At 33.7% G+C, this 107,732-nt stretch overlaps 2 protein-coding genes across 15 annotated transcripts; one reads left to right on the plus strand and one right to left on the minus strand.

Annotated features, from left to right (window-relative positions):
• Positions 1-6,361: 6,361 nt before the first annotated feature.
• On the plus strand, positions 6,362-26,995 carry LOC122042372 (outer envelope pore protein 37, chloroplastic-like). 3 transcript variants are annotated; one of them, XM_042602452.1, is made up of 7 exons: positions 6,362-6,909; positions 7,766-7,912; positions 14,668-14,757; positions 15,133-15,303; positions 15,418-15,512; positions 26,345-26,438; positions 26,777-26,995. In XM_042602452.1, exons 1-7 carry the CDS (start codon positions 6,454-6,456, stop codon positions 26,906-26,908), a joined length of 1,185 nt encoding a protein of 394 aa, XP_042458386.1. In that variant the 5' UTR covers positions 6,362-6,453; the 3' UTR covers positions 26,909-26,995. The 3 variants fall into 3 exon arrangements, with proteins under 3 accessions (XP_042458386.1, XP_042458385.1, XP_042458387.1); XM_042602451.1 differs by having other exon boundaries at positions 6,364-6,909; positions 26,345-26,465; XM_042602453.1 differs by lacking the exon at positions 7,766-7,912 and having other exon boundaries at positions 6,367-6,909; positions 26,345-26,465.
• Positions 26,996-31,918: 4,923 nt separating this feature from the next.
• On the minus strand, positions 31,919-96,455 carry LOC122042373 (ABC transporter D family member 1). 12 transcript variants are annotated; one of them, XM_042602465.1, is made up of 29 exons: positions 96,212-96,455; positions 93,825-94,112; positions 93,561-93,676; positions 92,223-92,316; positions 91,623-91,669; positions 85,985-86,243; positions 82,166-82,390; positions 81,083-81,280; positions 80,462-80,916; positions 79,783-79,918; positions 79,623-79,701; positions 62,105-62,343; positions 61,659-61,963; positions 61,463-61,574; positions 61,233-61,391; positions 60,950-61,049; positions 60,776-60,884; positions 58,591-58,681; positions 50,667-50,791; positions 50,403-50,552; positions 50,212-50,284; positions 39,321-39,501; positions 39,078-39,236; positions 38,212-38,379; positions 37,930-38,136; positions 32,865-33,019; positions 32,735-32,787; positions 32,572-32,650; positions 31,919-32,485 (listed from the first exon to the last, which is right to left on the minus strand). In XM_042602465.1, the coding sequence occupies exons 6-29, from the start codon at positions 86,186-86,188 to the stop codon at positions 32,399-32,401; spliced, it is 3,849 nt and encodes a 1,282-aa protein (XP_042458399.1). In that variant the 5' UTR covers positions 86,189-86,243; positions 91,623-91,669; positions 92,223-92,316; positions 93,561-93,676; positions 93,825-94,112; positions 96,212-96,455; the 3' UTR covers positions 31,919-32,398. The 12 variants fall into 12 exon arrangements, 11 of the variants coding, with proteins under 11 accessions (XP_042458399.1, XP_042458393.1, XP_042458389.1 ...); XM_042602459.1 differs by having other exon boundaries at positions 91,623-91,769; XM_042602455.1 differs by having other exon boundaries at positions 91,623-91,772.
• Positions 96,456-107,732: the final 11,277 nt, after the last annotated feature.

Below are 107,732 nucleotides of genomic sequence, written 5' to 3' on the forward strand. Positions count from 1 at the left end.
CATGGAAACCCTACCGAAAAATTTCGGCAGAGTCTCCCCTGTTCCGGTAACCTTACTCAACAATACATGAAATATATACTCAGCCACAAGCGGCTGGAACACATATCAATCAACCACACAGTATAATAAATATCAATCACACAAATATCTACTTACTAAACTAAACTCATCCTACATGCAATCTAAACAGGAAAATCTCAAATGACATGAACTTAAAATACAACTCGAACGTTTATTAATTACTAAAATGCGGAAACTAAAATTAAAACTTCTTTCCTAGTCCCAAGGCTTCCATAGTCCTGGCATCACACACCCTTCGAACACCTCCTTGTCGCCTTCCTTTCTATATCTTTTCCTTTCCTGTATCTGCAGTAAGAGGAAGTGTAGTCTATAAGCAAAATGCTTAGTAAGCGCTATCTAACTGACAAAAACTCGATATGCATGTGAATATTCTGAAATAAAAACATGCTAAAACTGAATGCTAACATGTAAAGCTAAACATGTAAAACTACTCATGTTCTTCTAATAGCAAAGAACAGTAAGCTAATCTAAATAACATGCTAGCATAAAAGGGAACTAAACTTGCTGATTCTAAAACAAGGTGAAACTTGATTCATTTGTTCTAACTTATTCTTTAACACTTTATGTTTATATAAAAACTCGTTTTACTTATTCAAAAACTTATACTTATAATACTTCAAAATAATAATCATCTTCTTCTTGGGCCCGGCAACTGTGCTTTTACTTTTGTAACGACCCGACCCATTCGGCGGCCCATTTGGCGGCCCATTTGGCGACCCTATGGTCGTCGACCGTCGGCGAGCCGTTACTACTAGGTTATCTAAACCTAGGGACGACTATGGGAGCCCAGCCCAAGGACAGAGAGTCCAACACAGTGCCACTGATAAAAGTAAAATACTTGTTATCTTTTAATACTTCTATATAATGCCTCGGCATTTTCTTTAGCACCTTGTGTGCCAAAATCCCTAAAGTCTTGACTTTGGGATCTACTTAAGGCCTTGGCCTTCTTCTTTCTTTTCTTTATCTTTCTTATATTTTTCTTATAAAAGAATGCTTCTTATAAAACTGAAATGTTTAAACAAATTCTAACACTGCAATGCTTAGACAAAATCTGCATACAAGTTTAAACAGAAATCTGCATATCAAGCTTAACTAAAATCTGCATATTAAACTTATCTAAAATCTGCATACTAAGCTTATCTAAAATCTGCATACTAAGCTTATCTAAGAATCTACATAACATGCTACTCGGAATTCTGCATTCTTAGCTAATAAATTTCTATGCTATAATCTCTAAAGCAAATCAAAATTCACAGAACCGGATTGTTCATTCCTATAAGTCCTTTATACATGACTCGTTATATCAAGGATTAACTCTACCATAATCTGTCCGAACCTTTAGAAAACTTTAGCTATTTAATGATACGGAAATATCAGGGATTGACTCTACCATAATCTGTCCGAACCTTTATTGCATCAAGAGAAAACAAATTCAATCAACATTTATGCTACTACCTTAGCCTTCCACAGAAATGGATCAAAACCATCAAAGAACACAACATCTTCATTCTTATGTCTAATTCTATTAAAATCTGCGTACAACAGCACTAGAGAAAATTCCAACAGTACATCATCAATCAAAAAACTTAGTCCCCATAAACCCAATCCAGGTTTCCAGAACCAATAACAAAAACATACATCTCCATCCCTAGGTCTTATTTCCATCAGCAATCAGTCCACTAAACAGCAGCAATAAGAAAAATGAAAAACTTCTCTAATCAAACCTTAATCTCAGATTTAACATAAGCAAATTCTGATTAAAAACTCCATGGCAGCAACTTCAAAACTAACCGAACTTGATGTAAGCCAACTGTCTTCCAAAACAAAAACCCACAGCAAGCCAAGAATGGAATCATAGATTACACGAGACCTCACAGAAACCTCAAATTGAAAACAGTTAAAATCCATACCAAACCTCAGAATGAAAGGTTCACACCATCTTCCCGAAATCTCCGAATCTAACATGTAAACATTAACTTACAGCATAATAAGGGTATCGAATGGATTTGTCCAAGATTTCAAAGAGGAACAAAACTACAGAACTCACAAAATCGATTCCAAATCTTCATGAAAATCCTCAGCCGAATCTAAAACTTCATTCAGAGCTCAAATCACACGATTAACTCTATCCAACATTAAAACAAACAGGTAACATGCAGCTTAATGCACAGCACCAAATCTCCATTCATCTCCGTTCCATCAATTCGGCAAAACCCAACCCTAGGTTTCATCCAAAGCTTCGGGAACAAGAAAAAACCAAGAAATAAATTTCGAAGCTATCTTACCACAGGTGAGTAGCAACTTACCTATCCTTGGACTCAAACCGAGAAGAAAGGAAGGTTCTAGGGTTCGGGCAGCTCAAATTCCTGCTCTTCTTCGTGCTTACAGCTTCTCCTCGACGAGAAGTGGAGAAAACCCCTCGGAGAACTTTGGCCGGCCGCCGGAAAACAAAGCCTGGCTCGGCTGCGATTTCGCCCAAGCAGGAATCGCCCGCACAGCGCCGTCGCGAGAGGAGAAGGAGAGAAAGGTTTCGGTCACGGGATAATTACTCCCTAACTTATCCCTCTTTTATAACCTAAAGTTTATGGCTTAAGACTATTTCGCTCACGGGATAATTACTCCCTAACTTATCTTTTCACGAAATACTCGCGGAAGAGTTGGTTGGCTACGGTTTTGACCAAGTCAAGGGTTGCGGTTTCGAATCCTCAGCCGCGCACTTTTCGTTTCGATTTATTTTCAATGTTCCTAACTATACCTTATATAAATTTGTTCTCACATCTAGTTAACAAATCGAGCATGGCACGGTTGGTCGGGCCGAGTTTTGCTTGGGCCGAGGAGCTCGGTTCGAAACCCAGCTTCTTCAACTTATTTTCCTTGCTATTATTCTCCATTATCATTTTCTACATCATATACATCTTATCTCATATATTATAAACAAAACTTGTTTAGCTCAGTTGGTTGGCTGACTTATGTTAAGACTCGGGTCAAGCCCGAGGTCTTGGGTTCAAAACCCAACTTCAACATTTTTCTTTTTTTTTCTACTTCTTCCTCTTGGTAAAAATACCAAACGAACTCCAAAAATTGCATAAAAATACTCTATAAATTTCTAAAAATCTCTAGAATTTTTCTAAAACATTTCTAGATTTTAATAAGGTCTTTTAGAACTCTAAATCATGAAATTTGGGGTGTTACACATCTGGTAGTAAAAGGCACCCTGGTAGGGACCAGGGTTCCGACGCTCAATGAAACAGTACATAATGTCCGAGCGGAGGGACGGGCCGCCCGGCCGACGCAGGGAATTAAGGCCGTCCGGACGACGTTCTTTGCCCGGTCGGCCAGACGGACGTCCCGGCCGGGCGGTGGGTAAAGGAAGGGAACACCCTCTGACAGCCGTCAAGTCGTATGGCTACGCCATACCCCTAGTCTGGCAACGGGGTGTCCTGTTGTCCCATCGAAGACATGCTCGGACTGTAGCAGTATGGTGTCAGGTAAGCTCTCTGACAAGTACATACCGAGGTATAGGTTGCTGACACGTCTGCACCTCGGTGAACGTGCATTAGTTCTCTCCTCGCTCTATATATAGAGCCTCTTACTTCGCCGCAGGTACGCAAAAAATCACTTTCGGAGCCACCTTGTTTATCGTAGTTTACCTGACTTGAGCGTCGGAGGGTCGTCGCCGGGAACCCCCTTCCCGGCCCGACTTCTGTGTAGGTTAGCCGGAGCATCGCACCACCAGTTGGAGATCTACATCAGCGAGTCGGAAAGCGCCACGTGCCTAGCGTCTGTTGGCTTCTAGTTCGGACAGGATCACTTCTCTTTGGGATTGGTTAGACTAGGAATAAACATAGTAAAGAATATAAATTCATCTTTCATGCACATCCATGGTGGTATATTGTATGGTGTTAATATAACTAGTCAGGATGAATATTATTGCCCCGATTGACCAAATGACTACAATTCATCTACAGAAAGTCTTAATTTCACATTATATATTCCATTGCAAAAGAGAAAAAAAATACAATATCAAGATGTTTCCATACAGAGGAATCACAAGGATGACACATTATATCTCCTTTGTGCTCATGCTCATGATGACACATCATGTGGCAAGCTGTAGCAATCGATGCATACAAGCATGGAAGTCTAACAGTTAATGGAAAATAATACATCACTTTATAAGTAATTTTTTTTTTCTTCTTCCCTAGTATGCGAGTACCATGCTTATAACGAGGGAGTGTACAATTTTTATATTCATTCAGCTTGTTGTCTTCATTCCTAAATATCATGTAGTTATTTATACAATAATCAATCTTCTCATAGTCAAACCTAAACCTCTAATCAATTTTTTTATAATGTAAAAACTATTAGTCATTATGTTATCAGCGGGATTCAACTCTGACATCAATTGACATATGTCATCGTAACATCTTTCTAAAAAATGATTTTCTTCTTTCATATTCAATAATCTTACAATAGCTGATAATTGGAAATGACCAGGGTGAATGTCTACCCACACTTCTCTTTCACTAGCATTTTACATTTCATATAGTTGATGATATTCAGATATTGGTATTTCGTTGATATTAGACTGCAACATTCATCGCATCGTGAACCATTGATTACATTGCACTATCATTAGTTAATGATTCATGCATAATAAAAGTTGTGCTAGATAACGAACCACCAGAATGCCCAATTGGTTCATACAAATAAGGCTCTTTGTGACAGTATCAATTGTAGTTATTGACACAAAATCATTTCTACATATATGTACTTTTACAATATTCTCATCACGGAAGGCTTTATTTATACATTTCGAATGATTACACAGACAACGTAACTCGACACCATTCATACATTTTGGATGACTCTTAGCGAAGCCGCTAGCACGCGGCTCTCACTCGGCAAAGTCGCCAGCACACACCTGGCGATAGGTGAAGCTGGCAGCATGCGGGTGGCAACAAGCGAAGCCGCTAACACGCGATTGGTTGCATGAAAAGTTGCTAGTACGCGGCTGGTGCTCTCCGAAGTCGTTAGCACGTGGCTAGCGGTCAAAGAAGGGAAGGGGGAGAGACGGACTTACCGAGATTCACCGACAGATCTAGGAGGAAACGAGTGCGAAGGGGAAAATTGGCTCCGTGCCCTAATTTTACTGAGGATTACTAACATTAATTATATTATGTTGGTAACTTAGTGATCTCCCGACGGAATTTAAGTTTCGTCGGTGGTTAATTTACCGATAGAATTAAAATTTCATTGGTAAACTGTCGGTAGACACTAGGCAAAAAGCCTTACCATTAAAGTTTTTCTGACGGAAATCCAGTTCCATCGGAGTTTGCCAACGGAACTCTAATTTCATTGGAGAATATCGACGAAAATAATTTTTGTTGGAAATTTCATCAGCGTTCTGGCTAAATTTTATAGTAAGATCAATGAGAGAATTGATTGAAGTATCGAGTCTCAAATCTCGAGACTTCTTTTTTATATGTTTCATTTGGTCGACTCAAAAGTTGTTAGTTAATCTTTTCGGTGAACTGAATCTTCTATTAGGCGATTGGATTCTAGACTTTTCTTGCCTACTCCGATCCGATCGATCTCGTAAAATCTACTTTTCAATCAACTAAAATCTATCTAATCGATTAGTAGCATCATGATTAATGAAGAGGATAAAAAATAGTAGCATCATGATCATTACCATTAGACATGAATGAGTGCATCACATAAAATAGTATGTTCTAATTTGTTATTCCTTAATTACTTTTATTTCCGAAGTAAGAACGCTAATCAATGTGGGTACACCGCCTCTACCACATCCATCCCGATCCTATAAAAATTACTCAAATAATAATTAAAATTATTTCAATTTTATCAAAATTAATTAATTTGGTCCAAACTGTTCCAATACTATTTAACCACTTTTGATCAAAATTAACAAAATATTATTAGAATAATTTTAAAATGGTTATAATTGAAATATATTTTTTTAACCAAAATTACTGTAATATATAATAATTTTGATCAAAATTAATATTAAAAAAATAATTAATCATGATTTTGATTAAAATTGCATGCTAAAATAAATATATAATTTTGAAATACGAAGTGTACTTTCATTTTTTTTAAAAAAATGGGATGTATAATAATAAAAGTAAAGGTTGCGTTTTTATTTCTTTATTTATTTATTTTTGTGGCTAATGGACATTCAAGAACACTGACAAATATTTCAGTAATAAATCGATAAATTTTGATGAAATTGAGATATTTCGAATTATTTGTCGAAAAGAATACAAAATCCAAAGCCTCTTTCTCCACACAATATACAAGATGGCTCCTAGCCCAGCCTCCCCTTAACATTCCTCGTCCTCTTCGCCAATGGCCGACTCTCTCCCTCCGAATGCTGGCCCTAATTTCCCCTCTTTCCTTCTTCCTCCACGTCCTCCGACGCTTACTGCCTCGCCTCCGCCTCCACCTCCACCTCCACTTCCATCTCAGCCTCCGCCTCCATCATCAGCTCCTGGCCTCGAGAGCCTGCCCATCGCTGGAGGCCACTCTTTCTCCCTCCGCCGTCCGGCTGTGCGGGTGACATCGGAGTTCGACAGCGACAGATCCGTATTTTTCCACAAGATCTCCTGCAAACTCTTCGACAGCCTCGCCAAGCTCAAGCTCACCTTCCAGAACGATCGCAACGGCGTGATCGCTTATCCGCAAATCGGTTTCATCACCAAGCACTTTGCTGCGCTCTACGACTTGGAGTCTCGTAATGCTCTGCTTAAGGGATTCTTCGACATTGGTGACGCTTTGCGGGTCCGCGCCACCCACGATACCAAGGTTCGCTTACCTCTTTTCCTTCTAATTTCCACGCTTACTCTGATTAATTTTTCTAAAATAATTGTTTTTTATTGGTTTGAGATTCTTAACGGTGCAAGATTCTAGGATTCAATTCATTGTGTGATCATTACCTAATTGACTGGATTGGAAGTTTTCTTGTGTAATTCTCCCAAATGATTTGGATCTAGCAAGTATGCCTAGTTCCTGATTATTTTTTGGGCAAGAGTTTCCGACTTAAATTAAAATACCTTAGGACTCACACAGACCCTAACTATAAAAACTAAACCCGGATCAGAGAAACTTATCTTCGAACCTATTATTATGACTAATTTGCTTCATCACTTGCTTCTTACAAATGATATATCATATCAGAACAATGTCCAACGAGAAACACAATGAAAACTAATCTACTAACCAGTATTACCAATTTTATGATGAAGCTTGCTATCTTGTTCTAATAATGTACTTTGTAGTTAGTGGAATTTCTTTTTTTTTATTACTCTGCAATATATTCATGTCATGAACCTTTTGTACTTTCAAATAAACACACATGTATGATATAATTTTGTAAGTTGAATGAAGCTCTCCTGTTCCTGTTATGTTTAGTGATGTATGTGTAGTATTTGTTTTTCATTTTAGGTCTGGATTTCTCACACTTCCATTATTTTTCTCGTGCATGCTGAGATAACTTGTCATACTGTATAGTGTTTTTTTTATATCAAATAATAAAATTCACTTTGTTTCTTATGCCATACTTTTTTTTAAAAAAATTTATTTTTAGTATTATATGTTAGATTATTTGATAATAGGGAATATGTTGTCCTATCATTAGTTTATGAGATTGCTTATGTTTCAGACTGGACTTATTGGAGTGCCAAATTATTTCCATATAGGATTATCAGCAAAGTGTTTATCTGTCTCATGCACATATGAAAATAATAATTCTCTTCTTTCTTGCTTCAATTTTGGTAGTGTCTTCATATTCAAGTGTACCCAAAGAAAGGTGAGTGCTTTTCTCATCTCTCTTTATTATTTTTGGCAAATTTGGTAGTCTATCAAAAATATTCCAGCATTTAAAAGCAACAGCATGTTGACCAGTAGCGTAGTTTTTGTGGTCTTTTTTTTTGTTTCAATGTAATAGGTGTGGACTGTGATGAGGTGTTTGTCCTTTCTTGGTTTTGAAAAATAGATACTAAAAAAGGTGTGATGTTTATTTTGATCCATCACTGTTTAAAGTACTTAATCAAATTTCCATACCAACTTGTTGGTCGGTATATGATACTTAACACAAATAAAATTTGCTTGTCTCTTTGAGAGTATTTCTCAAATTTAGGGAGACTTTTAAGAGTTAATCAGATGGCAGAGCATAAAAATTCCAGTCTTTGGACAATTTCTTTTCATGATTGAATTTACATAGGGATGTCGCAAACAAAGTTTCTTGGAATTTGACTTGCAAAATAGCTCTGAATGCTTGTGGATCTGGAGTTTGTGATTGATATACTCGTTTGGAGAGCTGAGGCAATTTGATGGAGCTATAGACAAGGAACCAACATAACCTTGGAGAGTTGATTTAAATAAGATTATTGAAATTTTCAACAATAGATGCTTCTTGAGTTAGTTAAAATAAGATTTATGTTCCATAATGAATATGATATTTGTAAATAAAGGTTGCATAAAATTTAATTGTCTTTTAGGAAGCTTAAAGATCTAAATATTTACAAGATAACAATGACTTGCCAAAGGATTCCATGTTTGTTAGGACAGAGACGGTAAATTAAAACATCTACATGTTTTTGTTGAACGAAAAAGTGAAAGGATGATAATATTGTGTAATAGTGGTAACATTTATTTATTTGTATATATTTATGAGTCTTGGAAGACAGTGTTTTACTGCTATTTTCCTTCTTTATTGTGTCATATCTGTTGTCATGTCTTGCAGATTATTATATTTATACCTACATTATGCTAAGCTTTCCTAGTATTTGGTTTCTGCCCATTAGTGTTACCTCATATAATGATAGGTGTCATAAACATAAATGGAGGAGAGCGTCAACTGTTTTTTTGTGATCGTAAAGTACCTCTAAAACTTAAAGATTTTTTTACAAAATGACCGTTAGACCTGCTATGTTATATGAAACTGAATGTTGAGCTGTGACATGAGCACATGAGCAGAAAATGAAAGTTGCAGAGATGAGGATGTTAAGGTGGATGTGTGGATATACAAGGATGGACAAAATAAGAAATGACAATATTAGAGAGAGAGTCCGGGTTGCACCTATTGAGAGAAAATTCCAGAAGACACGTTTAAGATGGTAGGGACATGTACTTAGAGAACCAATAAATGCTCGAGTTAGTTAGGCGATGTATAACAAATGTCCATATCAAATAAGGAAAAGTAAAACCAAAAAAGACTTGGTTAGCAACAATAAAACAAGATAAAATTTATTTAAATATAAATGATAATATAGTATGTGATAGAGTTCAATGACGTTGAAAGATCCATATAGTCCAATGACCTAGTGGGATAATACTTGATTGTTATTGCATTTAATTACTATAAATACTTACTATTATATTAAATTAATATTTTAAAAATTAGAATCGAGTAAAAATCAATTTAGGATTAACTAAAGTCTTGATATAATGGTTAGGATTAAGTAAATCTAAATTAAATTGAATTTAATTTAATCGGTATAAGGTGGAAATTTTTTTCCTAGGTATTTGAGGAGGAAATGAATAAGAAAAAATTTTAAAAAGAATTTTTTTCCATGTGTTTAAGGATGAAAGGAATAAATAAAGAAATTCAAATATGAGGAGGAAGGAGAAAGAATTAAGAGGGAAAAAAAAATAATCATTAAAAAAATAAAAAAGAAAAGAAATTAACAGTTTAAAAAATAAAGAAAAAAATGAAAATTGGAAAAAAAAAATTCAGCGACCTCATCTCCATGTGAGGCTACGGGGCTCTCGCGAGGCCTCTACACAACTGCGAGGCTTGAGTGAGGCCTCTGCGTAGTCGTGGGGCTCGCACGAGGCCTTTGTGAGTCCGTGGGGCCTCGTGGGGTTGTGCTAGTGTTGGTGTCATGTTGTTCGGTAGGTGGAACGATAAATTCCATTTGTGTAGCTCGATACGACATGAGATTTTAAATATGATCACAATATCATTTAAGATTTCTCACTATTGAACCAATACTATAACTTCTCAAATAAACCAACTAAAATTACCGCCAACAAGTTCCTATAGTTGCGATTATTATCTATATAGATGCTGACCATGTTTTAGACTAATCCATTAGTTTAATAATATCACTTAGATGCCTTTTTATTTTTTTTTCAAAGTCTTCTATGTTGCATAACATCCATGGTTTTTAGTATCAATATTATTATCAAAAGATCTAAGTTTGGCCGTATCTCATTAGTTGATTAGTTGATTGGTGGGAACGTAATGAGCAAAAAAAAAAGGTGGAATAAATAGAAGAATTACAAGATAACAAACATTCATTTATTTAGTTAAATTACTTTAATCTAAGATTTAATTTAATAATTAAATTATTTGAAATGAGTTCTATTACTTCAAATAAATTATTTGAAATTAAACTAATCACAATTAATGAAATTATATTTAAATTTAATAAATTAGTAAAATTATTAATTAACTTTTAATTGAATTAGTTAATGCATCATAATGATGATTATAAATGATGTCAAGTTTGTCAAAAAAAAAAGGTTCACATTGTGAACCATTTTAGTGAATTTTAAATGATGAATCAAACTGCAAATTTGTATTTTAATTATAAAATATGTGGAAAAGATCCCAACCTTATTCTAATTTTTATATCCTAAAATATAGAATAATATAATATCTTATTTAATGGATTAATATATAATTGATGGCTCATCGTCATCATAACGGATACTTCATTTCATTTTATGTATGATCGAAATGAAATGGCAAGACATCTTATCACCAACTTCTTTTGAGAATAGAGCTATTATTATTGATAACCCTTATCAACTTTGAGTCTTGAGGGCATCCATGTTATTGAAGACAGGAAGACCATGAGACATTATATGAGGAGAATAAGAGGTAGGTGGCTTCAATTTGTCAAGACTTTGTAATTCTTGACTCTATGTTCACTAGCATTAAGTCTCAGGACAATTATTCTTGTCAATCACACTTAAGAATTGTTTATTCTAATTCATATATATATATATATATATATGGAGAGAGAGAGAGAGAGAGAGAGAGAGAGAGAGTCTTGATACGCTACTTACTTTATGGTGCTCACCTTGTGAGCACCATGTGTAATTTTTTTTAATAATTTCTTTAGCTTTAATATTATAACCCAAACCTTAAATCCTAAACTATAAACCCTAAGCTCTAAAAAAATAAAGAGAAAAAACTATACTTGGTGCTCATAAGATGAGCACCATAAGGAAGTAGGGTAACATTCTTATATATATATATATATGGTAAAAAAATAGTGAATCACATTTATTGAATTTGGAAAAAGTAAAATATTATATTGTCTTCTTAATGAAATAACCACGAATTACATGTGATATTATGATAAATTTCTAAATCTAAAACTAATTGTGAGACTAAGCCATTGCACGATAATTCTATCAATCCAAAAGCTCTAACATGTTCCTTGAACTAGATTATAAATACTTGTTAACTATATAAATATGTACATTGCCCCATTTCCTAGTGTGTCAAACTTTTGGAATAAATGGCTAACCAATTGACTTTAACATTGTAGGCCATTTTGTGTTAAAAGAATATCTAATCAGTCCATGTGTTGGGATTGATCCAATTAAGTCAAGCATCACACCCACGTATGAAGGGGAGTATTGATAATATAAATATATTAATTCACCCTTTTTAATTACTCAAGCTTTTGGGATATATGGTTAGCTAATTAACTTTAATAACTCAAGCTTTTGGGATAAAACAATTAAAAATTTTCTTATTAGATGAACAAAAATGTAGAGTAAGACATGGTCATAATAAAACAAAAACATAATATTGACATCCAATTAAAATCCCTTTGCCCTTGGATTAATATGCACTCTTCCTCCTTAAATTAACACATTGACAAAGAGAGAATTAGCCGAGTGCCTGCCCTCTCGCATGTGCTATTCAACTGTCTAACGCTAGTAGCCACTTGTGATTCACCTCTTCCGTGTTGGCCTAGGGACGGGCTGATGGAGGCGCTAGGGGCGAGCGAATTACCTTTCACCACCATTGGCAAAGAGAGAAACCAGAAAGAGATAAAGCATGAAGTGCAAACATAAATATGATAAAAAATTTAGGTTGAAATATTTCATAATTTATGGGATAAAATAGAGTAGCTAGTTTCCCTAAAAGGTTTGTTACTTTAAGTCTGCTGGAGTTTTTATTGGGATAATTTGATTTATTTTAGAAAAGTTTGTTATTTTATGAAAAATAAGTCATTATCATTTTATAAAGGGATTAGGATATGTTATATTGGATAAGTTAAGAGTTAATATAATTTTTAATTGTCATCATGGTATCATGGCTTATAGTTAGAAGGGGAGTCTTGGTGCAATAGTAAAATTATTGCTTTGTGACCAAAAGGTCACGGGTTCGGATCCTGAAAATAGTCTTTTGCAAAAAGCAGGGCAAGACTGTGTACAATAGATTCTTTCCCATGACCCCGCATGGTGGGAGCTTCGTGCACCGGACTGCCTTTTTTTTTATCATGGTTTATGGTTCATTGGTCTTGATTTTTTTATTAATTCATTTTATACTCTTCATGCAATTATATCTCTAAATTCTTTGAATCATCCCTTAATTTGTGTTATCTGATTTGTTGTTGCCACCTATATACCTTTATCCACTCTTATCAAATTGCTTAATCTCATTATTAAATTTCAAAATTAATTTCGTACATAATCACCATCTCAATGTCACCATAGAATTTCTCTCTTCTATTATTTTCTTTATCCCAACAAAATCTCTCATTTCTTTTTGCTCGAACAAAAGCTCGAACTACGTGGTACCTTCTCTATATCATCACTTTAATCTCCGACTCTACCTTTGATCTTTCAACAACATGCTTCCCTTCTACTTGAGATCCTCGACACTTTCGACATCACATGTCCCAACTATTGCATGCCTTCTATTGTGCCTTTACTGCTCTAGAGCCCCATCGCCTGAACAACCTTTGCCACCTAACCGAAGACCCTCATGCCTCCAAATCAACATTGACCGGTGCTGTCGCTACTGGTCTTCATTGCCTTTCTCTCTTGAAGCCAATGTGAGAGCATTGGATTGACATCAATTTTGACATCACCCATCCACTGTTACTCCTGCAGTCCATGCTACTAATGTTGTTGCTGCCACGCTACCCTCTTCCTTCTTCTTGCAGCAAAGACACCACTCTATCACTTGCCGTGACTGCGTGCAAAGCTCACCTCCAACACCACTCTTTGCTGTCGGAGAAAAGCCTCGTCGTGTCCTTTTGTTGCCACTTGCCATCTATGTTGGCCTTTCACTGTTAAATCCTATCTACTAGGAATTTCAATATAACCCACTTTTGCATCTGTTAATTTCTCATAAATGCCACTATTTGATAGTATCTGTACGTGAAACTCCTTTCCTAGGGTATCTATTTCATCACCTCAACAGATATCTGGCTTAGTATTTCAAATCATTTCCTAAAATTTTCCTTAACATGATAACATTTATTTAAATATAGATGGGGATGAGTGTTATTTATTATTTCTTCAATCATTAACTTTTTGATACCAAGATATTTTCTTGTTTATATTAAAGTGCTTAGGTAGGAGCATAGGACGTTAGTGTTAATATTATTAAAATAGGATCACACTCAACTTTAAAATTATAAAGATACTAAAGATGTTTTAAATGGATTCAAAGCAATTGGGTACAAAAATACAAGATATGGTAAACAATGATCAAGAAGAGGGTAGAAGTATCTTATTGAGGAGGATGAACAAGAATAGCGGAGAAGAATAGTTTATAAAAAATATTTTAATATTTCGAATAAATCTTAAAAAAAAAATTAAGAATACATGAGGAAAAAGAAACCAGAGGAGGAAGAATAAACGTAGAGAAGATATGGAAGAACATTCCATAAAAATGAGTGGAAAATGGCCCATGTTGGGTGGACAGAGACTTTGGAGGAATATACCTTTCCTTATTTGTTACACTGTTAATGTGAGTGATTGTATAATTCATACTTGAGTGTGGCAATTCATTATAGTTACTTTGTGTGACTAAACAGGTAAGCATTGTTAGATACTCTGTGGTTTTTGAAAATTTGGGTTTGATCAAACATCCTAGTGCAGATTGAGGATATGAGATGACATGTTGCTCGACAAAGTTTCTGTTCTTCATTGAACAGGCAAGCTGAAAAATGTTTAGACATTTTTTCTCATTGTCTTTGCATCCTAATATGAGAAAAAAAATAATAAAAAAGCAATAAGATACCTCTCTGGTATCTGAAACAAATGATTCTATGTCTGGAAACAATCAAACAAGATAAAAAATACTGTCGCTATTAAATTCTTTTTTATTGGACATAAGGCATTTCTAAAAATATGCTCATATGGTGCTTAAGCAGATCCCAGGATGTGAACAGATAAATGCTTCTTTTCAACGAGTATATTATTTTTCAGAGTTGTATTTTATTTAATATAAAATGTGGTCTTCTGATTCAAAACAACATAGTTCTTTGCAGTGTCCCTTCTTACTTTCAACTTTTCTCTCAGGAGCAACAAGGAGAAATTGCAATTATAACAAACTTGTTTAACCCATCATATAAATTGGAGGTGGCTTCACCTGTTCCATCAGTTGGTCTGGTAAGTTTGTATAAAAAAAATGATAGTTGAAGTTTGCTCACTTACATTAGTGCAGTGAGGCGAAGCTTAATTAATTTTCTCTTGATGTGAAATATACATATATTTTTTCGATGGCATCGGTTTCTATTGGATGGAGGATTATGTCAAATCTCAAAAGCCAGTTATTGTAGCTTAAAGCTATGTCAAAGCCCCAATGAATGACTTTGAGATGACTAAGGCCCATCTGTAGCTCCAGTAGTTCTGCTAATGCAGAATTCTGGGACATGATGGAGTTCAGCTGCCTTATTGAGGATGCTGACTTCTTTCACTTACATGCCTTAGTTTGCTGATATATTTGACATCGATAAGTTGATTAACTACAAATTACATCTGCAGCCAAGAGCAACCGTCTGTTTTCCCCTTGGTGAAGTGTCAGTGGAGGAGAAGAAAGACCAGGAAGCTGAGAAAGTACTGTCTATAAGTGGAATTCTCAAAGGTTACCTAATGAATGGAGTGTGTACTGCATTATACCAGAATGAGGAGCTGAATCTAAGTTACCGTTACAAGGTGATATATCCTATATCTTTGTTTCTGCAATGTTTTTTTGACTATTGATGGTACCTTTTCACTTGGAGAACATTTTATAACTAATAATAGTTTAGTTAATTTTTATGTTTGTAGGATGAAAATATGTCTTTCATACCAAGTATCTCTCTACCATCACAAGCACTCTCCTTTGCATTAAAGCGCCGTTTTAATCCCTCAGACAAGATGAGGTTAGCAATTTATTCTAACTTCCTATATTGTATACTAGCTGTTGCATTTTCCTTTCAACTAAGACAAATGCAACTTCTTTGTTATGAAGTTGAGTTAATCTTTATCATAGAGTGGCAGTGAATGCCCATGAATCTTTTCCCATGGCACTTTTATTTTTGCTAATCTTTCTGTTGGTACAATCAATTTTGATGTTAGACAAGTTAGAACATGCATTTGATAAGCTTGTGACAAGTGTATGTAAGATCACAACAAGAGGAAGCTTTACAGATCAAGGGTGATCAAATGTTTGGCAAGAGGAAGTTCTAAAGATCAAGGGTGATTGGATATTTGATAAGAGGAAGTCTTAGTAGTTCAAGGGTGATTAGATATCTAACAAGATGTTATGGTAGGTCAAGGTTGATTAAAGACTCGGGAAGGCGAAAAAGACTTCCAACAAAGGTCCTCGAGAAAACAAAGGTCATGCTAAAGGAGAAGGGTATTCTCCAATTATTACATGGATTTTATTCGTGCAATGTTGAGAGTGAGAGCACATGTAAAATGGGTAATCGAGGGCTAGATTAGGGTCACAGATGAAAGCCTCAGAAGTGGCTTAGTTAATGCTTTAGTCATTGAATTGTGATTACTAATTGATTGATAGTCGAGTCAACTTACTAGACTACCAGACCTTATTACTATTGTGCCGGTTAACTAAGTGGTCAACTGATTAATTGAGTTGATTGAGACTAGGTGGTAAACTGATTAATTGAGTTGATTGAGTGGACTCAGGAGGGTACTCTGTTCATGGTCTTTGTTGAATAGACAACCATCAACTCATTAGATTCAACTAATTCATTATAATAAAATGGCTAGTTATTATAACAATCATTTTTATAAGCTATTGCTGAAGATAGTTGACTAATGGGTTCTTGAGTGGACTAATGGACACATAATCAGTTATAACATAATGGTTAATGTAGGATTGCCAGCACGCTAGAGAGGGAGTGAATGGCGTGTTCAATTTTTGAGATGATAGTAATTAAAAACAGAGTAATTATTAAAATGCAACGGGAATAAACTAAGCATATGAACTGCAAACACAGAAATAATACCACACAAGACAGACAAATCGTTTAACGTGGTTCAACTTCCCTCTTGGGTTCCTACTCCACAACTTATGATCCATTAGGTGGATCACTCTCGAAATCTCTCAAATAATTCTCCTTTCCGGATCTCTTTTGAAGGCGGAGAAATCTCTTAACAAGACAATAGTTAATATATCAAATAACAAGTAAATAAGTATTAGGCTACAATAAAAATACCAAATGATGAATGATGTTGCCTATGAAATTTGAAAGAGCACTTACGAGCAACATAACAACATGACGATTTTGAATGTGTAAATGAAGCTGACGTGACACATTTTCAATCGCTTGGAAACTCTTCTAGTCTCCCGGACTATGCTGACTCAGTTGCTGATCTGATCGACTAGAAGTTTGGATTTAGGTGACACAGCAACTTCTGGTTACTAGGATGCCTTCTGGGTGCCTGGAGCAAGGCGAACTCTATCCCTTGACTGCCTCCATCATATCATTAGATTTGGACTTTGGGTTACTCGGACATTAAGGTAGTCGCGACCTCTTCTGGTCGCCTGAGAGTCCAGTCAGATTGATCTTCTTATACGACTTGATTGATCAAACTCATTGATGCATTAGGTCGCCTCGGATGTCTTCCGGTCACCTGGATCAAAGATTTTCTTTTTGCACCGCAAGATTAGTCCACAAGTATATTCTAACATTCGGACAACAATTGTTGCCACTTCGAAACACAAAGCAATTTCTCCGTTAGGTTTGCACCTAGTTATTAAGACTACCCTCGACCCCAGGAGGATAAAGCACTCCTCACCACTTTGTGTCAAAAAGTCTCTTTTAGCTTACCTGTCGTGTACCTCCAAGAGTTACTTTGCTAAGTGTCTAATCCAACTGCTTGCTGACCTACTAAGACTTTCACTACTTCTCATGTCTGTGACGTTTGGTCACAGAGTTAAGTCAACCTACTTCTCGGATGTCTAGTCTCCTTGAGCTATATGGCCTACTAGGGTTTTCCTTCTACTTGGTTTTTGGTCTACTAGGTTTTCCTTCTGCTTGGATTTTGGTCTGCTAGGTTTTCCTTATGCTTGAATTTTGGTCACCAGTTTTGGTACATAGACCAAATAATAAAATGCAAGCAAAAGTTCCTAGATTCATGGAGATATAGAACAACATATAAGTTATCATGCTTGCATATCCATCATTTTAGTCTCCAACAATTATTCCAATAATTACATATCCGATTTGACCGATGGATGAATATGCAAGCATACATTTCATGCTTGTTTGAGTAATAACAATGAGATTTCCCAATAATCATGCTAAGAATAGCTAGGATTTTAGAAGAAGATGCCATTCGTTTGATGAGAAATAAAAAGGAATATCGAAAATTCGCGTGGCTAAAGCTGAAGCAACTACTTTCGAAGTAACAAAAAGAAAAACAACGTAAGTAGGAGAGTCAAAATAGAAAGAGGATTCCACACTTCTTTCTCATTCCAAACAGTGCATGAGACTTTCATCGACCTACTAAGTCTTCTTGCTTCTGTACGCTTGACAAACTTATTAGATCCGCAAAACAATTTACTTTAAACTTCCTTGCTATATATTAAAGCGCGGGTTTGATGTAGTGCTCTATGCACTAACAGTCTTCCCTTTTTTATGCATGGAAATCAGGTTAAAAGTTAGAAACATGATGTTTTGTAAAACACTTCTCCCTCTTGAATATGATATTTTTGTTCTCCTTCTTTTTCCTTAACTCTTTTAACTTCAAAACTCTTTTCTTCTCCTTTAAAACTTTTATTTTTCTTCCCTTTTTACATACATAAAAAATGAGTTCATCGGAGGAAAGAAAACATAATTTTAAAAGTTTTTATAAATTTTTAAAAAATTCAAAAAATAACCTTATTTTCAATCAAGTTTGCAAAATTAGGATTTTCAAAATCAAGCTAATTTTTTAATACACCTTTTTAAAGAAATTCTATTTTCTCTTATGCATGCAATGAATAAAAAAAAAAAAAGCTTTTTGCAAGAGGCAGTTTCCAGGATTCGAACTCGTGACCTTCTGGACACATGACAACAACTTTACCGTTGCGCCAAGGCTCCCCTTCCTTATGCATGCAATGAATATAAAGTTAAATTAATTTAGAGCATTTATAACTAAACAATAGTTAAATTAAGCATATATTAATATAACTAAAGTCATATAATGTCAACAAGTCAAAATGAAGTAAATTCAAAGTAAAAAAAGTTGACCATAGTTAAACAAAATTGACATAGTCAATTAAGATTTTAACTAGTGAGATTAAGTCAAGACCAGTCAAACAACAGTCAAAATAAAATACGAAAGACAACTAGCTTTTCACCAACCTGAATTAATCTGAATTTATCGTTTTATTGGTTCCGGCGTTCGGGAGCATTCCGGGTGACTTGAAGGTTCAACATTTAGTTAATTTTAATTTAAATTCTAACTAAAGTTATCAAGTCTTAAGTTTATAAGCCATTTGCGTTGGTTTTGGTTGACGAAAGTCCTAATTTAAAAAGTTAACTAAGTTAATCAATCAAAAATATTTTTAAATAAAAACATGAATTTTTGAAACTAATTTAAAAATCCTTTTGACATGCCAAACAAGTGTTTCCAACTTAAATGTCTATGAGACATGAGCTTTCAACAAGTTGGTCACCTAACCGATCAATTTGTAACCTTGGTTTATATTGATGCATGGACATAAGGATGGAACCAAGGTTTAGTCCTAGCATCTCACGCCCATGGCTCAATACACAAACAATTAAGCTTAAGTGTTTGTGAGATGTGAAGACTATTTAGATCTATAGGTTCATATAATCTATGGTGGATCCTAAGCTAAGTTCGTTTTTTTTAAATGTAAACAAGTATATATAATAATTAACATATGAAAACATCCTAGTTAAACTCCTCTAAGTTGAAGATTTGCTTCTTTTTATTTTTCAAAATTTTCAATGTGAACTTTTCCAATATAGATTTTAACTTGTCAACTTGAGTCTGCAAGATAGAGCTCTCTTCCTCAAGCTGTGAGTTGAGGTTCCACCTTGAACCTTTTTAGTTGAAGAGTCAAAGTTAGTCTCCCTCTTAAGGTCTTTGACCTCCTTAAGAAAGGACTTGACTCTGGACTTAAACTTAGTTAAAGTTTTAGATAAATAGGCAATTGCAGCATAACATTTTTCAGTTACGGGATCTGTCATCTCATCAGTAGACTCATATGAGTCACTGATGAGATCTTGATTGTGTGAGTTGGATTTCGATTTTGACTTGAGCTCGGACTCTGACTCGAACTTTGAAGCTTCTTCTATAGCCATCGATGCCATGAAGTTAGTCTAATTTGGAGGAGGGCTCATCCCAAGTTGCCTTTACTGTCTTCTATCTCCTTTTCTTTGTTTGGCTTGCCTAAATCCTTTTGACTCCTTTAGAAGAGGATATTCCGACTTGTAGTGCCCTTTCTTGTTACATTGGAAGCATCTGATATTTGCTTTGTTGACTTGATCCTTCTTTTGCATTTCTCTTTTTACCACTCTTCTAGAAAAATTCTTCCTTATTATCTTTTTCACGATATTTGCGACTTCTGAAGATGGGTATTCTTCATCGGTTTAGGGTTCAGACTTGTACTTTGATTCGGTTTCGACCTTTGGTTTAGACTTGGACTTTGATTTTGACTTGACTCCATCAGATTTTTATGCAATCAAAGACATACTTTTCTTTCGTTGATCAAGTATACTCATATAGTTCAAAATCACAAAATAATTCATCTAATTTAATTGAGGACAAGTCTTTAGACATTTTATACACATCTACTATATATGTCCATAAAGTAGTCCTTGGAAATATTTTGAGTGTGTACTTGTTAGATTTTGGTTCTCGATTTACTCTTCGATTGCATGGATGCCGTTGAGGATTTCTTTGAATCTTCCATGGAGTTGGCTCATTGACTCGCATTCTTTCATTTGAATAGTTACAACTATATTTAAAAGTAAGCCTTTTCGACGGTTCTTGAGTTAGCTGATCCTTTATGCTCCTGTAGCTCCTTTGCATTGTTGAATCATCCAACCTTACCTAGCTACTCTTGAGTTAGACCGCAATGAAGAGTAGTAGTGGTCCTTGCATTTGCTTGAGCCTTCTTGATGTCGTTGGTCCATGACTCGAATCCTGCTAGTTCACCATTTGCTTCTCTTGGCCATTTGCTTCTCTTGGCGGGTTAAAGCCAACTTTGTATAATATTCTCATCGCCCTCTTTTCAATAGCAACAACTTTCCTATTGCAAGAGTAGAATGAAGTAAGAGCAGAATGAAGTACTATCTAAAATGTGAAATTACTACTATAACCGTCGTGCAAATCCATAAGGCAAAAATTCTCCAAGGCTTTGAAAGATCTTGGGTAAGTAGCATAAGTATAAATAGCAACACAAGTGTTGATTGTTTAGGTTAGATTCAAGTTTAGGTTAGGTTTGGGTTAGGCTAGGGTTTGGTTTAGGCTAAGGCTTAGTTTTTTATTAAGAATTAGAATTAGGGTTTAACCCAATTCAAAATGCAATCACGACTGTAGGTTAAATTCAAACTTAGCTTTAGGTTCGCTAAGCGATTGTTTTTAGAATTAGCTTTTAGGTTGTGGCAAGATGCATGGGCTTTTCTTAAAGTAGCCATGTGCCTTAGACAAAGCTATTTCAAAATGACACACCCAAAAGATTGAATATTAACTTCAATTGATTACACGAGGTAGAATTTCTCTAATTATCTAGCCTAGACATGCATTAATAGAGCTTCCCTAACGTACTATCAGTTTAACCTACTCTGCTATCAATTCTAGGATCGCGAGCACATTAGAGGATGAGAGGAGGGGGAGGGGGGATGAATAACATGCTCAATTTTTTAGATGATAGCAATTGAAAAAAGAGTAATAACTTAAATACAACAAAAATAAACTAGGTGTATGAATTGTAGCTGAAATATATAAAAACAAAAATAATACCACACAAGATAAAGACAAATCATTTAACATGGTTTGACTTTCCTCCGGGTTCCTACTCCATAGCGTATGACCTGTTAGGTGGATCACTCAAAATTCCTCAAATAACTTTTTCTTTTCAGATCTTTTTTGGAGGTGAAGAAACCTCTTACCAGACATGATAGTTAATAGATCAAATAATAAGTAAATAAGAATTCGATGACAATAAAAATACCAAACGACGAACAAAGTTGCCTATAGAACTTGAAACAACATTTGCGAGCAGCGTAATAGAATGATGATTTAGAAACGTGTAAATCAATTTCTATGCATGGAACAAGAACTTTGGTCTTCCTTTTATAAATGGTTGACTGTCGACGTGACACATTTCTAGTCGTTTGGAAGCTCTTCCAGTCGCTCAGACCATGCTTACCTGATTGCTGATATGATCCATGTGAAGTTCGTATCTAGTTGACATAGCGACTTCTTGTCGCTTGGATGCCTTTCGGGCGCCTAGAGCAAGTAGGGGCAGTGCTTACATGGGTCTAGAAAAAAAATGGACAAAAATGAAAAGGGTGCTCCAAATTACAAGGAACATTAGATGAGCGCCCTTTTTTCCAAAAAAAAAAAAATCAATGGGCCCCTCTCCCATAATTTTATCTTGGAAGCTACCGAATAACTTCTACAATGTGTAGAAGCTACCGGGTAGCTTTTACAATGCGTTTAAAGTGAGTTTATGATTTAAGAATTTGGATTTACACCGTGTAGAAGCTTCCAAGTAGTTATACGTGTAGAAGTTATCCAATAGCTGCTATAATGTGTTTAGGGTGAGTTTAGGATTTAGAGTTTAAGGTTATAGTAGCTACACAATAGCTTCTACAACTGTTTTAAAGTGATTTTGATGAATTTAAATAATTTTGATCAGGTTGGTAAATAATATTTTGATATAATAGTATTCAGAAATCTTAAATCTTAATTCATAAACCCTAAACTCACTAAACATGTTGTAGTAGCTATCCAGTAGCTTTACACGATATAAATTCTAAATCATAAATTCACCCTAAACACATTGTAGCAGCGATTAAAGGATATTTTTAGATAAAATCATGGGAGAGATGTCCATTTGACTTTTTTTTTTTTTTTAAAATGGCGCCCTTTTGATGATTTGTAAAATTTGGGACGGCCTTTTGATTTTGCCCAAAATAAATTGAGGGAAAACATTGCTAATGCGTTTAATTGGTTGGTGGTTAATCTGCATGGAGATGGAGGGAAGCATGTAGCTAGCAGGGGTATATGTGGATTTGAGGGGAAGGTGAGATCAAATGAATTAAATATGACAATTATATTAAATTGAGTACGATTGGCGTAGTTAGTTCTTAAGTTTGGCAAAGTTACTTAGGATGGGTCATGCTGTAAGTTTGTGACGTTTCGATATGTAACAACAGAAGCAGGCGGTGAATGCCTTGATGGGCATGCGAATTAATCGAGGAGAGAAGTTAGCGAAGACTAACAAAGTTTTCAAGCAAACATCATCAGTTTTTACTTAAGTTATTTTTTATACTTGTTAGAAATTTTATTGAAATATACAATATTTTATAACTCTATAGAAATGATAAATTTGTAATTTTTTATACCATAATTAACAAATTTGCATCACTATCTTGTTGATTTATTTTATGGTATTATTGATATGCAACTTCAACAGTTAAATGATCGTTTCTAGGTACGAAGTTACTCCTTTGGTAACTTGTTTGTGTCCACAAAACTCATTTTTGACTTTTGACGGGAAAAAAATTGATGCAAGTAGTTGAGTTTTATCCATAAAATTTCTCAAGATTTGATATCCTCGTACTTGATGATCAACTTAAAATTTATATATGTGATATGCGTTCTAGCAAAGCATTTTATTGAAAGGCCTTGGTGATCTTTCAGAGAAATTAGTTATGTCAAAGAAAAATATAACATACCAGTTGATTTATAGGCTTTTGATATTGATATTAATTATACCGATTGCGATTATGATCGTAGAGAGAGTGTTTTTTGCTATGAGAATTGTAAACGATAAGTTTGCAATCGAATGAGTGATGATTGGATGAATGATAGTCTTATTATCTATGTAGAGAGATATTTTTAACGGTTGATAATGAAGTTATTATACAAATGTGTCAAAATATGAAGATACGAAAAGAATAATTATAAGATAATTATTTTGTGGTGTTTTATGATTATAAGATTTTATATATTTTTTATTTTATTAATTATATTATATTGTTGTCTACACCAAGGCTTAGAGTTTCGGTTTGTGTCGGGCGGAACGGGCGATAATTTACAGATCACTTATATGGAACATCGGCCTCGGCGAGGCCACCGGTGAGAGATCAGTAGTGGTGGTGACGATGCGACGGCGACAACAGCTCGAGTGCGAGGGGAGGCGGCGGTAGAATTGCGCATCGCGACGTGTGAGAAGAAAAGGTAGGGTTTTTAAAAAACTTATAATTAAAAATTTAAATCGTTATTATATATATATATAATTTCTAATTAATTATTATATTTTATATAAATTATTAATTCATTAAATAAATGGTTAATTAATTAATATAATTATAATATATAATTTTATTTTTTGTAGAAAATATAAAAAGTTAAAGTAAAAAAATATATAGTTATATAATTTAAAATAATTTTAAAATCAAACATTCAATTATTTTTATAAATTAAAAATATATTAAAATTTTATAAAAAGATTTAAAATAATTTTAAAAATTGATAAATGATTTTAAAATTTTATAAATAACACGTCACCTATGGGCGATTTTCTGCGCAAGGCGTCTCCCATACAGACAGTTGCCCCGGCTAAAATTCTCTCTCTCTCTCTCTATATATAAACTATGATATTTAATATAAGATTATTTAGAATATTTATAAACTATAATTATGTAAATATATATTATATAATTAAATAAATTAAAATTTTATATAATTATTATATATAAATTAGGATTTTTTGTTAATTTATATAATTATTATAGATAATATATATTTTTTATCTTAGAATAAGAGATTTAGAATCATAAATATTAAAGAAAATACTTTAAATTACCTATCCTTTATTTTGGAAGTTTTGATAAATGTATGCTATCAAGTTACATAAAGTTAATATACAACTTATTTTTAAATTATATATATATATAGTATCGAAACCGTATCGACACAACATGATACGATACCGAAACTGTATCGTTTCGGTTTAGGATCGAAACCTAGGCACGGGTCGAGATTTTAAACCTTGGTCTACACTGAATTAAGATTCTAGCTTTGCCCCTAGTAGCAAGGTCAGCTCTATTCCTTGACTGCCTCCATCAAATCACTGGATTTGGACTTTTGTTTGCTTGGAAGCCTTCCGGTTGCTCGGACATTAAGGTCGTCTAGATCTCTTCCGATCGTCTGGAAGTCGGAGCAGATTGGATTTTTTTGCCCGCTTGATTTGATCAAACTCATCACTACTTTAGATCGCTGGGATCTCTTCCAATCGCCTGGATCCCCAAGTTGCTCTTACCAAAAGGTTGGTCCATAAATATGTTATAACATTGGGACAACAACTGTTGCCCACCTTAACTTGGAAACAAAAAGCGGTTTCTCCATCAAGTTTGCTCCCCTGAAGGATGAAGCATTTCTCATCACTTTCCGTGTCAGAAAATCTCTCATAGCTTACTTGCTTGGTTCGCCAGGATTTACATTACCAAGTATCTGGTCTAACCTGCTCACCTACTTCCACTACTTTTGATATCGGTCACTTGATCTATTTGCCCAATGTTAGTCTCTTTGATCCCTGGACTTTTCCTACCTAATGTCTGGTCACACCTGACCTACTAAGTCTGCTTATCAAGTTTTCTGTATCTGCACGCTTAACAAACATATTAGAACGATAAAATAGTCTAACTTTAAACTTCCTTGTCATATATCAAAATATTGGTTCAATGTGGTGCTTTTTGCACCAACACTTAATTTGTTATAATAGTTGTTTCTAGAAGCTACTATTGAAAGTAGTTAACTGATAGCTACAGGGAGTTGACTGAAATGACAAGTAGCGTCATTGAGCACCAGTGACCAGTCGACTGAAGTTGAGGAGCAATCACTTGATTACATGGTAGATTGGATGATTCTGGAGGATTCTTGGAACCTTAGGAGAGACTTATAAATACAGAGCATGTTGGCTACGAAAAACATTCAACTCACAAGTTATTTTGTTAAATTCTTTACTCTCAAACTCTTCTCTACTTGTACCTTTCTTTCACATTTTTATAACTAATGCATTGTAAGAAGTTTCTCCACCTTCAGAGGATTTTCGAGAAGGAGAAAGCAGTGAAATTAGTGAAGTGACCTGCGGAAAGATTAAAGGCTGTGGAGTAGGAGCTTGGGGGCAGTTGAAACTCATATATCATTGAGTTAGCATTGTCTCTTTCTCAGTTCCTTTTGTTTCATTAACTTTCTCAAGTGCCATTGATACATGATAAAAAATGCCTTGATCTTCTTCAGGATTGGAAATAGCCTACATATGTTTTAAAAAATGTGGTAGTATATGTTTGAGTTAATGTTGATCTTTATGCACAAAATCTATAAAATAAATTCATGTAGTACCCAAATTGCTGAGACTTTGATCTCCTCATTGACTTAATTATTTTTGCCTCTTTTTTCTTTTCTCAAAATTCTTGCTATTTTCTAATATTGTCTGCCTTTTCAATTAGGACTGCAAAAATTTGTTTGAGTAAATTTTATCTATATTTTCTTCCTTCAGTTATTGGTACCACTTTGACTCTAACGATTGGAGCATCGTGTACAAGCACACTGTTGGCAAGGATCTGAAGTTTAAAACTGGTTATGACTCAGAGGTGCGACTTGGATGGGCATCTTTTTGGGTAGGCTTCAATTTACGACTGCATAATTTACAGACTGCATCTTAGAGTAGTAAATGATAACTAGAGTTATCTATGGAAAATTTAGTTGTTATAGTCACAAAAATGACGGTTATACAAGTACAGTTATCATCCGTCCTCATCCAGTAGTGCTTGTTCTGTTGACATCTCACAGTAAGTGATGATAGGATTTTCTTAAAGGAAAGTATAAATTTTCATGTAAAATTAAAATTTAAAATTTATTTCACGCATGGAGTAGTTGTACTGTATTAGTTGACTTGGAAAATAATTATTATTGGGATATTCCTGTGAAGGTTGGGGATGAAGATGGCAATGCCAAGGCAGCACCAATGAAGATGAAAGTCCAGTTCATGGTCCAAGTACCGCAGGATGATATCAGTAACTCAGTTTTGTTGTTTCGGGTTAAGAAAAGGTGGGACTTCTAGTCGTGTTTTGTCTCGTAGTAAAGTGGTGTCTTCAACACATTGTTGTCTACGTTATTCCTCATAATTAAAGATCATTAGTTTCAATAATTTCAGTTTTTGGGTTCTTATGATAATATCAAGTTTGTGATACGCGAGTGCTTTGGGCGGTAAACTAAACAGACATTGGTGAGCTTATACGGTAGTTGACCTGATGGAAAATTTGCTACACAAAAGGAACATGGCTAAGACTAGATCTCTTAAAGATGCATCAAAGGGTTTTTTTTTTTTTTAAAATTTTGTTTATATCCAAAATAGATCAACCTAGTGAAATTAATTTCTTTTTTTTTTTCTATAGGAGTGAAACTTAATTATTCAGTTATAATTAAATGTCAAAGTTGTTATAATTAAATAACAATTAAGGCGAGGTTAACAACATGGAAGTGCTGAACTAGTTCTAAATTCTTAGGTATACTCACCTTAGATAAGTACTTTGCTTTCACAAGCATTGTATAAGCATCTGAGGAGCTTGGTTGGATAATTTTGGTGTGCTTTGACATTTTTCTCTAATGTGCGTATGTTGACTCATACTGTTCGAGTTAGATTATGAAACACAGATCATAGAAACACTCAATTTTCTCACAGCCTTATTAAGAGAAATAATAAAAGGAATGAGATAGTTGTTGGAGTTGCAAGGTTGCAAATATAATCTTATATTGAAAACACATGGAAAGATTATGGGTTTATAAGAGAATCAATCTTGAAATCCTGAGTCTTCCACAATCATATTACAAATCCCTATAGTACGAAGCCAACAAACTAGCAGAGGCTGAATTCCTATTGTCAATAGCTGCCAAGTCAATATTTAAAAGGAGTTGATAGAAACACTCAATTTTCTCACAGCCGTATTAAGAGAAATAATAAAAGGAATGAGATAATGAGAAAAGAAATGGTGACCTAACTACATGATTTAAGGAGATTGTGGAGGAATGTGTGGACTACTACTCTTCATTTGATCATAACGGTTGCTTCTAGGGCAAACTTTAAGTGGAATGATGGAATCACGAAGGCCCTATTCAGCATCGTTGATTAGAAAGCCTCAGGACTAGATGACTATGGTACAATTTTTTTGATGCAGGCATGGACTATGGTACACTAGGAATTCAAGGCTGCCATCATGAAATTCTTTACCAATGGTAGACTCCTCAGGAATCACACATTAGTATCTTTGGTTCTGAGATCAATACATGCCAGCAATATTTGGGATTACAGATGAATCTAATATTGCACAATATTCTACAAGGTCATTGTAAGGATAGCAGATGAGGCATTGCACCTAGCACAGGTAGCTTTTGTGACCGGAAGGTCCATTGTTAACAACATACATCGTGCACAAGAGCTCCTTAAGAAGTACTCAAGGAAGAGAATCTCACCATGACGCATATTAAAAATTGACCTCTTGAAAGCCTTTGCTCCAGTGTATTGGGGTTTCCTACAAGAGATGCTCATAGGGGCTTGGCTTCCCATTGAGATTTGCATCATGGAATCCATCACCATCACTTCTTTCTCTTTAGCCACTAATGCTGGCACATATGGTTATTTTAGTGAAGCTAGAGTGTTGTGGCAGGGAGATCCATTGACACCATATCTATTTGACATCTGTATTGAGGCTTTTGCTAGGAAAATACAATAACTTGCATCAGGGTTGGAGTTTCACTTCCATGCCAAATGTGCAGCTCACTTTACTTATGTAGATGACCTACCTCTTGCTATAGGGGATGCACCATTAGTTACAACACTAGTTGCATGCTTGGACATGTTTGGACTGGACTTCATACAAATAAGCTCAAGTCAAGGATCTATCTGGCAGCAGTGGATAAGCAGACAAGGAGACTCATGGACATAACTGGATTTTAGGAAGGACAAATTCTTTCAGATACTTGGGAGTCCTTCTAGCTTTAGAAAAATTCAGCCCACTCTTAGTCTCACTCATTAGAAGAATCAACTCCTGGCCAAAAAAAAAAAAACACCCTCACATATTCCGAAAAAACTCAACTCATAAGCTGCTCCAAGGGATAGAATGCTTTTGGCTCTGCACCATGCCATTGCCATATGAAATTGTGGATCGCATATTGGGGTATGCTGAGCTTTTATATGGTCAACAAAGCATCCACCTATCTTATGGGTTGATATTTGTAAGTCAAAGGAGGAAGGTGGGCAAGGTTTCAGAGATAAATAGGACACTTTATGGATCAGGTGTATTTACCACACCACACGATTAAGGCTTGAGAAGCCAAACACTGAAAATTATGGAGGTAAATGAGTCAAGTTGCTCGTGAGTCGTTTGGTAACAACTCAATTAAAATTCAACTCGAACTCAAGTCGAAGTCAAGCTTAATTATTATTGGCTCGGTGGCTTATGGAGTCAAATGAGCCCATAATAATAATAATAATAATATATATATATATATATATATATATATATATATATTTATTTATTTAAAAAAATAAAAAAAATCGAGTTCGAGTTCAACTCTACAGGCTCGAGCGAGCTTGAGCTCGTATAAATCGAGTCGAGCCACTTGGCTTGTTTACGACCCTACTGGAAACTTTCACAGTCGGATGTTATGCATGCCAAGCTGGTTTGTAAGTCTGCTGATGTGGAATCAAACTACAAAGTTAGGGCCTTGATGAGTTGGAGGGAGTTCAATATCAAATCACTTGTTTACACTGAAGGAAATAGAGAAAAGAAATAATTTTTTTTTTCAATTTCTCATATTTGATCTTGCTTCAATTAGTCCCAGGTGAAAACAAAAAAACAAAAAACTACCCATCTCGTGACCATAAATAATTAAGAAAATTCCTCTTATTTCAATTCTAGCTAAAATAATAATTGATTTCTTTTCTCTTTACTAAAATTATTTCTTCTATCTTCTAATGTTTTTCTTCACCGAGAACCATAGCATAAAACATGGTTGTCCAACGATTGTCACGCTGCTTTCCCTTGCTACACATCTTCTTCTGTTATGTTGCAAATGGCAACTGGCACGGGTAAAAGATAAAAAATAAAATAAAATAAATAAAGTGATATCTGTCACATATATTGAAAGTTATTCAGCATTAAGAATTTGAGTATTAAAATAAATGTTCAATTGTATCTTTTGCCTCGTGTGGTTGAATTCCAATTATATGAAATGAAAGTATGCACTTAAAATACTGCTTTATAAATGTACTAGAAGTGATTATATTTGTAAATCCATAACATACAGATTTGTCAAAGAACTTGTCTTTTTGCAAAATGAAATGAACCATGGTTGTAAAATCTATAACATACAGATTTACACGGGGGCCAAACAAGTGTTTCAGAGCTAGAATTTTGACAAGATGAAAAAAATGGCTTTTTGCAAAATGAGCATTCAAGATAAATTTACAACCTATATACTAAGTATCAGGATACATTCAAGAGCTGGTTGAGGCTTCCAAATTTAATAAATTTACAAAATACTAAAAATGTTTAATAAGCATAAAAATGAGCATTGCCTTTCAGGTGCATGCCATTACTCTTTTGGATAATAGGCTTAGAGAGAATGAATGAGCTGAATCTCAATATGGACGATCATGCATATCATGACATGCATGAGATTTTGTAGTTATATACTTTATAAAATATATAAAGGCATCTATAATGGTTAGAGCCCATTGAGAGCTCCTTTATTATCATGTATGTGGCATATCAAAAATTATTTCTCCTCCATATTTTACATTATACACCATCAAATTTTTATAAAATTTAAATTTATAAATTACTAACATGAAACTTCATGATCCCATATTTTTTAAATCTCCAGACCATATATATTTTTTTCTTAATTAAACAAACATCTCTAATAAATTATTCTGGCCATTATTTTTAAAATTTTATAATTATTAAAAAAATTAATATAAAAAAAAAAATTAAAAAGCACAACGAAACGACTTCGTAACCACGGACCACTTCATCGTGTGGAGTGAAAAACCTCCCTCCCACTATGGGAGGGAGGTTTCTCCCTCATGACACGTCAGAGTGGGAGCTTCACTGTGGATGCTCTAAGGTGCAACGAGACGCTGTTTGATGGATACTCAAGAGCGTCATGGTTCGATTTTTGATGGATACTCTATTTTATATGAAAAATTATAAAAAGTGACACCAAATATGATTAACCAGGTGGAAATGAGCACTGCCCACTTGGTGAAGCGGCCTTATTTGCTACCTATGATTCTAATACCCAGTGAAACAAGGCGTCCTACATCGATAGGTGCCAATCGTCTTCAACGTGAGCACTTTCTAAATTTACCTAGCGGTGAATAAAAATTTTCAAGATCAGTTGGTGAAAACCTAACTTATTTTGCCAATGTCAAGTTGATGCCAACAAAGAGACAGTAATCAAGAATATCCTAAGTACTTAAAAACCATTAAAAGTTTAGGTCGTGATCACTGAATTATCATTGTAGCATAACATAAAAATCTCATTAAATGAATTAGAAAAATAGAATAAATATAACTTACATCTTTTTTTTAATAAAGCTATCCTTTTATTATAATCTTATTATTTCTTATATAATTGGTGAATTATAATAAAAAAATTCAACCTATCATTTATTTAATAAAAAACCAAGATCTAATGTATTAGGTGAATTATAATAAAATATTTAAATAATGTCATCTATTTAATAATAAAGCATGAGGTTGTGTAATAGGTAAACTATATTAAACAATTCAAGTAAGCAATCAACTTGTTTAAAGTAGTTTTGTCTCGATTTATAAAAGAATTTTGTACCATATTTGTAATTTTTAAAGTATGAACATACAATAGTATAGCTTATAGAAATGGCATAAAATATAAACACCCACAAGTCCATGACTAAGTGTTATACCTTGTCATCCCTTTAACAATCAGTACACACCGCAAAGCTGCATTCTTATGACGTCAAAAACAGTGACTAAGCTGCACTCCTATGAAGTCTGGAAAACATTGACTAGATGACAAACAATAATAAATGCAACAATAATCACTAAGATTTCGATTGAATACACTTGTCATAATTTTTTCCGTGTACTAAATCTAGGAAGCATTTGAATGTAGTTGTCAAACAATGACATTTTATTCTACAAAATCTGAAACTATGCACGGAAGTATCTATAACAATTGCACGGATATGATGCAACGTCCTCGTATACTTGTATATGTACATTGTATGTCTTGGTGAACTGCATACAGAATCAATCCTATACCGGAAGGAGATGCATTCTTCATCCATCTCTGAGATGTATGTCTTGGTGAACTTGAAAAAGGAATTTTCAGTATGTGGAGACTTCAATCAAGTTACTGTGTTTGTTGTTGCACTTACCAAAGTGACAAATATCTGAGATGCAATTTGTGAAAGCACTGATATCCGTGTTTACTACTTCAAATGGCATAGATAACTAAAAACAATAGTGCAACTGAACCCAAAGATTCCGGCAAATCCAAATTCTCATTCGTTTATTTCACATAACTCCCATTTGCCCTCCCCATCAATAAGTTTCAGTTCCATTGAATGAAATGGTAAGAGAGCAGGCCGCTGTAAAATGCATATTGAGATTTAAGCAGTGCAATTCTCAACCCAAATTTCTATACACAATTAAAAACCTTCCTTTGATTTGTTACCTGAGAGGATGTAATGACAGTTATTCCCATTTCATTTGCTAATTTGTAGAGATGCTCTTCAACATCAACACTAGTGGCACTGTCACAGAAAAAACAACTAAAATGTTTCATTTTCAATTCAAAGGAAATCATCCAAATTTGAACAATGTTGTTGCTTGCATACTTGGTACACTCGTCTAGGACACCATATTTAGGGTGGTGGAAAAATAAGCGAGCCTGGAAAAAGTACATAAGCTAGGCATAAATGATAACAATCGACATAAAAATTTATAAACCAGGGTCAAGAAATTTACCATTCCTAGCCTCTGTTGTTCTCCTAGAGAGAGAACATCTTCCCAGTTAGCAGTAGCATCCCAACCTTCTCGTTCAAGAAGATAAACTAACCTAACACCATCTAGAATGGTTTTTAGGTGAACATCCAGAAGTCTAGTTGCCTCAGATTTTTCACCTACATATCATAATATGAAGGATACACTTCTTACTAGATGTGAGCAAAACGTGCCAAATATTAACCTTTACCACACAATCGTTCATAAATTACAAAATTCCAATAACAAATTATTTACAGAAATTACTCCCGAGCTATGGTTAATCAATTTATAACATTTCATATATATTAAAATTATTTTCAAGGGAAAATGTGAATAGAATTCCACACAATAAGTCAACAAGGACATAAATAAAATTTAACATTTAAATGTTGTGCATTAACCTATTTTATAAATAATTACAAAAAATTAATTATAATTAGTTGGGTCAAACACATCTTGATTAATAATAAAATTTAACATTAATTTTGGTGGTCTATCTATGAACTTTTAAAAGAACTACAATGTTATGATATAAAAACAATCTACAGTTTGTTTATTTCTCCCATAAATATACACTATACTCCGGCACCGGTACTGTGAGCCTCCGCGGGCTCATCGGATATTTTATTATTAGTATTTTTATTTTTTAAATATTTAAGTTAAAAATTAATTTAAAAATTATTTTTTATTAATATATTTTATATTTAAAAAATACCGAAACCATATTAGCAAGATACGGTATCAAAATAGAATCTTTCCAATCATAAACCAAAATTTTAATATGACTCGAAATTTGAAACTATATGATTAGATAGAGTTTGTAGAGTAGATATGACAATTAGAATTAAGTGGGTTCAAACAGAATTCAATTTAGATTTATTTTGATCCATTTAAAACTAAATCATGTATATATATATAATAAATAAGTTCAACCAATTTAATTAGGTTAGTATTTTTAGAAAATTTTAAATTATTTGATTCCCCTCTTCTCTCTCCAAATGTTCCTCTCACCCATTCCCTCTCGTTCTCATCTGTCGATGTGTCGTCGCTTATCATGCATGTTGCACCTCCCTTTCTCCTCTCTCTAAGATACTTCTCTCTGTAGTGCATTATCCCCTCTCCTCTCCCTTTTATTTCCTTTGCAAGTCATCGCTCCATATCAATGTCAATTCATCTTGTGTGCCAATCTACCGGCAACACAATACATTTTACTTATGCCAACAAACAAGTTCAACATTTCAATCCTTGCCATAAAGCACTTTTAATCTAGTAAACACAGCAATCACACGAAGCTCACAAAATTCCTTTAGATTTTGACAACCTACTCTTCGACGAACATATCTAAAACTCTTTTACATTCAAAAATTTTATGTCCAAATTTAACTATTCCACTAACTCCCAAAAGTTGTTTTGAATTTAGTGGAATCATAGGATAGGTCCTATGATCCATCAAAAGAATTAATAGAGCAAGAATAATAATAAGAGCATACACTAATCAAGAGAAAGCTCAACTACCCAATATAGGTTATTAGCGTTGGATATTTACCTTAAGTATAAAATCAATACAAGAAAATCATGCATGACTCTTGCAATCAAGTGGTGGAAGTTAAAGGATGGAAAGCAATATATATTTAAGAAGAGAGTAGGAGTACAAGTACTAAGAGAAATACATAGTGACTCAAATACGACATGGGCAAAGATGACATTAAAGTTGAAAATGATAGCCAAGAGTATACTTGGTGAGTCAAAAGGACGTAACACCACCAAGTAAAAAATCTTGGTAGCAGAACAAGAAAGTACAAGAAAAAGTGAAGGAAAAATGAACGACCTATAAGTTATTATACACTTGTTAGAACAAAAAAACTTTAAACAACATGCAGTAGCCAAAAAGAGGTCAAGAAAAAGTGAGTGAAACTAAATAAATCTTTTGAGCGCTTGTATCGACAGCTGAATACAAAAGAAAGAGAACGGGAAATCTATAAAATAGTAAAAGCGAGAGAGAGGAATATAAGAAATCTTATCCAAATAAAATGTATTAAAAATGAATATGATAGGGTTTAGTGAATGATGAATAAAAGTGGTAGTTTTTTTACTTGTTAATCAAAATTTAGATGACCAATTTAACTTAGGTAAGTTAAATAAATCTTTATCATATAATTTAAACTTTAGAAATAACACATGCTTTAAATGGGATGCAAAATAAAAAAAGCGTTGAATCATAAGATATTCGATAGATGTATGGAAGTGCATGAGAAATAAGGTACTCAATGACTTACAAAGTTATTCAACCTTATATTGAAAAAAAAAAAAATGTATGATTAGTGGAGAGTAAGTACTCTAGTTCTCTGATATAAAAATAAAATAGACATATAAAATTGTGCAAATTATAGAGGTATTAAACTAATAAGTCATACCATCAAACTTTGAAAAAGTGTAATAAAAAAAGGCTAAGGAAGAATACCATGGTGATAAAAAAAAATCAATTTAAATTTATGCACAGAAGATCGACAATAGAAGTTTGTGATAAAGTTCCGAGGGAAATTATGTGGAAAATTCTAGAACAGAAAGAAAGGTGTTAGCGTTGCATATACTAAAATAATTAAGGATATGTAATGACAAGAGTGAAGACTCCGAGCAGATTAACCAAAATGTTTCTTATAAAAAAAGGATTAGATTAAAGATCAACTCTGTCCCTATATTTTTATATTAATAATGAATGAACTCACTAGACACATCCAAGACACGTTATCATGGTGCATATTGTTTGTAGATGAGACACGTGAAGAAATAAATGCTAAACTCGAATCTAGGTAGAAATACCGGAAGTGAAAGGTTTTAGATTTAGTAAAGACAGAATAAATGAAATTTAAGTTTAACAATATTTGGCATAATAATGCAATTGTAAGATAGAAAATGATGAGTTATTTAGGATTATTTTTACAACAAGATGAAGGAGTTGAGAAAAATGTCTTATATAGAATATAAGTAGGATGGTTAAAATGAAAGGAGCGTCGAGTGTTCTTTGTAATGTAAAATGCCTCTAAAACTTAAAAGGAAGTTCTACAAAAAACAGTTGTTAAACCTGTTATATTATATGGAAATGAATATTGGACTATCACTCGAGCACACGAGGAGATGAAAGTCACAGAACTGAATGTGTGGATATACAAGGATGGACAAAAGATAATAATGAGAACATTAGAGAAAAAGTCAAGGTTGCGCTTATTTTGGAAAAATTCAAAGACACGTTAACGATAATACGGACTTATAATTAGATGACCAATAAATACTCTATTTAGACGATGTAAATATATGACAAATACACATTAAATAAGACTAAAAAAGACTTAGCAATGATAAAATAGGATAAAATTTATTTAAACATAGATGATATAGTAAAGGATAAAGCCTGATGGCGTAAAAGGATTCACATAGTTGACTCTGCCTAGTGGAATAAGGTTTGTTGTTGTTGTATAATAATCTATTAGAATTCAAATTAAATAAATAAAAAGAGAAGAAAACAAAACCAAAGAATCTTTTTATTTTCTAGATTTTCCACAACAAGAAGCTACTGCTTGATCCATTAATAGAAAACATAATTTGTGGAATTCTATTTTATGATAATTTATTCAAATTTGTAAAAGAGAATAGGTTAATAGAGTAGGCTCCTCCCACTCTTTTATGCTTAAGACATGACATGAATCAAAGGCATAAAAAATTAAGAGGAATCTAAAAGAAACGTGAAAAACATGATACATGAATCACAACAAAAAAATAAATAATCTTCTTATGTGTAGAAAATATTTTCTTTTAGGCTCTTCAATTAATAACTATGTTGAAATGTTCTCATATTGTTGACCAATATATATACTCGTTTCAATAGTTTTAAATGCGTATAAAAATTACAATTTTATAAAGTATGTAGTCCTAAAAATGTTCATTTAAGCAACCCCTAAATATATTACTAAGAGTGATCTAGAATACAAAAATATACTAAGGAAATATTGGATCTCAAACGAAGTCCTAGAATATTATTTCAACAAGTATTGTTAGGATGTCACTTAAGTTGCTACACCAAAGTAGACCATTTAATTTTTATTCATTACACTACTATCATTGTAACTTTGGCACCTTCTTGAAGTGGAAGTTATATATAAAACTCAATGGAAAATTTATTTTAAATAAAATACAAAATAGATATTATTTTTTTTAGAAAAAAGGTTGATATGCTTGGATGCAAATAAAAAAAACTCCAAATATGAAAATCATAATATGTGGTCAAAAGGTGATGATTTTAAGGGTTCCTATATTTATCAAATATTTGTGGAAATAAAAATGATTTCATGATGTTTAATCTAATAAGAATGCATATTGAGTTTCATTAGATATAAATTATTAGAAAGCATAATATAGATAATAATAATTATACTAAGAATTAATAGGTCAATATCATATCAGAGGCAACTTGGTAATGTGGTTTAGTATAAACTAGATGTGAAGCTTAATGTAATTACACGCACTAGTGATATAATACTAATGAAGTTTTTCATTAATGATCTTGATTTTAGCAGTTTAAACTAATAAAGCATGCAATTAGGCAATCACTTACAATTGCAAATAATCCAACGTTGCATAAATATATTAAATTGAGGTTCACTACCATTTCACTTGTGATTCAATTATGCCCAAGAGGATTAGAATACCAGGTAACTATTCTAAAAATCACTGAGAATTTTACTTAGCCTCTTCATGTAAATTTAAATTCCCATGTAACGATTAGGCATCATAAAAATTTAGCTCTAACCCAATAGAGAGTCCCAAACAATAAAGGATTGGATAGCCTAGTCAAGGTATTACCTAGCATAATGCCTTCGTTTTAGATTAAAAGAGTTATTCTACACCCTATAAATTATAACTAATGAGTTGCAATCATATGTAAAATGATAAAAAAAAAATTCTAAAGTGAGCAAGGGGAACTGTCATTTTTTTACTACAATATATTTGGGGTGCTTTTAGTACCATTTAGGCACTTGTGTTAATGGCTTACCAATCCTCATCATAGTAGTCATCCTCAATTCAGCTTCTTCTCTAGAAAGAGGATATATGATTTGATCCCTCAATGTTCCTAAACTTGTATATGGTCTCTGTGGTACATAAAACACAACATTGCAGGGTTTCACGAGTCTTCCAGATACAATTGGCCATAATCCACGAAGAGCTCTAAAGATGGAACTCTTTCCACTGCCATTTGGACCTTCAATAAGATCATAATTACCCACTTAGTTTCTGATACAAAGAAAAATAAATGCACTAAATTTCAGATACCGACCAGTAACAAGGAGACTTTTCCCATGCACAATATCACAAGTTAACTGCCTAGCTAGTAGCTTCTGTGATGGGGTGATAATATCCACCTTACAGAATGAAATGATATCTTGACCAGGCAGGCTATTGGAATCATTGCTGACAGTATTGTCTGACAAAGATGCTTCTGCATCTTCAGGAAATTTACAGCACAATGGTCAGCATTAAGAATCCATAATTAAGAAGAAAAAATGATGATTTGCAAGGAAAAAAGGATAACAGTAAAACAAAAGATTCTAGTTTAAATTCTAAGTTAACAGGCCTCATGAAGTATCCTCTTTTACATTTCAACCTAAACATCTACATGCCCTGAAAGTATAAACAAGTGAAACTCATATGAAGAAAAGACATGATTTTAGTGAATAAGTTCAACATCTTAGCCATAATATGCTTCTAGACGGATATACATGAATTTATATTATATATTGGAGCCCGTTGGGAATTCACCCCAAGTCCTATTGGAACAAACATCTGTACAATTACCAACTGCGCCAACGCATGGGGGCAATTTATATTATATATTAACACATACATATAAGGTACATTTCTAATTTAAAGTGCTCAAAGTAGCATTCAAGTACGATTTCTAGTAAATAATATTGATAATTTTAATGACAATGAGTAAACATCAATCGGATATGTGACAATATGGTCTAAATATCATTGAATTACTACGTGGTAGGATTTATTTGTACTAGGTTGCAGGAAAGAATATATATATTACTAGAATGATGTACCAGTAAGAGACTTGCATAATTCTATACATGTAAAATGAATGTGAGTCAGCAGGATGCCAAAAGGAACATTCGTCATATATTATACAACACATACCACTTTGTGCAGCATCCAGTAGTTCCTCTAGTTCAAAAATTCTATTAATACCACCAGAGAGTTCAAGAAACTTCTTATGCAACTCAAGTATGTCCCCGAATGCTAAAAAGCTTTGTGACACAACAGAGGCTAAGAACCTTAGTGAATGTGCTAGCTCTCCTGTCAAACATTTATGATTATGAAAAATTGATGTATTCTTTGATTAAATTAACAAAATGAGCAATTCTTTTTGTCCTGTCCAACCTTGTGTAGATGTAAGTGAACGGTCGCCTTCATGCTCCATGGCATAAAGAAGACTAAGTACCCATGTCACATTGTGTGGAAGTTGTTTAGTGATGAATTCATCTAGTATACCATACAACCACTTGTTTTTCAAGTGTATCTTGCAATGCTCAAGCAATTCAGTGAATCTTGAATCAACCATCTGTTCGACATAATGTTTTTTAAGTATAGCAACAACAAAAACTCCTTTTTCATCATACAGAATATTTATCAATTATGAATACATTTTAATACCATGATCATGATTATGGATGCTGCAAGAAAAAAAAAAGAATTCCTAGAGAAGGTAATAAGGAAATCACAACCTAGCATAGGAGTGATATTAGAATAAGTATTGGGTCATTCAAGGAGCTCATAGTCAAGCCCATCTAAGTAAGAACAGAATCAGCTGAAAGATGAATCATTGCTAAAGCAAGCAAATAAAACAGATATTCTCATAATAATATTTAAACAAAAATCACAAAGTTATTATATATAGTTCATATTTAATTTTGCATGACATCTTTTAGTAATTTGTACTAACTAAATATCATTAACAATCAAACAGTCTTGGCAAGTTAATCTTACATGAATTTTATATCTATTTGTGACTTTTTTGTAACTTAATACTTTAAACATTATATTACAGTTAGACTATTACTTACAGTCACAAGATCAGTCAACAAATATTCCTACAACCATCCTAAAGATATTTCACATAAAAATCACCAAAGCTAAGCATTTCAAATTTGTTAAATATGGAGTTTTAATTGATTGAAAATTTTTGCACCTTAAATTAATTTATTTTTTAAAAAAAATTAAACCAGAAAATAACTCAAACCGAACCATCAAAGTAGATTTTGGGTGTCAAGTTGAGCTAAATTGGGTTTGGATTAAACCCATCAAGTAGGTGTGATTCACGTCATGTGGGTTCGAACTGGGGTTGTTTCATATTTTTTTTTTTGGCAAATTTATGACTGAATCAAATTTTAAGTGGAGATAAACTAGTTCAGTTGGGTTGGGATGAATTAGGGATTTTTTTTTTTGAGGAATTGAGATAATTATTTTTCTCTCCTTTTCTCTCTCCCACTCAAGTGTTTATCCCCACATATCCATGTCCGAAGCCATTTTCTCTTCTTCCCCATGTGTTCTCTCCCTCATCCAACAACTCTATCACTTCCTTCTCTTCAGTCTCTCTTCGTGAAAGAAATTGACTTAGCTCCTCTTCTCCATGCGCCAACACTCTCGGCCTTCCCCAATGTCGATCTCTCTCGTCGAACACCTCCCTGTTTCCTTTTATCTCTCACCCTCCCAATATAATGTCGGAAAGAGATGATAAGGATACTGGAATAAAAAATCATAATCCTTCAAATTAGTTATGATGTAAATTAGTCATAATTCTTTGGCTTAATTATAGGGATTTTTCCTATGTTAGACACAAGACAAAGATCATAGAATTGTATATATATTTGTATCATTTCTCAATGAAAGGTACAAAGATTTCTTCTTAATTTTTTTTTATTTCATTGATTTCATGGTATCAGAGCATGGTCCTGATCACACCAAGGGTTCGACCATGGATTCATCCAAGTCCCTTGGAACCTTCGTCAAACTTCAGATATGAATCATTCTCTGCAGTTCACCTAACACAAACTAAATGGGTCAAATTTCAGAGAATGATTTCAGTCCGTTCTTTTAGTGATTTGAGGAAAAGGAAAAGGAAAGGAAGTGGTGCAACGTACAACGCATGGTAAGCTGAAAATATTATTGTCATGGCTTGGTTGATTAATTCAATAGAGCCTCAAATTGGAAGGACTTACCTATTCTACAAAAATACCCAAGAAATTTGGAATACAGTCCAAGAGATGCACTTGGATCTTCAAAACACATCCCAATGTTTTGAAATCCGATCAAATATGCGAAACATAAAGCAAGGATCAATGTTTGAGTATTACAACTAACTGATTGATCTATGACAAGAAATGAATCTGTTTTACACAATTCTATGGAAGTGTGCTAAGGATGTTGTGTTGTATAATAAGGTCCTTGTAAAAAATCAGATATTCGACTTTCTTCAAGGCCTCAACATAGACTTGGATGAAGTACTAGGTCGTATTCTAGGAGCCAAACCTTTCCCTTCACTCCGTGAAATATTTTTTGAAGTTCGATGAGAAGCAAGCAGAAAGAAAGTTATGTTGAAGCCTTCCACTCTCAATGTCGCAGAAGAGCAACCACAAGGATTGTGTTGACCATAAGCGGAGGGAAAACCAACTTTGGAAGCCACAAAGTCAAAGGAAAGGCAAACCATCAACCCACATAGATGAATCCAGTGAGCTAAAGAAAACTCCTCCAGCACATTTTACTCCTTAACAAATGAAGATTTTGCTCATATTTCACAAAAACCAAAATTTTGAATTTTTGGACTCCACTCCTACGCATCAACCTTATTATCACAAAAAAATGAGAAAGATAAATGGATTGTTGATACCAACGCATCTGACCACATGACAGGGCAATGCATTGCTTTTTTGAATTACAAAATATGAACAGATGAAGTAAAAGTTTCAATGGCTAATGGAAATACAATTACAATGGTAGGGATTGGAGATGTTCTTATTCAAGGACTTCAATTGAAATTTGTCTTGCATGTTCCAAGTTAAAATTCAATCTCTTGTGCGTTAGCAAACTAACTAAAGATCAAGACTATAAAGTAACATTTCTTTATGATCATTGTGTATTTCAAAATTTGTCTTCAGTAAGTTGATTGACAATACTGAAGAATGGGAAGACCTCTACTATCTCACAGCTCTTCCCTGCAACAGAAGCCACTAGCTACTCTCTTCGTGTCTAGTTGAATAAATTTGGAGGTACTCTTACGTCATAAGATGTTTGGGGCATCCAAGTTTTCAATATTTTAAACATTTGTATCCAAAATTATTCCTTAATAATGATCCATCTTCTTTTTAGTGTGAGTCGTGTATCCTTGCTAAGCAAACCAGAAAAAATTATTCAATGCACAATTACCAATCTTCTAAACCATTTCACCTGGTTCATAGTGATATTTAGGGGACAACTAAGGTGGAGAATTTAAGAGGCATGAGATGTTTCATCACATTCATAAATGATCATATTCGTGCTTGTTGGGTCTATCTCAAATATAAATATGATGTCGAGTAAAATACTTTGCTCACATCCTTAGGGATTACCTTCTTCAAAATGACATTTTTCATCAAAGCTCGTGTCCAATTGTCCATCTACACCTCAATAGAATGAAATTGCAAAATGGAAAAATCGTCATCTATTAGAAATGGCAAGATTTCTCATGCTCACCAATTCTATCCCTCATTGCTTTTGGGATGACTCCATCTTAACTATAGCGTACCTCATCAATATGCTTCCATCAAAAGTCCTTAAATTCAGCACACCAATCAACTGTCTCAAAAAAAAAATTCCCTCATATCCGTAATTTTAATTCTCTCCCACTAAAAATAATTGGGTGCTTAATATTTGTATATGATCGAAAACTTGACCCAAACGCCCCTCAAATGCATCTTCATTGGCTACTAACCCACTCAAAAAGATACAAGTGCCACAATTAATAAAGTTCCCTGTGTCCATTGATGTTACATTCTTGAAGGATGAGTCCTATTCCAATGATCATCTTCAGAGCAAGAATTCAAGGAAAACTCAATGTCTTTACCTATGCATTGGGACTCCCCCACCTTCATCATCACATGATGTAATCACAAAAAAGGGGGAGAACCTTTATAGCTTTTACAACAATAAAATGAACTCATCCTTTACTCAAGGAGACCCCTAGTTACTCAGTCCAATCATCAAAACCAAAAGACCGCTGAGATTGATCGAGGTATTCTACAAGGTCATCTCAAAAGTATTAGTTTCGAGATTATCTAAGATAGTACGAGGGATACTTCATCAATCTCAGACGGCTTTTGTTCAGGGATGTCTAATTACAAACAATATCTATCTAGCATAGGAGCTCTTCCACAGGAAACATATCTCCCCTAGATGCATTATGAAGGTTGACCTTCAGAAGACTTTTGATTCAATTCATTGGGAGTTTCTACGTGATGCGCTTTTTGATCTACAATTTCCTACTAAGTTTATATTCTGGATAATAGAGTGTGTGACCACTACATCATTTTCTCTGGCTATTAATGGGTCTTTTGGATTCTTTAGAGGGTTACGATAGGAGGACTCTCTTTCTCCTTACTTATCCAGAATGTGTGGAGATCCTTAGGCGACAGATACAATAGTGCACGGTTAGCTTAGATCATCCACATCAGTTACCCTATCTAAAGATTTTACCCTAAATTTTAGATAGGGTAGCTAAAAAACCTTTGCATCAGCTACCCTATCCATTCCCTAAATTTAGATTTGAAGAATAGTGATTCTCTAAATTTAGGGAATGAAACCTCTATCCTAAAAATAAAATAATATTTCTTTTTATTCTCTCTCCTTCTACTCAATCTTTTTAATCCTCTCCTTCCACTCATTGCATAAATATAATAATAACAAATATAAGAAAGAGAAAAAAATAATAAAAAATTAAGGATGATGGAAATTTTAGGGTAGCTGATGTAGTGTATAGTGAAAAGTGATTGTCTAAATTTAATAAAGTGAGTCATTTACCCTAAAGTTTAGATATAGTAATAAGGAATCTGATGTAGATGCTCTTAGATTTCAAATTCCATCCTCGATGTGATCATCTCAGATTGGAGCACTTGGCATACACAAATGACTTATTATTATTGGGATGAGGCATCACTAGAGCATTATCTTCTTTGTAGATGTTTGAGACAATTGTAGGACTTCAGGTTAATCACCAAAAGTTGAACATATATCTAGCTAGAGTGGATAACTCGACGCGTATACGACTTCTTTCTCTTACAGGGTTCTAGGAGGGGACTATGCCCTTTTGATATTTGGGGATACCGCTTGCTATAACCCACTTCTTGACTCTAGTATGACGAATTAACGGCCAAAGAAGACACTTTCTTATGTGGGAAAGGCACAGCTCATCACCTCGATATTACAGAGAGTGGAGTGCTTTTGGCTCTCTATACCTATCCCCCTTGGTATTATTGATCGCATTTATAGCATCTGCAGGTCCTTAATGTGGACGTCCAAACACCCCTAGTGTCTTGAGCGGATATGTGCAAGCCCAAAGAAGAAGGATTGGGATTTCGTGACTTGAAAGCTTGGAACCTTGCCTTACTGGCTACAGTACTTTGGCGGATACAAGCAAAGGAGGATGCTCTTTGGATCAAATGGGTGTATCATGCCTATTTGAGGCAGGTGGACGAATGAACTTGGGAGGCGGTGCACTCGGATTCTCCGTTGATCAAGTGATTATTGCAAATCCGTGGTCTTATCCTTATGGCTACTGGATCGTCGGTAGGTGCTATGCAGAGTTTGGTGGATTGGTTTGGGCAGGATGGAGATATGGCCAGAGCTTATGACTTCTTTAGGCGTCCCAACTCCAAGAAGCTCTAGGTGTGGAGAGTGTGGAAGCCCTACATACAGTCTAGCCATGTAGTTATGCTTTGGATGTTGACTTAGAGGCGACTTCCCACTAGAGACAGACTGGACTATTTGGAGGATCGGTGTTGTGCCATTTGTAGGCAGGAGATGGAGACGTCAAAGCACTTTTCTTTGAGTGCCCTCTTGTAGCGGTCTTATGGCGAAGGATCAAAGAGTGGCCACATATGAGGCAGGAGATGTCTACCTACAAAGTTTGTGGGTGTTTCTTTAGAGGCGGTCATCTCTTGACTAAAGTTAAACACCTTACGATGTCGGCTATGATACACTTTGCATGGAGAGGTAGGAACAGTTGTATCTTTGATGAAGGATAGTGGAGAGTGAGAAGATTTTTAGAAATGTACAAATTCATGTTTACCGATCATTGGGTATGTTTTATGACATGAGACGCTACTAATTTTCAGGGATTTCACTCTAGACTTGTTTTGATATGTATATTTTATTTATCCCAAAAAAAAAAAATTAAGAAAGTCGACTCATTTGACTTGGCGTTCAACTTATGTCAACATTGGATAAATATTAGTGCTTTGTGATTAAAGTTTATGGAAAAAAAAAAGCAAATAATATTGTCAAGGTCTTAGCGTCTAGCTGATAACATGATAATTTATCATAGGTCGAATAACAATGCTAGACTAGTTGAATTGTTCATTAAGGAAGACGACAAATGCCTTCTTCACTAAGGGTATCTCTTAGTTTGACCTAAATGAATCACAATACACATTAAATGGATTAATTAGGGTGTCTAAGAACAAGAGCGCTAGTCCTCATGGTCTTAATCTATTGAAAGGATGTAACTGCAAATTCACAAGATTAAAATTCTCTTAATGTTATTGTTCCATGCAGGAGTCATGTGGGATACTATAAATCAACTTCAAAATAAACTACCAATTTTTTTAATACTCGTATAAAAGATTTTAGAACCTGATTTATTGAATCAGCCTCATGAACATAGTACTTGGGACATTTTAAAGTCCAAAAGGCATAACTAACTATTCATATAGTCTATCCTATGTTTTAAATGTAGTCTTCCACTCATCATGGATCTTGATCCTAATTTGGTGATGCTCATTACTTAAGACAAACTTAGAGAACATATCCTACAATTAAGTTAGTATGTTGTTCAGTTTAGATATAAGAAACTCACACTTCAATCTTGTTGATAGAATTATTATCAAAACACATTCCTTGAAAACTTTTTAGATGCTAATAATGTAAGAACGTAAGAGGACTATTCAGTAAATCTTGCACTTTCTGATTTACAATGCATTTTAAGGTACTTCATATGATAGTGTGGAAGATTAAACAATTCCAACACTAAATAAAGTTAATCACGTGCTAAACTATTCATAGAGGTAGCAGTTCATCAAGTAACTCTTCCAAAATTATAAACTAAATCTTATCTAATCTCTTCTTATCCATAGGGGGTATGGGATATTTTCTAGTGGGTTGAACATAAAGTCCTAAGCTACTAATGCTACCTTCAAGAGTTTGAGCCTTCCCAACTTGCTTAAATTGAGATTATGTAAGAAGCTGAAGGATGATTGGCTTTGTTGCCAGCTTGGATTTCTGTTCAATCAGGTTAGACTTACTTGGGCACAACTAGACATTATGCCCATTATGCCCATTATGCTCCAAAGTGTGTAGGTGTTATGCTTCTCATAATGAGTTACAGAGAGATTGTTAAGACAACACCTACCAAGCATGACAAAAGCAATGTTAAGAGGAACAACATCCCACTATAATTTACAAATATAAGGGTTCATCTCAATAAAGACCAAATATCTCTGTGATTGGATGAGGTCTAATCGACCCATCAACTTTGTAGGGATTTGGGTGAGACTAAGAGTGAGATACATGCTTAAGGGCTTGTGTGAAAACTACATTAATGCAACTTCAATTTCGACAATCTTACATGATTTGCTTCAACACATTGTGAAAAAATAAAAAATTACTCTTGGAGACAATTGCTCAAGTTTATTTATACGGTGCATTGTTGACTTCTAAAATGGATTGAAACCTACTACTACATCAACTTTTGCTTTATTTCATCCATATATGTTATGCGCTTAGCCTCTATCATGGGAATATATATATATATATTGTTTTTTCCTAAATTAAACATAAGTCAAGTATCAAGAAAGAGAGATTATTGATGCAATTGATCTAAAGTAATCTGGTGCACCCTTAGCTTTTTGATGTTTAGGCAAAAAGTTTAAATTAAATGTTATTTTGTGATTTGATGTGTGTCTATATTGTTTTTCCTAAATTAAACAGAAGTCAAGTATCAAAAAAGAGAGATTATTGATGTATCTAAAGTAATCTGGTGCACCCTTAGCTTTTTGATATTTAGGCAAAGAGCTTAAATTAAATGTTATTTTGTGATTTGATGTGTGTCTCAATATATAGGGACTTGGGAATACACAAATGAAGACAATTTGGCCAGGCCAAGGTTGTGGTTACCTGATGACTTGGGTCTGTGGAGATCGAAGAAGGATGATATAAGATATATGAGAGATCAAATAACAAAGAGCATCGGAATGTAGTTGTGCCTAAGAAGCGGATTACGTAAACAGGGTGTGAAGGATTACATTGAGAGAGAGCCGAGTACTCGGTGCATCTGAAGGGTAAAGTTTGACAAAGAGAGCTAAGGGCCGAGTGCATCCGAGGGACGAGAAGCTTAATGAGAGATGACTACGGCAAATTCCACAAGCAGAGCATGAAGGATGACATAGGAAGTGAGCCAAGGGCTCAGTACATCCAAAGGACAAGAAGCTTGATGAAAGATGGTTCAGTGGCGAAGACATTGGTTTGGTGAACTAAGAGTTGAGAGCAAATGTACTCAAACAAAATAAATCTCAATTTAGGCGGACTTGGTCATTAGATTGACTATGGTTAATATACCGGTCAACGAAGAAGTCCTTTAATCGACTAATGACCATCAGCCAATTCAAGACACAAACAGAATGATCAACTAGCAATCGATTGATTAGCGATACATTAGATTACAGCACAAGATTTTGAAGACTATAAAAGAAGGATTTAATGTAGACTATTAAAAGCTTTCTTCTTTGTGTTAAGATCTTTTGTATTCCTCTAATTTAATTGTGATCTTGTAAGATGTTTCTCACCTGCACTACTTGATCGTGAAAGAGAAAATAGGAGCTAGGTAACTGTTGAACCACGTAAACCCTGTGTATGATTGAATGGTATGTGTTTACTTGCATATATTTGTTCTGTTGTGTTAATTATTTGTGAACTTGCTTTTTAAATTATTTTTTAAAAATTATTGAATAATTAATTAAATTAATTTAAACCTACAAATCAAGATCGAGCAAAAGTTAATTTAGACTAGATAAAGTCCACCAAATAGACATAGTGATTAGGATCAAGTAGATTTAAATGAATTTAATTTATATTTATTTTGATTAGTTTTATATTAAACCAAGTTTATATAAAGAATAATTTGGTTTTAGTATACTTTATGAGGTTAGTTATTATATTATATTTAATTCTTTTTTCTCCCTTATGCTTCTTGTTTACCTTTGTAGATGGTCGTAAGAGGAAAAGGAATCAATAGTGAAATATCTCGAAAGGAAAAGGAAAGTCACTGCATGCTTGCCTGGGTGCTAGGCCATTGCTGCCTCGCGGAGAACCAATGGTCAAGCATGTCCACCATGACAAAGAGTTTTAGTGTTGGTTGGCAGATGCAATGGTAAATTCCACTTATGCCAACCGACACCATTCACTACCTTAATCAATGAGTGAATTATAGGCTATAAAAAAGAGTTTGTTCCCCTTCTATGTATGTAGTTGTTATTATTATAATTATCAACTATATTGTTTTACATTTCACAACCATATAGAGTTTACTTATTTACATAAATATCTCAACAATTTCTGATTGTTAATAAATAGTCCAATAAGCATGTCTCAAGTTGTTACAAAAATAGGATCCCTTAGATTATATGATAAAACACATTAGTAAACAAGCCTTTGCATGAACTTTATCTTAGATAAAGGTATATAAATACCCACATGATCCCCATGAAATTGTGGATTGGAACTCTTACAAAGGACACATGTTAGGACATAACACAATCAAGTAACTACCTAGTATTAGTGTGAGGAAAACTCATTAGTCCTATGCTCAACGCTTCCTACTAAAATGGACGTGTTAGCTAGAATTGTACTAACATAATAGGTGTATAATATAACATGGAGGCATTATTGTTAAAATATTATTGTGATTATCTAGGTGAGATACTTGTAGTTGTGTTCACAGTACATTGATATATGATATTCTACCAAGTATTATACTATATTGTCAACCAATTCTTACCTAATGGCATCCTCTTTAGATCTTGCCTCCAAATCTCCTTAGTGGTTGTAAGGGGTGTTAAACGCAATCATCACATACTTATCACGTATCTTATTATTAAGGTTTTTTGGAAACTTGTCTTGATTTTTAATATTTCTTGCTTATGCTTCACTTTTTTGTTTTTTACTACTTGTACTTGTCAATATTTTAATTGGTACTATTAATTGTTTGCACTTTTGAATTTTGTAGTTTTAGATAGTCATATATTATATCTCAATTATTTATTAGCATGCATTCATCTATTGTTCCGTTTATACATTATGCTAGATCTAGAAATAGATTGCAAAATGTTATTCACATTTAATGGCTGACACAATGTATTGCCGATGGAATTGTAGTGTTGTTAAGTGAATCCATTCACTCCATGGGAAAGAAGCCACTTGAGTTGTATGGGATAATACATGTAAAAATTAGTGATTGCTTGATTTAGACAATAATATTGAATAGAATTGATTCTTTGGCATTCTGGAAATAACTGATTATTTTAAAATATGATAACTGAGTGCAGATAGTCAATATAATGAAATATATACAAATGCAAGTGTGCATGTGAAATTCATTATAAGAAACACCACATACAGTGAAGTATAAAAAAAATATATACATTAAGTATGAACCCGTACTAAAAAAAAGTAAATTTTTACCAGATACAACATATAAAGATGAAATTTAATCATGTTTAGTTCAGTGTTTCTTATTAACATAATTTGATGAATCAGGCACCACTGTGCATTTCAATATCGTAAATATGTGGATTATATCGCCCATATGCATCCAACAGAATATGCTGACTAACATGCTACAAATGTGGCCATCATTGAAATGGTATAGGGCTACCAAATGTTACATGGCCAAGTGATCTTAATAATTCCATAAATTTTCATGACAGATTAGTAACGAATGTCGAAAAATTTGTATTTGGCATGAACTTACAACTTTTTCCCGAGAACCACCACCAAAGAAGGCAATGGATTCAGCATGAGTTCGAAGTCTTGTGTGCATAAACCTAGGGGATAAATAATGCTCAACAAAAAAATACAAGAAAAAATTATATAAAACAAGATACTGAACTTGAAGAGTGGAACTACATATATCATGAGCCAAGGGAACTAATATTTGAATACCTAAAAGTCCCCTCAAGTTGCTGTTCTTTATTGGCTAGATCACCAAACTCAGGAGCAACACTTCTAAGAAAGCCCAAACCAAGAAACATATAGGCATACAATATAGCAACCCCTCTATGTCCACTTAAATGTTTCATCCTCCATGTAAACCTGTATTTTTTTGCATAAATCAGATAGAATCTATTGACTGTTTCATGTATTAACTGCTGTCTATGATTTAAAAAAAAAATGCAGATAAGACATTATAGAGGCTTAATGGATCACCATAGAATATCCACAGAAGGTTTAACCATGCTAGTCACCAATCCTGAGAGATCAGAAGTCAACTTCTCAACGTCATGTGTTATTCTCTGGTCAGCGTCAATATTTTTACCAGACATGTGGAAAACCTGGAGTAAATACATCCAAATTAAGCTTGAAAAAAGTATAAAAGGAATAATAGCAGAAGAATGTCAAGTATGAAGTGAAGATGATCATATCAAAATTAATGTTTAAACACAGTGGAAGCGAAGCAATAGAATTTATGTAACATAAAAAAACACTTAGTAACAATATCTCAACTTTCAAGCATATGGAATGTGTTATAACTAAGTCTTACACAAAATCAAAAAGAGCTTTGCTAAAGGAATACAAATACAATGATCAGCTAATCAGCAGAAGCTTTACAGTGTATAGATCTAGGCAGGGAAGACAAAGAATCCACTCTTCAAAAGTACATTTATTAGTTTCAGTTAGAAATTAGCTTGCTTTGTAGATAAATTAGCTTCAGTTAGAAATATAACTGAAAAATAGTTTCACTTGAACACTAATGCAGCATTAAAATCAAACTCACTCACATACAAAATACAGGACATAACTATCTCACACAGAAAAATAAACAAACTCACAGAAAGAATGAAAACTAGGAACGTAAAGAATTATACCTCTTTTATATACTTTAACCTAAACAAACTAGGAACATAATCAAATTGTAAACTATGAAATATCCCAATATAAATTGAATTTCTACCAAAACTAATCTATCTTAAAAAATTTATACATACCAAAAGTATTTAACCCCTAAAAGAAACAATTACCAACTTCAAAAAATTCCTTAAAAGCTTGTTCTCTCAAAGATGAGATCTCGCTAAAATAAACACTTACACTATGTTACTTGGACTAAAGTTCAAGTAGCCAATAAAGTCGTGGATCCAAATGTCTAAGATGGCTATTTCCAAGATTTAAAATTTTGAGCCATACCGGAGTTTATGACTCATATGATTTTCAATATCATATTGTGTCGTGCCAATACAGTATCGATATTTTTTAAATATAAAATATATTAATTAAAAAATATATATTAATATTTGATTGCTATATACTATTAAATTACATTTGAGAAGTTGAATGTTGAGTTCAAGTTTTCATATCATGGGATGTTTAGAGCTTATTGAATCAGTAAAAATTATATAGTTTAAATCATAATTATATAGTCATAATCATAGTTTAAATCATATTTTTATTATTAATGCTCATAATTATATAGTCTTAATCATAGTTTAAATCTCTAGTCGTTTCTCCTGCTATAGGCACCGGCTCAAGCACGCCTCCGATGCTGGCGCGCCGCGACGCATCCAAATGTATCGCGCTGGCCTGGTGACAAGTTCAGACTCATCGCGCTTGCCCTTGTTGCGTGGAGGGGTACGATTTTTAACTTATGTAATAATTTTAATCAACTCCTACCTATATTGGAATAATTTAAATAGACTTAATTAAAGTCTAATAAAATTATTATATTAATTTAATATATATATATATATATATTCAAAATTATTTCATTTTTATATTTTTATTTTTACATATTTAGATTAAATTTTTTATTTTAGTTAATATATTTTTAAAATATCAAAACTGTATTGTCCGATCCCGGATCAAACCTCGACATGGCTCGAGATTTTAAACCATGGTCTTAATTACAATTTTATTGCAAACTCTCCAAGTCCAAAACTTGCATTTATAATGGTCATGAAGATTGGTCTTTAGCAGTTTCCAGGTTTATTGCAAACACATTAAGTCCAACAACTTCCATTTATAATGGTGATTGATCTTTGATTTGACATTTTAGTTATATTATGATGATTTTAGGCATTTATAATGTTACATTGATTTGAAATTTCAAATTATTGATGAATTAATGTAATTTTTGTATTTTTAATTGTATCATAAAGGATAAGAAGATGATGACTTTGATATATATATATATAATTTTTGGAAGAATGTGTTTATAAGTTTTCAATTATTGAACAATTTAGATAAAAGCAAATAAATATAATTCCCTCTCTTTTCTTTTCAAAATGATATAACACTAGTTCAAATTAAAATTTATACAAATATTTAAGATTAGTAAAATTCATAACATCAAACATTACTAATATCAAAAGAAGTATAATGTATTTTAAACGATATTTTAATGAAAATAAATTAAAAATAGTATAAATAAATAAATTTATTTTAAAACTTATTTAAATAAATTGTTGCGTCAAAACCTAGTTGTATATTGACATTCGAAATAAAATTGAGAACTAAGAGGAAAAGCTCGACACGATCTCGTCAAACTTTAGTTTTTATATTATATGCTAAACACTATTTAAATCTTTTAATGCATATAAGTTAGAGCACACAAAAAATCTTTTAGATGCCAAATTTTATCTTATTTAAAAATTTTACATTTAAAATTATTTTTTATTTTTTAAAAATAATTAATTAATTATATTAATATTTTAAAAATTAGGATCAAGTAAAAGTTAATTTTGGGTTAGGTGGAATCCACCAAGTAGACATAGCGCATAGGATTAAGTAGGTTTAAACTAAATTTAATTTTGATTTATTTTGATAATTTTAAAATTGAACTAAATTTATATAAAGATTAATTTAGTTCAATATTTAATTAAAATAATAGTATATTTCAAAAGATTAAGAATTATATTATATTTAATATTTTTTGTATCTCTTCCAACATGGAGAGAGGAATTATGGAAAAGAATCCTCATCGAAAAAGAGTAAAGACCAATCAACATTAGAAGGAAAGTAAATAGAAATGAATGTAAGCAGAAATAAAACATGAAGGAAACAAAAAATGAATTAGAAGGAAACAAAGGGAAAGAGATCTCAAGGAAAGAAAAGGAAAGAAATAAAGGGGGGGAAAGGATTTGAAGGAACAAAATAAAAAAATGAGGGGAAAGAGGAAAGAAAGAAAAAGTCATCGTAGTGTTGTTGCGACCAAGTTTGGTCGCGAGCTCTCCATGAGGCAGACTTGCAACGGAGTGAGGCCCCCACGACCTCATGGCCAAATGAGGCCATTGCAAGGCCGCTATGAGCTCGTGGAGGCCTCGCCTCGTTATCATGAGCTCATGGAGGCCTCACAACTAAATGAGACCACTATGAAGCCACTGCGACCTCGCAGAGGCCTAGTGACCAAGCGAGACCGCTGCAAGAGGCCTCGTGGCCAGACGAGACCGTTGCAAGAGGCCTCATGGCTAGACGAGGCTTTTGCAAGAGGCCTCCTGGCCTAGCCGTAGCGAGCTTGCGAAAGCCTGTGGTTGGTATTTGGTTGATCATTATAATCCACTTGTTGGAGTTTTGTTGATAATCATCTGCCCCAACCCTAATTGGCTCGTTGTTATCCGTAAACTTTTTATTCTCTTCTCATTTTATTTTTGTTGGCTTTGTGCTAAATCTAGTATCTTGTCGGTATAAAAATTTTTACATGTAAAATAAATAAATACATAAATATCAACTTGAAGGCAGCCCACACAGATTCCCTTGGTCAAGAAGTTGTTATAGATATGAGATCTCATATTAATGGTTGTTGGGTCACTAGAGGCTGCTAGACAGAAGCTAGCAGAATGGTTTTCTCGGGATGGTGGGGTGGCTCACGCATATGACTTCTTTAGACAACTTAGTCCTAATAAGTCATGGGCCCGGACAACGTGGAAGACATGTACAACTGAGTCATATAGTTACCCTCTAGATGTTGGCACTGAGGCGGCTACCCACGAGCGACGGACAAGAGAGTAGTGCACCTTCTGTCGATAGGTGCAGTCACATAAGTATATATTATGTTGACAGTTTAACATGCCTTTTTAGGATAGATATTAAGAGGCACATCATGACATAAATTAATAGGACCAACAGCTATTATGGAGAAAGGGTAAAAACATAGTTGAGAACTATCTTTATAAAAAGGCCTCATATTAGATTTAAAAGAGAAGATAATAGCATAATTATATCATGTTGAGACCTAGCCGCCATCCTCTTTTTCCTTATCACTGTCATTGCAGACCCTCCTTAGGACATCATCCCTCTCTCCTAACAATGAACGCTAGCATCTCTACACTATGACAAAGAGCACAAGCTACATAGAGCGTACCTCTTATGTGACTTCCAAAAGGTACATCTTTTAAATTGAAAAAAATAATTTATTTCAGTTGAACTAAGCACAGGAATCAAGTTACGAAATAGATAAATAAAAATATCACAACTTTCATTGTGCTAGTAAAGTTTCAAATAAACAAGTTGTCAGCGACTTCAATTCTAGTGTTGTTTTCCAATAAGTAAGAAATAGCAATAACACCATCTGAGTCTTGATATTCAAGGTTAAAAAACTTTCATTATCTAGTTCTTTAGGCATTCCTACAAACAAGCTAGAAAATAATTTACTAGCTTTCTCAATTAAGCCTCATTGTTTTCTCTTGCTATTTAGTTGACCCTTCCAATGGCTAAAGATATTTTGATTGATCATTGAATGAGAATACTGTCATAATCTCTATAGTAGTGATAGGCATGAAAATATTAATCAAGGATGTGTCTACAAAAGAAGATCATGTGATAATAAGATCAATATGCAAAAGCGAAGGTTGAATATGTACTAGCAAATTAACAAATCTAAACATTTAAAATAAATCAATTTTCTCACAATAAAAGATGTAGAATGAATATGAGTGTTACTAAAAGCAGTCACTAGAAGATTACTTGGGCTAGTGAATGTATAAGTAAACTTTATATGATTGTCATTTGAGTCTAGGGGATACATCAGCATAATTTTTTATAATAATTATTACTCAATCCAATTAATCGCCTAATATTGACATATCTCTCTCATGCGCACAATAGAACTAGTTTGGTGGATAGAAGTAGCCAAGAAATAGAAATAGATATACTAACAAGGTTTAGACTTGAAAGTGGCATGTTTCAAGATCTTTTAGGAAGTATAAACAATTTAATCAATTTCCATTCTAAAATTTTCACTTTGTTCTTTTAATGTGTTTGGATTTGTTAGGATCTTAGGATGGTAGCTGTAATAGTAGGCTTATGTCACGGCCAATATAATGCACATACAGTATCCCTCAAGTGTGGGAAGTTGTCAGAGGCTTTTTAGAAGGCTTGAGTAAAGGATCATCAGGAAGAGAGTTTCAGAGATAGGATTAAAGGATCATTAGTCTCCAATGATGGTAATGCAATAAGAATTCGAGTAGCTTTCTGATTAGTGTCAAGTTGAAACAAGTAACTAATCTCCAATTCAAATTGAAGGATAAAATTTTTTAAATTTAAATTAATTTTATTTAAAACTTTTGATTTAAAGTTATCAAATTTGAGTTAAATTCTATTTTTTAAAATAAATAAATTATATTCGTACAATTAATAAATTTAATTATAAAATTTAAAATCTGATTTAAGCCTAAATATAATATCTTATATCCAAATTTTGAAAAATCTTATATAATAAATGGAAGAATGCACATATTATAGTCTACTAATTAAACAAATAATTAATTAAAATAAGAGATAATTGTTATTATTAATAATATAATTAAATAAATATCGAAACAGGATCAACATAGCAATATAGCATGATACGGTACCAAAATTGTATAGTTCGAGTCAAAATGCCAAACTCAAATATGGCTCAAAATATTAAACCTTCATATGTTGTTAGTATTATTTCAAGATTTGTAAGCAAGCCTAGCAAACTTTATCTTGCAGCAGCTAAACATATTTTTAGATATGTGCAAGGAACCAAGAATTACTTAATTATATTTGAAGCAAAGGAAGATAATAAATTGCAAGGCTTTTCTTATAGTGATTAGGCAGGTTCAATAGACGATCCGAAGAATACATCAGGCTATGTTTTTACAAAGGAATAAAGCCTATTTCTTAGTCATCAAAGAAGCAAAATACTTTAGCTATGTCATCTATATAAAGCAAGATTAATCTACGCCTACCATACTCTTCTATGATAATATGTCTATCATTGACCAAGAGCCCTATTTCTCACAGCCATACAAAGCACATTGAGCTATGACATCACTTCATCAGAGTTAGAAAGCAAAGGAGAAATTTAGTTAGCTTTTTGCAAGACTAGAGATCAAGTAGCAGATATCTTCACCAAGTCACTTTCAATCGAAAAGTTTCTCTATTTAAATAAAAAGCTTAGAGTGCTAGATCTCTCAAAATTAAGAGGAAATGTCAAAAGTTAATTTTGAGAATGTATGCATATGCACGTATTGTGCGGTTTCATTTTTGTTATACGAGGTATCATCGGGGAAGATGATCTAACCCCACATTCCGCCCACCAAGTAAATTTAGAGAATGCAATAACTCCTGACGTGGCACCCATGCATACTAGAAATTTGATCACCACAAGTGTGCTTGCGGGGGATCAAACCCTCTCCACTTGGGAGAAGTGCCCTGCCGCTTGCCATCACGCCACACCCTAGGGTAGGGATGACAATTTCCTCCGAACCCAATGGAAGATCCAATGTCTGACCCGAATGGAGGAGGGTATATATATATAATTTCTTTTCCCAAACCCACTAACTATTTTTGTTGATGTTAGGAGTACGTTATATAGATATTTAATCCATTTTTTTGATTATATATATATATATATATATATATATATTTTAATATGATGTTAATTCTAATATGCTTTTGTTGAATGATGATGGATGGAAAGAAAAAAAAATTATTAGTATAAAAGATATTTGATCCTTTAATGGGTACTCGATGGGTACGGGGACAGAGGATATGAAATCCGATCCAAACCTGATCCATTGTCATCCCTGCGCTAGGGGCATATTGTGCGGTTTCATGAACCTAGTAAATGATGTATTGTGTGCTTTCTTGAGACCAAATTAATTTGCCATTAATTAATATCATTCTAGAATCATGCATTATGCATTTATAAGATTGTAGTGGCTATGCCACACATATGCCCAATATAAGATAATACATTAGATTTTTCTTCCATAGTTTTTTGTATTTCTACATTTCTCCTTTTGCTTCAATATCTATCACTTATATCCACTCCTACCTTGTTTAGATATACGTCAACTAGACTTTTATTTGAAGATTCTTTAGGACCAATCAACAAAGAAAATTGTCACATCTCTCATCATACCTCCCACTATACAGTACCATAGGATTTTGCAATGAGTACCACTCATCTTTTGTCATCCTTGTTTATTGTAGTTCCTCAATTTCTAAACAACAATATCTTTTTATTGCCAATTTTTTTGCAATATCCAATCATCTAGTTAATATGGATATATTAGTTCCTTCTATATCATTGCCACTATACAATCAATTATATTACAATTGTAATTTTTCTTTGATTTTCTAGTCTAAGAAATTAGACCATAGCAAATATCAAACAAACAACAAGTTCGGCATTATATACAAAGAAGTTTCAACATCAGTCATTTTTGTATTTCTAACTTAATTACTTGAATAATGTCAAATTTTTTAATCATGTAACGTGAACCTATAGAGCTTAAGACTTTCATTTCGCCTACCTTAAATCATTTTATTTATTTTTAATCATGCAAAATCAAACAAACAACAAGTTCGGTTGCATTATAGAGAAAGAAGTTTCAACATCAATCATTATTGTATTTCTAACTTAATTACTTGAATAATGTCAAATTTTTTAATCACGTAACTTAAACTTATAGAGCTTAAGATTTTCATTTCGCCTACCTTAAATCATTTTATTTTCAAATTGGCATCTATTAGACAAACATAATGTGATTCAAAAATGAATGTAACAGCTCCAGCAAGATCAACTGAAAGAAAAATAAATAAATAAAAGTTTGAAACAAACCCACATGAAGAATACTATGCGGTGTGTTAACCTAAAAAAGAGGATTACCTTGTAAAAAGCATTTTTCTTCAAATAATTCTTCAATAAATATTGAGTCAACCGGATTCGCCATCCAAGGGCAAGTCTAGCTGTGAGATGCCTGCAACAAGTCAAAATTTTAGAAATGAATAAAATCCATTAGGTTGTTATTGATTTGTTGGATGCAAGAGCATGTGGATAATTAGTGTAAAGATGAGCAAAAGGTAAATGGATTTATTGAAATCACTCAATTCAGAATATGTTAAGGTAGCTCCAAAAGGGGGATTACACCATTCAAAGTATGGTAAAGTAGCACCAGTAGGGGGGTTACACCATTAATGAGACTTGGTAGGGCCTTGTTTGCAGTATTTCAATCTATTATTTTGGAACTTTATAATTTTCCAGTTTACCGGATATGGTCTTGCAATGAGTTAACTTTAAATGAATTATGAAGAAATAGTTTTCAATAATAAAAAAATGATTTTGCTTCAACTTAAGATTTTTTTACACCATTCCAGTAGTTCGACCATGAAATATATTTGGTTTCGTATCTTCGGAACATGAGTGTGTGACTTACAATTTATCCTAGTGATAATACAAAGAATAGTTGTATCATCACTTTCAAGATGAGTCTATTTTGTTGGATAATTATTCTAGTATCTAGAACATGAAATCATTGTAATATAGAATAGATCAAGACAACAAATATGAAAAATATGATTCATACCCAATATTGAGATCTAGAAGTCAGATAAAATTTTAAATTTATTTTTCCTAAATGAAGCAATTTTCCATCTTTCACACTCTTCTTTTATCAAAGGAAAGGTAATTTTCTAGATAATGTTGAGTCAAAGCATACATTTAGTAAGTGATTATGACAAGATCTTACACAGAGAACCTTAGAGTTTAGCATGAGGCTTGGATTTACTAAACCATTATGGTTCTAGTATGAATTTGGAGTTTCAATTGATTCATGGGATCTGAACAAGTTAGTTCCTATAATATAAATAGTTAATATTATACAGAGTTAAATGAGAGTTAATATGCATTATAGAAAAAGCATATTCAAAATTTAATACAAAATAAATAAGTAACAGATCCAAGAATCCATACTAAAAAAGACATATGAGGCAATTTCATATTTTTAGGCATTATCATACAGAGAAAGATTTTCAACTTATTTTACATTGTATCTTTGGGTCATAGTAAATCAAGTGCCTAAGCTATGTAGTTTTAAACTTTCTATTACATATATGTTGAAATCACCATTTGAGTGCTTTCTGCTTTAGCCATTCGAGACAAAAAATTTCTCATATACAGTTTTCTAAGGATGAGACCCTTGGTTTTAGGTTAACTATCTTCATAGTATAAGATCAGGAACTTCTTTCAAGAGATTCAGGCAATTAGAGATGGTATAATTACTATTTGTTCCTTATGTTTAACATATTTTATTGTTTAGGGAGGATCACACTTGTTCTTTTAATGCAAGTAGCTATTAGCTATAGGTCTAGCAATTGCTTTTTACTACTGCACAAGTATTACAGATGCTTTTTCATCTATTTCTTTTCACTACCATCAAACTATTAGAGATGCAATGGTTGATTAATCCAATTAGTTCATTGATAGTTGGCTAATAAAAGTGGAAGAATATAATTCAGAATGGGCACAAAAGAAGAATTACTCGTTAGAAGTGCATGAAACCAGGAAGATTGGAAAGAATGAAAAATCAAGCATACATTGAGGATGTATAACAATTATATAGGAAAGATTAATTATCATAGCAATTAAATTGGACATTTGACATACTTCAAATCTCAAAAGCCAATTTAGTTGGAAAGGTTCTAAGTTCAACTAATATGGCTCAACCTTCTAAGAAATTGCTGAAAAATCCAAAGTATTTCAATCTATGGCATTTACTTGTCAATGAATGAAATGAGCAATGTTGACAATTTCATGGGTTACATCCATGGTAATTTAATTACATTTCTCTTTCCAACTTTCACTCTACACTAATTATAACCAGGAGTAACTGCAAATCACTTGTGCACAATATTCAAATTTCCTTAGTCATATGAGCAGCAAAAGATTATCCGATACCAGTATTAGCAGGCCTAACAGGCATATCTACCATCGTATAGATGTTATCCTATACTAAGTAGGAACTGCACTTTCTTTAATCAAACTCATGAAACGTGGTAATCCAAGAAAATCATACCTTAGTGTAGGTGCAACAAATGAATTGGCAGCACTTTGAAGAATACTTATGCCAGTCAATCGAATAAATGCTGCTTTGTCTTGTTCTAAAACATACTTCACACTGGTTCCTGTAAAAGCCAACTCAACATGAAGAAAACAGACAAAAGATCCAGAGTATGTCACATACACGTACCATTTAAGGAAGCAATACGATCTGAGATCCATGTTCTCGACACAACAAGTAACGCAACTGCAAACAACTTTGCACCCTGTCTATCAAAAAGGGAAGGAATCTGCAAAGAAAGTGCATGAAAGCATATAATTTATCTCGTGTGTTTCAGGTCTTATCCAGACAAGTTTAATAGAAGGAATGCTGGTCTCACAGCAACTATCATCATGGTCTCTCCAGAAAACTTCAAATCAGCAGATAAAAGAATTTTCACAAACGTAAATATAAATATGAGACAGATCCCCACCAGTACTCTAAACATTGAAGCAACTCTATTAGGTAGGACTTTTGGAGCATTGTACAGTTGTGGAACAACAGGGAGAGGAACTTGCTTATCTGCATCAGGCGATGATGCAACAACCTTGGAGGAATAAGAATGCACCTTTGACTTCGTTAATTTGTTCCCCTACAGAAAAGGATATCAGAAACCTTTTGCCACATTACATGAACACAGAAATGGAGGTATATTGTTTAAACCTTCCCAGTTGACAAAAATGCTCTTTGAACAGCTATTGTATCATTCCGACGATCTGTATCTGACGCTGTTATCGAATCAGCACTTGCTTCAGAAGGGAGAGGCAACCCTTCCCTGAGAGGTTAGCAAAATTTTCTGAATTGCTTATATCTATTATCAGCTAGAAGAACCAGAATATCGAGAAAATTCTGGGCTTACCTCTTGTCATGGACGCTCCATCCCCCTTCCCCATCCAAAGATAAAACTATGTCATGAAAGGCAACTAAAGCAGGTCGGTGAGATATTGTGATGCATGATGTGCCCATAGCTTGAACCTTCTCACAGAATCGTTGCTCCATATTAGTTGTGACAGCACTAGTACACTCATCAAGAATAGCAAATTTGGGCCTATGATAGAATAACCTAGCCATTCCAAGTCTTTGTTGTTCACCAAGAGAAAGTTCATCTCCCCAGTTAATTTCCTTTTCCAGGGGATAACGATCCAATAAATACTCTAGATCAACCTGCCAAAAGAAAACTTCTTGATTTTACCTTTAGCAACTAAGAATCCAAGTGCTTGTGAAGAGAGACATCTTAATCCATAAATACTGAAGGAATGTTGAATAGAGACAAAACCAAAAATCAGAGAAATAGCATAACCTTACATTTCTTAATAATTCCACCATTCCCTCATGAGTGAGTGGTTCAGTCTCCTGATCTGCTGTCAAAGGATAGATTAATTGGTCACGAAGTGTTCCCACAGCTGTATATGGTCGTTGTGGGACATAGAAAATCTCCTTGTTAAGATCTGCACCAATTCCTGGTTTTACAATATAACCAGATACAAGCGGCCAGAGACCTCCAAGAACCCGGAAGAGAGAACTTTTCCCACTTCCATTTGGACCTAACAAGAAAAAAAGCATCTCCAACTTAGCGACATTCAAGATCAGAGTTAAAAGAGCATCTAGCAAAACTCCAATTAGTCGCTGATAAGATAACACAGAAGTTAGGTTTGCTCCTAGTAAAATGCATGTTATATTCAAAAATTTTTGTCAGATTGTATCTGAATGTGAAACAACAACACATTTCTCTCTACCCAGCTGTGATTTTGCCTAGTAAAAATTGAATAGGACAGAGGATTACAAATAAACGAAAAAAATGGATCAAAATTTGCCCAAAGAAGAATTAGCATAGAAGTGATTCTAGGCAACATTGTCTGCATATTTTATATTCTCTTATTCTACAACTGGAACAAAAAAGGATGAGGTGATTTTGTTGGTTTATTGCATTACTAGAAACTGCACACGCTAAACCATTATCCCAAAATAAATATTAGCTGTGACATCCAGAGAAAAAATGGAGATAATAAAAAATTCAACAAGTGAATCATTGGATAGTAGGATCACTCTAACAGGACCTAATGGCTTGTTTCTAAACTCAGCAAGGTTCAAATTATTTTGGTCATTGACCAAAACAATACAATTTCAATATCATATGATACCAAATACTCATGCAATTTTGATAATTATTTAATTAATAATTAATTTCACTTAGTATAAGTTATAATTTTTAATTAAGTCTATTGATTAATTTGATCATCTCAATCTGTAAAATAAAAAATGCTTGCAACTATTTATATTTTAATTTTTATCATTTTAATTACTTGTAAATTGTATACTTATTCCATTCAACTTTTGCAGGTAGAACACTGGAATAAGTAATGAGAACAATGAAAACTTTTCTCGTCCTCTATAAACCAAGGCATACCTTGATTTCAAATTTTGTAACATTGTAGCAATTTCAGATTTGAATGCTCAAAATGTTATGAATAGTTGATGATGTAATTTTGTTTGAAATGAACCCTTTATATAATTGTTTGAAATTTGCTTTTGAATATTTGATAATAATTTTGAGCATTGCTTTATTTTTTATATTTTGTTTGAAAAAAATCTAAATATAAGCACTCCTAGTAGCAATAAAATAATTTAAAATTGTATTTAATTTTCATTTTTGGGTGACATAACTACAATTATTAAAGTGGATAAAAAATAAACAAATTCATTTTTTAAAATAATAGAATTTAAAATATTATATTTTAAGTTTAAACTAGATCCTAAGTTTTGTAAATAAGCTTATTTAATTTAATAAGTATAAATTAAAAATAAAAATAAAAAATATGAATGTTGGCATGGACTTGACTCAATTAAATTTTAAAATTTTGAATTTAAATTTCAGATTTTTTTAGTCATATTCAAATTTGAAAATACAGTTTTTATAAAAAATAATTTGATTTGATCAGTACACACTTATTGTAATCACAACGAATCTTAAATAAATCAAATGAACTAAAAATATAGAAAAAGAATAAATAAATTTATTTTTTATTTAATTAAATAAATTTTCATTTAAACAAAGTGTTGTTTTGAATCTTAGCTATTTGTTGACACTCGAACTAAAGCTGAGAAGATACAAAGGAGGAAAAGAAGCATGACATGATCTTATTAAAGTATAGGTTTCTATTACTTGCTCACATAATCTCTCTACTTCTTCTGATGTCACAAAAGTTAGAACACGAAAAAAAAATCTTTATACAAAATTTCATTCTATTTAAATTTTTGCATTTTAAATTATTTTTTTTACCTTTTAGATAAGTAATTAAGCTATCAAACTAATATTTTTAATTGTAGAGTCGTTCGAATGCTAGTTTGGGTTAATTGAGTGCATCAAGTAGATATAATGATTAGAAGCAAATAGGATCAAACTAACATTTTGGAATTTAGAGTCGAGTGGAAGTTAGTTTTGGGTTAAATTGAATACATTAAATAGATATAATGATTAGAATAAAGAAGGTTCAAACTGGAGTGGATTTGAATTTATTTTGGCCTATTTGAACAAAACCAAGTTTATATATAAGATAGTTCAACTTTATTTAATTAGGTTAATTATATTTTATAAGATTAAAAATTATTTAATTTCTTTATTCTCTCACTCCTCTAATTGATTCCTCGTGCATCCCTTTGTCTGCCCATTGCCTGAAGCAAATGTTGCGCTTGCTGCCAAAAGCTGTTGTCCCATGTTCACTTCCAAGGGGATATGACAAAACTTAATACTAATTTTTAAGGATGAAGGTTCCTATGCAATAAAATTTTAAAATGGTATACAAAAAAACATTTATCCCCTCTACTTAATGTGTCTTAAATATGGGTAAGATGCAATTCACAATAAATAAAGTACAAATGTACAAATTGAATGGCTTTATTAAGCAAATAATTTTATCCATTAACATACTCATGTTAAATTAGAGTCTTTGGTTCACCTAGAGGGTTGAAAGTTTTGTTCAAATTTGACAAAATTGCCATGTTAAGAATATATTATGCATAAAATATAATATAAATCAGATAAATACATATATTTAAAAACATGAATAGAAAATAAAAATGTTACACAAACTATATTTAATTTTATTTTCCAAAAGGACTAAAATTACCCACATTACAAATGGACACTAAAAAAGTGCTTGAAATCCATAAAATATATTATAAATAATATTACTAATTTATTTTGCTGCGACAATAAATTAATTGAAAAAACATCAAATATCAATAGTAAGAAAACAAAAATATTTATTTTAAATTATAATAGCATAAAATTCTTTAGTAGGCTACCCGATACAACAACAACAATCAAGCTTCATCCCACTAGGTGGGGTCAGTTGCCCGATATAACTCAAATTTAATATTCGAATACATTGCAAATCCTAATATCACTTGACATGGGTAATATCTACTGTCACTCATGTTGAGGCAATATGATATCATATCAGCAAACAACAAGCTACACATTCAAGCATATTGAGATTAATTTAGATGGATTTAACTCATAATGTCACATCTAAAAATTAGTCAAGATAATTTTTAAAATTTTATATCTTATTTTTCTAAAACTTCAATGTAATTATTATTAAATTATTGTTATACTCTTTCTTTCTGAAATTAAACAAGCAGGCATTAAAGGAGTAAAACTTATCTAAATTTCTCTTACCATACCTTAAAGTGTGTCAACTTTTGACATGTTAAGATACAACAAAATTTTAATTCAATTCATGATTTAATTGTTATACTTATTTTAAAGGAGAAAAGGTGAGAGGGAACTAAAGGAGTAAAGAATGTATTATCACAGTATGATTAAATAAAATTTTAATTCAATTGTCTACTTAATTATTATAATGTTATTAAAAAGTAAAATAAGTTATGTGAAAGGGAATTAAAGGAGTAAATCCCACCAAAATTCATCTCAACATGAATTATTGTATGACAAAGTATATGGAGTGGAGGTACAATAAAATTTTAATACATACTATTGATTAACTAATTGTTGTAGTCTTGTTTTTAGAAGATGGAAGGCCATTAAAGGAGTTGTAGGAATGGGGTAAATGAAATATTGTATTTCTTGTTTACAAAGATGCCCATTAAACATGGGATTCAACCTAAACCTTAACCACTGAATGTTAAAATAAGCCCATTAGAAATAGCCTAATCCATTTAAACGCTTCCGATCAAACTTAGTATAAATATTATTTATTCATAGCTTGTTAAACAAAATAGAAAAACAAAACTAACATGATTATGATGAAACAAAAGTATAATATTCACATTGGTGAAACAAAACTTTGGTTAATTGCATGCAAACATTGATTCCTTCACTTACAGATCAATGCACTATAGAGGGGAAGAGAGAGATTGCAAGAAGAAGTCTCTCGAGTAGATTTTTCAGTAAAGCAAATCTTAGGATTAATTAAGGAGATGCAAGGCCAGAAAGTAAGGGAGGCTACCAAAAGCCATGGATGCATCTGAGTAAAGAGAGGACCATATGCAGTACAAAATCAAAGGAAGAACCACATCTATGGATGCAATTAGGAGTAAGGGAGGCTACCAAAAGCTAGAAGACACAAGGAGAACAAGAGGAAGGAGAGAAAACAAGCAACAAAAGGGAGAAGACACAAAAAATAGCTAAACTTCATGCCAAGCTCTATGACAGGAAGAAGAAAAGAGATATGATGTTTGCAAAATTAAGAAACCAAAGAAGAATGAGTGAGTTTAATGCCAGAAAAAGTGAGAAACTAGAATGAAAGCAAACGTAGGGTGTGTCTAAGCCTAGCTAGGAAAAACAATGGAGGGTTACTTTAGAAGAATTTGGCAAGAGTCGGTAATAGTTGGAGAGGAAAAGAGAGAAACTGCAGATATAGATTTGCAATGTCAGTTATGCATCTGCAGTGATGAAAAAGGAGGACCTGATCTCTCTGGTTGCTTTGTGAAGAAGATCAGCTACAAAACATAAGAGAAGTTTCAGACTCATCTAAAGCCCAGCAATAGATCTTGTGCTTGAAGAATCATATGTCGTAACTGATAATCGAGTCAAGCAGCTGAAATCAGGGAGTATTAAATTTAGCATAGAGCCGACATAACTCAGCAAAACAAACAACTAAGTTGATGACATAAAGTAGGATGACACCAGACATAAAGGAGCTTCTACAACTTGGATAGCCTCAGGCTATGGCAGGGAGCAGGATTTTCATTGTGGATGGATCAATGGATTTGCCTCATAAAGAATGGCTTGTCACAGGCAAAGAGATAGAGGAGATCTGAGGATGATAAATGGGTGACGGGAGGCTATATAAATTGACAGATTCCACCTAACACTGCTTCTTGCTCTAATACCATGTAGACAGTAGACATTGATGAAATGAAAGATTATATTCTTGCTTTTTAAAAGAAACCCACTACATAGTAGTATCTATATGAACTAAATCCTAAACTCAAAAACACAATTTGAGATTAACCCACTAGCTATAATATAATAGCTTTAACAAGAGAATAAATCCTATCCAAATTCATCTAGGCACACTTCGACTCCTGTCAAAAAATATTGTATCAGCATGATATGGTACAATAACAGCCAAAGTTAAAAAAAGCTAGACAAAATAATTGTATCAAATTAGCTAATATATCCAACGAACAATATATATAAGTTGTTAGGCATTAACAAAATCCAAATATTAGGAAAAATAGTAGCCTACGAATTGTTAGTCTTTGTTTTGGGTTATTTTACAAGTATTTAGTTTAATCCACTAGTCACTGCAAGTTTCAGCTAGGGAAGCACTGAGGTTGCAAGTTTTTTTACATTGAGTGTGTCTCAGGAGGTAGATGTTTTGAGGTGAGAGCATAGAGGACCTAAGAAACCAAAGTGCTGATAGAGGGATTTTTTTGTGGATAACATTAGATGTTCTGAGAGTTCTAGAGGTGAGGCCTTTCCTATATTCTCCATGGGTGTCCATGGGTGTAAAAGAGAAGTCTAAATAAGTTTAGCAAAGATAGTATAAACAATGTGCAGAATGATTTTACTTTTCTTTTTCTTATATTCTCTGATCGATTCATACCTATTAGACCCGACCACGAGCAGGGTCTAAACTGCATCTGACCTAAAACCTTTACTTGGTCATTGGGTTAGTTCACCGTTGACCCAGGTTGACGGGCTAAAATAGTAATCGAATTGTTGCTAGAGAGGCCATTAAGTTTCCATCCAATAATAAACCGTGAACTGCCAGTTCAGTTTAAACAAAAAAAAAAAAGCAATAAATGTTGGAATTGTCGATAATTGATGGTTCCAAGGACTGAAATGTCGTTCCATGCCGGGCAGCACAGACGATTTTTACCGTTCCTTCCCACGAGCAAAACCGGCATCCAGCACGCGATGATTTTGACGTGCATCACGCGTGTCCGCGACAGCATGCACGACAAAAGGAATCGATTCGATTCCTTCTGTCAAGATCGATTAATTGCGCGACAGAAGGAATCGATTTGATTCCTTCGATCGTGATAGATTAATAGCGCGATAGAAGGAATTAAATTGATTCATTCTATCACGATCGATTAATCGTGCAAAAGGAGAAGGTAAAAAAAATCCCTATATAAAGAAGCATCGGTGGTGAGGCGACGGCGAGCAGCGGCGAGGCAAAGGCGAGCAGCGAGGTATAATTTTCCCCTATTCGCAACACCCCGGAGGCATCCCTGTCTTGGATGTATTGCAGGGAGCGCTGGAGGAATCACGGGACACTGCGACGACACCGAAAGAGTCGCTAGACGCTTCCGAAGGCATCGGAAGCATCCCGCGCGCCTTCGACACAGCTGGACGCCTCTTTTATATATTTATTATAGATAATATATTTTTTATCTTAGAATTAATTTGAAATTTGGATCATGGAATATTAACATATTTAGTTTTTTTACTTTTAGGATTCTTATTTCCTGAACATATGAAATATATATTTTTGTCTTACAATGTCTCTACTTGATATGTCTAAGAAATATTACTTGTCCTTTATTTTAGAAGTTTTAATAAAGGTATGCTGTTAAGTTTATAATTTCTAATAAAGCACTTATAATCTAGTGCATTTCTGATCATTCTAAATTGAGAAAATTGAATTAATATTCTTAGGAGATTGTTTCAAATTTACTTTATAAAAATGTGTTATAGAAGATTGCTTTCAGGAAGTTGTTCTTTATAATACATTCTTGACGTTATAAAATAATGACCATTACCTAAAAATGTGCATTGTTTTTAATTTTTTATAATGCATAGGTAATGAGACCAAAACAATAATCTCATGATCCAGTTTGAAGATACGCACGCTGATTAGAAAATTGATTCCATTAGTAATGTTTGCATTACAATATGATTGGGCACGGCGGTGATTCCATTAGTAATGTTTGCATTACAATATGATTGGACACGGCGGTCCAGTGGATATCCAAATGTTTTTAATTGTCCAAAAGTTTATGAAGAAGTTCGTCATACAATGAAAAAGGAACTTGATGGCAAAAAAGCATTAAAGTATAAACGACAACAATGTGAACTTGTTGAAAGCCGAAGCTCTAAAGAAGCAATCTATGATGAATTTGAAGGTCATGGTGAAGTTTTGACGAAGATTTTTTAGCAGCCCTCAATGCCTCTTGAACTCAATATGACTCAGCAAAATATGTGACATAGGAGTGGCTCAGCTGGTGCTAATGGAAGTGACTCAACTACTGCAGCAACATTGGGAAGGAGTGCAAGTGTTTGTATTAGTTCAACACAAGCTGATATTGGTCGTTTTTTTCCTTCTATTGAACAAAGATGTGGAGTTGATATTGATCCACCAACATTCCTAGACCAAGTTAGCGAATAGACTAGGATTTATGATGGATATACAAAAGAGAAGAAGAAATCAATCGATCAAAGTATTGTTTAATTTTTTTCATTTTAATTATATTCCCCCTAATGCAGCAAACAATACATATTACCGTAGCATGGTGTCCAACATCCAAAAATCTAGTCCTAGTATTCAACCTCTGACTACATATGAATTGTCGGTCCATATTTAGATGATGGAGGAGATCAAGACTCGGATCCTATCATGCAAGAAGCAATGGAGCTTACATAGGGTTACGTTGATCTGTGATGGCTGTACAAGACCTACACGGATAAGCATTATCACCTTTCTACTATACTGCAATAGAAAGGTAATATTTCATAAATCAATTGATGTAATTATAGACTATCATGATGCACCCAATATATATTGTTTGATAGATAATGTAGTTCAAGAGATGGGTGTAGAACATATAGTGTAGGTGATTATGGTACCCACTTTAAGAAGGCCGGAGAAGTATTGGAGCAAAAGTATCAAACATTATTTTGGACATCATGCGTAGCACACTGTATTAATTTGATGATGGCAGATATCGGTAAGCTCGATGTAGTGAAGAAGATAGTGAAAAAAGGTCAAATCTTTAACAAATTTCCTTTCTAATCATCATTAGGTTTAAGGATTAATGAGGAAATTCAATGATAGAGAGATTCTATGACTAGAAGCAACTAGGTTTGCCACTCCCTTTCTCCTATTAAAATCATTGAATAAAAAAAAGCCGGATTGAAGGTCATGTTCTCTTCTGAGGATTGGGAAGCCTCTCGATATTCTAACACGACTGATGGTAGAGAGGTGCAAAAAAGTATTATACTTGCTAGATTTTGGGACTATATTGCAAATATTCTTATAGTAGTATAACCATTGTACGTTCTTCTACGTAAAGTCCATTTGGACAAGAAGCCACAAACGGGCAACGTTTACCGCCTAATTCATGAAGCAAAAGAGGAAATTAAGAAACCTCTACAATCACCAACCATTTGAACATTACTTTGATATAATCACTACAAGATAGGGCGATCAAATGGAAAAATATATTTATTTGGCTTGTATATATTTTTTAATGATAAAGAATATTTTAATTTTGTTATTAATAATTATATATGTTTAATTATTGTAGGTTATTATCTCAATTCGGCATATCAATACCGTTATAATCTTGGCACAAAAGATGATTTATAAATGATCCTCAGACATGTAATATCAAGACTACATATAAATAAATAAATAAATAAATAATCAATTGCTGAGACTATTAATGAAAGTCGATTATTTCGAGAAGCATATGGTTTTTTTACCAATCCTATTGTAGTGTAATGTAGATATAAAATGGAGGTACATATAATAAAAATTATTACTAATTATTGTCAACAAATATAAATGTTATTTTAATTTTGTTCTTATTTATCTTACAACTGAGTGGTGGTTACAATATGAAGGATCATCTCTAAATTTGAAAAAGAATGCAGTATGAATTCTCTCACAGACGTCTTCAAGTGGTTGTAAAAGAAATTGGTCAACTTTCTCGCTCATTCGTACAAAAGTACGAAATCATCTTTCTTATCGTCGCTTGGAGAAGATGGTCTACGTTCATTATAATATGCGTATTCAACTAAGAGCAATAACAGAAGAGAATGAAGAACAAGAGTCTGGTGATGTAGAGACCCACTTGATATCGGATTTGTCCAAACTAAGAATAATCCAATGATGGATTGGTAAAGTAATGTTGAGATTGAGAATCCATTACTTGATAAAGCAAAGAGACCCACCACGACCATCTTAATTTCTTAACAGATTGAAAAAATACCTAAAAGAGATATCCGTGAGGAAGAAGATGATGAAGTATTTGATCAAGAATTTCGATTTTCTAGATCTCGGCATAGACGTTATCAAACATCTCTACCCCAAACTCAACCAAAGTCCATAGATAAAGGCAAAAGTAAAGACAAATCTCCTACAATTTTTACTAAAAAGAAAGAAAAAACCAAACCTCCTGCTTTAATGGGAAGAGGTCAATCGAGAATTAGAGAAAATCCACTTTGATACAATTGATGAGCAAGAACATGATGACAACGATGAAACATCATCACCTTCTGACATTGTAGTCAAGAAGTTCGAAATAAGGATAGTGATGTTGATAGCAGTGTAAGTACACATGGAAGTGATGACAGTGATGATGCATCTGGTGGTAAAAATTATGTTCCCCCTACTCTAGCACCGACGCCATGGACATGTGAGACATATTACACACATGCAACTCAAGATTATGATCATGGAGCTAGAAGTAGCAGTATTCAATATCAACGTTGATATAAGGATGACAAACAAAAGAAAATTTATAATTATCAAAATATACAGGAGAATTTAGTTGAGATTGATTTTGGCTAAACTTCAACATACTCGGAGCCTTCTTATTATAACTCTGATGCATCATATGACGATCCATCATACTAGAGCTCGGGGATATATGTTTATCCTTATCTTGTGCATGTATAATTCAAATCTAACTTCCAGTGATGAATTGAGACACGTTGATGGACATGTGGAGAAATTAATATCAATATTGTTTATCATGAGATGATTATTTAATCTGGGCATTGGAGATCTATGAAATGACCTAAGCAGAATGTTATAAGAATCAATGCTTCCATCTGATTCACGTCACTCCTTTTGATATCAGTAAGCTAATATATTATGATGTATTAATTTTAATTCAAGTTATTGATAGATTAATTTTCTTTAAAGAAAATTATATTTAATTATTTTTTCTAACTATATTAAGTTATCTAATAATTGAGAATTTATATAAAATCAATATACAACTTATTTTTAAATTATACACAATAAACATATTTATATAATAATTACAATATATAAATAAAAAAATACCGAACTTGTATCGGCACAACACGATATGATACCGAAACTGTATCGTTCCGGTCTGGATCGAAAGCTCGACACGGATCGAGATTTTAAACCTTGAAATTATTACAAGATTCATTTAATAAAAACATTATGTTCATTTTTTTAACAAAATGATATATATATATATATATATTCGCATAAATAGAACATATGTAACAATATTTATGAAAATTTAAAATATTTAATGATTCAAGTTGTAATGGATTTTTGTAACATAGCTTTGATTTTAAATAAATATAACAATAATGAATTTTTATTATATTCCTAATATTTATTTAATTGCATTTGTTTTAAACTTTAGATTTAAATTAAGATTTGCATAAAATGTCATGTATTATGATGGTTTAATACTTTTAAGAATTATTCTTCTCCTTATGCTACTTTAATTGTAGGATGTATTAGAACTTATTTATATGATATTTACAAAGACTAGTTTAAAATATAGATTAAAAGATAAAGAACCGGAAACACAAAATATTAATAGAGGTAGTTTAAAATGCACGAAGACAAATTTTATTATGAGAACATATGAAATATCCACGAGGATCCTCAAGCTCCAATAGGAATTGAGAATTATTTTGATTCATTGATTTTAGTGAAGACCCAAAATTATCCTATTCTTTTATCATAGCAAAGAAATTTCTAACTTGTTCGGTGTTGATTGTTGATGTAGAACAAACATTTAGTTCCAAATATACTATTTTGGAAAAAAGACAATCTACTTTGACTCCTAACTCTTTGGAAGCTCAAACACTACTTGATGATTAGACGAGGGATGCAAAAAGAATTCAAGGAATGCAACTTTTATAAACCAAGCCAGAAGATTTCGACACTAAAAGAACTACCACTACGAGAACGAGAAATAGAAGTGAATTAACAATACCACTTCCCAAGTTAATTAAAAAAAAAATTAAAAGCAAATAAGGGTAAAAAGGTAAGTTAACTATGTAGGCTTTGATTATCATATGATACCCTTAGAGCAGATGTAGGCAAGTTCAAGCCATTTTTTAATTTATAAATTTTAAATATTTTTAAAATAGAATATAATATCTAATCATAACCACACCCTATAGTGAACTATAACATGAATTGTAACGGGTGATTCCAAACCATGAACAATAACTAGCTTCGACGGTTAAGATTAGAAGTCAAGATTTTTCGCATTATCAAATAATCAATTACAAATCATTGCCAAATCTAGTGCTTCTGTCAACTCAAGCCTAGACCAGCGGGTTAAAAAAATTGAAAAATATTAAAAATAGAAGAAATTGAAAAATAAAAAACAATGTAAAAAAATAGAAAAAAAAAACATAAAACTTTATTAATTTAAATTTTAACATTTATATGATTACAATATTACATATTATTTTAATACCATGCAAGCAATTTAACACAACATGAATATTCCATTTCAAATTTGTATGAGAACATTATAAGTCTTAAATTTAGGAACAAAGTATTTATATTTATAATCCAAACTTGATTTCTCAACCATCCACGTGTATGGAAATATAGCTTCCTTCAAGAGGAATAGTAAAATTCTGCTTATCTTATAGCTTTACTTATCATATGCATCGATAAGGAAAAGGTTTGGGTGAGATGATATTTTATATTTATAATCCAAACATGATTTTTCAACCATATACATGTATGGCAATATAGCTTCCTACATACTTCTACTATCTTATATCTTTAGTCTTTACTTGTAATATGCATCGATAAGGTAAAGGTTTGGGTGACACGAAAGTAAAAGAAGTCCAAAATCTTTAGTTAATAATAATTTCCCATTTGTTTTGTATGTGAGATCTGTGTGAGAGTAGCGAGGTCCCGCCATGTTATATTAAGTTGTATCAAAGTTAAATTGTTTGGTTCTATACCTCCTCTTTGATCACTTCTTAATTTCTTTCCTTGTCACATATTTAACTCCACTAGCTACCCTAGATGTCGTCATCTCTCACTAGTGATCACCTACATCGATTGCCACTCCTCCATATCACCTCCTTGTGTTACCTATGACCACCTTTATCATTTTCCACTCCTATAGCAGCATCGTGGTCCACTGACAAACCCACTCAAGCAAGTGGATCCTCTCCTTTGGGTCAACACCATCAACCTGCCACCACCACTTTGTTGATGTCATCCGCAAAAAACCTAGCTTTGTGCCGATCAAAGCATGATGTTTTCTTCCCTGCGACGTTGCACCATTTCTTGCTCTAGCATCTCCACCCACTTCCCAACCATCCTCCAATGCATCTCCGCTGAACCCTATTCTTAACACCCTCGACCAAACATTTCATACTACCACACTGACAATTTGCCCTGGCTGACGAACACTTTCCTTAAGGATCGCTTTCTCAACTATTTGAATCCCAAGAGTTGTTATCATCCACCATATTGATGTAGCCCCTACATCCTTTAAAACCAAAGTCTGCGGACACTATTCCCAGTTGAGGGCACACAAAACCCATAAAATATATTTGATTTGGCATTTTGCATATAGTCCAGCATCTATTAATTTTTACAGACTGGTCGTTTAAAAAACAAATAAAGATAAAAAAATGCTAACATGTGAATTTTATAACACAAATTCCACGGCCAAGGCTCATACTGCATTCATTCTCTCCTAGAAAATTATTTCTATTTTAATCTAGCATCTAATTATTTTTTATGCATTGCCCATTTTCTTCATAGTGCATTTATTCTTGTCGATTTCATTATCATCTTTATTTGTATATTTATCTAGTTTCCTACCTATTTCATTGTGTTATCCTGTGTTCCTACTTGTTTTATAATTCATATTACTTGTCAACCTCCACATTGGCTATTACGAGAAACCCCATATCAAAAACATAGGCATAGGTGTACGTGGAAGATAAACTTAAGACCCTTTCATCTAGAGTGGAAACCTCACACAGTTTAAGACTTGTCTGGCTAGTGTCAAGATAGTGAAGGACAAAAGTTTCAATCTAAAGATCATCTATCACATGCAGCTCCCCCATCACCTCGGCATTATTCACATTAGAAGTATCATTTTGTCGTTAATGAATAGGATCACTTCTTGAACACTCAAACACAACCTAATTGTAGATCAAACATAGATACTACTGCATTGTTAAACTAAACACCCCTAATTTTAATTTTCTCAATCAGATCACCAAGATTACTTTAACAACTAAGAAATAACCCAGACTCAACAAGCGTAATTTACAAAAATCAAACTCATATGTTCATCAAGAAATTGTAGAAAAATGTTCAAAATCACTATGACATGAATGGAGAAGGATCAATCACGAATTAGGAAATATAAAGGATACAATATAAGAAATCTATCCCACATAGTTCAGAAACAAATAGTACACTATGTGGATCAATAAAATTCAATCAAATAAGAGTATAATTAAATTCCTGAGTAAATTTGAATTATGTATGCTACGCAATACCAAATTAGACCCTAAGAAGACCCTAATCGACTGCATTAATGAGTTGTGACCTAAAATTGAACAAGTTAAATTATTTGCCCCAACCTCAATCTAAGAGGTCTATGAAAGGCTTACTTTGTGACCATCAAACCCTCAATTGGTAAAGCCCTTCTACTTATAAGGCATCACAATTATCGAATAAACCCACTGGATTGGATTTTTTCTCCAACGTACATAGGCAAATACAAAGGCTTACTTTGCCTCTCAATTGTTGTGGTAACAAGCATTCAAAGGTTGTGATAAAGGTCATGTAGTATCCAAGTGGCATTTGACCATGAGAACAAAGTAGCATACTTTGAGTAGTGGTAGTGGCAAAGAAGTTGAACCTTTTGACTTACACCGTGAGACTCAGAGAACTGAGGAAAAAACAAACACTATAGGACTCAATATAGTTCAAAGTATCCTTTTGACACCCACAATAAATATTATAGAACTCAATATAGTTCATAGCATAGTTTAAAGCGACGTGTCGAGATTGTCGAAACGGGCGAAACATTTCGTTCCGCTTAACAATCGGCATGAGACCAAACCCACGACAACTGCAACGTGTTGCGCGACCCCGTGGCAGCAAAGGGCTCGGCACGACCCCGACACCAGACCCACGAAGTTGCGACGTGTTGTGTAACCACGTGGCCACAGCGAAGGGGTCGGTAGACCTCACAACAGCAGCAAAGGGGTCACATAACCTTTTCCCCACAGAGACGTCGTGCGATCCTGTGACCACTGCAGAGGGGTCGCACGACCACCGTGGTCGCCCCGGAGGAGTCACGTGATCCCTGTGGCCATGGCTGAGGGGTCGTGCAACCCCGCGGCACCGCCGAAGTAGCACGAGCTCGCAAGTGGTGTCAGATTTTTTTAATTAAACTTAGATTAATTATTTTAATCAACTCCTAGTTATGATGGAAATAATCTAAATAGGTTTTATTAAACCCTCATAAAATTTTTATTTATTTATTATATATTTTCATATCTTTTCCTTTTTTTAAAGATTATTTTTTATATTGTTTATTTTTTAAATATTTATGTTAAATATTTTATTTTTTTAATTAATATATTTTATATTTAAAAAACACCGAAACTATATCGGCACGACATGATACAGTACCAAAATTGTATCGTTCCGGTCTAGGACCGAAACCTCGGCACGCGTCAAAATTTTAAACTTGGTTCGTAGTATCCTTTTCACACCCACAACAGATGATCTATGAAAGCGCACTAACATTTTATACACACATATGAAATGCAAAAGTCTTACAAAATCAATAGTGTTACATGAGCGTAGTTTCAGACCACACACGACCAACGCCGCACCTGAGCTCCTATACGGCGACTTCCCTTCCCTTCTAGTTTCCCTTCTATTCCCATAGAAATGTGTCCATATAAAGATAAGATATGATGTGATTTTCATCCCAAGGACCCCGACTTTCCAATTTCTTTATTCATCACTATAAATAATGAAAACACCTACCTTATAAGTGCACAATGGCAGTTGTATCACAGCCAAACCTAGCGACCCAAAGTCCAAACTAAAGCCACCGACCAAATCAACACCATTCTAAAAAAAAAAAATCCACCTTCTCACGCAATTTTGAAGAAAAGGGAAAGTCGTGGTAGCATAAGTTAACCCTACAAGTCACAAAAGGCCTTCCCCTAAACTCAAAGAGATTTTAGGTGAGTTGTGGGACATAACTTGTGAAGAATCGCTAGCCCATATGCACAAACCTACATGTTATAAATCTCATATTAGGATCACAATTGTCAAGCATACCACACTATTTGTATAAAGTACGAATCCCTAAATATACTAATCTGGCAAAGACAATTGAGGGAGTCTTAAAGAAATCTTCTCAAGATTTAAAATTTCGACCCATGCCGAGGTTTCGGTCCTGGACCGGAACGATACAATTTCGGTACCGTATCGTGTCATACCGATATAGTTTCGGTGTTTTTTAAATATAAAATATATTAATTAAAAAATAAAATATTTAACATAAATATTTAAAAATAAACAATATAAAAAATAATCTTTAAAAAAGGAAAAGATATGAAAATAGATAATAAATAAATAAAAATTTTATGAGGGTTTAATAAAGCCTATTTAGATTATCTCCATCATAACTAGGAGTTGATTAAAATAATTAACCTAAGTTTAATTAAAAAAATCCGAAATCCGACACTACTTAAGAGCTCACACTACTTCGGCGGTGGCGCAGGGTTGCGCGAGCCATGGTCGTGGGGATGGCGACCACGGTGGTCGTGCGACCCCTCTGCAACGATCACAGGGTCGCACGACGTCTCGGTTGCGGCAAGGAAAGGGTGACGCGACCCCTCGGCTGTTGTTGCGAGGTCGACTGAGCCCTTCGTTGCGGCCACGCAGTCGCGCAACACGTCGCAACTGTCGTGGGTCTGGTGTCGGGGTCATGCCGACCCCTCCGCTGTGGCCACGAGGTCGCGCAACACGCCGCTGTTGTCATGGGTCTGGTGTCGGGGGCGTGCAGGTGTCGGTGAGATGGCTGACCAGCGTCAGGGGTGACATATGTCATTTTACATCATATTGCATGATTACATTTATTACTTGTGATTGCTGCATATTGGTTGCTGCACGTTTGGTGGTTGCATATGATTAACATGCATACAGGTGACATTTTGTATCTGGTTTGACGATCTTTATATCCGAATAAGAAGTCCTGGTGAGTACAATTTTCTTCACCCTTTTCAGTCTGCATTTCCTACATTTGTTTAGAAAATTGCACCGCATGATTATTACTGTTAGTTATAACTTATTATGCCTATCTATCTGATATTCGCTAAGTTGTTGAACTCACACTGTTGATATATTTTTATTTCAGGCATTAGGTAGATATTTGTGGAGTCGCTTGGAGTATCCTGTTTGTCGGTTCCCACGTCACATTAGAAGACCGTTTACGTATTCATTTGTGTTTCATTTGTTTTATGTATTAAGTGTACTTAGCATTGTATATTCCAGTTTTATTTTAGGAGTGTTGTTATGTGGTATATTGTGTTGTTTGTTGTGTTGTGTAAGCCTAACCGGCTAGCAGTCTTGTTTTTGGTTTGTAATGGTTTCTATCGTTTTCTGCTATGTTTTTGGTTTTTGTATAGCCGAGTGGGTTGTTTAATATATATATAACTGCGTGGTTATGAATATTAGTGAGCTGAGTATAAACTGCGTGGTTGTGTATATATACTAGCCGTGTTGGCTGATAAGTGTGAGCCCTGAGGGTTATGTAGATATGTTTCAGATTGTCACCCGTTCAGGGGAAATGCTGCCGAAATTTCTTCTGACAGGACAACCCGGGGCGTGACATCATCAACCAATATATTATTCAAACAAATTATCAGGACACATATCCACCAACAACAGCTAAGTCTTATCCCACTAGATGGGGTCGGCTAATCATGACACATATCCAATTCTCCAAAACTCAAATGTCTAATCAACACCATCCATATAAAGAAAATTTCATCCCTTGAGTGAACAAAGATTACATGACAAGGAATTAAGGGAAAGAAGTTTACCGGTTATTAGAAGATTCGAACCTGATTCTACCTTGAGACTCAAATCATCAACCAAAACGTTGTTGGTTGGTGTAACTACCTGAAGAATAAGCATTAGTGTCCAAAAGACCAAGCAACATTAGAAAGGCAAGGACAAGAAATTCTATTCAACTAAATCTACCTTGACACCTGCAAACTCAATATAATTTGCTTCACTGATATAATTTCTACTAGCACTTCTCTGAACTGATCGGTCATGATTAGCTGATAACTCTTTTGCAACCATCATCAGTTCATGAATACGATCAGAATATCCACTGCAGAAAGAAATTTAGTTGGAAATTATTGAGTTGTGAAATTTAGCAGAAGTACAATATGCTCCATTTGTCAAATCTCACTTTAACTAAAAACTGATTCAAGAAAACAATCTAGAGAGTAGCGAATGAATCTTTAGTGAATTCGCACAGACAAATCGATGAGAAATTCCTAGGGAATAGAAGAAATGTTCCATTTGTCAAATTTTACTATAATTATTAACAGATACAATAAAACAATCTACAGAGTAGAGAGAGGAGTCTAACTGAAATTTCACAGAAAAGAATCTATGAGAAATTTCATATTAGAATTTCTCCCAGAATTTTTTTTCATTAGAAATCTTATTGACAAATTCAACTACTTTGGCATCTCCTTTTTCTTCTCATATTATACTTATTTAAGCACACAAGGGGAGGCCAACATTTATCAGCTACCAAACACTGATACAGTAGTAAAAAACTGTGATTTCCTACCATATAAGGGACTTATATTTCTAAACTAGAGGCAAGAAAGTACAGTATTAACAGAATGAATAAGAGAATAACCTGATACGGTTCAGACGCCGAGAACTGATAGAGAGAGTACCAAGTGATTGAAAGAGTGATATTATTACACTTGTATGATAACGAAGATTGCTCAGCATTTCAGCTCTACCTAGTGTTGAGGAATCAGGTCTAAGATTACCAGAAAAAAATGGCTCAATAATCAGAACCACTGCAACAGTAGCACCAAGGTACTTCAAGAGGAAGTCTTGAATCATTCCGAACCACCAATGATCGTGAAGTACAACATTTAAGTGATTTACAAGTGTCTTAAATTTCTGCCAGATATGAGATGCTTCTCTATTCTCTCCTCCATAGAAAGCAACACTTTCTGCATGAGTCCTTAACCGTGAGTGTAGTTGTCGATAATCACCTTCCAGTTGCTGCTCTTTGGACATTAGCTTTCCAAAAGGAGGAGAGAAATTCCTGATAGTTGCACCGACCCCAAGGACATATGCCTGAAAACCAATAATAATTTTTTTCATAGTAAGTAAGCTAGAAGGTTACTCCATAGCACGTATTTCGGACTTGCATAACTTCCAACATGAATGAAGTTTAAAGACATCAATGAAGGTTAAGCTAGAACAAAATGGCCTTAATTGCAAGAAAAGAAGTAGATTTTACCAAAATCCATAGCACGTATTTTGGACTTGCATAGGAACATAGGCGCCAAGTATATATAAGACCATCAGCAACTGCAGTGAGATCATCCAATATAAGGTCACTCAATTCAGAACAAAACTTTGGTATATCACTAGCAATCCGCTGCTCAGGATTGTTGATCCGGTCATCAACATTTGAGATTTTGTAGTACACCATGTTCTGTATTTCACAACCAAATCAAGAGGAAAATCTTCTAATACAAAACAAATGCATACTTAAGATCAAAGTTAGAAACTCTAAAATATGCTCCAATACAATGATTGTGTTGAATTGTTTACTTGCCATTTCAAGACAAGTTAATTAGTTTGGATGTGTGGATATAAATGGCATTTTTAAACATGGATGATCAAATGTCAAAAAACCAAAATCAAAAAAGAAAAGTACTATTCAAAGAAAATGAACTTATAAAATTTATGAATCCATAAACTCATTCATCATTTATTTTGTGAAAAAAATGCATTAAAGTAAATTCTTTAACAAGTAATGATAAAGGATTGACATCTTTTATCTCTAATAACTTTTTCTATTTCATATCTTATGCATAAATTTGTTGTATATGGAATCCTAGTGTTACATGGTGAAATCTAGGATCTTTATCCCTGTTTGGATGCCCCTGCTCCAAAACCACATATCTTTTAGACATTAAAGTAAACTCGGGAATAAAATACCAGTGCAAAGAGCAGGTAGCTTTGAATTAACACCATTACAACCAATAATAAATTCAAAAAGTAAGAAATGTATTAAATTCATAGATTATTCGGAAAATAATTTATAAATTGTTTAATAAAAGTTGACTTATGGAATGTACATATTTATTTTAAAAATAAATAAAAAATTACATATAATTTATGTTTAGTAACTGAATAAACTCAAACTAGAGTTAACACTAACTAGAGCAAGTCCCTTTCATTGCCTTAAAAGATCTCAACAAGTCTAAGCAGTACGTTATTTTCCCAATTGTATGTCCATTTATTAGAAAGCAGCAGTCAAATTGAGGAAAATATGATTTGATTACCATATTAATTAGAAAATAGCTATCCTTACCTCAAAATAATCAGCATGTATAAGTTCTGTCAAAATTTTCCTGAATCGCAGAGCCAAGACTCCCGTCAAATACTTTGAAGTTGAGTATAACGTAGACTGGAGAAAACATAAAAGAAGGTTCTCAACAATCAACCGAAGGAACATGGGTACTCGCTGAAGAAAAGCAGCTCTGAACAAGAAACCTTGAACTTTTGCCAATCTGTGACTCAAGGCAGTTCTCAACACCTGAAATGGGTTTGAATTTCAATGTTGAGTAGAAATTACATTTAATAAATCCCAGAAAATGCATGTTGCATGTGTACAGAAATCTGGGGAATGTTGGAATTAAACATAAAGAACTATCAGTTCTTTGAAGCATGAAAAAAAAAAACTTGTGAATGGTTAAATAAAATTTAAATCCAGTGTCTATGACTAAAATGTCGTTTAAAATTTTTGTAGTAACTAAGAGTTTTGGGGTTGATTGATTGTATGGAACTAATAGATCAATATTATTGCATTATGCTATCACAAACACTTTCTCTCAATGGGTTGTATCTTAATTGAGTCTGATTCTGAGTTCAATCAAAAAGCATGGTAAAATCTGACAAGGGTTAAGTCTACTTAGTGCCCAACACCTTGATAGATACAGAAGATGATTAAAGAAAGTAAAAAAAAAAGGTTCACACCACCTGTATCTCTGACTAAGGCACGCTACTTCTAGTTTAAAAAGAAAAAATAAATCCAGACTATGATTAAATCTAAAAACGATATTGTTCTTAAATAAATGCATTATTACTTTTCAGGAGATATATCATCTTAGTTAGATCAAATGATTCTTTTATTTACAAAAGAAAGGACGTAATGCAAGATGAGCAGAAATCGGGGGAGAGGATAGAAAATTAGAGAAAAAAACTGTATTCTTTCCAAATAGACTAATTTTTCAACACTACTAATTTAGTTTATCACTTATCTAAAAAGGTCAAGTGATTAGGAAATAGGCCAGCTTACACATGATATAGTGTAGTCAGACAAACTGGGCTCAAGTGACCCAACCTCAACATGTAGACTAACAACTTAATTAGAAGAAATTAATGATGCTAGAAAGAATCAAGAGTATGATAGACATAAACATATTGTCTCCAAAATATTCTATTCCGTGGCATGTGTTATGATCTACTAGATGAATAATAAAACTTGAGCAAGGAATACTTGTTTCTAAAGAGATGATCTTATTGGATATGAACTCTCCAATCTATGAAGTAACCATTTGAATGAATAGAACTTAACATGTCTCTCAATCTTGATCTTAAAATCCTTGTCTACATGCGTGGAAGCTTAGGAAAAGAGATTCACACTCATCGCCTAATATCAATGAATTCCATTTTTAGTTCTTTTAGGTTAAACTATCCATGTTTGTAGATAGTTAACCACATTGATGTTTTAGGCGATGTGAAACTATGGCAAATACACACATTAAATGAGGAAGAGAAAGACAAAAAAAGATTTGGTTAGCATCGATAAAATAGGATAAATTTATTTAAATATAGATGATGATATTATTGGTGCAGTCAGCACTAATAATCAAACTCAAGTTTTGATGCATGAAAAGACGAAAAAAAAAAAGATTCCCCCCCCCCCCCCCCCCTCCCACCACGCTCGTTTGTCTCAATACTATAGATATAGTAGGGGATAGAGCCCAATGACGTAGGAGGATAGTCGACTCCACCTAGTGAAATAAGATTTGGTTGTTGTTATTATTTATTATGTTTAACTTAAAAAACATAATACACACATTGATCGAGGAAGACTGGGCTAGCATTGATAAAATATGATAAAATACAGTTAAATATAAATGAGGATATAATAGGTGATCAAACCCAATGACGAGGATCTATATAACCGACTCTACTTAATGAGATAAAGGGTTACTTATTGTTGTTGTTTAGTATATTTAACTGAACTAGGAAAGGGCTACTTATGGCATTAACATATTAGAATCCTATTGTCAATCTGCCTTAATAGTAATTAGATGATATTTTGAGCAAAAATGATGGAAAATATACATGAATCAATGAGGATTGCCAACGGTGTGTAATGGGTTGGTTGTTCCACCATTTGATGAAAGCAAATAGAAGTGAAGAAGAACTCATGAATTCCTAGCTTCCAAATTGAGACGATGGATCTAGGGTAAGTATACATATGCATGATATTATTGATAGTTTAGTTACTAATTGTTTAATTAATAAAATTTAATTAAAAGAAGACTAAATTTGATATTATTTAATTAAATCAGATTTCATTAATATCAAATTAAACATAAGCTAATTAATTAATTTGATTCAATTTAATTAACTAAAATCAGAATAAATTAAAATTAAATCAGATCTATTTTAATTAACCACAATTTAAAAGTTAGGTATAATTAAATCACATTAAATCAAGTTAACTTAACAAATCTAAAATCCATTTTATTTTAACAATTCAAAATATTTATTTATTTAAAGTCAGATAGAATTAAATCATCATTAATTTAATCAAAATAGTATTTAATTTAATTAAATCTAATTTAATTAAAATAAAGTATAGTTTAAGATCATATTTAATTTTATTTATTTTAATCTGATTTTAAAGTTAATTGATGTAATGAAATCAGATTTACCAAAATCAGATGTCAAAAAAATCAAATCAATTAATCGTATTTGTTTTAATTAATCTAATTAATTAAATAATATATAATAAAAACCCAATTAAATCAAAATAAGATTTAGTTTAACTAAAATCAGATCAATCAAATTTAAACCATATTAACTGCTTAAATTCAGATTAAACCAGATTTACTATATTTGAATTTAGATTTAAGTAAGTTTTATTAATTTGGATTTAATAATCTAAATCAAGAAAAATACATTCTTAGGTATAGTTTGGTGAATTTTTACACATTCGAATTTATTAAAAGTTAGTTAAGTGATAGTTTTTTCTTGTCTTTAAATTTTATTTTATTTTTTAAATTAAAACTAAAAATAGAAAATTTTCATGAACCAAACATCTTACTATTTTAAAGAAAAATTTATTTTGTAGTACCGATGTTCAATGGAATATAAAATGTATCATTCTAAAAAAAAATGATTAACTCAGTTAGCTTCAGTGACTAGTTCTGGGGGTGACCGACCCAGCCCTACGAAATTTTTCCACCGGAGGGTAAATCAAGAAGTGCGCGCGACGTGCAGCCCAGAAGCCCGGCATCCTTTGGTTGCACGCCACATTTGGAGGAAAAATTACTGTAAATACACCATAGTTGGGATCGAACTACGAGTGTCTGGGTGACAACCTGGATGTGCTGCTGTGGCACCATAGCCCCGGGGGCATAAAATGTATCATTCTAGGTTGATATCAATATGGATACTTGGATCCTTCAAGTCATTACTCATGCACCTCCATATTATTTCTGTTAAGCACTTTCTATAGCACAGTAAAAAAAATCAACTTCAAATAGCAACATGGAATGCTGCCTGCTATATAAGAGTCCCATTTTCCAGTAAATAACATTAAGTTATTGGAGGGTTTATGACAAATAAGCAATTCAACAAGGGAACCTAAATAGGAAGAACCTTTAGGATAAAAAAAAGGAATATATTTAATGTATGTATTAGCTGATAATGTTAACTAGTTATAGGGAGAATGGAAATTGCACCAACACATACCCAATCAAAAAATAATAATAAGAGTCTAATTCAAAGATAAATTTTCCTACATGTACATGAAAGTGCAGCAGTAAACCAAGAGAAACTAGACAGCATACAGTCCACAAGAAGCAACGAAGGACAGTAAAACAGAGCTCACCGCTATAGCCACTAGTCCCATAAGGTTGCGCATCCCATTAGGACCCATCTGTGAAAGCAAGGTTGCTGCTAAATAATGCAGGGATCTCAATCCTTTTCTAGTTGGCCTTGCCACTTGAACTGGCTGATTACAAATACCATTTTGGCTTGAGTTTTCACCTTTCTCACCAGATTTATGGGATCTCTTATAGAGGCGTGTTTGCATGAATGCGACAGTGCCACCAGCCACCAGGACAGCTGAGACAGCTGCCAACGTTCTTCTGCTTGATATCATATAGAGACATTAGCAAACATATGCATGCAACAAAATTCATATCACCTTGATTGGGTCACTAAAGGATAAAAGGCTAAAAGATGATGATGACCATGCAATTAAGAAATGGTGATTGTAGATGAGCAGGACCATTTTGATTCCGAGGGACTAGTGAAGTTATATGATACTAAAGAGAGAGAAAACTATTTCTAAAAGAAAAATCCTATCTAGGTTAGTAGTGAAAAGTTAAAAAGTCAAATTAAATCAAAAATAACAAAGAAGAAAAACTTAGCCTTCTCTTTCTTAGTAAAACAAGCAAAGACTTCATCATGGAGAAAAGCTATTTCATGTCATTTTATTACAAACAAAGAGAATACAAAGGAAGGATGGCAAACCAGAACTCTTTTGCTTAGATTGATAGGAAGTTGTGGACAAAAAAGAGAGAAAAAATTATAGGGGAATAATTGATTGAGCAAATAGAACTTATTCTATTAACTTAAACTTATAACTTAGAGAAATTATTAATTAAAGGCCAGTTTCTTAGGGAGCAGGAAACTTGTCTGGAAGGGAAGAAGCAGAGGAAATATATCCAGACGTTGCATGGAGGAAATCGTCTCCCTGAATGTGTTTCTGTGGATGGAATTAAATTAGCTGCTTTCTCGGCTTACTGATTCCTTCAAGAAGGAAATGGGAAAAAAGTATTCAAAAATCATGAAAATACTTTTCACCCTGTTCCTCTTTTTCGCTATCCAACATGATTCATTGTTCTTGGCCGATAAGGTGGAAATTTGCATGTGATCTCCTTGACCTTCGCTGAATGAGAATTGCTCCATGTCCCTTTGAAGAGGAGTTGATTCTTTTCGAGATTATCTATCATTGAGGAAGCAAAGGAGAGAAATTTGCCTTGATCAACTTATAGCTAGGTTTCCTTGTGGTTGGTGCAATAAGAAAGAAAATTAATTGGAGAGAAATTTGCCAATGTTGATAAGGGGTGATGGGTCAGGAGGCTTTTGAAAGGGTAAAATACAAAAGTAGAAAATACCCACACTCTCGTGAGTGACCTCTGATCGACATCCATGGAAGCCAAAATCATGGTTTTGAGGGTGATATTTCTGCTCCCGTTTCCTTTGCTAATATTTCCTTAGGAAATGACCTCTTTATGGTCTCTAAGCTCCATCCTTTCCTTCGGTTTCACTCTCCCCATATGAAATTGGCCCTAAATCTGGCTCACATAACTAACCAATTGGATGATGAGATATCTTCCCACAAAAATTTTAGGTGACTTACTAATAAAAGATAGGTCCATTTTCAATAGCAATCAAAAACCAAAATTTACCAATTTCTAAGAAAAATGATGAAGAGCGTCATTATTTTTTATTATATTTTGTTACAAAAACCAAGGAGTGAAATGTCGTTCCGTGCCGCCTGGCATGGATGATTTTTATCGTTCCGCCAAGCAGCCGAAATCGGCACAGGAGGCGTCCCTGTCTCGAGAAGTCGCAGGACGCCTCCGGCGGCGCCGGAAGAATCCCGCAACGCCTTCTGCGGGCCGAAGGCATTGCTAAACGACCCTGTCGGCGATCGCGGGCGAGCAATCGTGGACCATGATAATTTTTTTGGATAAATAAGATAAATAATTATTTTTTTAATTAATTTAAACAATTCCTAAGGATATGTAATATTTTGAACAGGCTTTCATAAACCTTATTAAATTATCCTAATAAAATATATAAAAATATATTTAAAATTAAAATAAATTTAATAAATTTTATTAATTAATATTCTGATGTTTTTTAAATGTTTTAAATTTCATTTAAAAATTTCTAATATTTTTTTATTATTTTGTATTATTTCAAATTTCATTTAAAATTTTTTAAAAAAACTTTAAAAAATTTAAAAAATTCTAAAAAAATTAATAAATAATATTTATATTCTGATTTTTTTTATTATTTTATATTTTTTACTTGATATTTTTTTACTATTTAATTAATAATTAATTAAATGAATAAATAATTTATATAATTATTATTATATATAAAGTAATATCTTGTATTAATTTATATACTTATTATTATAGATAGATCCAGTTTCATTTGAGTTATTGATATATCAATTTTATTTAAATAAAATTATTTTTAATTATTTTTTCTAACAATATTAAATTGTTCAATAATTGAGAACTTATACAAAATCAATATACAACTTATTTTTATATACACCATAAACATATTTATCTTATAATTATTATATATAAATAAAAAAATACCGAAACTGTATCGGCACGGCATGATACGATACCGAAACCATATCGTTCCGGTCTGAGACCAAAACCTTGGCACGGGTCGAAATTTTAAATCTTGACAAAAAGTAAAAGGTTAAATTAAACTTAAGAAATGTTAGATATCAATATTTTATTGTATATAAATTACTCATCCAAATTTATTTTAAATTTTAGATAATCAAATAAGCTAAACTGAATTAACTTATTAGCCTTAGGGACTCTTTGAGAGTTAATTAGGATTTGATCGAGTCCATCAGTTATGCATAGAGATTACAATAAGGTGGGTCCAAACCATGCTCGAGTTGAACCTATCTAGAGCTAAAGAAAGTTTAAATGTAGGCTAGGCCTTCTTAGAATATACAAACCTCTTTTTCCCCTCATACTTCCTCCACGGAGCTACTTCTTCCATGTACCTACCTGAAGCTTTTGTCTCTCACCCATCTTCTTTCCCCTCACAACCACAATTGGCACCTTCCCTACATGTGCATAGAGCGTCATCCCTCTCTCTTCGTCTTCTCTCTCAAAACCAAGACACCACCAACAAGCCCTCATTACACACATAGGCATGACCGGCACTTAGCTCAGTCGTTGTCAACCTCCGCGCGCACACACACAGTGCCAACCCCTAGCGCACACCCTTACATCATCGCTTAACCCTCACACTCACTTTGGCATAGTCGTCGAGCACACATATGAGGCACCACCACTGCCTAACCTCATGCATACACAAGGCATAATTGTCATCAGCCTCAGCCACATGGTTCGTGCACCAACCGTTGTTGCCCTTTATGTGCATGCATCACTATTGCCTACCAATCCTCTTTCCAAGTGTCAAACCTACCTAATTTGTTTATAGGTAGTGGTTTCCTTCCTTTCTGGCATGGCAACAACTCTATTTTCCTCCCTCCTAACTTCATTTTTGGATTTGAATCGAGTTTATCTCCCTTTGATTGAAGAGCCGCTGATTACAATTAGTTTTAGGTAAAGGCTCAGTGAGCATTTCCTTGGCTATGTGATTGAATAGTTATAAATTGTTTGACCTAATTTGTTTAGGTTAGGGAGGTCAAAGGATTCTTCATCATTGAAACCCAACTTTTGTTTCCTCAACTGAGAAATACCTATTATTCGTCTAGGTTGTTATTTGTCAAGGTTTGGAGAAGTCTAAAGTTTTGCATCATTGAAACTCAACTTTTGTTTCCTTAACTAAGTTATAGGAGAGATATTATCCGCAAAATTCCTACACCAGAATTAGAATAGCGTTGATATCAAAGTTGGCTTTGTTAAATTGAGGATTTGAAAGTTGACTATTTATTTATAATGGTTTATCTTTAAATTAAGAGTATTAAGGATTAATGGATTAAGGTGAGGTCCATTAATCTAGAATATGTACCATTTTTCTTTATGCATTAGCTATATTTTTGGATCTTTTAAGATATAGTTGTGTTGATACATTATGTAGACACTCGGTCAGAAGGAGCACATTAACTCGTGAACATTTAGGATCGACTCTAATACCTTTTGAGATGATCCCATGTGCATCAAATAAAATTATAAATAACTTAAATTGAGAATAGGTACATTGGTATTATGAATGTTTTTGAGGGGGGGTCTAAATGATATTGAATTAGTAAAATGGTGATACAAGAACAAAATTATTGGTTATATTACAGGTATGTTAACTTGCTAAGCTATCTTTGCTTTCATATGCTAAATGTTATTACATGATGGCTATCTTATGGAAATCAAGTGGGGGAGTTTTCTTAAAAGATAACATGTTCCTGTACTTTATTCTTTCAAAGCTTGATATCTATCTTAAAAAATATTTATCCTTTATACTGTTTCATCTTCCATGCTTTGATATATTTTTATATTGATGTTTGAATGTTTCCATTATGCTAGAGATTTAACACAAAAATTAACAAATGATAACATAGATTAGTGTCTCAATCTAACCAATCCTTAAAAGTGAAATTGTTATATGAGATGAAATGTCAAAGGTGGAATAGTTGTTATTATTAATTGCTAAAGGAAATGGCTATAGTAAATGGTAGTTTCAATTCTAAAAAAGTGAATCATCCAAGCCTAACCATATTATTAGCAGTGTCTGGCCACTCATAGGCTCTGTGATAGCAAGTGTCACGTGTGGTCATTTTGTGTGCTTCACAATATTACTATTTATCACCAATGAGGTTTCAGTCACATGTGACACTATATATTCTAAAGACAATGATTCGTTTATTAGTGGACATATTCGTGATAAAATAACTATGTTAACTGTGGTAATATAGATACATAAAAAGGTGCCATAACTATTAAGTGTTATAAAGATTGAAAGTTAATTATATGCTTAAGTGAAAACTATAAAGTTTGAACGTGGAATATAGACTGGCTTTGAATTCTTAAATAAGATTATATTCCCCACTTACTAATTTGTATTCGGAGCTTTCCCTAACCTCTAGATTTACAAGCAAGGACAAGGCTTTAATACCTTATTTGGTTCCAGCCAGAATATAAAGTAGCTCAAAGAAACTTAGATGTGTCAGAAGCCAATTTTGTTTCTACACATGCTTTATTTATTTTACAAATCTATTTAGTGTTCTGATACTATTACACACTGCTATATATTTTAGTAACAAAAAAGTAATCTTCTATATTGCAGATTTCTTTTAACAAGATATTTGTGTTTATGATACTTTGAAAATAAACAAAATACAAATCGTGTTATATGGTATTTGATTGCTGCAAATTAGATGCACGTTACCAAGAATATGGAAGGTGTTTTCATCAATTATTACCCAAAGAGGTACCTCCTTGTACATGGCAGGATAATCTAGGGTATGACAAAAACAAAGACGAAACACTTAACCATCTTTGTCTCAATAAAACAAGTAAAGCCTTCCCCAAATGGTATATCACCGTCAGGCATTTTCTTTTTTGGTTGTATTCTTTTCTGAAAACTAAAAAAGCAGTCCTATTCAATAAATTTACAAGTGAATCAAAGTAGCTTGTGCTCAACATTATCACAATATATCAACTAACAGATAAGAATGGTATCATTGAATAAACAACATAGAATACAGGATAATTCTATGTAGCCATGCATACCTTCTAGATGCCAGAATGTTACGCCCATGTTCAGTTAGTGGCAGAAGCTGAAGAGAAGACATTTTCTGAATATCCGAAAGCAATTTATGCTAAATAAATTAAGCTACTTCTATTATAATAAATTGTCTGTCGATCCAAGATTTGGCACTGCTGTAACAGAGGAAAAAGCACTGATTACGCACCAATAGATTTCATGTTAGGAAAGAAGTGAGCTCTTTTGCCTAGCGAAACCAAATATATGAGGGAAAAAATGCTTTCTATTTCATGAAAATGACATGAAAAGAAGCATCTGAGAAAACTACTATCAAATACTCAACTGAAAAATTTTCTGTTGAACTTCTAAGTAAGAGGTGATCTGACTAATTGCTCAAAATCAGAGGGCCTAAGGGGATACAGTAGTAATAATTTTTAACTAACAAGGGAGAAAGTAGTGTAGCATAAGAAAAATTCAGCTAAATGAATTTACCACATCCACAACTACTATATAAAGGAGTCAAGTTCTTTGTTGAAACTATCAGAAGCAAAACAACTGAAAGAGAAAACACCACCATTAAAAGCCCAGGAAAAGTTAGAAGCAAGCTACAGACTAACAGTACTTACAACATGTTCATTAGTTTCTACAGGTAGAGTTTGATCCTAAGGTTGCAATGACACAAACTTGCAGCTTCATTCACGCCCATTATCAAAAGCAAACCTATAAGAAATCAAGAACTAGTTTTAGCCAACAATAGATGGTCAATAGCTTTGTTAGTCAGACTCGACATATATACCTACCAGTACATGTGTCAACACAACAAACGAATCCAGGTAATCAAACTCATTTTGCAACCAGGATTTTTTTCTAACATTGTGTACTAAGTAAATACTAACAAATTTTTAAATACAACATATATAGGGTCGTCCGGTGCACGAATCTCCCACTCAAATCACATTGGGTCTATTGTGTGGAATCTTACACTGTATTGTAAGAGGCTATTTCCGCGACTTGAACCCATGACTACAAGGTGACGCAGCAACAACCTTAACAACATATATTCTAAAAAAAAGAGTAAAATTTCAGAGAAAAATTACATCTCAAAATTAAGAAAAAGATAATTAAAAATTTATCCAAATAGATCCTCTAAGTATGCCCATATTTTGAAAAAAGTCATAATTATTTCACTGCATAAATATTCTCTGAACTAAAGGAATTATATGTTATATACCCTGCAATTTGAGAGAAAATACTAAAAAGAGTTATAAATTATCTAAAAGTCAAGAGAAACTTTTGACATCAATGTCGGTTTCCCAATCATAAATACACAAATTAGTTCTGAACTGATAAACTAAAATGAATCGTATCAAAATCTCCAAGATTACATCAATACATACTGCCAGCTTCAATCCTAAGTTCCTAACTATTAATTTTATCAATCTATGTTGCCAACTTCAACACTAACTCTCACTCTCAGCATTTTCACATATTTAACTGCTTGTGAATAAACTTAATTTTTCATACACATTTGATCTTTAGGCTTGTTCTAGCTTCTCCATCCCATTTATAATATGAATGAGGGGATTAGAAGGTTTTTTATTTCAGGAAAAACGTGAGGAGGATGCAAACAACAAATATATAAATTGGCTATTGCTTGACAGCAAATGCTTTTGGGTTATGACAACTCAAACAATTATTTGAAGTAATTCATGCATTATCAGTAAGCTAAGTTACTCATTTGTTTAAATGCAGCAAAATTAGAGAAACATAAAATAAAGGAAAAGCATGAAAAAATCAAGAACCTTTTGAATGTCAAAAATAACCTTCCTGTTCAATACTTTATTTCCATTTGGTCTATCACTTCAAATACATAAAACAGTTGTGAAAATGTAAATTTCTCAAACCCCAAAAAAAAAATATGAGAAGCAAAGATGATTCCCGCAATACAAAGCAAAGAAACATACTGTTCATGGACAAACTCCTATCGGAAGATATGTAGGCCTTCCTAATAATAAGGTTAAGATCTGTGAGACTTGAACTATTTCCAGTAGAATATCAACTGCTCGTTGATACTATCCACCTAAAAAAAAGTACAAAGAATATCTATAAAGTGATAACCAAAGAAACACATCCATCAGACAAAGAAACTCTAGAAAACCAGTGAAATAGATAAACTAAACCTAACTCGCCAAAAATGTTCCAAAAAACTTAACTGACCAACAACCTACCTCCAACTGCCAACTGCACTCAAATTAATGTATAATCTCTAACGTCGCCACAGGTGTCAAGGTACGATTGCTGATCAGCCACGCCACTTGAGGAGGAAGTCGGACGATATAGGAACCAAGAATCATATCACCTCTCGCATACGAGCCAGACTTCCAGAGTTGATCAACAGCAATCCTACCGTTACGATTTCCGGCCACTTGACGACAATGTGAGAGGAGAAGTCGTGCATGTTGGGTCGCCGTTCCGGAGGGGAATCAGAACGAAAGGGGCAAGGGCACAGGAGATACCTATTGATTTATTTGGTATTTTTACCAAAAGCCCTTTTAAAAAAAAAATGACAGCCTAATATTTTCTGATATTTTATAGAAAACACCGTCTTTTAAATTTTCCATCAGGAGCCCTTAATTTTTAGAAAGCGCGTTTTATTCTAAAAATTTATGGTTGAGTTTGTAAATCTGTCTTTTCTCCACATAAGTCAAAAGAGAGGAAGAATTAGGGGGTGTTGCTTTAGGGGAACAAGAGTGGGGAATGAGAATAGCAATTATTAATTGTCATTGTTAATATTTTGATTACAGAAATGGAAATATAAATAAGGGAATGAATCATTATAATTGGGTAATGAATTATTCTCATGTCCCCCTTCAATGAGTCATTACTCTATTTTCAACAATCAAAATATTCCCTTATTTCAAAAATACTCTTGACCTAAAACTAAAATTTCCCCCTTAATATCAAATATCAAAATATATTTATCTAATTTTTTTTTCATATCACTTTTTCTCTCCTTATTCTCTCTCGTCATATTTTCTCTCTCATCATATTTTCTCTCTCCTTATTTTATCATGCACTTTCTCTCTCCTCAATCTCTTCCATCACACTCTCTTCCCTCTTTTTTTTTCTCACCACACTTTTTCTCTCATCATGCTTTCTATCCCCTAAATCTTTCCCATCACACTCTCTTTTTCTTTTTTCTCATCGCACTTTCTCTCTCATCATGTTTTCTCTCTCATCATGCTTTCTTTCTTCTCAATCTCTCCATCACACTCTCTCCCTTTTTTGTCATCATGCTTTCTCTTTTATCATGCTTTCTCTTTCCTCAATCTCTCCCATTACACTCGCTTCTCTTTTTTTCTCATCACACTTTCTCTCTCATCATACTTTCTCTCTCCTTAATCTCTCCCCTGACACCCTCTCTCCTTATTTTTTCACATTACACTTTCTCTGTCTTTATCCTCTCCCATCATATTTTCTCTCTCATCTTCTCTCATCATGCTCTCTCCCATTACACTCTTTTTTCTCATTTTCTCTCATCACACTTTCCCTCTCTTCATTCTTTCCCATCACACTTTCTCTCTCATCATTGTCTCTCATCATATTTTTCTCTCGCATCTAATTTTTTTCTCTTATTTTCTTTTAAAGGTAAAAAAGAAAATTTTGATTTATTCCGATAGAAAATATTCAACTAACCAAACATTGCTTTTAAGAGTGATATTCATGCCCATACCCATTCCCATTCCCATTCCACAATATTATGATTCTCATTCCAATTCCTATTTCTAAGAAAGGACCAAACGCCTCCTTAGAAATCTAGAAACATAGGGCTGGAAGGAAACATAGTGCTTTTCGATTATTTGAAATGTTTGGTATAATGATTCTCTCAAGTGATCAAATCTAGCTAAGCTATGTTGATATATTTGATAAAAAAAAAATTATGTTAGATTTTCACAACTGTTTTATGTATTTGAAGTGATAGACCAAATGGAAATAAAATATTGAACAGAAAGGTTAATTTTGACATTCAAAAGGTTCTTGATTTTTTCATGCTTTTTAATTAATTTATGTTTTTCTAATTTTGCTGCATTTAAACAAATGAGTAACTTAGCCAGCGACCCCCTGGCCGGCATCGGCTGCCTTGGCCAGCGACGGCCGCCTTGGCCAGCGACGGCCGCCAGCGGCATGCAGAGGGCTGGGAGATGCCCATCCTGATCAGCAGGGGACCAGCCACGGCTGGATCCGCCGCCCCACGCCTGCTGTGCAAGAACAGCCGCTGCGACCAGCAGTGTTTGTCGAGCAGGAGACCGGCAGCGGCCCCTCTAGGCGTCACAGGGGGCGGCGACCAGCCGCCAGCGTCGCCAGGGGGTCTACACCTGCCGCCAGGGGGCCGGCACCTGCCGCCTAGGCCGCCAGCGGCCACCGATGGCCGGCAGCGGCATACAGGGACCCGGCAGACGGCCACCGTGGTCGGCAGGGGGCCAGCCAGGGCTGGATCCGGCGCCCCGCGCCCGCCTGGGCGCCTGCCATGAAAGAACAGGCGGCGCGACCAGGGAGTGGCTGGCGCGGTGCGCCCGGTATGCCGGAGAAGAGAGGGAGAGAAAAAGAAATTTACCTGCGAGATCGTCTTCGGAAGGGATGGAGAAGCCGGCTGTGAAAGATCAGCCTCCGCGACCAGGCAGCGCAAGAGCGGTGCGGCCGGAAAGCTGGAGAAGAGAGGGAGAGAAATGGAACCTTATCTGCCCGAGATCGAGCCCGGAAGAAGAAGACTGCAAACCGCCGCCGCCGCCCACACGCAAGGTCACGGTGGGATCGGTGCGACAAATATCAGTTTGTCCCGTTCCAAATTTTGGGAAAATTTTGGGAAGATGACCTTACATAACTCTGAATTTTTATGAAATTTTTTACGTAATAAATATTTAATTATTATTTCAAAAATTTATAAACATCAATGTATTTATATAAAATTATGTTTGGCCCTACTAATAAGACCAAGAGATTAATACGAGCCCATAGAAACAAATTCCGTTTCATTCCAAGCTCTTCCAATTTTTAAAAGTCTAACCTTAAAAAAAAAAAGGGACGAATTTGAAATTTCGTCCCTAATTTGCGACGAACTTCAAAGTTCGTCCCAGATTAGGGACGAATTTCTAAGTTCGTTGTAAAATTTAATTTTTTCAAAAATCAAAATAAATACGTATAAAATATGGAAGGTGGACCTACAGAGCTCGGAATCGTACGAAACAAGTTCCTATGGGTTCATATCAATCTCCCGATCACAATGATCACCTCAAACATTTTTTTCACACAATATATTTAGATGAGTGATTTTTGGATATCAAAAATCACCTAACCATTTTCAAACTCTAACTCTTTTTCACCAAGTCTTAAGGCTTATAGACTCCGTCCAATTATTATTACGATTAAAAAGTTTTATAAAATGTTTGAGGTGATAATTGTGATCGGGAGATCGATACGAACCCATAGGAACTTGTTTCGTGCAATTCCAACCTCTCTAGGTCCACCTTCCGTATTTTATACGCATTTATTTTGATTTTTGAAAAAAATTAAATTTTGCAACGAACTTAGAAATTTGTCCCTAATCTGGGACGAACTCTGAAGTTCGTCGCAAATTAGGGACGAAATTTCAAATTTGTCCCTAATTTTTTTTTAGGTTAGACTTTTAAAATTTGGAAGAAGATCCTAGAGAGCTCAGAATGACAGGAAACAAATTTCTATGGGCTTGTATCAATCTCTTGGTCTTATTAGTAGGGTCAAACATAATTTTATACAAATACATTGACATTTATAAATTTTTTACCCCAAACGAATAATAAATATTTAATTCTTATTCTAAAAATTTATAAATATCAGTGTATTTGTATAAAATTATGTTTGATCTTACTAATAAGACCAGGAGATCGATACGAGCCCATAGAAACTTGTTTCATGTCATTCCAAGCTCTCTAGGGTCATCTTCCAATTTTTAAGAGTCTAACCTTAAAAAAATGCGGGATGAATTTCAAATTTCGTCCCTAATTTGCGACGAACATCAGAGTTTGTCCCAAATTAGGGACGAATTTCTAAGTTCATTGCAAAAATTATTTTTTTCAAAAATCAAAATAAATAAGTATAAAATGCGGAAGGTGGACTTACAGAGCTTGGAATCGCACGAAACAAGTTCCTATGGGTTCGTATCGATCTCCCGATCACAATGATCACCTCAAAAAAAAAATTCACACAATATATTTAGATGAGTGATTTTTGGATATCAAAATCACCTAACCATTTTCAAACTCTAACTCTTTTTCACCAAGTCTTATGGCTTATAGACTCCGTCCAATTATTATTACGATTAAAAAGTTTTATAAAATGTTTGAGACCATCATTGTGATCGAGAGATCGATACGAACCCATAGGGACTTGTTTCGTGTGATTCCGAGCTCTCTAAGTCCACCTTCCGTATTTTATACGCATTTATTTTGATTTTTGAAAAAAAAAAATAAATTTTGCAACGAACTTAGAAATTCGTCCCTAATTTTTTTTTAAGGTTAGACTTTTAAAAATTGGAAGATGACCCTAAAGAGCTCGGAATGATACGAAACAAATTTTTATGGGCTCGTATCGATCTCTTGGTCTTATTAGTGGGGTCAAACATAATTTTATACAAATACACTGATGTTTATAAATTTTTTACCCCGAACGAGTAATAAATATTTAATTCTTGTTCCAAAATTTTATAAACGTCAGTGTATTGTATAAAATTATGTTTGACCCTACTAATAAGACTAGGAGATCGATACGAGCCCATGGAAACTTGTTTCGTGTTATTCCGAGCTCTCTAGGGTCATCTTCCAATTTTTAAAAGTCTAACCTTAAAAAAAAAATTAAGGACGAATTCCAAATTTCGTCCCTAATTTGCGACGAACTTCAAAGTTCGTCCCAGATTATGGACGAATTTCTAAGTTCATTGCAAAATTTAATTTCCCAAAAATCAAAATAAATGCATATAAAATGCGGAAGGTGGAACTATAGAGCTCGGAATCACATGAAACAAGTTCCTATGGGTTCGTATCGATCTCCCGATCACAATTATCACCTCAAACATTTTTTTCATACAATATATTTAGGTGAGTGATTTTTGGATATCAAAATCACCTAACCATTTTCAAACTCTAACTCTTTTTCACCAAGTCTTAAGGCTTATAGACTCCGTCCAATTATTATTATGATTAAAAAGTTTTATAAAATATTTGAGGTCATCATTGTGATCGGGAGATCGATACGAACCCATAGGAACTTGTATTGTGCGATTCTGAGCTCTCTAGGTCCACCTTCCGTATTTTATACGCATTTATTTTGATTTTTGAAAAAAAAAATAAATTTTGCAACGAACTTAGAAATTCGTCCCTAATCTGGGACAAACTCTGAAGTTCGTCGCAAATGAGGAATGAAATTTCAAATTCGTCCCTAATTTTTTTTAAGGTTAGACTTTTAAAAATTGGAAAATGACCCTAGAGAGCTTGGAATGACACGAAACAAGTTTCTATGGTCTCGTATCGATCTCCTGGTCTTATTAGTAGGGTGAAACATAATTTTATACAAATACACTGACGTTTATAAATTTTTTACCCCGAACGAGTAATAAATATTTAATTCTTGTTCTAAAAATTTATAAACGTCAGTGTATTTGTATAAAATTATGTTTGACCCTACTAATAAGACCAGGAGATCGATACGAGCCCATAGAAATTTATTTCGTGTCATTCCGAACTTTCTAGAGTCATCTTCCAATTTTTAAAAGTCTAACCTTAAAAAAAATTAGGGACGAATTTCAAATTTCGTCCCTAAATTGCAACAAATTTGGCGACGAATATATATTCGTTGGCAATTAGCAACAAATCCAGAGATTTGTTGCAAAATTGCATAAATTTTCCAACAAAATTTATATTTCGACGTTGATTGGCAACGAATTCTGTGACGAAAATATATTTGTTGCTAATATCCAACGAATTTATTTTGTTGCTATTTTAGTTGTTAATTAGCGTCAAATTTGGTTTTCGTTGCAAAACCTGTTGCAAATTTGCAATGAATATTATTCGTTCCTAATATTCGTCCCTAAATTGCAATTTTTTTTGTAGTGGAAGGATGGTATGTGGAGAAAGTTTGGATGGTTTGATGCATTTGAGGAGTTGAAGGCCTAATATGAGGTGAATTTGAAGGAAATGCAAAGCATTGGAAGGGTTTAGTTGGTGTAATTACTCTAATTGGTCGAGTTTTACCGAAATATTTTGATATGTGATAAAAGATTTAAGTTGTGTTTGCTTGTATATATGTCAAGTGTGTAGGTGCAAAAAAATTTGATAGGATACGTTATAGGAGAAATGTCAAAGTCCAGCGGGAGTTGACATAGATTAAAAGTCCAAATGGGTTGAGCGCATTAGATATTTTGTAAGTGAAGATGAAGTCCAAATGAATCAAAAAGAACCAACTATTTGGCAAAAGTAAAAAAGCTTGGTAAGTTGAGGAATATCAAATACTACGGAAGTAAGAAGTCTTGGTAAGTCAAAGATGACAACATACCAAACATAAGTAAAAAGTATCAGAGATAATCTCCTAGCAAAGAAGATTGTGAGAGAGCGACCTTTCTTTTTGGGAAGAGAATGTTGGTGCAAAGAGTACCAGATAATCGAACATATATTTTGATGAGTGGCAAAAGTTCAAAGTTAAGATTAATTGTGATCTAACGATATTGATCAAGTGTGCAAATGGCTTAAATTGGGAATGTAAGTGATATGCGTAGATTATATATGCTTTTATGCATTGTTTAACGCATATTCACTTGTATTTCTTAAACTTGATTTACGTTATCGAACATTATTTTATCATTTTATTAGTGTAATTACTCTTTTTACTCGGAGAATGGCTCTTTGATTGTTTTTATTAACAGACGTGTTTTTAGAGTAAAAACGCACATTGAAGCAACTTTGGAAGAAGAACAACAAAATAGGGTCTTGCCTACCTTGGCACAATCATGTACTAGTTGACATGGTCGTGTCCTAGGAGACATAGCTGTGTCTCCCAAGAGCCAACCATAGCTTGCCCAGACAGACACACGACACAGTCGTGTCTCGCTCCAGCTGAGACCAATGCCTTGGCCGTGTCAAATGAACACGTTCATGCTTTCATCTTCGAAAATCCCACGAGAAAGTCGTGCCCCAAAGACATGGTCATGCCTCTTTTCCCAGAGATTTCCATGGGTAGGTCATGCCAAAAGGCACGGTCGTACCTTTCATCCAATGATTTACACGGCTTGGTCGTGCCTCCCAGGTACGATCGTACCTCATCTATGAACAAAAACTGGCTCCAAATGATGCAAAAATGGAGCCAAAAGTCTTCCAAATGGCCAAGCCATGCTAAAGAACATGGCCATATAAAAAATGTAGCATTTCCCTTGTGTTCCATGGCATGGCCATGTCGAATCCTAGACAACACTGTAAACTAATATTGAAACATCCATAACTTTAAGGGTTAGTTGGAGTTATGAGCCGTTCCGAATACTACAATGTAGATAACATCAAGATCTACAACATTGCTTCAGACTTCAACCATAGCAAACCACGCCTATCTATTCTAAAAGGCAAGGTCGTGTCGCATCCTTCACAGAAGCGGCAGACCAAACTTTGAACCATCATAACTTTTGGCTCAGTTAGAACTACTATCCATGCTAACTATCAAAATTTAGATAATGTCAAGGGCTACAACTTTGGTTCAGAATGAAACATGAGAAAAGTAGGTTTAAGGGGTGAAAAATCCATTTGGTGGAACAATATAAACCTAACGGATCTTAACAGTTTAGGGGATGTATAAAAGGGTCAAGAAATCTATTTTTGACTCATCTTTGATTTGGAACTCTGTCTCCTTCCTTGGGGAGAGGGTTTTAGAGCCCCCTTCAAGGAGCTATTGATGATTCATCCAGGTGGGAAGTCTAGATGATTCTAGAGGACCAAACATTTAGCGGGCCGATGGGTCTGGAAGACCGGACATCGAGAGGAAGCAATGAGGGTTGGAGGATCGGATGTCGAGCAGGAAGTCTAAACAAATCTAGAGGACTAGATGTTTGGAAAGTCATGTAACTTCTCATAAGAGGAGTAGGTCAGGATGCATTCCCTTAAAAGGAATAGTAGGAGTTGGTCTGACCTAGAGTTCTATGGGAAATTCGAAAGTCATAACCAAACAGTCTCGAGACTATCAAAATTATTTTATATCTATTTGATTTTATGCTTATGTGCTAACTTTATGTTGCAGAGACATACGTAGATCTTCAATTTCTGCTTGCGTGGCCACTAATAGAGCTTGGTTTCAAGTCCTAAGTCAAAAGTTATGACTTCCGGAAGATTGTTGTGTTGAACTAGTAGATTGGAGGTGCCCCTGAGTTGTTTGGAGGTGCCATGGTCTTCTTGAAGGCTCCCTAGTCTACTTGGAGGCATCTCAGGATCCTTGGAGGTTCCCCAGGATGTTTCGGGGTGCCCCGGGATGATTGGAAGAGCTCCAAGATGCTTGAAGGCACCCCGGGATGCTTGGAGGTGTCCTAGAACATCTAGGGTGTCTTGGACTAGAAATGTTATCAAGAAAATAATGAGCGATGATAGTGGATCATATAAGACCTACTTGAGGCACGCTGGATCATTTGGGGAGCCCTAGATACCTTATAAAACCAGTGTTTGACTAACAGCAAAGGATAATATATTTCTACACTTAAACGATCTTTGTGCTACTTTGAAATTCTACTATGACTCTGAAGTATTATTCTGACAACCATGATGGAGTCTACACTTCATTTTCTTATTGTCAGTAACATGAATGGTTATACTTCTTTTACATACTTAGTTTCTCTTTGTACTTAATGAATTGTCTAGTGGATTGTCCAACACAATGATCAATGATTGCGGGCCTTAGACTAGCAGCACAGGTTGTAAACTAAGTAAAAAGAAATGTGTACTATTCTTTCTATTTTTGTTTTCGCTGCTATCTCTCGAAGTTTTTAAAAATCATGAGATAGCAACATGTGTTAGTCCCCGCCCCCCCTCCCCCCATTCACTTTCTTCGATCTTACATACCAGACTAGCATATTTTTTACTTTACTACTTCTATCTATGGTACTAACTTAGTGTTGCAGAAAAGTCTTAGTGAATCAGGTTGATCAAACACTAAGCAAGAAAACAAGTCAACTAGACCAAATGTATGGCAGGTAATTAAGGTAAGAATCTAGAGAAGAGAAGTCCTTCTGAAAAGAAGGTGTGAGGACGTGTTCTCATTTTGAGAACAAGCTTTAAGCGTTTATCCGAATGAAAAAAACTAAGGGAAGTTTCTACGTCAAGATAAGACTATCTTAATTGTCAGACTCATGCATTTTATCTGTTATCTAACTCTATTTTGTAGGATCATTATTATTATTACTGCGCTAACTTTATTTTATAGAAAAACAAAGACCTGGGTTAACTAAAGGGTTCAATCAATCAAACAGGGTGGTTCGGTCGATTGATCCTAGCAGATAGGCATAGTTAAGATCAAGATCTAGCAAAAAGGAAACTGAGGATTAGATTGATCATGAGAATCAGTTGACCAAACCTAATATGGAAAGTGTAAACAAATATGATCGGGATCATACAGTAAAGGAAACGCTTAGGGTTCAGTTGCCTGAACAGGATTCAGTCGACCGAAAAAGCATGATTCCCAAGATAGATCAAATTAGAGCAAACAAGAAAATGAGTGGGGACCAGTCACCTGATAGAGGTTTAGTCGACTGATACAATTCAGTTGATTGATCAATTTCTAGTCGACCGAATGAAGCTATAAAAGAAGCCTCAAGATCCAAGACTGAGTATTAATTCTCTGTTCGATCCCTTACTCTCCTATTGCACAGATCGTGTCGGTTTTGCTACTACAAGGCTGAGAGACTCTTCAACAACCTACGCTAAAGTTTCATTTCTCATTGCCAATCTATATAATCTCATTCATTGCATTCATTTTATTAGGAGAACTGTAAAAGTGTTATAATTTCCTATATCTTTGTTGTAAAAAGTGTTATAATTTTCTATATCTTAGTGATTTGCCCTCTGAGATAATCTAGTATCGGATTATGGGCCTTGGAGTGGTAGTATAGAGGACTGCGAACCAAGTAAAAAAGAATTATGTCCTTGTGTGTTTTATTGTATCTTTTGTTTCCACTATGACTTTGATTTATCACTGAGAGAAAAGAATTTTTTTAAAAAATATGAGATTCACTCCTCCACTCTTTGTCTATTTCAATCCAATAGTCGTGCCCTAGATTCTCCCTTTATGAGTCTATGGTTGCTGAGTTGACTTCTCAGTAGATCTCGCAGATCTCGCTTTATCAACTTTTACTCTATGGTGCCTTCACAAAGCTCTATGAATTTTTTCTAGAGTTCTTTGACAGAGCGATAAGGTCAACTTTTATTGATTTCCAACACAAGCAATGCACTTAAGAGATGAAATTCAATCTTATCGTTGGCTATAAATTCTTTTCACTACTTTTTAGTCCATCTGTGCTTCTCGAGTTCCTCTTCATCTTCGTTCCTCGACAACTCAAAATCATATTTGATGCAAAGTATTATTTCAAAGTCAATTTTAAAGAATAATCCATTTTTTTCCAAAGAATAAATTTGCCCTCGAACTTTGGTGGATGAATACTTAAACTAACCATTTCTTCACTTGCACATAGAATCTCCCAATCTAACTATTCAGATGATGATTAATCCTTCTGTGCAATCTTGCTCTATACCAAATGTTACTGCAGTGGAAGGTTTGGATTAATAAAGGTGGAGGGGGGTGAATAGATAACTTGCAAATGGAATTTTTCTTTTTGTAGCTAATTACTTAGCAATAAGACACACATGCATTTATAAATAAATAAAGCATAAAAAAAAATTGGGATTTTTTTTACTTAGTTTACAATCCTTAGAATTGCTATGTCCAAGGCCTATATATAGATTCACATGTCTATTATCCTTCTCCTCTTCAGTAAAATGTCGGAGGTGGAGAAACTCTTACACAACAATCAAGTACAAAAATGAAGGAGATTGTGCTGATGTGATACCTTTTCGGTTGCCTAGAAGCCTTTTTGGTCACCCTGACATAGCTAACTTAGCTACTGACCTTATCCACAAACAAGTCATTCGAGATCCAATCTTATTGACATGGCACACCTCCAGTTGCTTGGACCTGATCCAATCACCTAGACACATCTTGTCTTATCCAAGAACGAGTCACCCTTGATCCAACCTCGTTGTATTGACATCAAATATCCAACTCTTTGAACTAACTAATCTTAGGGACGACTGATTCAACCCTATAAAAATTTTTCATCAGTCATCAAGAGAAATCAGGAGACACTCGTAGTTGTCTATTCAAATGGCTCGCTTTCTCAAATCCGTTGCCCATTGGAGAAAAAAATTCTCTACAATTCATTGCAACTGAATCTCAATCTTAGATTCTTAAAATCTCACTTAGAAGTCTAACCACTGCACTACCAAAGTGTACAAAATGTGACAAAAATTTTCCAACTAAGTAAATTGAAAGGATAATAAAATGATGAAATTCTGATGTCTTCGTACTGGGAATTTGATTTAAGAATCATGTTTCTTGTGCTTGACATACTCAATGCAGCTTAGATAAAGACATTATTCAGATACTACAGCATAACGAATTTTTAGAAGGCATCACTAATTTCATGTCAAACGTAATTTCTGAATTTGTTATGGTTTGCCATGAGAGTTGAGATAGGATGTGTTACGATGAGGTTGAGTCAGACGTGAGATGAAAAAATCGTCTCTAAAGAAAATTTGAGATGAAATATTCTATCTCAAAAATTCGTTAGTGAAAACCCCGTGATTAATTTTGAGACGAAAATATTTTTAAAACATATTTAAAATCCATTTATACATCCGTTATTAAATTGACCAAAATTAAATTAATTTTAAATATTAATTCTGCCTCTAATTTTATTTTAAATCTATTATTAATCCGTCTCAAATAACATATCTAAAATAATTTTAATCTATTTATAAATTCGTATATATTTCGATTTATAAATTCATATATAATTTAGTCTTTAAATTTATAACTAAAAAAATCCGTCTCTAAAGAAAATTTGAGATGAAATATTCTGTCTCAAAAATCCATTAGTGAAAACCCGTGACTAATTTTGAGACGAAAATATTTTTAAAACATATTTAAAATCCATTTATACATCCGTTATTAAATTGACCAAAATTAAATTAATTTTAAATATTAATTCTGCCTCTAATTTTATTTTAAATCTATTATTAATTTGTCTCAAATAACATATCTAAAATAATTTTAATTTGTTTATAAATCCATATATATTTCTATTTATAAATTCATATATAATTTAGTCTTTAAATTTATCACTAAAATTTTATTATATGTTATTTTGATATTTCTCATCTATATAATATTTTACAATAAATAATCACACATTTCAAATAAATAAAAAATTTAAAACAGTTAATTTCTAATCCAAAAATACCATACAATTAACATTAAGATAAATAAATAAATATTCAAATCATCCAAACAAATTTAACCATTAATCAAACTATAAGTAACTGATAAATTTTTAAATCCTACCACAAATAATTTAATCTTTATTTCTTCTATCACGAGACTCTGATAGAGATCAAATGCTTGGTCCATTTGCTCATCTCCTGAATGAGACCTAAACTCTGAAAGGTCAAATTAGTTTGACTTCTCAATGCAATTGTTATGGCAACACTGTCATTTATGTATGCACTTGGATATATACTTTCAACTTTTGTATTAACCGACTGTGTGTAAAGAAGAAAGCAGTCCAAACTTTGGAGATGAAATAGTTGCCAGTGGTGGTGGAGTAGTCATGGAAAGACTGGAAGGTGTCTTTCCAGCCGCTGCATTCTTTTTCATCTGGATGGAGAAATAACAAAATTCAAATACAATAAACATAATATTCACCGTGCTATAATATAAAGGAAGCATTTTGGGGAAATTCTACAAACATGAGCAAATCCATCTCTAATATAAGTCATAAATGCTTCACTCGCTTTTTGGAGCTGGGCAAATATATCTATCTATAAATAAAACCAGAGGTTTCAGCATGCATAGTACAACAAAATATGCAAATGAAAGGAACAATATTAGTAGTATTTGGAACAAGAAATTCACTTTGGGATAGAGTTGAGTAATTATATTGAGTTTATAGAAGGTACGATCACCTTGCCCTATCAGATTTACCAAAAGATTTAGGTCAATATAAGCAAATATGATCTACTGAGGTTCCCGTAAAAAGATGATTCTTTATAGCAGTATCTCAAAGTTTCACTAATTCATGCAAAACCGTTTCAACCATATCAAAGATATAAATTTTATTTAATATCAACGATAAAAATTTCATTTAAAAAAAAGCTTAAAATGTGCTTAGATTTGATATAAGAAAGAAAAACCTTGGAATGCTAATAAAATTTTGGAACGTGGGAATTGCCTCATTCAAGTAAGCTAGCCAACTGGTTTTTATATAACAGGAGCATAAGATGGACTTTAGAAAAAAAAAACACAATTTCTTACATCTAAGAAAAATAATACAAGAGAACAAAACAATCTTGAATCTACCAAATCAAGGCGCCTTTATAACAATACAAGGCATAGTCAACCTAGTACTATGTGGAAGGAATGTTAGCGCTCATCTAACCTCAATGAAAAATATAATAAACCACATAAATCGAGAAAAATTACCTTTATTCCGCTTCGATTGACGACATCTGGTCTCTCCCATCCATCGCAATGGCGAGTGGATGTAAATCACTAGCAGTGCAATAGACAAGATGCACGCTGGAGATAGAAGAATGATGAGATAGAAGAATGATTGAGAATCGGTCAAACCCCTAATTAGGATTTGCACAGGAGAAAAATTCACGTACTCACCCCCGTGTGAGGCAGCCGTGGGCGTCTTCATGATCGAGAGAGGCGACCTTGGGGCCGCTGCGCGAGGCGGCCGTGGGAGTCCTCGCCTCCGCGCAAGGGGCAGCGAGCATTCCTCGCCACAACGGAAGGGGGTCGTC

The sequence above is a fragment of the Zingiber officinale genome, chromosome 2A (genome assembly GCF_018446385.1).
Source record: "Zingiber officinale cultivar Zhangliang chromosome 2A, Zo_v1.1, whole genome shotgun sequence".
NCBI lineage: Eukaryota > Viridiplantae > Streptophyta > Magnoliopsida > Zingiberales > Zingiberaceae > Zingiber > Zingiber officinale.

Excerpts from the sequence above, each read along its gene's own strand:
- LOC122042373 (XM_042602462.1), bottom strand. The coding sequence starts at position 91,684 with ATGTCTTCTCTTCAGCTTCTGCCACTAACTGAACATGGGCGTAACATT. Across the intron at positions 80,917-81,082 it reads AATACGTGCTATGGATTTTG|GCATATGTCCTTGGGGTCGG; the intron begins GTAAAATCTACT and ends ATTGGTTTTCAG. Across the intron at positions 39,237-39,320 it reads TTCACTTACATCTACACAAG|GAGAGCTAGCACATTCACTA; the intron begins GTTGGACAGGAC and ends AATGTTTGACAG.
- LOC122042372 (XM_042602451.1), top strand. The coding sequence starts at position 6,454 with ATGGCCGACTCTCTCCCTCCGAATGCTGGCCCTAATTTCCCCTCTTTC. Across the intron at positions 6,910-7,765 it reads GCGCCACCCACGATACCAAG|ACTGGACTTATTGGAGTGCC; the intron begins GTTCGCTTACCT and ends CTTATGTTTCAG. Across the intron at positions 15,304-15,417 it reads ATCTAAGTTACCGTTACAAG|GATGAAAATATGTCTTTCAT; the intron begins GTGATATATCCT and ends TTATGTTTGTAG.